The sequence below is a fragment of the Ursus americanus genome, chromosome 4, assembly GCF_024610735.1.
Source record: "Ursus americanus isolate L20-20 chromosome 4, mUrsAme1.1.p, whole genome shotgun sequence".
NCBI classification, from domain to species: domain Eukaryota; kingdom Metazoa; phylum Chordata; class Mammalia; order Carnivora; family Ursidae; genus Ursus; species Ursus americanus.
The window spans coordinates 25653525-25769155 of record NC_142130.1 but is presented as its reverse complement, the minus strand read 5'-3'; the positions used below and the strand labels follow the sequence as shown (position 1 = coordinate 25769155).

The 115631-nt window shown below is 38.7% G+C and overlaps 1 long non-coding RNA gene and 1 pseudogene across 1 annotated transcript; both read right to left on the bottom strand.

Moving 5' to 3' along the window:
- Window positions 1-44290: 44290 nt before the first annotated feature.
- LOC148110223 (uncharacterized) lies at window positions 44291-115322 on the bottom strand. The gene is made up of 3 exons (XR_015724095.1): window positions 115136-115322; window positions 113995-114249; window positions 44291-45063 (listed from the first exon to the last, which is right to left on the bottom strand). It is a non-coding gene; the product is annotated as an uncharacterized LOC148110223 (long non-coding RNA).
- On the bottom strand, window positions 80755-83240 carry LOC123801308 (homeobox protein NANOG-like; annotated as a pseudogene).
- Window positions 115323-115631: the final 309 nt, after the last annotated feature.

The following is a 115631-nucleotide window of genomic DNA, read 5'->3' as shown; positions in this document are numbered from 1 at the left end:
CAACAGGTGGCCTTGCTGGAAGCCTTGATAAGATACATGTGCCCCAGAGCTATAGGAGATAAACTCTACAAAGATTCAGAATCCTTCACTTCAGTAAAGTCTTTAGGGATCCCCTCGTTCGGAGTTTGCCAGAATATACCTTCCAAAATAAAAGAAAAATTGCTGCATCTTGCATCTCCTAACATGAAGAAGGAAGCAGAGAGCCTGATAGCTCTTTTCGGGTTCTGGAGGAAACACATCCCATGCCTAAGAATAGCACTCTGGCCCGTATACTGGGTGCTCTGGCCCATATGCTAGATGACAGAGAAGACTTCAGGGATCTGGTGGGAAAATATGTAGGATGGAGCTTATGGTAAGTTCCAGGAGGAGAATCACAATGAAGACCCTGATATTCTGGAGTATGTTCACACCACATGTAGCAGACAAAAAAAGTCTTTTGGTAAAATGACTCCTTCTATGTTACTGGGTCTTGGTAGCAGCAGAATAGTTGGCCATGGGGTACTAAATGGCCCTGTCTCTATAACTGCATATCATTAGCTGGGTTATTTCAGTTCTTCTGTGTCATAAAGTCAGCCTAGCATTTGTCAAGCAAAAGATGAAAATGGTACATCTAGATTGGGCTCAAGCAGGACCAGAGCTTGGTTAGCTGCATGCACAGATAACTCAGACCCACCCTCCCCAACACCTACAGCAGTTGTACCAGCAGCCTTCCTGTACTTTGCACCAAAGACTAACTGAAGGAGGTGGAAAAGCCTGTCCATGATCTCCAGACACAAACAACCAGCTATGACTTGGAATAAGGAAGAGATGGGAGTATCCAAGAGATAAAGGGAAGACAGTGCATTTAGGTCAGAGTGAGGGCGGGGGAGATGGCACCAGAGGAGAGTGACATTTTCAGGAGCCATGTTATACCAAGCCACAAAAGGAGTTGGGTCTTATTTTAAGAGGAATAGAAAAATTTTGAAAGATTTCACACATGATCCAAATAATGTTTTAAAAAGATTAATCTGTCCTGCCTGCCTGTGGAGAATATTCTGGAAGTGGGGCAAGAGTGGACCGGGAAGATTAGTTAGGAATCAAGTAGATTAATAGCAATCCAAATCAAGACAGGACCTCAGTCTACCCTCTAAGTGGGTTACATTGTCTATCTTTGAGTGGGACGTAGCTATGTAGGTGGATGACACAACCTCTCTTACAGCTCACATTCCAGTGTCTGACATTCTGACCAACTCCGTTTCCAAAATATATGTAGTATGGTATCCATATAGTTTGGCAGGATCAGTACACATGTAATAGTAAGAGCTTGCCCTCTGTGTCATATCCTCCTAATTATCACTCTTAATATCTTGTCTTTTGAAAGGCAGCTCCTATAGTGAATTGCAGTTTAAATGTATTCCACATGAACCACTGCCCCAGTCCCATATTAAAATAAAACAAGAAAACCTAAGTGATGAAGGGAATTAAATCTCTGTGTATATATATCAGTATACGTGGAATTTCCTACAAAGGGTTGAATGCAATAAATAAAGGAAAAGAATAAGCTCCCAGTTAGACTTGCTGAGCCAGTGGGGTCACCTGGGGTGCTAGCCATACAGGGCAAAACTTCCCCAAAGAATAAAGAAACCTCAAGAACATTCCTTTACCCTGCATTTAGTCCATCAGATTACTCTTTTGAAAAAACATCAGTGGGTGATATTAACATATGTGTTCTAACGAAAGCATTTTACTTCAGTTCTTATTTCCTATTAATGATGTCAACACTTTCCATATAACTGTTGCAAGAGGAAAAAGGAGAAGCATTCACTTGAATAAACTAGGCTCAGAATTTGTTCTGTGTTACATGAAACATACCTGTCATCCATGTATAGAAAGAACTCTAAAGGGAGTTTTAAAGACATAATCAAGATTTATATTAAAATAATTTCTTGTTTATAGTTTTAGTATTTTTCATTCATCTGCACTAAATGTTTGGGATGCAATGATAAGAAAATGTAAGAATGCAATGATACATTCAGGCTGGTGGTATCAAAACTAGATAGTAAGAGAAGGGCAAAGAAAAAAAATCATTTTATGAAACCATAGTATCTTTTCCCTGAATCTTAAGATTAAAACAAGTTGTACCCATTCATCAAATCCATACTTGATGTTCCAAATTTTGGGGGAAAGATCATCGTATATTACTGAGAGGCAGGGAGTTTGTGAAGTTTTTAAAATGTACTCTTTTGGTTTTAATATTGAAATGCTATGAACGTGGGTTTCTTTGGAAAGATATTAAAATATTCTTAATTATAATCTTGACAGAATAATCGGTGCTTAGTGTTTGGGTAACAAATTATGCCATTGCTGATTGGAGCTCTAGCTTCAAGTTGAAAAAAAGAAAAATATAGGATAAAATACCTTCAGGGACAATCTATGTAAATAGCTGATAATGTATTTAAACCACATTCTGTCTTAAATTTGTTTGGAAATGAGGTACAAAATGAACCAACTCAAGTTAAATAAACAGCCCAAGAAAGTAAAATATATAAAATGTGTTTACATCACCAGCATTCTGGGATTTTGATCTGTCACGGTCCAATGCCTTCATCATTGCCTTGTCTTCTTGTGTTTCTCACTGTGAAAGACATCCTGGCCTCAGCCACTGTGGTTTATCCCATGTCCCAGAATTTAGCCCTCTGAGCTGCAGGACAAATCACAAGAAAACTCATTTCTAGAATTCTGATGACAGATGAGCTGGGAGGGTGGCAGTTAAGGAAGCGAAGTTCTTATGGAGGGCTCTCCAACTGCTCTAATGCCTTACAGATCCTCTTTCCTCAGTCTCATGTTATACTTAGTAACGGTCTCTCCTTAAGACTTTCCTGGGGTTTTGAGAGTATCCACCTCTTCTACCTCTAACACACACACACACACACACACACACACACACACACACACACACACACGTCCCTCTCTTTCTTCTCTGTCTTATATAGAAATTTGACTACATCTATAATAATTTTATTTTAAAAAGCCCAGTTATAGTCGTTAATTAACTCATAACCTGAGAATTTGCTGTAATCAGAAATCTTTCCATCTTAAACAATATAAAACTTTTTACTTCTTTTTGTAAGGGCTAACTATCCTAAGTTCACTGTTTTTTTCTTCAAGTCCAGTGAAATTTTATGTTTGCTAGCCTTTCATTAAATTTTACCACAAAATAATAGAATATTAGAGAGACCGTATGTGGTATTCAAAAACATTTTATGCTGATTTTAAAAACCATATAAATACATTAAAGTGAAAAACATAATCCTGCTATCAACTATTTTACATTTTGGCATTTCCTTTTAGACTTTGTATAAAGGTACACAAATTGATGTACGTACAAGATTTTTGAAAATACGTGTGTGTGTGTGTATTCATAATGATACATACACTGTTATTATATAGTCTGCTTTTTCATTTAACCTTATATTAGGATAAATTTTTATATACTTATAGTAGTCATAATTATCATTTTTAAACTACTTTATGTCTATTGACATGAAATATTCCCACTTAGCCATTATGCTACAATAAAAATGTTAACTTTTTTTCAATTTTCCACTGTTGGGAAAAAATTGCAATAAATACCTTTCCACAAATAACCGTTCTTGTATTGAGTTAATGTTTTAAAATAAACTTTCTATTTTGAAATAATTTTGGTTTACAGAAAAGTTGTAGATAGCAGAGAAGTTATCATTACCTTTCACACAGCTTCCCCAAATGTTAACATCTTACATAACCATGGTACATTTGTCAAGATTTTAAAAAATCAACATTAATTAAACTAACTAAACTATAGACTCTAGAAAGATACACAAGTTTTTCCACTAATGCCCTCTTGAAACTATTGGTGGATGTCTTTTATCAATACCAGAAAATTGTCTGTGTATTTTTTAAATATTGACTGTACTCCATTCCCCCTTTCTTCTAACTTCTTGTTCACATTTTTAAAAAATCTTTCTCCTTCTATGTTTCATTTTGGTCCATATCTTCATGTTTACCTTTTAATCTTTTAATTCTATTACCTGCTCTGTTAATCTGCTGCAAAGCTCATCCCAAGTTTCTTTTCTTTTCTCTTTTATTTTAATTATTGTATTATTTTTACTTCTAGAAAAAATTATTTGGTATTTTTAAAAAAAATGGGGGCACCTGGGTCGTTCAGTCTGTTAAGTGTCTGCCTTTGGCTCAGGTCATGATCTCAGGGTATGGGATAGAGCCCCACCTTGGGTTCCCCGCTAAGCTGGGAGACTGCTTCTTCCTCCCCCTTGCTCATGCTCTCTCTCTCTCAAATAAATAAAGAAAATCTTTTAAAAAAATAATAAAGTGTTGAGAATCAACTTTAAAAAACAAACAAAAAATGTGGTGGTTGTTTATATTTTTTTACTCCCACATGTATTTTTCATGCTCGCCGTTCATTTCTTTAAATATATAATGTCTTAGTTATCTATTGCATAACAAATTAGCAAAACTAATTAAACTTAGCAGCTTAAAAAAACACATACTAATCAATTTCCAGTTTCTCTGGGTCAGGAATCCAGGCACAACCTAGCTGGGGCCCCTGCTTCAGGGATCCTCGCAAGGTCTCAGTCAAGCTATCAGTCAGGGCTTTAGCCATATCTCAAGGCTTGATTCATGTAGTTATTTGCTGGATTCAGTTCCTTTCAAGCTGTTGGATCAAGGGCCTTGGTTTGTCATTGGTAGTTGACTGTAGGTCACACTCAATTCCTTGCCACATCAGCCCCTTAAACATCAGAACTTCCTTCTTTAATGCAAGCAAGTGAAGGAGCCATGAGAGAGTGCTGGCAGGGCAGAAGTCACACTCACACATAATCATGGAAGTGACATTCATCACTTCTGATGTTTTCTATCATCAGAGCAAGTCCCCACATTGGCATTCCCACTCAAGGAGAGAGAATTATGCAAGTGTATGAATATTAAAAGGTGAGAATTATGAAGGGCCATTTTAGAAAACTGTCTATCACAATTAACTAGCTATTTTATAGACTTTACCTAGTAATTCCAGTATCTGAAGTCTTTTCAGGCCCAGTTCTGCTCTATTGGTTTTACTTTTCACTCATGGTGACTTGTTTCCTTGTATGTTTTGTTACGATTATTATTTTTTTAAAGTAGGCTCCACACCCAATGTGGGACTTGAACTCATGACCCTCAGATCAAAAGTCGGATGCTTTATGGCCTGACCCACCCAGGTGCCCCATGTTTTGTTATTTTTGACTATGAACTCGTCATTTTAATCAATTTTAATATTGGATTTATTTTTTTTTCAAGTGCTCTACTAACCTGTCTATTCAGTAGCTGACTGTATAGTTTAAGATAAGTTCTCAGTAGAGACTTGGCTTGAAAGTTAACTGTTGGAGCTGATCACAGAAAGAAGAAGAGGGATTTCGGTTTGTTTTGTCTCTGACTTCTTTTTGGTTAGAATGAAAAGGAAAACTTATTTTCCAGATGAAGGCTGAAGTCCTAAGTCATTGAGTGATGTATATACTTTTGGTATACTTCTCCTAACAAAAATTTTCTTGAACAACATGGGTTTGAACTGTATGGGTACACCTATATGCAGATGCTGTTGTTGTTGTCGTTAAATACAGTACCATAATGTATTTTCTCTTCCTTATGATCTTCTTAATAACATTTTCTTTTCTCTAGCTTACTTTTTTGTAAGAATACAGTATATAATACATGTAACATACCAAATATATGTTAATCAATTGTTTATGTTATTGGTACATCTTCTGGTCAACAATAGGCTACTGGTAGTTAAGTTTTTTGAGGAGTCAAAAGTTATATATGGATTTTCAACTGTGTGGGGAATTGTTGCCCCTAACCCCCATGTTATTCAAGGGCCAATCGTAGTTTAAAGGAAAAGCTATGTAGGTGAAATGCCTAAGTTGGAAGACGGAGGGAGGGGAAGGAATGCTGGCACTTCAGGACCGTGCTGTTTTGCCCACGAAGGCAGTAACAACTGGGTTAGAACAAAACTCTCAAAAGTGACTACCACTTGTTTACATGGGAGTCCAACAGTTTCCAGTAAAAGAAAAGCAGAAGTCAGTTTGAGCCACTAATCTCTCACCTCCTTTGGCAAACAAAACAAAACAAAATAAACTCTCAAGGGAATAAATTCTTCTGCCTTCCCATGCTTTTCTCAAGAAAAACTAGAATTACTAATTGTATATTTACCAAAGAAGAAGTAGGTCTTAAGTTAAACTTGGATTAAAAGAAGATAACAAAACCTCAAAGACACATTGATCACACAGTCCAACTTCTTCACCTTCTAGGTGAGAAAAGACAAGCCCAGAGAGGGGCAGTGACTGGCCTGGGAGCACACAGGGGGTTAAGAAGCCAAGCTGGGATTAGCACTGCAGCCATCTGCTTCTAGTCCCATGTGGGTTCCACTGCTGCATTATCGCTTATGTAGAAGGAAAGAGAAATACACACTCAGCATTTCAGGAATCAGCACATGGGCTTGTCCCCCTATATAACAGGTTTTCAACCTTCTTATATTCCTAGCAACTGAGCCCTGGGAAAAGAGACTCTATCTTTTTGCATTAGATGTTTCTCCTTTAGAGCTTATATACTCATGCAGCTGAAAAGTGCAGAAATGAATTTGTAACCCAGGAGGGTATCTGTTGCAGCACACTGGCTCTGTGCTATTAAAGAGAAGCATGTGCCTCTATTTTAACAGCATACTGTTCGTTATTAAATAGCAGACTCTAGGAGCTATATAATTGAACATAGGGCGATCCAGAATTTGCGAACGGAACTTTTGGTACAAAAAGAGAGTGTGTGAAATCAGTGTCATGATGCAACAGCCATTCCCTGCAGCTCAAAGAGGCGGCTTAAAAGCACAGTAAAAGAGAATTAATATTTTCTGGCGCGGAGGCCTCACTGGCTGCACAAGGTGATTTTACTGTGCATTATACTTTAATTATAACTGCGCTTTAGCCATCTGCTCTACTTCATTCCCTAATTATAGATGCAAAAAGCATTTCACAACTCCCACCCATAAAAAAAGATCTGAGGGATTTCATGGCAGACTTGCTCTGAGCTCCTCCCTCCTTTCTTGGCCTGTGCACTCTCCCTTCAACGGTACACTTGAATAGACCAAGAAAATGTTTCTGATGCACTGATCATGTCAGAAGGTCTGGAGTGTCTGAGCTTGTTCCATTCCTTAATTATCCTCTTCTACTGTTATTATACACACTGTGGCCAGTTTCCTATGCCATGGTCATATGTGACTTGCTAGTCACATATCTTTCTTTTTATTTTTTATTTTAACCATTTTCTTTATTGGGGCATAATTGCATACAGCATTATATTAATTTCAGGAGTACAGCATAACAATTTGGTATTTGTATATATCACAAAATGATCACCACAATAAGTCTATTAACTTCTGACATATCTCTTCTATATCCACTCTCCTCCCTAAAAAATCACTTAAAAATTAGTCTTTTTATTTTATTTATTTTACTTTATTTTATTTATCTCCAATGCTATCATTTCAAGCATCTCAAACTCTTTCAGAGAACCCTACCAGAAAGCTGTTTTTGTCCTCATTTTTTTTTTCCAGTGGACAGGAGAGATTTCAAGAGTTCAAAGGTTTTGCTGTTGTTGTTTTTAAAGATTTATTTATTTATTTGAGGGGGAGGGGGAGGGGCAGAGGAAGAGGGAGAGACTTTTTTATTAAGATTTTATTTACTTATTTAGTTAGTTTTTTATTTGAGAAAGAGAAATAGCAAGGGGGGGGGCAGAGGAGAGGGAGAAGCAGACTCCATGCTGAGCTCAGAGCCCCATGAGGGGCTCAATCTCACCACCCTGACATCACGACCTGAGCCGAAATCAAGAGTCAGATGCTTCACTGACTGTGCCACCTGAACACTCCCTAAAGATTTTCTTTAAGATGACACAGTTTGTCAGTGGCTTGAAATCGCATCTGTAGGTATCAGGCCCCACTCTCTCTCACTCATCACTATCATGTATCATTTGAAAGTGGTATTTAAATTCCCACTGGGAGCACTGAGGTGTGCTGGAGCCAGCTCATGGAGTGTCACAAGAGCAGACTGTATAGAACTCTTTCCAACCAGTCACTCATGTCCATAGCTTGAAGTTGGCCATGGTGAGAGTACGGAATCGGCACACATTACAAATCAGAGCTCCCCCTGCTTCTCTCAGAGCCAGGTATTATCTATCCACTTACTGGAATCCACTGAATATGGGAAATAAATCTATGCATTCTCAGAAAAATAACATGATTTGGGACACGATGACCTCTTTATCTCTGGATTTGAATAATGTGCATATGAACACTCCTCATGAGTGAGGAAAACTAAGTTCAACTAAATTTTCTCTCATGACTCTTTCAATATTCTAAAACTAGGATAGTCAAAAGAGGACTCTTACTCAAGGTGGTAAATTCAGAATTTTTGAAAAGTTTTCATGGTTTTATAAAAGCAATCATCAGATTAGGAGCTTAGGTGTCCAGATGATATACTCAGGATGATATACCAGAGTCCCAAAGCAGGGACTTCAGGGAAATAACAGGTTGTTCGCATTCAAGTTCACTCCAATTGGACATGTGAAATATGTGAGGGAATGCTTTCCAGGAGCTAGATTCGGGCATTTCTGAAGAAAAGGAAATGAACACATGTGGCTTTTTCAAGGGTGCTAAAAAGAAACAATTTAGAGATTCCCTATTTCCCTCTCACCCAAAATTCGTGCAAATTTGCACAAAAGCAGAAGATTGCAGTTCAAATCCAAAAGCAAAGTCATTAAAACACACACACACACACACACACACACACACACACACACACACACACACACCAAACCTGAACTGAAGTAGAGTTTAAAACATCAACTATGAAACCAAAAATAAGTACCGACTTTCTAGACGGAAAATGAAGTGTAAGCTTTTTATCAAACATCTAGTGCAAATCTCAAATCACAAAGTAATAGAAGCACAACACTAAAATTCAGCACATGTTATACTGATTAGAGATTCAATTAGGTTCTCTATATAGCAAAGACAGCTGCATCAGATGGTATGTATGCTTCCTAATGGACATTTGAATTTATATATGTGCTGATCTCCAAAATTTATTTGTGGTCACCTCAAAAGTACTTAGTCAAAGCCAATGGAAAGATTTTGTATTAATATGCAATTGCCAGATTCTGCAGATGTGTTTTTTCAGGCATTATTGGATCTACCTTGGAGGGTCCCTAAAAGGCAAGTTTATTCAATTAGTAGAGCATAGTGCTGACAGTCAGGAGTTGTAGTAGTCCTAGATCTGAAATTCACTAGAATAAAGGCTTTAGAGAACATCTAAAGCAGCGGGGAGCAGTATAAAGAGGCAGTAGATGCGATTACTAAGAGAGTGGATTTAGGAGCTGGACTGCTTGATTTGACCACTATCTGTGTTTCCTACTCACTATCAGACTTAGGCAAAATGTTAAACTTTATGTCCTTCGGTGTTCTTAATACTATAGGTACTATAACAGAGCTGCCTTCTTCTAGGGATTATGGTAATAGTTCAAGAATTATACATATAAAGTGTTTAGAATAGTATCTAACATGTAGTAAGTGTCTAATCAATGTTGACTTTTAACCCACTTAAGCTCCTCATTTTACAAGATGAAAAACTGAAGCCTGGAGAGGTTAAATGTATTATTTGAAATCACATGGCAAATTAGAGGTAGAATTGGAATTAGAACCCAGGACCTCTTTCGCATTGTTCCACCACCTTCTCCAGTAGTGCCAAATAGGTTATTTACATTTATTCAATTAAGTAAGTATTGTCAAACTCTTCTGGGAGTTAGGATTCTCTGAGAACTTCCTCCAATACAAAAGTAAATAACAGATTTAATTCTCAAACAATGTCTTATGATTCCAGATGAATTGTTTTCACCTCTTCAACATGCTACTACTTCTCAGTTATGTGTTTTTGGAATGGTATCTTATTCATTTGTTTGTGAAATAGGAAAAATTCAACAACAGTAACAGAAAAGATTCCAGAGAGCTGATGTATAGGAATGACGTAAAAGTGGGGAAAAAAGATCATGCTTTGCATTCAAAAGGGAAAGAGGAAAGAGCAAATAAAGTACAAAATTGGGTAAACAATTTTCAGATACAATGCCCACAACGACCAAGCCATCTACCAAAGAGATTGACATGGGGGCTTGCTCCATGTTCCAAGAGAAAGGAAATTCTCCTGAAGGAACTATAAAATATGGATTAGCACCACAGAACCTATAATGGTTTGGCTTTGGTAAACTCCTTAATCTGCAGTCCCAAAAACAGCTCTTAAAGAAGAAGTTGCCAGACCTCATTGAACATTACTATCACTATGCTGCTCCCGCTGCTGTTGCTATCAACGATGTTGGTTTCCTATCATTATTCACTTTGGGTTTTCTTCCACTTCTGAAAGAAAGATTATTAATTCATTACTTTCTCAGAATACTCCAGTTTCAAAAGGATGGTGGTGGAGAAGAACAGAAATCAGGTTGTGGTTATAAATCTAATGCCCTGATAAATTATGGGAATTGATGGGTCCAAAGAGTTCATAGAGTCTGAAATCCAAGATTATTGATTACCTTTCCAGGCCCAGATGGATACAGGTGTGAGATTGAGACAGTGATATGGTTGGTAGCAGCAGGAAACTGGCCAAAACATTGGTCAAAGTCACCTGGGGAGGGAAATATAATGTTGAAGCAAGTTCTGAGTTCAGGGATAAGAGAGCTGAAAGAAGGTCAGAGAGCTGGAGGAACTCAGAGCTATGCTGGGGAATTACCCAAACCTGTTTGAGCTCTTCAGTTTCTGCTTTGCTGTGGTCTAGGTCATGGTACCCCATACAAAACCTTAGCATTTATGGCTCAAAACATAGGGAACTCTCCTCTGGATCTACCTTCTACTTGTTGTCTCACGAGAGTTAAGTCACCTTGGGACTTCCAGGTTCCTTGCCATAGATGCAAGAAGCGCTATGAGTCTGGTTTCTGCCTCTGTCCAGACTATTCAGATGGATGCCTTACCCCTGAATATGGTCTTTCAGGTTGTTGTGTTTTTTTTGTTTTGTTTTGTTTTGTTTTTTTTACTTTATACATCTCAGACCACAGGCCAGGTGGGATTAACACCTACCACAGGCTCTGGAATTCTAGCTTATGTCCAGCCCTCTGGTTCTCACCAGACAAGATTTACCTGGACATGGTTTCTAGTGTACTGCTGTTGCTGTTTATTAACCAGGCTCATATCCCGGTCTCAAGGTGCTATGTAATGCTTCATAGTGTTATAATAAGCTTATGTACTATGAGCCCTGGGTTTCCTTCTATATAAATTAGATAATCTTCTTTGACCTTATCTGTCTTGAGGTTCGTGGAGCTTATTGCGTCTGTAGTTTTATATCTTTTGCCTCTTTAGAAAAATAGCTAGAATTTCTTCCAATATTTCTTATGTTTCTCTCTCTCTTCCTTCTGTATTCTAATTTTATGTTAAATTTTTAAAACTTTTGTTTTATTTGTTTCTTATATGCCTTTATTTATTTTTCATCTTTTTTTTTCTTTTGGTGCTAAGATCTGGATATTTTCTGATGACCTGTCATTCAGCTCACTTATATTGTTGTTTTTCTTCTAATCTGCCACCAATCCCATCTACTCAATTTGTAAGTCCAGTTTAGTATTTTACAGTTCTACAATTTCCATTTAACTTTTAAAAAATTTTAAATTTATGATGAAATGATTTACCTTTTTTCTCTGTTATCATCTATATTATTAATCTTAGTTATTTATAAGCCCCTGTCTGCTAACTACAAGTAAGTCTTATATATAATAATATATCATTATCTACCTGTTCCTTTAAGGTTTTAGTCATTTCATATCGTTTTTACCATGTTTTGTAATTTTTAATGTAATTTTAGATACTTTGGGTGAAACATTTTGGGAATTCTGAATAATGTGATCTTCCTCCAAATAGGATTAACATTCATCAGGCAGGCAGATGGTATCTGCACATAATCTTCATCCTTTCAAGGACTGGTTTTGAGCTTTGTTAGGTCAGGTCTGTTTCAGCTTTGCCCATATTTTAAAGGCATAACTCTAACTCTTAATGCCTAATTATTTCTCCCAGCTCTGGTACTTTCTGATGTCTCAGCGTAAAGCCTGAGTATTTACTCAGGCTCCCCCATCTTGGTGGGGTTTGAGCTCCAATCTCTGTGCTTTCAACACTTCATGGTTATTTAGATCTCTGATCATGTCTTCAATCTCCACACTAGTCTTTCTTCTGAATTTCTAGTCCTGCATTTAATGCCCAGTTTTGGAGTTAGCCAATAACGCCAATGAAATATATAGATTATATGTTGGAGTTTGCTTGTAGGGCTTCCACTTGTCTGTGATTTTTTTTACCTTAAATCCTAGTCATTTGGTAGTAACAAACTCCAACCTGTGGCTCCTCTACCTGGTAAGACTAGTGCTTTCTACTGGAGCTCTCCACCACCCATCCCCAGATGTTCTGCAGTGTAAATGAGAAACTTCTCCCAGGGAAAATGTCAGATCAATAGTTATGCTCTTTTTCTTTCAGGGTTCATAGCCCTGGAATTACACCTGCATCATTTGTTCTTAAATTCCTTCTAATATTTGTTGTATATATAAATGTAAAATACACATATTTTTTGATAGGTATATTTTTCAGTACAATACAAACTTTTCTATCATGGTTGACATCCAAAGTTACTAGGCAACTTTAAATATGTAAATAAATGTTTATATCATAATCCATACATATTTTAATTTATTTTCAGTTTTAATTAGATTTTGAGATGGCTTAGGGGGAAAAAAGGCCATTTGTGAAATTTGTTTACCAAATAGAAATGAAAAATACAGTATTGAGCAAAAATGAAGTAAGCAAACATATAAACCAGAAGGGTTGATATCATCCTATGAGTAAGTATCATATTTGGATCTGAGTTTCTAGGTAGCCTAGGCAAAAAAGGAAACATTATCCAATACATAAATCTCATTACCAAAACGGGATACTACTTTGTTACATGTGCTCCTTACACAGAAAATACAACTTTTCATAGTCTGGAATACTTTAAATAAAATATTTTATTTGAGATTTTCTATAAATGTTTTATCTAAAATGCTGAAATAGTTTCTACATTAAAAGCCAAAATGATGTCATTACATAATAACAGAATAAACATATATCAAATGTTTATGTAACAAATATAAAATATATGTTTATTCTGTTATAAAGAATGACACCAGATGTGAACAGATGACACCAGATGATTTACCAAAACCCAAAGAATAATACAAGCTTCTCCTATCTTATTTTTGTATATTTTCCTTCTTATACCTATAGAAATTCCAATAGAGTATAAATAATGAATGGAAATCCATATTTACTTCATTATGCATTTGATTTTTAACAATAATATCTAAAGGCACTGAGGTATTGAGGCATTGAGGAAATACCACCAGATAGATGATAGATAGATAGATAGATAGATAGATAGATAGATAGATAGATAGATAGATAGATAGATAGAGATATAATCTCAACACTAGTCTGATAAACTCAGAAACAAATATGTAGGCAGACTGGCATCAAGATATCAACATATTGCTAACAGAAAGATTATACAGAAGGGGTCTGGTCAAACTTTTTCCATGCCGCTGTAAAGCTGTCCTATTAGTGGATGCAGCTAAGTTTCTAACTTAAGTATACTCGCGCTTGCTGAATGAGTGGATGCATGAATGAATGAATAAATAGATGAAAAAGTGAATGGATTTTGGCTCCACACTTGAGGACAGTGCTCACCTCACAGATGGCAGTTAAGTGACCCCAGCTGTGGGATTTGGAGAGCTTGGTGGGTGATGAACCAGGCATCTCAGTACTCTGCTTTCCAATTCCATCGGCATCTTTTATAAGCCATCTGTAACATTACAGTGATACCTCAATTAACAAAGCCTTTGGAACAACGCTCCTTTATAATCAAGTTGGCAGCACTGACAATAGCTCATAAACATGCAAAGCATGCTACCATGTGTCATTCAGCTCAGTGACAATGTTCCAATTAAGCTGCATGTATGCACATGGCAAAATATTGTTGTGCAGAGCTACCATGGGCACACACAGCCAACAGAAATGATCCCAGTAGTCCTGCGGTATTGTTCAGCTTGTCCTCCCTACTCGGCTTTTTATTTTCTCTCCGATCTCTGTTCCGCATTTAATGCTCCTATCTCCTTCTGTTCTGTAGTAGCTTATCCCAGACTTATCAAAAGAAAAAAAGGAGGTCCTGTGGGTAGCTATTCGTAACTGTGGCTTGCCTGACTGATCTCAGTTCCAGCTCACATTTGTGCACTAGGTAGTATGCATTCTAGAACCATGCCTGCCAGTAGTGCTGGGATGGACGACAGCTGTTTTACAAAGGGCACTGGAAAGAGCATCGCGTGTTCTTTTTTTTTTTTTTTTTTTTTAAATGATTTTTTATTATATTATGTTAGTCACCATACAGTACATCCCCGGTTTCCGATGTAAGGCTCGATGATTCATTAGTTGTGTATAACACCCAGTGCACCAGAGCATCGCGTGTTCTATGTCACAAAGGCTCCAGTGCTAACTCCTATGCTCTTCCTCTGCCAGTCTTTGTTGCTGAACCTTGATTTCCACACTTGCAAAATAACACTGATGATCTCTAAGAATCTTTCTAGATACAACTTTCTAGTATTCAAAATTCATTACTGAAAACATACAGAAAAAATTAATTGCCTCTTTCCAAGAGTTGCAAGTATTGAAAACGCAAATTCTGGCTGATGCTGTCTATGGTTCTGAGTCACAAAAGAAAACAGATTTTGTTGATGATATTCCTTTTGAAATATAAAAGACATTTTCTCTGGGATGCTTAGTAATCCCTTCAGGAAAAAAGCAGAGAATTACAAAACTCAGTGGGGTGACACCACTGCTATCTTCCCAAAATCTGGATAGTAGTTTCAAGAGTCAGGACATGATTCACCATGTTCTTTTTTCCCTGCCCCTGCAATCATGGAAACGTGTATCAAAATGTAGCCTCCATCAGCCTTTGTCTCTGAGTTTTTGTAATAAGCTTGTCTTGTCCACTCATTTCACATAACATGTGAAAGAAAAATTCTGTAGCACTAAAAGCCAACGTGAACTGTTGTGAACTGTCAAGCCCAGCTTTCTCCCATTCTGGTTCTCCTGCCCTCCTACCAACCCCAGGTGTTTGGGAAGGTGGAAAGAGGAAAATTTTTTTTTAAGATTTTATTTATTTATTTGAGACACAGAACACGGGAGACAGCAGAGAACACGAGTAGGCAAAGTGACAGGCAGAGGGAGGAGAAGCAGACTCTCTGCTAAGCAGGGAGCCTGATGTGGGGCTCCATCCCAGGACCCTGGGATCATGACCTGAGCCGAAGGCAGACACTTAACTGACTGAGCCACCCAGGCGCTCCGGAAAGAGGAAATCTAAGCACATTATTTGCTAGTACTGGAATCGTCCTGTTGGGACTGCAACACTGGGTGTTTTGCCTGCAACCTTTGGGAGAGAACATACCAGAGACTGTTCCTGAGCTTAGAATTTTGCTACTATGAAGGTGGGGGCTTCAAAGTTAGGAAGTCTGTTTTCACTGATGCTAAAATACATAATGGTATTCTTTCTTCTTCTTTCCAGCTATTCTGCCCTTACAGAGTTCTGGAATCTCAGATTGATAAGGACTTGATGAGAAATGTTATAAATGTCCTTTCTGATGCAGAATCTTCCACACCCTTTTTGAAGTAAAACCCAGCTTTTGCATGAGCTTCCTCTTTTATGTGGACCTTACCTCTTCACAATGCAACCAACTCCATTTAGACATAACATCGACTCTAATACAGTTCTTTTCTCTGTGTTAGAGAGCAATATGCATCACTGCAGCTTCTACCCAATAATATCCTTAATCCTACCTCTTCTGGCCATATTTTAATTCTTTCCCTTGCTAGCTCTTAAAATATTTTAAGACAGCAAGAAAATGCCCTAAAATGATGTTCCTTGAAATTTCCTCCCAAAGAAGGAACTTGAGTTACAGAAGCGATTTAGAGAGGAAATGGTAATTATAGGGATTTGAAAGGGGTCACAACATTATTATTATTATTATTATTATTATTATTATTATTATTGCAGGTGGAGTAAAAATTAGCAAGAAAGAAGAGAAACCTTCAAGTCCTCATACCTTAAGTGAGTTGGTAAGTCAGTTTGATTCAGCAAAAACATCAAGAAGCAAGCAGCAGTTGGCAGGTGTTCTATTTTGGCAGGGATCGGATATCTCGATTTCACATTCCCCCTTTTTACTCCAATCTCCACTAACTCCCTTTGTTGCTAATTGTCTAAAAGTCGAAAATAAAAGTTCTGCTGCAAACTCTCCGATGACTCGAAAGAGAAGAAAAAAATAGTAAAGTCACAAAGTGACTAAGGATAAACTCATTGATAAACAAAGGGCGGCATTGAGAATGACACATTCAGGGCGCAAAGAAGCATTTTCTAGGTAGGAAAACAAGCCCCATCTAATACTTCAAAACTTAAAAGGGACAACTGAACTGCTCTCTGCCTTTGGATCATACATAGAAATACAAAAGCACAAAGGGAGAGGAATGTGATTAGCAGAGACGTAGGTGAAAGATTGAGGGCTTTTTTTCCCCCTACCAGAATGATGTGATTATTTGAAAAATAGTACAAATGCTGGCCCTCTCCATGGTAGGATGCTTCCAGATAGATGCAGTAGATTGTGCTGTGGTCAGATCCGACCAACGGTACAGTTCAGCCACCATGGTTTTCAAGGAAAGTAAATCTCCTGGAAAGTTTTAGGAGAAAGTTGATTAGGTTGGTAAGAGAGCAAGTATATGCCTTAAGAGAGAGGAATGAAGGCTTTTGAGGATGTTCAAGTTGGATCAGAAAGAGCACATGAAGAAATGTGAATGGCTCTTCTGGCAAAGAGGAATTAGAACTAGGACAGAGAGGAGAAAGTTCCAGGAAGCCAAAGCAAGGTTCAACATAGAAGGAAGCACTTAATGATCCGTAGAAGCTATCTACCAATATAATAGGACATCTCAGACCGTGGAAAATCTGAAGCTGAGAGTCCGTTGTTGGAGATGCTTTTGGGTCAATTCAGGCATCTGGTGAACATTCCAATTCAGTAGATCCTTAAAATATAAAACATGACCTCAGAACAAAATGGTACCTTAAATTTTGAATGTGCTGTAGTCTTTTTTTTTTTTTAAGCTTTTATTTATTTGACACAGAGAGAGAGAGCACAAGCAAGAAGAGCAGCAGGCAGAGGGAGAGGGAGAAGCAAGCTTCCAACTGAGCAGGGAGCCCATTGTGGGGCTGCATCTCAGGACCCCAGGACCATGACCTGAGCTGCAGGCAAACACTTAACCGACTGAGACACCCAGGTGCCTATGATGTGCTGTAGTCTTAAGACAAGGAATCTAAGTAGGAGAAAGTGTCCTTGACTAGAATTCTAGTTTATGCTTTCAATGCAACAGTTTTGTGACTTGAGACAAATTATTTTCCTTCTCTGGCTTGTTTTTCCTTCTGCGAAAGACATGGGCTTATACTTAGATCAGTGGTTTTCAAACTTAAAATATTACCCAGAAGTATATGTACTTAAAATAAGTTTAAAATTTTTCAAATGCATTTGAATTTCAGTATGGACGGGGCCTCCCTTCTCCCGAAGGCATCTCAAGGCAGCCTCTTCACAAGTCCTTAGGTTGTCTAAGCAGCATGGATTGATCATAAGCCATCTGCCCACTGATCTCTGAGAACCCACAGTCTGCTGTTCTCAGTGTGATCTACCGTCTCCTACGTCACAGAACCAGGGACAGGACTGAGGGCTTTGGAAGCCAGCAGGAAAGTTACTTCAGCAATTGAGATAGTTAGCACACACTCAGACAGAATCGCCTGAACGTACCCTGTATCTTACTGCTTCTGAGACCTTGTTTATTCTTTTCCCCAGGTCTGGAATATATTCCCACTTTTTGGCACTGGCCCAAATCCTACACACTCTTCAAAATCCCCCTCAAACTTCCTGAAGAAAGACTGCACACACCAGTCCCCTTCTCCCGGCTCCTTTGCCCCTTCTTGGAACACTGCGTTACAAACGTTTGCTCCGTCACCCGGAAGGATCCACGAACTGCTGAAGGCAGCACAGTGCGAAGCGCTTGGGGTAAGGACTCAGAGCTTCTCCACTTGCTGATTGTGCAAACATGGGTACGTCACTGAACTTCTCTGAGGTTCAGTTTCTTCATCTGCAAAATGGGACTGGGAGCACCCATTCAAAAGGGCTTTTTTGTGAGGATCAAATGAGATAATGTATGCAAAACATCTGGGAAGGAAAACCTGATGTTATTAATTCTGCTCATCATTTCTTTTGCCCCCGAGGAAAGGAAATTTAAGCATTCCTTGGGGGAAGATGTTTTTGTTTTTCCATGACTTAGATATCTCTTCCTCCTGCATTCTCACTGGAAAAAAGTAAAAAAGATACTGACTAAGGAGGAGTCAGTGATCTCTTTGATTAGCAATGCTTTATAGGTTGCATGTTTATATGTCTGATCTGTTTTGCTCCTTATAACACCCTGTGGTGGACATTATTTTCTTTCACCTACAGCTGGGAAAATGGAGGCTAAGGATTGTTTCTCCCCCACGTCACTAGCTAGGTTAGTTAGAGAGGAAGTGATTTGAAAAATTGGTCCTTCCTTATTCCAAAACTCCCACGGTTTCAACTTTGTTTTGCTGTGCAAGTGGACCTTTCTTGGTTTCTGCCCTTGGGAAAGTCTTAATGCTTCCTTTAGTGTGGGGGCTGGAGAAGAGGAGTGAGATCTCGCTCTAGATCAGAGAGGACAAAGAACAACCAGGGATGCCTCACCCTTACAGGAAACAGACTCCCAGTCTTGTCTCATGTGTAGGAATCCTTCCTGGTAGCACTGCTCTGAGACATCAAGATTTATAGCCCTCTCCCGTGGGAATAGCCGTGTTCCTCTCTTGCTCTCAAAGCCGGTATCTGAGGAGTTAAACTCTTCTCCAGGGGAGTTCTTTTCTTTGTTCTAGTTTTGCCCTTGCTTGTTTCCAGATTGATCCATAACTCACTCTCCGCCCCCCCCCCCAATACCCTGGGTTTTGCAATCACCCTCAGGCCATTTGAGGAAGAGTCATGTTTCCTCATGGAGTTGTCCCTACAGTCCATTAAGGGCTGTTTCCCCCGGCACAGCAGTTGTGATGTCCCCTAAGCCCTTGGCGGAGACCCACGGGTCCAGACAAGGATCCAGACAAGGACTGAGGTAAGCCCAGGCAATTCAGCAACCCCACATTTGGGAGGTCTGGGTATAGGAAAACCCATAAAACTCTTCATGCAACAGCTGCTGACAGATTTCACCTACCTTCCTTCACCACGCACCCAGCCGCCCACACTTGGCCCTGATACAGAGTCCAGAAGAGCAAGCACGTGCTCCTGGAGGGCGAACTTGGCAACAGGCCTGCCTTCCCCGGGGCATGGCTGCGGATTATGCAGAACGGATAACTCACCGCTGAGGGTGGACCGCATGACGGCAACCCTTTCAGGCGCGGACGGGTTTCTTCACTGCAGCTGAATTCATGACAGAAGAACACACTGTCGGCTCCACCCGGGCCTTCCCGGGAGCGCGCTGACCGTCCTTCCTCTGTGCGAGGTAGAAGGAGGCCCACAAGCTTTCAACAGCAGGTCGCCATTAGCGTCTTCCCCGCCTTGGTTTCGTTGGGAAGCATGGCCGTGGGGATTAGGATTGAGATAAACGTGAGGTTTGCAGGAGCCACTCCCTCCTGAAAAACCTCAGAAAACTGCATAATGACGAGGACATTTCACACAAAGAGTGGGACGGAACAGAAGCCCCGAGCGTGGTTCTTTCCACCTGTCCAGCATATTCGGCAAAGTTGCGAAGAATGAAATCCTCACCGGGAGTGCCGGGGTCCTTCTCCTGCAATAATACGTGAGGTTGCGGAGCATTCTGACGCGGCCACACTGGGGCCATGTGAAAAGTAGGATTTATTGTTTGGGTACCTTCTGTTTACGAGGCATTCTGCAAGTGGCTCATCTGTTTGCCTCATTTCATCCTTACAGCAACGTGTGAAGGAGGTATTAAAAAGACCAGTTTCAGATGAGCACACTGAGGCTCAGAATGGCAGAAAGTAAGTGCAAGAGTCTGGGTTCAAATTCTGCTCCTTCTTACTAAAGAGATTCTTCGACTATTCTAGTTGAATGAGCAGCTATCTCTTTTTTTTTTAAGATTTTTAAAAAATTTATTTGACAGAGAGAGAGGCAGCGAGAGAGGGAACACAAGCAGGGGGAGTGGGAGCGGGAGAAGAAGGCGTCCCGCTGAGCAAGGAGCCCCATGCAGGACTCCATCCCAGGACTCTGAGATCATGACCTTAGCCGAAGGCAAACACCTAACAACTGAGCCACCCAGGCGCCCCCGAATAAGTAGCTATCACGTTCTAGATCTCTAGTCCTTGCTAATCTATCGTAATCCATGTCTTTTCGGAGTCATCGTACTAAGCTTTTATACTCAGCGTGTATTGAGTGCTGGGCATACTCAGTGCTTCAGAGGATACCATACGAGTAGAAGACAGCAGAGACCCTCTCCTTGAGAGGTTTGAAAACTAATTACAGAAACCTGCACGCAAAAAAACAAATTTATAAGCAGGTTCAGATTACGTGGTGAGCTGCAAGCTGCACGCACCTAAGTGCCAAGAGGACACTCAAGGAGGGGCGGAGACCATCCCGGCAAGTCTTTTCCTTCACTGGTCCTCAGTTTCCCCAATGATAAAATGGGGTACTAGAAGGATAATCTGTAAGGCTGCTTCTAGTGCTGGCATGCCATAGGTCCCCTCCCAAAGAGCTCATGTTTCTAAGTGTAGTAGGTGAGCAGACATGAGAGTCAGGAGCAATTGATCCCAGGACTGGCCTGGCCTTACCTAGGTGTGCCATCTTGGGTAACTGCTTCTCACTCTCTGGGTTTCAGTTTTATCGTCTATAAATCTTCCAAGCTGGAGAAGTTCTGTAAATTCCCTTTCCTGCATGACACTTAACGAATCTAAATATCCTATCTTAAATTATTCCTGATAAAAATATCTATTTAAATAAGAAAATAAAAGAAACAAAATAGACCTCCTGAAGGCACCAAATTGAGTATTTGATGTTGTTCAATTAAATTGGTTTTGACTGGAATATAGCATCTTTTGCACAAACAATGACTCAGAAAATTAATTAGCCTCTGCTTTAATTAAATAATAATTCTGTTTAATGCCAATTAAAATACCACATCTGAGTCAATTCACTGCAGCAAGGTGTATTTAATTCAGGAGACATGCTCTTTTGCCATGTGGAGCCGGGTTGATGACTGAGGCTCTGGGGCTCTTGATTTCTAGATAGGCACCCAGGGCTCCAACCACAGGATGAAAATTTCCAGAGGCCATGGGTGCAGCCCGCTCTGATGAAATCTTGCATACCTTAGCTTTCTTCATCAGATTTTTTTGCAGGTCCTATTATTAGCATTAAAGACACAGAGAAAATCTAATAACAGTGCTGAACTGTCCAGATGCATTTCCAGAAGCCAAATCATTTTTTCCCAATGCAGCATCATTCCAGAAAATTCCAGTTATGGCTGGGCTAAAGCAATTTTCTGACTTCGCTGAACTTTAGTATGACACTACCTATTAAGTTCCTGCATAGTTGAGATAGTGGAATCACTGAATAATAATAATAAAGTCTTCTCTGCTATTTCAACCAGATATAATCTTTCTCTCCTTTGAAACAACATGACTTTGGTGTATTCTAGTTTAAGGCAGTCACCATATCCCATATTAGGTTTTTTTTGCATAATTATGCTATACCCCACTTTGATTGCATCATATTTTCTTGATTCATTGGTATGTTAATGAAGGTTACTTTTTAAAAAAGTAGTCTATAAGATTTTCCCATGCATTAATAATAACTTTGAAACCTCATAGGAATTTTTGAACTTTGGGCATATATATTGTCCCTTAGTTACGGATAAGAGGATTGAAGCTCAAGGAGTTTAAGTAGTTCACCTAACTTCACAGATCTAGACCATCCCCCAACATCTCCTTCCCCACCTTTCCCCTTGAAACTGGGCTGGCTTTTGTGATGTCTCAGGCCAATAAATTTGGCAGTGATGACATTCCGGGACTTGCAAAGCTAGGGCATAAGAAGTCTTGCAATTTGGCCTCCTGGAACATTTCTCTGGGACCCCTGAGTTGCCATGAACATCAGCCATCCAGAAGTCACCATGCTGGTAAGGCTATATGTTGTGTTTATTAATTGTCCCAACAATTCCTAGCCTGCCAGCCATCACTGCCAAGGTGCAAGGCATATGAATGAAGCTGTCTAAGGAACTTGAGACCAGCCACCTGCCAGTAAAATACTATCCAATGACCTCAGTTAATGCCATGTGGAGCAGAAATATTGTTCAGCTAAGCCCCCAGAATTCCTGGCCCACAAAATATGAGATTTAATAAAGTGCTTAAAGTCACTTAGTTTGGGGATAATTTGTTAGTCAGCAATAGATAACTGGAACACCAAATTATAAAGAAATAGGAAAGAAGGGAATTAGAATACTAGGTAATGTGCTGTTTGTTTCTTCAGAGAAATTAGAAGCTAAAATTTATGTCATGGTACCATAACTATTCCTTTTTCCCAGAAAGTCCAGAAGTCTACTGCCACTGCCCAAATCCACTTTCCCCTCTCTCTTTATAAATTCAGTAACCCTGCTGAGAGTACCATGTGCTAAATGCTATGCTAGCTAGTGACAATGAGCTAAAAGCCTCATACAGGACAAAAATGTATACATTAACAAATACAATAGAGATCATTGTCACAGTGGTTGAATACATAGACTATGGAGCCAGACTACGCAGATGGAAAGTATGGCTATCGCACTTTCCAGCCAATGATCTTGGGCAAATGGTTAGACTCTTACAGCCCTGGTTTCCTCACCTCTGAAATAGGAATACTATCAGGAACTGTCTTAAAGATTTACTTAGTGGATTCAATGAAATAAGGCATATAACACTTATTAACTGTAAATGATTGTTCAGGGAAATAATTTCAAAATAGATTATGTGTAGTTGGTGTATGTGGAAGGAGCAGTGGGACCAACAAGGAGGCCCACTCTTCTGAGGGCACATGGCTACACAACACTGTCAGGGACAGTGGAGCAAGCTGAGGTTTGACATGGAGAAAAAGTAAATTCTGAAATAGACATCTTTCCTTATAGGACAAACTGCTGGTCCTTCTAGAGTGGAAGGGGTCCGATATTGTCAACCTGCCATCGGTGGCCAGTTGGTTTCCTGGAGGAATAGTGCCATATGAAGGGATTGGTGTTGGTCTCTCTTGCTGACATGTTGGATTTTCAGAGGAAGTAGTAGCTAGGTCAGCCTTGGTGAGTCTCAGCAGGGGTTTAATCCATTGAGCCTCTGTGTAGACTTGATTTCTGCCACCAGGGCCACTCTGTCCATGTGCTCTCTGTGCCAGTTCTGGAGAGGTCACTGACAAAGAGTGACTAACTGCATTGGCCAAGTTACTTTGTCTACTTGGTTGTTCAGTGCTTCTTTAGTGCCGTCTAGTGAGCTTCAATGTGTCATCCAAAAATATTTACACTTTGTGTCCACCCCCTTATAGGCATTCCCATACTCCAGATCCATACCCCAGAACTCTGTTTTCCAGTATTCTTGATAGGACAACTAGGTCATTGGCCCAGGGATCATTAGGTCGTACTTCCATCTAAACCGTATAACCAGGTTCATTGCTCAGCAACATGCATTGGGAACATATTTCTTCTCAATTTTCTTTCAGGGGCAGCCTGAACGTGGTTGTAATATAGCACCATCTATAGCATCAAACCAAGATAACTCATCTGTAATCCAAGCTTGGGTTTTTTCATTCCATTCAGGATCCCCCATATATCCACACATGCAAGTGAGAGAAGGGTCACTGGTACAATTCTGCTACCTGACATGGAAGTTTGGACGACATATTTATGCAGTTTATCATGTCCCTGGTCCCACTCAGGTTCAATTCCAGACATACCATATTCAATTTATAATGACTACTCCTGAGAACCCAGCTGATAATGGACAGTCCAGATTCATGGTAACTTGGTAACGTGGTCAAACATCCCTTCTCTACCAGGAACTAGTAACATACAAAGAGCTACTTTTTCAATGGGTATATAATTCTCTGCTGCTGATAGCATAGTCTTGTTTCAGAATCCAAAGGGCCTGTGCTGCAGTTCTCTAACTGGAATTTGCTCTCTAACTGGAATTTGCTCTAAGCTCCACACTGTATCTTTTTCTACCACTAGCACTTCAAACACCAGAGAGCCTACTGAGTCATTTGGCCCAAGTTGCAGGGCTGACTGTACTATGGACCAGATCTGCTGCAGAACCCTTTCCTGTTCCGGGCCCCCCCACTCAAGGCTGGCAAATTTCATGTTACCTAATATAGGGACCAGAGTTGTATTTCCAAATGTATTACGTTTTGTCTCCGGAACCCAAAGAGACCTACCATGTGCTATGCTTCCTCCTTTGTCATATGTCACATAAGATGCAGGGTTTTTTTTTCTTACTTTGAAGGAGATACCCTGCATGATTCTTACCTACCCCAAATGAAAGGGAGGGGGAAGGAAGGAAGAAAGGTTAGGTGGGTCTGGGGATTTAATGTATAACATAGTGACTATAGTTGATAACTCTATATTGTATAACTAAGATTTGCTGAGAGTAGAACTTGAATGTCCTCACCAAATATATACAGTGATGGATGTGTTGATTAACTAAGTGGGAGAAATCCTTTTATAAGGTATATGTTCTATCAAATCATCACAATGTACACTTTAAATATCTTATAATTTTGTCAATTATACTTCAATCAATTTGGCAGAAAAAAACAAAGAAAGGTAGAAGTATGAATTATAAGGAAAGTTCAACAAGGCTGTCAAAAATCTTTGAGCAAAAGTTGCCCATTAAGGAGCCCTCATCATCTGGGACCAGGCCTGCCCCAGTGTCCACGTGGAGTTCAGTCCTAGGCCAGGAGCAGCTGTGGGAAGTGCAGTTTCAGTGAAAATGCGGTGATGATGTCAGAACGCAACAACTGAGGCATAGGTCATCTACGCTCTCTACAGTCAGAAATTAGAGGGGCGCCTGGGTGGCACAGCGGTTAAGCATCTGCCTTCGGCTCAGGGCGTGATCCCGGCATTATGGGATCGAGCCCCACATCAGGCTCCTCCGCTGTGAGCCTGCTTCTTCCTCTCCCACTCCCCCTGGTTGTGTTCCCTCTCTCGCTGGCTGTCTCTGTCTCTGTCAAATAAATAAAATCTTTTAAAAAAAAATTAGAAATAAAACTGCTTTATTGTTACATGATTCAAGTGGAGTTGAAATCAAAAGCAGATGCCAAGTCACATTAGCATACCATGAGGGCAACTAACTCTTCAAATAGAAATAGTTCCTATATGTGTAAAAGGAGTCCCCCAAATTCCCTAGGCTTCTTCCAACCAACCCCTATACCCTTCTCAACTCCAACACCTTTTTTTTTCTTTTTTTTATTACCTTTTCTTTTAATTTTTTCAATTATATTATGTTAGTCACCATACAGTACATTCCTGGTTTCTGATGTAAAGTTCCATGATTCATTAGTTGCCTATAACACCCAGTGCACCATGCAATACGTGCCCTCCTTACTACCCATCACCAGCCTATCCCATTCCCCCACCCACCCCCCTCCCCTCTGAAGCCCTCAGTTTGTTTCTCAGAGTCCATAGTCTCTCATGCTTCATTCCCCCTTCTGATTACCCCCTTTCTTTATCCCTTTCTTCCCCTACCGATCTTCCTAGTTCTTATGTTCCATAGATGAGAGAAATCATATGATAATTGTCTTTCTCTGCTTGACTTATTTCACTTAGCATTATCTCCTCCAGTGCCATCCATGTTTCAGCAAGTGTTGAGAACTCGTTCTTTCTGATGGCTGAGTAATATTCCATTGTATATATGGACCACAACTTCTTAATCCAGTCATCTGTTGAAGCACATCTCGGTTCCTTCCATGATTTAGCTATTGTGGACAATGCTGCTATGAACATTGGGGTGCATATGGCCCTTCTCTTCACTACGTCTGTCTCTTTGGGGTAAATACTCAGTAGTGCAATGGCTGGGTTATAGGGTAGCTCAATTTTTAACTTTTTAAGGGACCTCCACACTGTTTTCCAGAGTGGCTGTACCAACTTGCATTCCCACCAACAATTTAGGAGGGATCCCCTTTCTCCACATCCTCTCCAGCAATTGATGTTTCTTGCCTTGTCAATTTTTGCCATTCTAACTGGCGTAAGGTGGTATCTCAGTGTGGTTTTGATTTGAATTTCCCTGATGGCTAATGATTTTGAACACTTTTTCATGTGTCTGTTAGCCATTTGTATGTCATCATGGAAAAGTGTCTGTTCATATCTTCTTCCATTTTATGATTTATTTGTTTCTTGCATATTGAGTTTGAGAAGTTCTTTGTAGATCTTGGATACCAGTCTTTTATCTGTAGCATCATTTGCAAATATATTCTCCCATTCCGTGGGCTGCCTCTTAGTTTTTTTTTACTGTTTCCTTGGCTGTGCAGAAGCTTTTTATCTTGATGAAGTCCCACAAGTTCATTTTATCTTTTGTTTCTCTTGCCTTTGGAGATGTGTCATGAAAAAGGTTGCTTTGGCCGATGTCGTAGAGGTTCTACGTTCTATGTTCTCCTCTAGGATTTTGATGGATTCCTATCTCACATCGAGGTCTTTCATCCATTTGGAATTTATCTTTGTGTATGGTGTGAGAGAGTGGTCAAGTTTCATTCTTTTGCATATAGCTGTCCAATTTTCCCAGCACCATTTGTTGAAGACACTGTCTTTTTTCCACCAGATGTTTTTTCCTGCTTTATCAAAGATTAGTTGCCCAAAGAGCCGAGGGTCCATTTCTGGGTTCTCTATTCTGTTCCATTGGTCTATGTGTCTGTTTTTGTGCCAGTACCATACTGTCTTTATGATCACAGCTTTGTAGTACAGCTCGAAATCTGGCATTGTGATGCCCCCAGCTTTGTTTTTCCTTTTCAACAGTTCCTTGGTGATTCAGGGCCTTTTCTGGTTCCATACAAATTTAAGGACTATTTGTTCCAGTTCTTTGAAAAATGTCATTGGTATTTTGATCGGGATAGCATTGAAAGTGTAGATTGCTCTGGGTAGCATGGACATTTTAACTATGTTAATTCTTCCGATCCATGAGCATGGAATATTTTTCCATCTTTTTTGTGTCTTCTTCAAAGTCCTTCAAGAGCGATTTATAGTTTCTAGAATATAAATCCTTTACGTCTCTGGTTAAGTTAATTCCAAGGTAACGTATGGTTTTTGGTGCTATTGTAAATGGGATGGATTCCCTAATTTCTCTTTCTTCAGTCTCATTGTTCGTGTATAGAAATGCAACTGATTTCTGAGCATTGATTTTGTATCCCGCCACATTACTGAATTGCTCTATAACTTCTAATAGTTTGGGAGTGGATTCTTTTGGGTTTTCCATATAGAGTATCACGTCATCTGCGAAGAGAGACAGTTTGACTTCTTTGCCGATTTGGATACCTTTTATCCCTTTTTGTTGTCTGATTGCTGTTGCAAGGACTTCTAGTACTATGTTGAATAATAATGGCGAGAGTGGGCATCCTTGTCGTGTTCCTGATCTTAAGGGAAAGGCCTCCAGCTTTTCCCCATTGAGAATGATATTTGCTGTAGATTTTTCATACATGGTTTTTATGAGATTGAGGAATGTACCCTCCATCCCTACACTCTGAAGGGTTTTAATCAGGAAAGGATGCTGTATTTTGTCAAATGCTTTTTCTGCATCTATTGAGAGGATCATATGGTTCTTGACTCTTTTCTTGTTGATATGATGTATCACACTGACCGATTTGCGAATGTTGAACCACCCTTGCATCACAGGGATGAATCCCACTTGGTCATGATGGATAATCCTCTTAATGTACTGTTGGATTCTATTAGCCAGGATCTTGTTGAAGATTTTGGCGTCCATATTCATTAGGGAAATCAGTCTGTAATTCTCCTTTTTGATGGGGTCTTTGCCTGGTTTGGGGATCAAGGTAATATTGGCCTCATAGAATGAGTTTGGTAGCTTTCCTTCTGTTTCTATTTTTTGAAATAGTTTTAGGAGAATGGATATTATTTCTTCTTTGGATGTTTGGTAGAATTCCCCAGGAAAACTGTCCGGGCCTGGAGTTTTGTTGTTTGGAAGGTTGTTTATCACTGTTTCAATCTCTTCATAATTAATTGGCCTGTTTAAAAAATCAATTTCTTCCTGTTTCAGTCTTGGTAGTTTATAGGTTTCCAGGAAGGATTCCATATCTTCCAGATTGCTTAATTTATTGGCATAAAGCTGTTGATAAAAGTTTCTAATAATCCTTCCAATTTCATTGGTGTTGGTTGTGACCTCTCCTTTTTCATTCATAATTTTATTAATTTGGGTCCTTTCTCTATTCTTTTGGATAAGTCTTGCCAGTGGTCTGTCAATTTTATTAATTCTCTCAAAGAACCAGCTTCTAGTTCTGTTGATCTGCTCTACTGTACTCCTGCTTTCTAATTCATTGATTTCTACTCTAATCTTGGTCAATTGCTTCCTCGTGAGTGGATTAGGCCTGTCCCTCTGTTGCTGTTCCAGCTTCTTGAGGTGAGAATATAAAAACTGCATTTTAGATTTTTCTATTCTTTTGAATGAGGCTTGGATGGATATGTATTTTCCCCTTAGGACTGCCTTTACAGTATCCCATAGGTTTTGGACCGTTGTGTTTTCATTTTCGTTGGTCTCCATAAATTATTTAAATTGATTTTTGATTTCCTGGTTTATCGAATCATTCCTGAGCAGGATGGTTCTTAGTCTCCAAGTGTTTGAGTTTCTTCCAAATTCTTCCTTGTGGTTGAGTTCCAATTTCAAAGTGTTGTGGTCTGAGAATATGCAGGGGATAATTTCAGTCTTTTGGTATCGGTTGAGACCTGTTTTGTGACCCAGAACATGGTCTATTCTTGAGAATGTTCCATGGGCATTAGAATAGAATGAGTATTCTTTGGTTCTGGGGTGTAGTGTTCTATATGTATCCACGAGGTCCAACTCGTTGAGTATGGCATTCAACGCTCTTGTTTCTTTGTTGATTTCTTGCTTAGGTGACCTGTCTATTGCTGATAGTGGAGTGTTGAGGTCCCCTACTATTAACGTATTTTTATCTATAAGTCTCTTTATTCTGGTTAAGAGTTGGCTTGTGTATCTTGTGCTCCCCTGTTGGGGGCATATATATTTATAATTGTCATATCCACTTGTTGGATACATCCTTTAAGAATAATATAGTGCCCTTCTGTGTCTCTAACTATAGTCTTTAGTTTAAAATCCAATCTGTCTGATATGAGAATTGCTATCCCAGCTTTCTTTTGAGGTCCATTGGCGTGAAAGATGGCATTCCATCCCTTTACTTTCAGTCTGAATGTATCTTTAGGTTCAAAATGAGTCTCTTGTAGACAGCAAATGGATGGGTCATGTCTTTTTATCCAATCCGCAACCCTGTGGCATTTATGGGAGTATATAGGCCATTTACATTGAGACTGATTATTGAGAGATATGATTTTAATGATGCCATGTTGTCAGTAAAGTCTTTGTTTCTATAGATTGTGACTTTCTGTTCTGTATCACTCTTGGGGCCTTTTTACCTTTATAGAACCCCCCTTAATATCTCCTGTAGGGCTGGTTTCGTAGTTACGAAATTGGTCAATGACTGGCGATTCTGGAAGGTCTTTATTTCTCCATCAATTCTGAATGACAGCCTTGCTGGATAAAGGATCCTTGGCTGCATGTTTTTTTCTGAAAGAGCTTTAAAAATGCCCCCCCCCCCAACCCTTTCTCTCATTCCAGGTCTGTGTAGACAGGTCTGACATAATTCTGATAACTTTGCCTTGGTACGTGAGAAATTTCTTTGCCCTGGTCACTTTCAATACTGTATCCTTGGATCTAATATTTGTGAATTACACTATGATGTGATGTGGCGTAGGTTTGTTGTGGTTGAGCCTGGGAGGGGTCCTCTCTGCCTCTTGGACACAAATGTTTGTTTCCTTTGCTAGATTAGGGAAGTTTTCAGCTACAATTTGTTCAAATATCTCTTCTAGACCTCTGTTTTTCTCCACCCCCTCGGGGATGCCGATGATTCTGACATTGGAACGTTTCATTGAGTCAGTAATCTCCCATAACCCACATTCTTGAGAATGGATTTTTTTGAGTCCAGATTCTATTTTAGCTTTCTCTTCTACTAACCCATCCTCCAATTCGCTGATATGTTCTTCTGCCTCATTCACCCTGGCCGCCAGAGCCTCTAGTTTTGACTGCATTTGGCTCATAGAATTTTTAATTTCTGCCAGATTCGCTCTCATTTCCGCCCTTAGAGATTCTATATTCTCATTAACATTTTCGTTAATACTTTTTTCAAGTCTACACATCATCTTGACCATTGTTACTCTGAATTCCATTTCTGATAATTTGGTTATATCCATATCCATTAGTTCTGTGGCAGAGGCCACAGACTCATTGTCTTTTCTTTGCTGGGGGGGATTTCTCCTTCTCGTCATTCTGATGAGGAGAGATTGCAGGTTTGTCCAGAGCCCAAATTATTGACTGGGACCCAGGCTGTGTGCCCTTGTTTTATAGGGATCTTGGGGACGTGGGCTTCTTGATTTTTCAGCCTGCCTTCTGGGGGAGGAGCCTGCCACGCCGATACTCAGGCAACCCTGTTTGGGTAGAGTGTCCCTGTCCCCTGCGAGGGGGGATGGGGGTGGGCACACTGTGAGCTGGTCTTTCCAGGCTTTTGTTCTCTGGCGGCTTTCCCTGGCGGTTTGCTGTGCCTCTTCTGAGAGTCAGAGCAACAGCGGCCGAATCTCAGCCCCTGTCTCAGAACAGAGGGATCGCGGCCCATTCTCCACTGCTGTTCTGGCCACTTTAACTCTGTTTCTGTTGGTGCTGCTCAACCCTGCAGCATCCCAGGATGTGCGCCCCACACCCGGTGTCCCAGCCCTCATTTCCAGGGCCGGTGCATCTCTGTCCTTTGTGTTTCTAACACCGCCAGCTGCCAGCCCCCCCCCCCCCCCCCCCCCCCCGTGCGCTCCCGGAGCTCCCGGTCTCAGTCTGGTTCCAGTGAGCACACCGGAGCTCCGGTTGTCAGGCTGGTGGCGCGCGTTCCCCGGCTCACGGTCTCAGTCTGCTCTCTCGCGGGTGCCGTCTGCGAGCCCGCCCGCTCCCCCGTGCAGGTGGCTGCCGCTTCCTGGCGCCCTAACACGGCGGCTCCCTCCCCCTTCCGTTTATCTTCCGATATCTGTGTGCGGTTTCATGGCTCCCCGCTTCGTACCTCAATACTCAGCGCTGGAGATGTTCCTTTGTAGAGATCCAGATGCATCTTCCTGCGTCTCAGGCTTATTCCGTGGATGTTCAGGCCGGTCTGGTACCTAACCAGCTCGACTCAGGGGACTGGCTGAAAAAGGGGTTCCCTACTCCTCCGCCATCTTAACTCCTATTCCCCCCCCCTTTTTTTAAATCACTGTTGATAGACAATAAAGAAAATGACTTATGGAAATTTCAGTCTGAAAAGGAAGGGTAATACCACCTGAAAATCATTTTTATTTATTTTTATTTTTTAAATATTTATGTATTTATTTGAGATAGAGAGAGAGAGTGAGAGAACATGTGTATGAGCAGGAGGAGGGACAGAGGGAGAGAAAGAGATAGAATCTCCAACACAGGCCTGATCCCATAACCCTGAGATCATGACCTGAATGGAAATCAAGAGTCAGACACTTAACCAACTGAACCACCCAGGAGTCCCTGAAAATCATTTTTAGAAGCAGTCCATGTACAGTAGTGCTATAGTGGAATCGTTAGTAAGCTTTCTACAGAGGATAAGAGAGTGAATATTTTCAGTTTCTCAGGCCATATGGTCCCTGTTGTGACTCTGCCATTGTAGCATGAATGCAGCTACAGACAATATACACACAAACAGCTGTGTCATGTTCCAATAAAACCCCATTTACAAAAAGAGAAAGCTGGCCAGATTTGGGCAATGGGTCATAGTTCACCCATCCTTGCTATCATGGAAAGGGATTTAAAAATTGAGATCACAGTTTGTGTTCTTAACTCTTCTTATCAACCAAATGTCACCCTAGAAAGGTTATTTTTCTCTCAGTTTCCCCATATGTAGTATAGCCCTGTGCTCACAGCCCCTTCCACAATGTTTGATATATGATAAACAATAGTTTGCTTAGTCAACAATTGCATAGACTTTGGCTGGATCGTGACTACTTTCCTTCCAAATCAAATACCCTCTAAAAATGTCATCTAATCTAGGTAGTTAAATTTATCTTCAGACTCCTACAAATCATGGATTTTGTATGTCCCCATGCTAATAAGATTAAACAAAAATGCAAAGGGTTCTAGTCATGTAAATCATGTATGTGTGGGCCCACACTCAAGGGCATTTTTAAAGAGTTTGAGATATCTCTCTAAGCTTGCCAATCGTTCTGACTCAAAGGCATCCTAAAGGGGAAAAAAAGTCCATTTTGGAAATCAACAAAATTATATTTACTTAGCCCTTGACTTTGCATACAAAATCCTGTGTTCAGAGATACAGATTTTAGCTTGTTTGCCATGAACTACTAAGCAAATCCATGTCCATTTTTGTTCTTTGTAGCAAGATAGCTTTAATACCCATCTTTTACCCATGTCACAGGCAAGGCATAATAAGTGAATTTTAGGAATTCTGCAGCAGATTTGGAACAAAATCAAAGAATGTGAAAGTGGTAAGGACCTGATATATAATCTAATCCTCATTTCACATTGGAGAAACTAAAATTCAGAGTAACCTTCTAAAAAGACTGAATATCAGATCACACCACTTCTTTAAAACCCTTCAATGACTTCCTAATCATTCACTCACTCAAGAGATGTTTATCTAGCATCTGGGCTATACATTGGAGATTTAGTTCTGCACAAAACATACTTTTCCTTCTCTTGTGGAACTTTCATTCTGTTATGAAACAAAGGCATTAAACAAAGCATTACAAAATATACCTATAAATCTACAGAGAAGTGCTACAAATGAAGAGGGCTGTGTAAAGAGGGTGGACCACATTCAGATATTTAAGCTACTAGGATGGCTATCCTGGGCAAAGCCTGGGAGTAAGAGTACATGAAGTGGAAGGGATAATAGCACTTGAGAAGGTCTTGGGAAGAAAAAAGAAAACAAGGAATCGACTGCCTTGTAGTAACCAAGTATAGTACGCCAGAAGGAGAAAAAAAGTGGTTTTTGCATAAGAGTACTATGATCACATTTGCATTAAAAATTATCTCCTACTCTGGCTACCCTGTGGAAGCCTATTAGGAAGAGGTAAGATTAGCAGCAGAGTAATGAGTTAGGAAGCTATTGGAGTAACCCAAGGGAAGATACTGGTAGCTTGGATGGGGTCATGGGAGAGAAGATGGGGAGTCACTGGGAAATCAGATAGATTTTGAATCACCAAGATTTAATGGATCATTGGAAAAAATGACTTATGCCATATATTACCAAACCTATGTAATATGACACAAGGAAGGCACATGGTAAAAATTTGTTGGCTCAATGATTAAGATCCAGAAAGGTGAAGTGAGGTCACATGGTGAAGGGAGACAGAGGAGAATCTGGAGCCTAGGTTTCCAAACTCTCATTCAAGGGCTCTTTTCAAGTCTGCTATTCTACTCCTCTGACTTATTAGCAATAGATCTTTAAAATAGTAGTTCTCCTATATGAATAAAAATTGGTACAATTTTATCTCAACTGGACCTAAATTTGAATTCTGTCTTCTTGACTTGGTTACTCAAATAATTTTCAAAGTTCTTGAATCAATTTCTTCATATAAAAATGATGATAATTTATTAGACAAAAATTTACTGAGTGAGTATTAATTGTCAGACTTGGTTCTAATGCTAAAAAAACAATAGGGAAAAAACTGCCAAAATCACTTCCATCATTGAATTTCTTTCTTTCTTTCTTTCTTTCTTTCTTTCTTTCTTTCTTTCTTTCTTTCTTTCTTTTTGTTGGGGAAGAATAAATATGCAAGTTATTGTCTTTGCTCCATCCCTGTCCTTTCAGTAACACAGTTACCTAGAAGCCAACATTTCCTTTATTGCCTTGTCAGCTGATATCTGGCTAGGTGCTATGAATGGGAGGCATTGATGGAAGATTGGAAAGCAGAGGGCAGAAAAGCCCCTTTACCTTGTCTTTGGAAGTGCCCCATGGGACAGCAACAACAATGGCAACAGGAATGTGTTTCTGGACTCATGTTCAGGCAGCAGTCTTGAATGTCCTGCATCAGCAAGGGCCCATTCAGGAAAATAGGAGGCACCATTCATATTTCTAACAGAGAAAATTTATTAAAAGGATTTGGTTGTAAAAACGTTGAAATAGTTTGATGATTAAAAGAGAAAGAGGGAATTTATCCAGAGATGAGGAACAACCATCCCAAGAATTACAAGAACAAAAAGGAAGTTGTTGTTGCCCAGAGCAAATGTCCTGTGTTAGCTGTGTCACTAAGGCTGGGGAGCACCCCATTGCTCCCACTCCTGTTGGAACCTCTGCCATACTGCTTTGTAGGAAGCTAAAGACCTCTATGCTACTGACACAGTAGGTGCTCAAGCATCAAGTCTATCACCATTGTTGCCCCTAAGACAAACTCCTAGTTATTGGTTATGCCACCAGTGCTGCTCTGGCTACTGTGCCACCTCTGTTGGAATCACACTAGCTGGGCAGGTACCCTGGAGCCACGACAGTTGCTATGGCTGCTGTTACTACTGGAGGTATGGCTAGGCACACAATAAAATGGCTTCTCTTTTCCTTCTGTCCTCCAGTTTCCTAATTAATCCTCTCAATGACAAAATATATCCAGAAGTTGGGTCATAATGCAATCTGGGAAATACAGACTGTAGGTTTCCAGCCTTCATTTAAAGGAACAAGGAAGGACAGGGATAGGGCAGTAAGCCAGAAACAAATACCAGTTCAGTTAACAAGATACATAAGTAAAATTTATTTTATGTTATCAGGTAACAGTACTATGGAAAAATAAAGAAGGGGGAAAGGATGAAAATTAATGTGGTACAGGGCAGGCCAGCAATTTTAAGTTGCTTAAATTGGGCTTAATTGAGAATGTCACATTTAGGCGAAGACTGAAAAGGACATTGGACTAAGCCACGTAGATATTTGGGTGAAGAGTACTTCAGGTACAAAGAATGGTAAGTATAAGCAATTTAAGCCAGGAGTCTGCCTGAACCATGTAAGAACAGCAAGGATGGAACCCAATGAGGTAAGAGGGTGTGTGGAAGGGCCCAAGAGCAGAAATACTCTTGGGAATGAGGAGGAGAAAATGAGATTACATCAGGCTTTATCAGCCATTGTAAAGATTTGTTCTCCCACTCTGAGTTCATATGTGATCCATATGTAGGCTTTGAGCAGAAGAGTGATTCTATCTGAATACTGGGATAGTAATATCCATCTCACAGGACTTCTATAAGGATTAAGTTAAAGAAGTGCAGTCTCGAAACCAGCATAAGGATTATAGTACACAAGTCATTGTTAATTCACTCCTCATAGTCAATACTAGAAATTATAAATACATCTTTTGATGGAATATGTGTTGTTTTGATCCTTTAAATACCCTTTTATGTGCAAATATCTCCTCCTTACCCAATTTAAGGTTTAGTCATTGTGATAATTAATTTTCTGTGTCAATTTGACTGGTTGAAGGGATACCCAGATAAGGCATTTCTGGATGTGTCTGTGAGGATGTTTCCAGAAGGTTAGCATGTGAATTGGTAGATGGAGAGAGATCTCCCTTACTAATGCCCATGGGCATCACCCAATCCGCTGAAGGTAAGAATAAAACAAAAAAGGCAGAGGAAGGGGGATTTTTCTCCCTTTGCTTAAGCCAAGATATTCAATTTCTCCTGCCTTTGAACATTAGGGCTCCTGAAACTTTGGCCTTTAGGCTTAGACTGTGATTTACACAGTGAGAAGGCAACTGTCTATAAGACAGTAAGAGAGCTCTTATCAGAACCCACCCATCGTGGCACCCTGATCTCAGACTTTCAGCCTCTAGAACTATAAGAAAATGAACTTCTGTTTGTTGTTTAAACCACTCAGTCTGTGTCACGTTGTTATGGCAGCCCTAGCAGACTAAGACAGCATCTTAACTTAATACTGAGTATGGAGTAGCAGTAGTGCATTAACACAATCTATTACAATGTGAAATTTCTTTGGAGAGCTTCCTTAGATCTTAACCAAAAAGATTTATTATTGGGATAACTCGTAGTACTTCTGTAATATTTCTTTGTAGCCTTTATCGTGTTCTGTAATCAGCTTCTCCAAACAAACAGATCAACTTCTCTTCAAGCAAACTTTTAGGAACCATCTACTGTGATTATAGGAAGACTCATCTAATGGCAGTGGAAGGATGGACATGGGTACCATTTAAGATAGAGATTATTGCAAAGTCAAGGAGAAAGATGATAAAGGCCTAGGTAGTGGAAGATGCTGCATATGTAGGAAGAAGGAACTGATTATAGATGGCATTGTGCAGTGAGGATTCACAGACTTGGTTATTGAAACAAGGTGGGATAGTGAATGATATGTGGAGATGACTGAATTGAATCTGAATTAGACTTAAGTTGTCTTCTTGGCTTGAGTTTACTTCTTGCCAGAAGACTGAGGAGTTTTTCTTACATTTGCTATTTCCAGTGACTCTGCTCATTTCTGTCTTCTGTCTCACTCAAGCAGCTTTGTGTGTTTCTCCTGTCCTACAATGCTGGGAAGAATAGTTGAAGCTTATACTCTAAGCATGTGACACTCCCCAGAGGATAGAAATACAGTCTGCAACACAGTGCCAAATAGCATTGGTCTTGTATCAGAAAACTCGGCTGTCTTGATGTCACTGTTTACCAAATGTCAACTCAACCAAAGTTCACAAGCTGATGGTAAGTGTGAAATAAGAGAATGAAAAATAAAACTATTTGCAAGATGCCATGTAGTGTACAAACATTACTCATCTTTAGAACGCTTATGGTTTATTTACTTACTTATTTTTATTTAGAAGGCAAGAGACTTTGCTCAGAAAGAAATGAGCAACAAAACCCTAGGTTTGGATTCACTAGGAATGATTGAAATGAAAGTGGGTTTTATTTTTGAATGAGTCTTGACAGGTCACCCTGTCTGCTCAATAGATCCTTTAGAGCCAACGACAGTAAACTACAAGTTTTCTGAGTTCGGTTCCTTCAAGGGGGGGTTACTAAGAATTATAGTATGACAAAATAACACAACTGCTTTGAAGGAAGCCAACAGCGTCGCTGCTGGCTCCAAATGAAAGGCTGCCATGGCCAAGCACTCCTTGTCATTTCTTTTTCTCAGTGTGCTTTTCTTTGCTTCCCAAGAGTCAAAACAATGGTAACTAAGAAGCTGGCATCAGCATGAGTGACAGTAAGTATTCCAAGACAGTTAGTTGATTGATTGATGGACGATGATGAATGTTGTCTAAAAAAGCAGAAAGCTGTGTTTCCTTTTTGAAACCATTCAAATTTGGACAACATAGGCCAACAAGCAGACATTTCTAAATTTAAGGTGCATACCATTTCCAAATACGCAAACAACGATCAAAACCACCGCCTACCAGGAATCACATACATTAATAAGTGTCAAAGTAATTGAAACGTCAGAAAGCTCCTTTTCCACCTGCACAGATGCCACAAGTCCCAGTTGACAAAATGACACTGAAGAGAACACAGGTATGCAAATTTCAGTTAATGATAATCATAGCAAAATTTCCTACCTCTTACTTTATCCTGTTGTAAACTCTACGGTCAGTGCCTAGAAAGGTACCTTCTAAAATCACACAGCCACAAATTTTCATTTTATTATATGTGGAGAAGACCAAAGCCTTAATAGGGAACGTTCCTTGATAAATTATTGGCAGAGACATGGCTAATTTTCATTCTGATCCTCAAAGTCCAGTGCTCTTTTTGTTAAGCGTCTACATCAGTAAAGGTCTGAGGAGTACACAGATGTCCAACTCAAAATAGGATAATTCAAAGTGGATTTGTCCTCAACAAAAATAAATAGAAAGGGGTAGGTGGAGTTTTGAGGAGACACAGGGATAGCACCCAAACTGAGAGTTGTAGCAGGGGTGGTGTTCCATCCCAAGACCCAAGAGGTGGAAAAAATTCACCCGGAAAACAAAAGGCCTGCCTAGCAGCTGCCTTAAAAAGAGCAGGTGACTTTCTATGAAGGGACACATCCAGCCTGAGTAGATCTTACAAGTGGTGGGAACCAGAGAAATACAAGTCCTCACTTCACTCTCCTCCTGCCTCTGCTTCCTGGGGCTATCTACTTGCTGAACCCAATGGAAAGGTAGAAGCATGTTGATGTAGTTCATGGAGTCAGGCTCCTGGACCAAAGTATAGGTGGAGAGGAGATGTGGAAAGGGAAATGAAGGATATCTGGCCCGAAGGCACATGTTACCATCTTGCAATATATACAAGAGCAAGAAAAAGACACACAGGAAGAGAAAAGAGAAATTGATAGAGCAGAACATAACTATCGAAGGCAAGCTAAAAAAAAAGCTGTGGAGGGGACTTATGGGAATTTCCCACTGACCACCTGCTCTTGAATGTGTATGGGGGAAATTCTAAGAGGCTTTAGGATGCAGGGGCTAGAGTCAAAAACAACTTTAAAATTGCAGCTGCAGTTTATTTTTATTTGAGCAACTCGATATACATATTTCAACCCATGGGAGGGCTTGCTGGCTGGCTCAGACAGGGCTGCAGAAGATCTTCTAAAACACACAATATTGTGGTGCTGTCAGCGTACAGTTTGACACCCACTTTAGAGACTTCCCATATCATTGAGAAAATAATAATTATTTAGAATCATACTAAGTTTCATTTAAATAAAATTTTATGATCTCTAAAGAGTCTCTGTATTCATCATCTCTTAACAACCCTGTGAGACAACTGACCCAAGTATTTTTATTCCTATTTTATAGATTGGAAAATCCCAGGCAGAAGAAGTGGTAAGGTGATGGTACCTAGCTGGAGGATGGCCTCAAACTCCAGCTTCTGATTATAGGGCCGGTGTTCTTTACACTCCACCCCACACTTCCTCACTGGCACGTAATCACAGCTTCAAGAGGTGTGATGTGATGTGTGCAAACTCAATCTGACATAGTCAAGTGTTAAACACAGACAACGCTCTGTACATTTTATCAATCCCTCACGTGATCCTGGCAGGGAACTTGGGAGTTTGAGCTGGTAATTTGCTGCTTGGAGGAACCATTTGTAAATGTGAGAGAAGGTATTTTGGTTGTCACAATGACTAGGGCATTTTACCAGCACTTTGTATTCAGAGCCAGGGATTATCAACGGTTACCAATGAGTGGGTCAGTATTGCACAATAAAGATTGTCCTGTCTAAATAAATACCAGTGAGAAATACTTCAATTTAAATTGCTTCTCTACAGTTAGCCAAGACTCCATCTAGACAAGCATTTATTAAACTTTAGTAGATATAAGGTCCACCTGAAGTAGGTATTATACATTTATATCTCACAGTCCTCTAACTTATCCATTCATCCGTCCATCTGTCCATCCAACCAATCCACATTTCCATTCGGTTTTGACCCTGAGAACCTGTTTCTTGGTAACAATTTTTCCTGATTACCTCTCCTATTTTCTGTCTTTTGATGTGCTGACCTCATCAATTAATCAGAATATAGGTATGTCCCAGAGATCAGACATCAATATTTCTTAAAACTCGTCAGTTAACCTCAATGTGCATCTGAGTTAGAGAACCAGCAGTTCAGACCCTGGCTACTCAAAATGTGGTCCTCAGACAAGTAGTGACCAGTAGTATGTACATCATCTGAGGATCTTGTTAAAATGCAGCTTGGATTCACTAGGCCTGGGACAGGGTAGAGAGTCTGCATTTCTCACAGGCTTCCACAAGACACCAGGTGAGTCTCTGAGATTCCTCACTAAGTTTCTATCCCTAGACCCTGTGCTTGGGCTTTGATCCTATTCACCCTCAAGAGTTCACACAGACTTTGACTAGACCAAGTTTCCAGGTCTGATCAAGAATATTGGCTGTGGAATTTCTCCCATCTGGCCCCAGCCCCACAGAAGACAATATTCCAGGCACTGTGTGAGACTCCACAGGCAGAGAGGTTTATGATTAATTTGGTAATATTGGAATCCGCTACAGATTTTCAAACAGGCACATCTCTGATCTACACTGCTCCCTAAATATAAGCTGCCACCCCTGTTAACTGCCCAGCCCACTCCCTAAACATTCGTTGGTTATGTTTCCTACCAGTTTCAATCTGATGATTGTGAAACCTCTGCCTGCCAGCAGAAGGGGCAACAGTGGAAGGAAACTTGCCCCATAATCCCTCCAGGTAGCTGCCAATACCCCAGCCTCCCGACAAAATAAACAATACTCTGCATCTCCACTTCTTGAAAAGTTCTTGTGAGCTCTAGCCTCAAATAGGACCATGGTCCATCCAACTTTCAGTGTTGTTTCCTCTACATGGAATACTGTTCTTCAACTCCTTCACTTTATGAATATCTACTCATCCTCCAAAGCCCTATTTAATGTAACTTTTTTTCTCTTTATTTCCACCAGACAAAATTTTTCATTCCCTGGCATCTAGTATCTAACGCTATACTCTCACCTCAGTGCTTATCGTATTATATTCAACAAGGCATCTACTAAGTCTGAAGACCTAGATGGTATTACATTACTGGTTTTATATATTGGAGAAGTCCTTGGAATTATGCATAGAGTATTATACATATATATCTATGTTTCTAGACTTCACGGACATCCCATATTCATTCACACAAAGTCACTTGTGGATTTTGTTACCAGAGTTGGCCCCTAAGCTTTGTTTAATTCACTTTTCTATTCTCTGTATCTAGCACAGCTCTTGGTCTGTTTTTGAAATTCGGTATAGGTTGTCAAGTTGAATTGTAAATTGATTGCTCTTAATGATGGCTTTATCAATAGACTGAACAGAAGAAATGATGGGGAGACTGTTCCTTGTGTAGAACACAGATCCTATCAAATGTCGCTTCCCCTGTAAGCACAGAAGAAGGCTTCTCAATGTCGGAGGTAGCGAACTCCACAGTCCCTTATTTCCAAAAGTAACATTTCTGCTGAGCCTTTCATAGTAGATGTATAGAGAACTCTCTAGGATAATTTTAAAGGGTAGAAGTATCGAAATGGTTCAAATATGAGACACTGTCCTGTAGTCAGAATTCCAACCCTGAAATCAGAAGCCTGAGGTTTTTTGCCCAGAGATGCCAAAGAAGGGTACAAACCAGGAGGTCAGGCTGCCCCAATCCTTGTAAATGGAGATAAATGAGAGGGTGTGGTCCCTCCCTGGCATTCACAACCTTTCACTTGGGCTGGAAAAGCCTCTGCTAACATGTTAAAATAAAACCTCCTCCAGGGGACCCAGTCAGAGCAGAAATGCCTGTGGGTAACCAAACCCAGAGTCACACCACCAGTAAAATGAGTCACTCTCCACATTTCCACACTAGACACAAAGAGAGCAGCCACCTGCGGGCTGCTCCAGTCAGCACAGTATTTGCTTAGCCAGGAAAAGCGCAAACACAAGGAATTCTTCCTCCTTCCAGGAGTGTCCTCTTAGGTCATACTCACCCTACCAAGCTGCTTCCAAATGCATCTCTAAGCAAAACAGCTGTGATCCCAAAGAATCTGAGCACTAACAAGTCCTTGAATCACCTGATTATGAAATTTATAGAGTGCTGAAATAGTGTGGAGATGTAATTCTATTAAACAAGCAATGTATTCTCAATGAAGAACAATACAAATAAGAAAGAAAAGGAAGAAAGTAATTAACATCTGAAATAAAGTCTCAGTTAACATTTTTGAGTACATCCTTCAATCTTATTAATTGTGTGTATGTGTATATAGACACATACATATTTCCACCAAAAGAAAGATAATACTGCATATAGTTTTAAGATGCTATTTTCACACCAAAATTATATATCATTAAAGTCATTCCATGACAATTACTAATATTTCATTATATAACTTTTATGGTTGTTTAATATTTTGTGTATATATATATATGAAGAGTTTAACAAATTCATTCTTGTTAGACATGTAATTTGTCATTATTAACAAAGTTTATATTTAATTATTAAATATTTTATATATGTATATATACATATATCATTATTCTAAACAAAGTTGTGACAAACATTATTTTAGCTACATCTTTGCGCATGTCCTTAACTACTATCTTGATATAAATCACTAGAAGTGCAACCATGGGGTCAAGAGACGTGGAGAATATGTCCAAGGAGCCCTTCAGAAAGCGTACGCCAATTTACGCCCATCAAGAGTACCTGAGGGCACCTGGGTGGCCCAGTCGGTTAAGCTTCTGCCTTCAGCTCAGGTCATGGTCCCTGAGTCCTGGGATCAAGTCCCACATTGCATGGGGCTCTCTGCTCAGAGGGGAGCCTGTTTCTCTGCCTCCCTCTGCTCCTCTTCCCCACTCATGGTCACTCTCTCTCAGTCTCTCTCTCACTCAAATAAATAAACGATCAGAAGAAAGAGTACTTGAGAGTCCCTTCATTTCCCCATATCACCTTCTCCAAGATTATCATTTAAAAATCTTCAAATTTAAAAGTGAATATGATATCTTATTTTAAATTTATTTTTATTATTATTAGTGAGATTATTATTGTATTTTATCGGCCACTTGGGTTACTTCGTGAAGTTTCTGTTTGTGACTTTTACCTGTTTTTTTCCCACTGAAGTACCATCTTTTTCTTATAGATGTATAAAAATTAGTTATCGATTAAAGCTAATAACTCTTTGAAGTAGTTATTGCATTAATTTTCTTTTTTTAAAAGACTTTATTTATTTATTTGTCAGAGAGAGAGGGCACAAGCAGGGGGAACAGCAAGCTAAGGGAGAGGCAGGCTCCCCGCTGAACAAGGAGCCCAATGCGGAACTCGATTCCAGGACCCTGAGATCATGACCTGAGCCGAAGGCAGACACTTAACCAACTGAGCCACCCAGGTGTCCCCCACATTTATTTTGCTAAGTTATATTTAGCTTTTTATTTTTGTGAATGATATTTCTTATATTACAAAAGCCTTGATAGTTATCATAGCAAATCTATCCATCTTGTTCACGTAGTTTCTGCCTTTGGTGTTTAACTTACCTAACAGGACACCTGTTGAAGCTGAAAAATTAACGTGGAAAAAATACTGCTATTTTGATAATTAAGTATTGCCTTGTTTTGAGAAAATTACTCCAGGGGATTTATTAGTTATGGAAACGTGATTAAAATACCGTTGTCCGTGGTTCATATTTTATAGCTAGACCACTCCCATGAGAGAGAAGTGAATTGGCATCTCCAAGCAAATGCCTGGAAGGCTGAGATACCCGTGAGGAAAACCTTTGAATCGGGTCTGGGTTTGGGGACTGTGAAAGTAGTCCAGTGATACACTGCTGAACGTTTGGCATTTGGCTCTCTAGGGAAAAAATGAAAGCAAATCTACATACTTAAGTTTTTATACATTTTAGTGATATAATGTTTACACACGAACATTACAAATAATGATAGAACATACAACAGAATATTTTCATCGGTTTTTTGCTAAATCTTGTAAAGCCAACTCATGTTTGCAACTGATGAATGAATATAGTTTCAACATGAATATTGGTTGATATTTTTATTTATGTTAATGTGTAAGACAAATGTGAAACAACAAAAACATTTCTCACAACTTTGGTATGTCGGTGAACCAAAGCAATTTACTTGCTGAATCGGGTAATAGTTTCAAATAATGGAACAATATTTCCTGGAGCTTTTGTACTATTCACAATATAACGACTACAAATACGCTACAATTTTACCTTAACCTGCATTAACATTTTTCTTTTTTTTTTTTTAAGATTTTATTTATTTATTTAACAGAGAGACAGCCAGCGAGAGAGGGAACACAGTAGGGGGAGTGGGAGAGGAAGAAGCAGGTTCATAGTGGAGGAGCCCGATGTGGGGCTCGATCCCATAACACCGGGATCACTCCCTGAGCCGAAGGCAGACGCTTAACCGCTGTGCCACCCAGGCGCCCCAAACATTTTCTTTGTCATCTTCTCAACCATCAACGAAACAATAAATCAAGCCCTGGTTTGTAGTCTTTGCAAACACTCCCACCATAGCTGATTCCAAGGGATAAGCATGATGTCACTGAATATGGACGTGGAAGGATGTGTAAACCTCAAGAACACAGATAATAGTGAATGTAGTAAAGTAGGAAGTGATGAGTTTTGAGTATTATCTTTGTTTTAATATAATTTCATCATAAAAGTATATAGTTCAATCTCAATAATAGCTGTGTTTACCCACTAGCTTGTAAAATTGCTGAGTATTTAACAATTGTTTTTCACGGGCACTCCACTGATAGTAATCTCGTATTGGATTTGGAGATTTTTGTTTCGCAGCTTATGTCAATTTTCCCGAAGTCTTCAGAAAAGTCTTGTTGTTACCGAAGGCAACTGAAGGCAGTTTCTCTGACCAAGCTGGAAGTTAAGTGGTACAGTGTGAACAGTAACTGCCTACTTTTGCTGCTTTAGAGACATGGAGAGGTGATCTGAAGAAGAAAAAGGAGTACTCCAGAGCAAGACCCTGTGAAAGGTTTGTAAAGACCAGATTTATCATTCAAGTCATCGGTCCCAGGGAATTCCCTGAATAACCTGTCATTAGCTTGATTTCTCTGCCATCCAACAACATGTGAAGCTTAGGACTCGTCTCCATAATTATCTGCAAGAAAGAAGGATGCATTTTCATGGCCAGAAATAAATCATTTTTAAATAGCTTTATTGTGGTATAATTGACATACAATAAATTATACATGTTTAAATTGTACAGTTTAAGTTTTGACATATATAGGCATCTGTTAAACTATCACCACAATCAATATAATAAACATCTCTATCAGACCCCAAAGTTTCTCATGATCCCTTGTAATCCCTCCCTCGTGCCCCACCTTCCATAGCCCTCAACCCTCATCCCTAAGCAACCACTGGTCTGTTTTCTGATAGTAGAGTTTGCACTTTCTAGATTCTTATACAGACATGATCATATGGTATGTACTCTTTTTCATCTGTTTTCTTTCACTCAGCGTAATTCTTTTGAGATCCATCCATGTTGTTTACAAACGTATCAATAGTTATTTTTCAGCACAGTATTCCATTTTATGGATATACTACAATTAACCTTTTCTTCATTCACATATCGAAGAACATTTGAATTGTTTACAATTTTGAGTATTAGAAATAAAGCTGACTTGAAGTTTTGTGACAAGTGTTTGTATGAACATATGCTTACATGTCTCATAGGTGAATAAATACCTAATACCGGAATTACTGGGTTACTTTATAGGCAGCCATTTAAATCATTAAACCTTGAAGAAACGGCTAAACTATTTTCCAGAGATGTTTTGCCAAAGATATATGATTTGGAATTACTTTATCACAATCTGTTTCTTGACTTTATACTATTACCTGTGTCTTTCCGAGGGTTGAAGTTTTTAATTCTGCTTAAGTCTAACTTACCTCCGTTTTTGCAGTTTTCTGGTGGGTTGTGCTTTAGTGAGATAACCAAGAAGTCTTTGCTTAATCCAAGGTAACAAATATTTTTCCCTATAAGTTTTTCCATAAGGTTTACAGGGTTAGGTTTTACCTAACAAGATTTCCATTCATATGGTCATTGTTAGTATATCAATTATATACAGACACATTTTGATTTGTAGATATTACTTAAATTTTATATTTAGGTCTATGATCCACTTAATTTTTGTATTTTGTGTGAGGTATGGCTCCAAGTTTATTTTTTGCATAGGGATATCTAGTTATTCCAACACTCTCTCTTGAAAAGATACTTTTGCCACTAAATTGCCTTTACACTTTTGTCAAAAATCAATTGCCTGTATGAGCGTGGGTCTGTTTCTGGAATCTCTATTTTATTCCACTGATGTATGAGGAGTACAGCTCCCAGCCAAAATTCTATGTGTGATCATTCAGGCCCAACCATAGGCAATTACAAGGCTTTGTGCAGCACACGTTATGGGGGAGACTGTCCTCCCCGCATCAGGCTTGGTGTACAGCCACTTCAGTATAGTCTCTGGAAGGAACTACAGTTAAGGACACAACCCTCCCACCTTTCTCCTGGCCAGTCATACTCATTCGCATATCTGCGTTACAGCCCTGGCACTTCCATTCCAAGGCTTCCTTATCAGAGCCAGGACTGAGACACTTTTCTCCACTCCACCTCCACTGAGACCTATTTATGGAGGAGTGTGTGGAGGTGTGGGGAGTTTTGGCTGGGGGACTTTTCCTCACTCTGACTCAGTATGTTTCCATTTCCAGCCCTTCCTACCTTCCAACCCTGATTACTCCAGGTCCCTACAAAAGGCAGGAGCCTTTCTTTAGAGCTCCTTAGCAGTGATACAATTCGTCTCCTTTGCGTTGCATATCATCTGACCCATGCCCAGTGCCATCTGCGGGGAAAAACAGACACTGGACAGCCAGCTCTTTTCTCCTTTGCCTCTCAATGCACTGTCACACAGAGTGGATACAAACTCGATGGTTACTTCAAGTTTGTCTCATTGTCCTAATTGGCCACCTTGATAACTGGCAGCCTGACAATCTGTTTGTCTATGGTTATGCCAATACCATATGCTTTTCCATTGCTATAGCATTATAATAAACCTTGAGATCAGGTAGTGTTAGTCCTTCTTTTTCATAGTCACTTATGTCCTTCTTCATGGTCACTTTGGATATTATACGTCCTATGCATTTCCATATGAATTTTAAATTCCATTTTCCAATTTCTAAAAAATCCCACTCTCCAAGGATTTTGATTAGAATCTATAATCATTCGGGAAAGAATTGAGATCTTGACAAAATAGAGATTTATCACCTATGGAACATAGTATACCTTTCCACATATTTAGGTCTTTTTAAATTTCTCTCTGCAACTTTTTGTAGTTTTCAGTGTATAGGTCTTACATATCTTTTGTTAAAATTATCTTTAAGTATTTAACACTTTTGAAGCTATTATAATTTTCTTATTTTCAGTTTGTCCATTATTAGAGAATATATATATATATTCACTAAATTATTTATTTTTATATATTATCATGTATCCTGCAACACTGCTAAGCTCATATAGCAGCTTTTTATATATTCCATAAAATATTCTAAATAAATTACCAAGTATTTTTGTGATTAAAGACAGTTTTACGTCTTCCTTTGTAATCTGGATGACTTACTGTTTTGTCTTGATAGCACTGACAAGAACTTCTAGAACAATGTTGAATAGAAATGGTGAGAACAGAGATCCTTGTTTTATTCCTACTCTTAGACGGAAACCATTCAATTGTTCACCATTAAGTATATTACTTGTACGTTTCCCTAGATGCCCTTTAGCAAGTTCTCTTCTATTCCTTCAATGCTGCAAGTTTTTAATCAGAAGTTGAAACTGACTCTTGACGTTGCTTTCTCTGCATGTATTAAGGTGATCACTTGGTTTTTCTCTTTTTAGTTAGTTAATATGATGAATTATGAATTATGCTATGTGACTGATAAACCAGTCTTGTATTTCTGGAATATAAATCCCTCTTTGTCACCACGCATCTTCCTTTTTACGTTGCATTGGATTTGATTTGCAAAACAACATTGCTTAGAATTTTGCATCGATCTTCATGGGAGAATATTGGTGTACAGTTTTCTTTCTTGTAACATCTCTGTCTTTGGTATCAGAATAATGCCTGTCTTATTGAATAGGTTAGGAAATATTCCCTTTTCTTTCAAATTTCTGAGTTTGTATAGAATTCATCTTATTTATTTCTTACGTGTTTGATAAAATTCACCAGGGAAGGCATTTGGGCCTGGCATGCATTTTTTCTTTTTTCTTGTGGTCATGTTTTCACTAGAAATTGAATTTCTTTCATTAAATATATATCATGAATATATATATAATGATTGAATATATATCAGGTTATATCATGTATTCAGGTTATGCATGTCTCCTTGAGTAAGCTTTGATAGTTTATATTTTCAAGAAATTTGTCAATTTCATCTAAGTTGTTGAATTTATTGGCTTAAGTTGTTTATAATAAATCCTTGTCATCCTTTTAATGGCTGCCAGAGCTGTACTGATGTAATCTCTCTCATTCCTGATATTGGTAATTTGTGTTTTCTTTCCCTTTTTCCTGATCAGTCTGGCTAAAGGTTTATACATTTCACTGATATTCAAGAATCATCTTTCAGTTTCATTAATTTCTCTATTGTATTCTGATTTTTGTTTCATTGATTTCTGTCTAATTTTATTATCTCCTTTCTTCTTACTTCAACCTTAATTTCTCTTCTTTTTCTAGTTTCTTAAGATTAATGCCGAGGTCACTGATTTGAGACCTTTCTTCGTTTAAAATATATATATACATTTGTGCACCAAGTACAGTTTAGTGATATCTCACAAAGTTTGATATGTTGCGATTTCATTTTAGTTAGTTCAAAATACTTCCGATTTTCCTTTTGATTTATTCTTTAACCCGCAGGTTATTTAGAAGTGTATTATTTAGTTTCCACATATTTTGGGATTTTTCCAGAGTTCTTTCTGTTATTGATCAGAGAACATACCCTATAGGATTCGAATCCTTTAAATTTATTGATCCTTATTTTATGGCTCAGAATATGGTCTATCTTGGTAAATGCTCCATAACACTTGAAAAAAAATGTGCTCTGCTGTTCTTTCGGGAGTGTTCTAAAAATGTTATTTACGTCAAGTTGGTTGACAGTGTTATTCAAACATTCCATATCCTTACTGATTATCTTTTTATCAGTTACTGAGAAATGCAGTAAATATTGATAACTATTTTAATATTTTTTGTATGATAATCCTATCATGCGTGCCACTTTTTGGTGAGTTTTGATTCATTTTCTCCTCTCTCTGGATTGTATTTTCTTGCTTCTTTGCTTGTGTGGTCCTTTTTTTATTATAAATTTTACCTTGTTTGGGTACTGGATAGTTTTGTATTTCCCAGCTACTGAGGCAGGACCTTCTTTGTAGTCTTGTATCCTTCTGAATTATGAGGATTTGCATTCTGCCTTTTGGGAACAGACACTACCCCTCTGTGTAAGCTCTGATTACTTTTCCCTGTAATGCTTTCAGAAGTTTTTCCCAATGGCTTCAAAAAGTTTCCTTACATGCATATGCTAATCAGAGCTCTGGTGGATGCTTGAGGGGAACCATCTGCACCTCTCCAAAGTTCTCTTTCCATGCAGCTCTCTCCTGGCTGGTATTCTGCCCTGTGAACTCTAACTTCCTTGTCTTCCCCAGACTCCCAGCTCCATCTGCTCAACTCAGGGACACCTCTAAACTGTGTGGATACTCTGTTCTGCAATCCAGCTTGGAAACTCTCAAGGCAGTAAACTGGGGTAACTGTAAGGCTCACCTCATATATTTCTTCTCTCTCAGGGGTCACTGCCTTTCATTCCCTAATGTCCAGTGCCTTGATTGCCACTGTCTTATATATATTATCTGTTGATGTTACAAATGAGACAGGAAATTCAGACTCTGGCAAAAGGCAAAAGCTGAGAAATATTCACTTTAATGTCATGAAAGATATCAATATTTTTCTCTATAGTTTGTAATTTTTGTCTTATTTAATGTATCTTCCTTTATTTTCTTCTGTAAGTTTTAAAGTGCTGCCACAAATATTTAAATTTTAAATCAACTTAAGAAGAGTTTATATATGATTTGAAGTGGAGAATTAAATTCATTTACTTATTTCTCTCATAGTAAACTTGTTTATTCATTACCATCTATTGAAGGGAGTCTAATTTCCCTACTGATATGCCAAGACAGTTCTGTCATATACCAAGATCTGACATATGCAAATATCTGGCTTTGAAATTTTTATTGCCTCACTGGTTTATTTTTCTATTATTGATGCTCTTTGGTGTTTATTAAATATTTAAGTTTAGAATATTAGAGAAGGATAATATAGGTGGTATGATCACATCTTTTTGGTCATTTGGTCATAGGTTTTATGCTACCAAAAATTTCTAGAATTACTTCACCATATTTCCCTGTGGTCTTCACTATCTTTGTAAATGTATATCTGAAAGTGTTTATTTATTTCCTCTTCTGGAAAAATCCTTAATGGAAAGGATAGGGAAAATATGTTGATCTTTTCTTAAGTTAATTTCTTCAAACTTATCCTATCACATAGGATTCCAATAACAATAAAGTCCAAGAGGCCCATCATTCTTCTGTTAAGAATGTTACCAACTTCCCATACATCTCCAAATGATGGAGTTGTTTACTTTGTTCCCCTCAACATTGCCCACTCTGATTTTCTATTGTAATTTTCAGTTCTATTCTTCCTTCTGTTTTCAGTAAGATGATGTAGTTGGTTTATTTTAATTTCTGTTGTTATTAGTAATTATTTCAAATGCACAGAAAAATAGGGGTATAATATATGAAATATCCATGTACTTTCTATTCAGAATTCTCAAATGTTAAGGTTTTCTCATATTTGTTTCAGATCTCTCTCTCTCTCCTCTTTCTCTCTCATTTTTATTTAAAATTGAAATCGTATGAGTCCACTTAAGATCAGTCCTCTCTCCTTTCCTCTGCAGAGGAAACTACTGTCCTGAAGTTAGTATATATATTTTCAGACTGTATCCTCTTCTATTAAATGTACCCATCCACAGTTACTTGGTGTGGTTTTGTTTAAAATGTGGATAAACTGCCACTAGTCGAAACGAGATCTTGGTAGTTCCGTGTCATGGTAAGATCCTCAAGACACAATAGACAATCATTTTGCCCATTACTGAACACGTGCATTTTTCTCATCTTCTCTCTCTTCTTTCCTTCTCTGTTCCCTCTCTCCCTTTCTTTTTTACTTCCTTCCTCCATCCTTCCATCTGTCCACCCATTTTTTTTCATTTATTCATTAAGACATCCAATTCCCACTCTCAGTTTATGTTCCAGACTTATTTTATCCTACTTCTGTGCATGTGTGCTTTTTACAAAATCCTGGACTAGTCTTGCCTCTCCCCAAATATGTTCTGAACTCATCTCACCAGGTTATTGCTTATGATCTTCCCCTAACTTAAAATTCTCTTTCTCCATGTCACATGCTGTCCTCATTCTTTAAGGGCCAGCTCAAATGTCATTTTTTCTATCAAGTCACTTTGGATCATCTTAGTCATAAAAACTCTTCTCTGTATTCCCTGTAGCTCCGTATCATACCGTGTAAACTGCACACCAATTCTGGATTTGAAGCTCAGCTCTACCTCTTCCTATCTGTGTAATTTCAGAGAGTTAACTTGGATAACTTTGGGTCTTCAATATCTCATGTATAAATGGGGAAAATAATTCCTGTATCACAAAGTTTTTAGGCTGGATCAAAATAGCTAATATGGGGATGAAGAGATTGAGACAAGTAGGAGGCCTAGCAGGGTCCCATAACATGCTCACTGAATTTGAGAAGACCTACAGAAAGAAAGAGAAAGTCTGTGTGATAAACGTGAAGTGAGAGACATGCCTCCGCTATTGCTTTGGTCAGCTTCAGTTCCTGAGTGCCCTGGATTCTATGATCATCTTACCAAGCTTTAAAGTTTGTAGACACTTAGTCCCTAAATGCAAATTAACTACTTCATCTGCTATTTAATTAAAGTAACAGCAATCTTTTCCAGCTCTGGATGAAAAAGTGAGTGCACTGGATCTACTGAAAGACAGAAAGCTAATCTCCAATATTATGGGATTTTCAGTGTAAGTTTTGACTATGGATGATTTCAGATGTTAGAATATATCCTCTGCCTAAAATGCCCAATCTCTGTCCTGAGTAAATGACTGTGTGGGGAGAGAAAGATGAGTAGTGTGATTTCTAGGTTCTAGCTTGGCAGCTGGGTGTGGTTATTAAATATAAGGAAGGCATGAAGAGAAGAAGGCTTTAATGATATATTAATAAGGAACAAAAACAGACTCTGGCAGGAACTTGGATAGCTCTGGATTCCCTGCCTGGCAATAGGGGTTTGTTTTCTTGGAACTGCCTCAAAGTGAGTGAGATCCAACCACTTACATTTTTTAGTTTCTCCATTCAGGTTTCAAGTCTCTGGAAAACAGAATGTGATTGGCCCAACCCAACCTATCGACTTTGTTCATTCAGGTGAAAAGAAATGCCATGGGCCAGGCAGTCACTCCAATTTACATCTGCTTCAAGAGAGAGGGTAATTCAGTTTTCAGGCATATTAAGTTTGAGGTCCCCACAGGGAAAACTTTCAGGAGGCATTTGGTTACATGGGTCGGGAGCTAAGGAAAAATCAGTGCCAAAAGTAAAGATATTGGAGCCAACAGCATATTGAAATCATAAGGAATTTTGAATTTGTGTACAGACTAAGAAAAGTGCTACAGACAGAACCCTTGAGAATATTTTAAGAAGCAAGCAGGGGAAGATGCCCAGGGAGACTGAGAACAGTCTAAAAGCTAAACAACAAGGAACATGTGAGGGCTGCAGTGTTTATAGACATGCAACAATGGCCTAGAAATTCCTCCATTCCAGAAATGCATCCTTCTTTGAAGTCTTACAAGAAATATTACAGGTGAAAAAACTCACTGTCTATTTTCCAGGAAATATTATCCAAAGAGCAATCTTTGAAGTGTCATCCTCCGGGGTACAAAATAAAAGATGATGGGAAACCCAGGTTTTAATTTTGTTCTGTTTCCTCAGATTCTAATCAGCCATGGCCATTCTCTTATCATCCTTTCTGGATTTTCTCTTTTGACAAATATTTATAGTGGAAAATCAGAATAAATAAAAAGGTGCTGATAGGAGAGAGTGGAGTTGAAATGTTTCATCTATAGCATTGGTGAGCAGGTAGTAAGAATCTGGGATAGCAAAATAACCCTCCAGTGAAAACCTTCGAGAATTCAAGTAGATATGGGAAAAAATACCTTATAAATTAAAAATAGCATGGATTTATTTTTCTGTGTAGCTCTACAGGATGAGAGTGATGTTCCCTAGTAAGATTCTGTTGATTCTTTACACATAAGGGATGGCAGTAGCAATTTTGACCTAAGACATTGTTTTCCTATAGAAAGTGATAGGCATTTAAAAACATTTCTTGCTTTTTGTCACAAATCTGGGAAGAGACAGAAGCTAAACTTTAAAGTTCAATCAATGCATCAGTTTTCATAATAAGTAACTAGCCAGTTGCTTGAGTGTAACCACCTTCATGCTTTTCTTCTTTGCACAGGCTTGTACGTGTCAACACAATCATGTCAGTGGGAGAAAATCTGACATGATCAAAATATTCAAATGGATTAAAAAGAGAACCTGTAAAAGTTCAACCAATCCAAACCCTCGAAGCACAGTATTTATAGTAGAAAAAAAAAGAATAAATATTAATATTCACTCCTGAATTCTAGGTGAGTGTGGGATGTGTGAAAAACCTGACTACACCTACAAAATACTCAAACAGCAATTCTTTGAAAAAAAATTTTTTTTTCATTTCAGTTCCTGTGACTTCGTTTTCTCTTTAAGAGTTAAAAATACTTTGAGACGTTTCTTACGTTGTTGGATGGGACCAGACTTGTCCTAAAGGTTAAATTTTGCCTCAGAATCTTCTGTAAGAAGTTATGATGTTTTGAAAAGTCTATTTTTACCCATAAGATAACCAAACAATATCATATAATTTCATAATGGGCACTACCATATTACTTTTGACATACCCTAAATAAGGGATTATTGGTATTTAACCTATTAACACCAAAAGAACTTTTGAAAACACTAAGTTTTCAAAAACCCACTGCTAACCAGTAGCTGATACTTTAGGTAAATATTTATTGATTAGGAATTCTGTCCTCTATCAATTGCGAGTTTGATTTGGGGGGCTAATCCCTGATTAGGTCTTTTAGTATATCTTTGTTCTTGGCTACAAATACAAATATTAACCCTTCTCCATTGTATGGCAAATAGTTGGCCCTGGATGCAGAGCCAGGGATTATGGAAAACTCTCTGGAACTCCATATCATGTTTGGAAAATAATCATTTATATGAGTCAAATGATGAATACATAGTACATTCTTTGCATAAGATAAAGTTCTATAAGTCAAGGAAAAGAATCAAAGAAGAGTTTTGCTTGTCCAGTGTCACATAACCAGTAAGGGAGAGAATGGGGATGCAATTCCCTGAGTAAGGGACATATCACTAAATCACACTGCTTTCCCCAGCAACTGACATTTGATATTGGCTTACCTTCCAATTATCATGATATAATAGCAAAACAGCATAGATTCCAAAGTTAGAAAAACTTGTATGTGAATCCTCACTCTGACATGTATTAGTCGTTTGGCTTAAGAAAATTCTTTCCATTCTCTGTGTCAGCTTCTCAGCTACAAATTCCTTAAACTTAGATAAAAATATTTACCTCATAACACTGCTTAAGGATAACCTGAAATAATGCACATAGTGTTTTGTACAGTGACCAGCACATACTAGGTCCTCAACAAATACTCGTGCACACACAGTCTCTCCTCTCTAGTGAAAGGAAAACGTATGTTATTCATTAGTCAAGAAATTTGATTGTTAGTGACAGAAACCCAACACAACCCAAGCAGAATAAAAAGGAGCATGTATTGCTCACATCATCAAACTGTGGGAGAAGCAGGCAGCCTCAGACATGAGGTCCTGGAACTAAGAACTTGAGCACCACTAGTACCCTTTCCTCTTTCCAGTCGCTGCCCTATTGGCTCAGTTCATGACACCCCTCCATTTTATTAGAAATGTAGCTGTTGGCAAATCCTAGGTCACATTTCCCTGCTCTACCACCACAGAGGCACTGAGCCTACTTCCCTAATCTCATTAAAACATCAGTTTCCAATTGGTCACTCCACTCAGGGACTAATCAAATGGGGAGGGAAAGTAGGACTCCATTAATGCTTCAACTTTTGATATTGTGCTCTGCCTCCCAGACTTTGACAAAGGGACTTAAGTCAATATGGAAGCCCTCACTGTTAAAACATAACCAGTCATAATGCTGAACAAAAGAGCTAGCTACAAACAGACGTAGAAAATGTGACACCAAGTACGTAAACTTTCAATCACACGATATAATACTTTCCTAGTACTCAAGGAATATTATATTACAGATCCTATTACATCGGAAGAAACTAGAACAATGTTTTTTTTTTTTTTAATTTAGCCAAAGCCTCAAACTTACACTTAAAGGGGGAAAAAAAGGAAATGTAATTGTATCTCTTAATAGAAACCATTCCCAGAAGCATTTTCAGAAGTGGTGGGCGGAATGTTGGTCAAACACTAGATGACCATTATATTTTGGTTCTCATTTATTTTCTACAAGCTGACATAGTTTCTTAAATTCAGCACAGGTATGGAACAGGATAAACTTATCTTACCCGGCTTTAAGCTATTATAAACCCTCATTGATACAGTTGTTCTTCTTATTCAATAAAGAAGGCCCATTATCATCATCATCATCATCCAAAGTACACTACTAGGTATTGAAATAAAGGCTGACTTGTTCAAAAGATGTTAAAATAATTAGTAATCCCTTCAGACAACAAAAAAGTGAGACACTTGGTCATCAATTTCTAAGCAATATAGACAACTTTTTTTGTGTGTGTGTGAAAAGATCTAGAGCTGGGTAAATATAAGAAAAGATACAGCCTTCCGATTATTATTATTTTTTTTTATTTACTGCTGTCTGCAAAAAGAGAAGAAACAAACAAGATCCTTGCTTTATCATGAAAGAAAACAGGAGGAAATAAGAAAGAGGTTTTTATGTGAGTGACACTAACACATCTTTTACATGGTTTAACAAAATACAGAAGGGTGATAGGTGGGTGTAAGTATTGTGCTTACAATTTGCATGAAGGAATTGGCACTCCTCATTTTAAGCAAACATGACATAAAATTAAATATTAGCTACTAAAGAAGACACTTATATTTTCCTTTTTTTTTTAATGAAAAGACTCAAAGTCAGATTATTTCTAAAAAGACCTCCTTAAGCAAATTGACCATTACTTAAACAATTTTTTTGTCATGTATTATCTGCCCAGCTCCATGGACACATACATGCTTCATGTTCTTACCTTGAATTGAAGGCACAAAACTAAAATATAGGAAACATAAGATTTGAGTGGAGCATAAAAACTGTCAGAACTCACTCTGTGAGGACTCAGATTGGGACAGATACAGAAGGTCAAATGACTACACATTAGGGATCCAGCAGGAACAAAAGCATCAGAGTGGAATGAGCATGGCAGTTGTTCAAAAGCCTATTAAAATGTGACTCAATTTACAGGAATTTGACACTCTTACAATGCGCTAAATATACTGATTTTGTCTAGTGTATCTTTAAATATAATGAAAGGATTAAAAATGCATACAACGAGCAACTGGTTCCTTTCTATCCATGTTGTTTACTCCATGCCTTCACATGAGAGAGGGGGTCACGATCCTTCAGAAAATAAGATCTTTCTGCCTGTCTCAAGGAAAAAGCTGCTAATCTGTAGTTCCAACTTTGGAGCTATATTCCGAAGCGACTCACGATAGATCTTTCTAGCACTGCATATCATCAGCCTTGGATAAACTCTTCTCACCTTACAGGCTTCCCTATGATGGTCGGGATGAAGAGATTGTCAACTTCTCAGAGCAGTATCACATCTGTTTTGATTTTTGCTGTCTCTTCAGAGCCTCCGACGGTAGGCTCTGGCTCATGGTAGGTGCTGAATCAAGTTTATTAAATTAATTTATTGATTAATGCAAAAGTAAACAAAACAAAACAAAAAAAGAAACAAGAATGGCTTTTCAAATCTCCTATTGAAAGAGATCTTCCCTTGGCATCTATCATGCACCAAGTCAAGAAGGATTTCATTAATGGACATTACCACATGGCAAAGCATTTTGTAATGTGATTAGGGGACTTTTGCTTCTAAGACACCTGTTTGGATCCATCCCAAGCAGATAGGGGCTGGACATTACTGCTGCTAATATGAAGGGAGCTTGTAATGGATTAGAGTCCAGAGCCCAAGGAACAGGTGTCCTTGCCATAAAATTAGCCATAACTATGAACCAGAGAGGTTAGAAACTGAAAGATCCTCTAAACAAAGACTTGTATGTAATCTAGGCAAGTCCTAGAGAGGAAGTTCATGGTCCCAATGTAGTAGCTAAATATGGTACATAGAAGATGTTTAGAGGACTGGAGTTATTAGACCCAATTCTGTCCTTGAGTATTCTATCCCTCATTTTGGAGTTATTAGACCCAAATGCTATCCCTGGTAATTCTAACCCTGATTTTGACATGATCTGACTTTTTTGCTATGACAGAATATTCCAAGCTCATCTTCTGCATTTCTTGCCCCAGACCTGGAATTACTCATTTCTCTAAAAATTCCCGGTTTCTTTTAGAGGGAAATTGTATTTCAGCATCACAATCTGGGTAATAGTAATGTTCAATACTATTTCATTTGGGCATTGTTTCTAGGTCTCTTCAATGGAAAGAACTAGAAAACATACCTGTATTTAAAACAAATGACATCATGAGATCATACTGATATTTGCAACTCAAATTCAGGATTACAAAATTTTTACTTGTATCCTCTTTTATATTACATCTATGCCTCCTTCTTTCCAAAAGGAGAATCTTCTCAATGACATAGGAGCTGACAGAAATAGTTTATCCCACCGTTATTCATCTCTTTTTTCCTTCATTACATGTATAACAGTCTCAGAATAACAATACTAATGCTATGCCACCAATGTAATTACTGAGGACAGGTAAACATGTTTTGCCTATGCTCTTCCCCATTCTCTCCCATTTTTAATGGTTGTTCCATATCTACTTTGTCTGAACACATGACCATTACCTACCAAATGCTCTCTGTTCAACTCATTTATTCTTAGTTCTCCTGGTAACTATTTAATAGTCAACCCCAGAACTTATGACAATGTTTCTAATCATTTTGACTTTCTGAAGTTTGTTCTCTAGCAATTCCTCAGGTGTCCATGGGAAAAATACTTTCGGAGTTCTTAAATAATGGACAACTTTGTGTTTGCCTTTTTGAAGTTACAGTCAGTTGTGCCAGACATAAAATCCTTGGCTTACATTTTCTTGAGTATCATAAATATGCTACCTCATTTTCTTTTGGCATAAGGCATTGCTGTCAAAATGTTTGATGTCGGTCAGATTTTCTATTGTTTTCTTGCAGTGCTTGAAAACTATTATTGGCATGCTCCTGGGACTTCCCCGTTCTGATTCCCTCCCCACATTTATCTGCTTCTTTTTATTCTATGTCTCTCCTGTCCCTATCTTGCTCAGTTTTGATTGTCATTTATTCTCTGTCATTCCCCCTGTCTCTTAGGTAAAGTTCTATCCTGGAAAGGATGCCTGGCTTGTTCACAAATTCATGGGGTGCTTGGCTGCTCCAATCTCTTCTGACCCTCCTTAGCACAGTCTCCTTGCCTACACCCCTTATTGCACTAGGCAAACCCTTCCCAGTTTCAGTGCTGTTTTCAAATCAGCCTGCAGTAATTTACAGTGAATACTCATAGTCTTTGGGGGGAATTTTCTTCTTTTTACATATGTCAGATAGATTCCCTCTGTTTTCACCCACTCAGAGGTTTATATGTTGGTTGGCTGTTGATACATTTTGGCATTTGTAGAGTTTCTCTGTCACCTGGTTTAATTGTATGTTGTTCATGGTTTTTTGGGGTTTTCACTGTTTGCTTTGCTTTTGCTCTCTAGGTGTTCTCTTTTTATGTGGAGGAGTAACAAGATTGGAAAACAATGCTGCTATCACAGTAGTCCATCCCACTAAGGCATTAATTTTAAGTGACTTATGGGACTTAAAGAATTCTAAAATAATATTCTTATCCTTTCCATCAAATTATATTGTGGAAGACAGTTGTTCTAAGCTAGAATCAGGATAGAACTTTAAAATGCCTGTCCACTGAATTACCAAACCAAGCTGGAGTTACTGAATAAGCTTTGTACCATAAGAGTTGGGTATCATATCACTAATATCTTCAGAGGCAACAAGACAGAGGAACATGTTAAGTGAGCCCATGTGAAACAAGGCAAACAAATCCAGAATGAGGGACATTCTGCAGAACTGACCTGGATTTTTTCCAATGAAATGGTACAAAAACAGAATATGGGAGGGGCACCTGGTTGGCTTGGTTGGAAGAGCCTGAGACTCTTGGTCTCTGTGTCGTGAGTTTGAGCCTCACATGGGGTGTAGGGATTACTTTAATAAAACTTAAAAAAAAAAAAACAACAACAACAGAATATGGAAGGAGGGACTACACTAGATTGAAGGAGACATAAGAGCGTAAGAACCAATAGCATTGGTATACTTTATAAAAGAGCTTTTGATCTGTGTAAGGTGTATCTTAATGAGCTGTTACTCCCTTGCGGATGAGAGATGCCAAAGAGAGGAGAAGGGGAAAGGTCTCCATCCGAGATTATTATCTTGTAGAAGGAAACTTTGATTCTCTAACTGCTGTAGATGGAAAGTTGCAAATAGGGGAATTCAAAGGGCCCAGATAGAGTGGGCAACCCCAAGGGGTCTTTTGACACATCTTTCTCTATTGTTCAAAGAGGGGAATTCATCTTTATAAAGCACTTTCTGGGACGCCTAGCTGGCTCAGTTGGTGGAGCATGCCACTCTTGATTTCGGCTCAGGTTATGATCTCAGGGTTGTGAGACTGAGCCCCAGGTTAGGCTCTATGCTCAGTGCGGAGTCTGCTTAAGATCCTTTCTCTCTGCCCCTCCCCACCGTTTGTACATGTGCATGCACTCTCTCTCTCTCAAATAAATCAAATAAATCTTTTTTTTTAAAGAGATTTTATTTATTTATTTGGGAGAGACAGAGAGGGTGAGAGAGAGAGAATGAGCAGTGGGAGGGGCAGAGGGAGAAAGAGAAGCAGACTGCCCACTGAGCAGGGAGTCCGATGCGCGATTTGATCCCAGGACCCTGAGATCATGACCTGAGCCAAAGGCAAATGTTTAACAAACAGATCCACCCAGGCACCCTTAATTAAATACATCTTTTAAAAAATAGAAAGCATTTTCCTTTTTTTTTCCTGTTTGTTATTTTTTAAAAAATAATTTCAAACTTAAAATTTGCAAATGTAATTCAAAAGTTTTTCCCCCTGAATGATTAGAAAGGCTGTTGCTCACATAAGGTCACACTACCCCCTGAATACTTTAGCTTATAACGCAGACAAAAATGTTACATATACATGTATAACCATGGCATAGTCGTTAAAATTTGGAAATGAACATTTATTCATTATGACATGTAATCGTCAAATCCTATTCACCTTACAGCCAATTGCTCCAGCAATTTCTTTATTGCAAAAAGATCCAAACTAGGATTACATGTTACCTTTAGTCTTTTTTTTTTTAAAGTTTCTTTCAATCTAGAACAGTTCCTCTGTCTTTCTTTGACTCCCTAATCTTGATAGTCTTGAAAAATAGAACACATTTATTTCTATCTATGGCTTTTCTGGCTTTGTTGTTGAATAACTATGCTGTTTTAGGAGGGTAATTTCTTCATCTGGAATGGTATTTTATTCATCTGTAAAAGGGTTGAACGTGGTGACCTCTAAAGCCCTTTCCAGCTTTAAAATTTTAAGGATTTGCCATAAGCTTACTCTGTTCCACTAGACTGATTTCATGACTAAATCCAGTCATTAGTCTTACAAAATAAGAGTTTGTGAATATTTAAATGTACATCTATTCATACTGCCAGAAGTTATCATCGATGGCAAATCAGCAGCTTTCCATTTAAAGGATAGCATACACATATCTTTAACAACTTCTCAATTAAAAGAAGGCGATGTCAAAGGCAGAAAGAGACAAAGAGTTGTTTCACAACAAGACTGAGTCAATAAATTTAAGCCCAAGAAACTAAAGGCATTATTGAGAAATCAGAACCTATTGACTGCAGCTGGATTCCAGATACACCTTTTACATAGCCACTCTACTTTTTCCACCAGAACTGCTTCTAACAGGAAATCTTCATGTCCTGGGGCAAACATGAAATCTAAAAGAAGACAACTCCCCCTTCTTCTCACCATTATTTAGAGGACTCTTCAGATTACATTCAACTTGAATGCCAGAAAGGAAGTTACCCCCTCTTCAAATAGAATGCTTCCATGGCCTCTCACCTTGCTTGGGCACCAGTTTCATATCAAGCAGTGGTGGAGTGCAAACAAAACCAATCCTCAGAGCTGCTGGCTTCATTTTACCAGTGTGAACCCAAAGCATGCTATCCTATTACAGCTCTTGAAAAAAAGGGGGGGGGGGAAGGGGGAAGAAAAGAAAAAAGTGGTCTAAATCAAATCAATCCCAACCCACACACACTCCCTCAAACCATAACACAGAGTTACAATCTCAAGGTGGTCGAGTGGTTTAACCACAAATATCCTGGCAGCCTTGTGATCGGACTCTTGGTTTGCACAGCTGAAATGGAATGGCTGGGGCCCCTGGTTAACAAGAGGAAGGAAAGATCTATAACAAATGGGGTCCCACTATGGTCAAAAGTGGTCAAAGCTGCCTTCAGATAGAACGGGGGTGAAGGGTGAAGGCAGTCTGTGCCTGAGGAAAAGAAGAGGAAAACCCAGTCATTCAGCAAATATTGAGTATACACAGGAAATGTCTAAGTTGGATGGGCGTAGTAAATGGAAAGGAAATAGGAAGATGAATAAGACATGAATATTATCCTCTAAGCTAGGCATGACACAAAGTAGAAACTGCTAAGTGCAACAAGAAATAGAGAAAATCTTATAGAAAAAGCATGATACCTGGCATTAGTGGACTATTAGTAAATGCATGACAGATGGAAAGAAGGAAAGAAGACCAAATAAAAGTGCTCAGTTCTGGCTTTGGGAAGGGAAATGACAGAGAATTTATACTGAGTGATAAAAACAATACTAAATTAGACCCTAAACTGATGAAGAGGAAACCAACTTGACTGCAATTCTTTAAATATATGTATATATATGTATGCAGCCACTTGGTTTGAAATAAATTGTCTTGGATCTGTGTCACACTGGGTGAAATGTCTCGCCCACTCACCAGAGGAAGACAGACCTGCATATGTGGGTGCCTCTGTCACTCAGAATGCAGCAGAACCTGATTTGTTTCAAGGAGCAGACTTCCTTATCCAAAATGTGAGGTTGGCTCCTATCCTCCAGGGAATCCAACCCCAAGGCATCAATAGATAGATAGATCACTTCAGCAGGCTGGGTAATGCCACCTACCCATCTGGAGCATGCCCTCCTTGCTTTCGGACTCTTCATCCTACATCATACTGTGGGACTCCATCACTACTATCTCTGTACATCCAAATCCTATTCATACTTTAAGGCTTGTTTCATGGTCAAATCCTCTTGGGAGCTTCTGTAATATTCCAACAGGAAGTAATCATTATGAAAATTTCCTAGCACCTTGTCCCTGCTTTAGGACTCTTAATATATGCTGCCTTGTTTCACAGCTTTTGGTACATGTCCTACTTTCTCTATAAGGCTTGGGGGGCACAAGATCTGTCTTACTCGTTTAAAATTTTTTTTTATTTAAATTCAATTTAGTTAACATTAGTGTATTATTAGTTTCAAGGGTAGAATTTAGTTATTCATCAATTGTATATAACACCCAATGTTCATTATACCAAATGCCCTCCTTAATGCCCATCACCCAATTACCCCATCTTCCCACCCACCTCCCCTCCAGCCACCCTCAGTTTGTTTCCTAGAGTTAAGAGTCTCTTATGGTTTGCCTCCCTCTCTGTTCCCTTTTGTCTTACTCATTGTTAACCACCCAACACAAATCAAGACTAAAAAGGACTGCATAGAAGTTCAACAGATTTGGTAACAGGTGAATAATTTGTCCGATTATGTAACCAAGATAAGCTAGCTTGTGCTTCTGTACAAATAATTCCAAATTTCAGTGACTGAAAACAGCAAAAAGTTATCTTTCATTTGTAATGCAAGTCCACTGTGAATTTACTGAAGGTTCTTCTCTACATCATTCTGACTCAAGTACCCAAGCTGACAGTGCCTTTGCTTCCCAAAACATCAGCAGTTACCATAGCAAACAGAAGGGAACATGATGAGTCAGGTGCCAATTTGTAAAGGCTTTTGCCTGGAGGTGACATATATCATACATCAATATGATCATATTCCATTGGCCAAGGCTAGTCAAAAAGGCATGTCTTATTTCAAGAGAATAAAGAAGAAATACAATTATACTATGTGTCTAGAAATTCAGTAAACAGCTCTAATGATTACAAAAAGGCTCATAAGGAATTAACTTTTAGTCTCCAAGCTTGAGCTTCTCATTCAATAGGTATGGAGAGATGGCAGCTCCTACCAGACTACCAAAATCAAACTTTAAAATAATTTACCTAGACTCCTGAAACAAAAATCACAAGATTCCATCTTACTTTTTTAACATTATAGATAGCTACAGAGTTAGATAGGTAGACAAATAGGTAGATAGAGATACATGCATAGGTACGAAGATTCTTTCAATGAAATGGACCTAAGAATTCATTAACTTTATTGTATGTGTAAGTAGTATGCTACCACTGGAAATAGATACATAGTTCTTAGAGAGTGAAACATGAAACCATGAGAAAGCACTATATTCAATTTTCGAAAGGTTAATTAATTAAACATTATTTAATGAATGATGTTATTATTATTATTAGTTTTTTGGTGTGTGTGCCTTTTATTGAGAGCGTAAACCTCAGGAAAGGCAGAAGTAGAGGAAAAGATTGTTGATATGGTTTATTGTAAGGCTGAATGATTTAACCTTTGATGGGAGGTCTGTCAAAAGGAGGAGCCTATGATAAAAGATATCATTTTGCTAGTGACCTTGAAGGTAAGTGTTTGAACTACTTCCAAACAAGCACCCAGAAGAATTGAGAGATTTCTAAGATTTTTTTTTCTGTCTTCAGTTTAATCCCAAAGAAAAATACACATAGATACATGCATTTCTGGATCCAGGGATGAGGAAACAAAATAGGAGGATGAATAGAGAAGAGAAAGGAGAAAAAGAGCGAGGAGCAAGGCACTGGACTGACCAAGACAGTTGGTTTAGAATTTCAGACAACTCTCCCAGCGTTACCAACTTTTGGAGTAGAAGAAAGTTCTTATATAGAATCTGGGAAACAAGTGGATCCTTGAGGGGAGATAAATAGGACCAGAAAGTCACTTAACGGGCATGGAGGGGAGAAATACAGTCTTAGTGTTCAAAATGCTTTGTATCATATTGATTTATTAAGTATCATATAAGGTCCCCAGGTCAAAGCACCAAGTATCCCTAAAGCTAAAGCCTCCAATTTCCTAAAAATAAAAATTTTTTTAATCCACCCATGGATTCAACTAATTCAAGAAGAAATAAGGATGGAATATCTTCAGGTGTTCCCAGAGTCTCTTTATTTGCTTCTAATATCTTTAGCTACATTCATTAAACCAATGTCTTCATATGTGTATCTCCCTCGAGAAGCCTCAGACGCTCCTGCAGGTCTGCTCCGTAGAACCTGGTTCCATGTTAGAACTCATCATCCCCTTTTGATATTCTGATTTTTCTGCAGATTTATTTTGAAAAAGAAATGGATTCTACTCTTCAAAAAATGTAAGTACCGCAGTTCTAAAATGTTGCTTAGGGCAAATTAATTTCTTGGCTCACAAAGATCATAAGGAAGATGTGGAAAGAAGATGCATCCCAAAGTAGGCTGGAGAATTTAGACCAGGGACCTGGCTCTACTTTCTTCTCTTCTGCTAGACTGAGTTCCATGGATGGGCCTTTTGAGACCAATGCTAGCACTAAGGTGGAGCTGTAGGCATTCTGAATGCCATACTGCTTCAACGCAATGGCTCTCAGACCTTGTGACGTCATGAACCATGGCAATACTGTGGCCACTCTGACTACATACTGCTACTACTATATTGTAGGTGTGGTACACAGCTGTCGCTTGTGGGGCCCAATTATAATCAGCAATACTGCAGGGCTTCAGTCACATAATTTTATGGGTCCCTGCCTATACAAAGAATTTTGATTTCTTAAGATGTATTATAAAATTCTCCATCCCCTGGGAGGTATAGCTATTTATCAATGAAGACAGGATACTGAATACGGAAGAATTCCTTAACGTATTTGTTTATTGTTCAGTCAAGTGTGTTTGGAGATTCTTATACTAATACCTGAATTGCCTCAGAAAAGCTTCCAGCTCCTAAGTGAACGGTTTGATAGTTTTGAATATTGGGGTTGTTGCTAAAAAGCATGTGCTTTCCTATCTTTCTACCCAGAACTTCCTGGGAAGGAAACAAAAAAAAGAGAAATGAAATTCCACATCACTACTATCCTCTTAGCAGAAAACAAAGCCTTTCTTCATCCACAGCTTCATTTTCACCATCTAGACCAACTCAGTTCACCTGCATGTGATGAATTCCGTGTTTTCTATCTAATCACCGCTCTACCTCACTGTTCTGGGTGAGAAGAAGCTTCCAGCTCTAAATGAAATGCTTCCGCTGAAGCTCAAGGCCAGAAGAAATGCTGGCACTGAGCATGTAGCTTTTGCCAGGTGACTTCCGTGGGCTGTGGTCATTTAATTCTTGATAACACTTGCGATGGGCATTATTAACCTCAGACTGTAGATGAGGAATTTGACTCTAAGATAATTTATCAGGCTAAGCGAGGTCTGTTCCTCCCACTTGACCACTGCATTTGTTCAGGTCTGCTGTTGCCTAGAATGTGAAGGGAGGGGTTATAGGCAGCTGTAAATAAACATAAATGCAGACAAGATCATAGCAATTTCTTTTGTTTTGTTTTTTTTTTAAGATTTTATTTTTTATTTGACAGAGAGAGACAGCCAGCGAGATAGGAAACACAAGCAGGGGGAGTGGGAGAGGAAGAAGCAGGCTCCCAGAGGAGGAGCCTGATGTGGGGCTCGATCCCCTAATGCCAGGATCACGCCATGAGCCAAAGGCAGACGCTTCACCGCTGTGCCACCCAGATGCCCCAAGATCATAGCAATTTCTTAACTACCAGAGAGCAGTATTATCAGGTCTTTTGGTTGTCTTAATGTACTTGAGCTTTTGTATAGAGCTGTATATTTCTGTGTGAAAATATGTTTCTGGTGAAATTCTTGGGATTTACTCAGTGGTAAATAAAGCTAGAGTGAAAACTGGGTTATACAAATGACTGAGAGCCCATGTTTGTTCTTGGGAATCAATAACACATATTCGAAGACCCATCACAGAAGATGCCCTATTACTTAAAATGCTAACTTCTTTCAGCCTGTAATCCTGAATTACTCCTAGACAGGAGTAAACTGTCACAGTCAACCTTTCCTAAAGCTTAGACCAACGAAGGGTCTAAGTAGCTCAGTTTTGAGCGCCAGAGAGATGTACTTACTAGGTCTACTTCCACCCTTAACAGACCATCCTTTCCTCTTTTGATTTCCTTAGATAAGATCTCCACACAAGCTTCTCTGGCTAGAGATTACTTTTGAACTACAGCTACACATATACATGTACATATACACACACAAGCACATACACATATATGTGCCCCTCACACACATGTCCAATATATCCATGTTGAAATTCAGTTCACCCCTTAGTTTCAATCATCTTTGCTACAACTACCAAGTTTTTTCTCTATGTAGAAAATTGATGTAGGGTAAAGAACATAGAATTTTGGTACAAATAGCTTACATATGGATCATACTTTATAAAGAGATTTTATTTGCATTATCTCATTGGATCCTTATAACAGGCTTACTAGTAGGTAAGAGAGATGTTACTAGTTCATTTTTAAACATAAATAAATGGAAGCTCGGATCCATGTCCAGTATTACATACAATGTAATACAACTGAACTGAAATCCAAATCATCACAATATAAATTCAGCATATATTTTTATCATAATTCTTTCTAAAAAGTTACTGTGGTCCTGATATCGGTATCTGTATCTTTATCCATCTATCTATCTATCTATCCCGTTCATCTTTGTCTATCAATCAACCAATCACCCTATCTATTTATTTGTCCCTTTATAATCTAGCTGGCCAGCCTTATATTTTACTGTGCTTGAGGTTTTCCCAGGATGCCAGCAATGTTCCTGTTTATCCATTTTGGTAAAGAAATCACCTCATATTTGATTGGATTCACAGACCCCCAGCCCACAGAGTCCTACTGATGGCCCTCAGGACCAGAAGTCTTCCCCACTCTCCTCAGCCACTGAGCTGCCTTCGGCCCACCAGTGTTATGCAGAAAAATTAAATACAAGTCTTTAATTTAGCAGATCCACCCACAAGGTTCCAGAAGCTTAAGTCAGCATGAGTCTTGGGGAAAATATCACTCTGGAAAAAATAGTACATGTGAGAAAAATACTGTGAATTTAGAAGCATTTGTTTTACAAACTACAGATGCAGAGTGAAAGAAAATGACATCTCGCTTTGATATTAAGCCTTCCTCCATAACACATCCATCTGCAACATGTTTTGCAGCCACTTCCCCGCTAAACCTCACGGCACACAGATCTGCACAGGAGGTACAATACGGATGACCCCGTTTTACAGATGGAGAGAACAGAAATACGCAGAGACCAGGGGAATGTCTCAAAGTTTCAGGCAGTTCTCAGACATCTGGCGTTGGACAGGAGTAAACTAAGTCGCCGTCACCCTTTCCTAATGCTGGAAAGGGGACCGGTGTTGGTTCCAGGCTTTCTTATTTAAGAGAGGCTTGTTGGCTGAGAGCTGGTTCAAAGGGGACTTACCCTGAAGCCACTATTGTGTAGCAAAACCTTAGTCTTTCGTAGATTGTATGTTTATTTGGGGTAGGTTTGGGGGAAGGTGGAGCAGCGGTTTTATTATGGAGGGAGCCTTGAAATGAAAAATGCGAGACTCAGCTTTTGGTCAGGATCCTGTCTCCTTTGGCAGGTTTCTTTATCACTCTGTGCTTCAGTGATCTCATCATTAAAATAAAGGGATGGACAAGATCAGTGGTTCTCGAAGTATGATTCTCAGACCAGCAGACTCAGCATCACTTCGGAACTTGCTAAAAATGCAAATTCTCAGGCCTCACGCTTTACCAAGTGAATCAGAAATGCTGGGGGTGGAGCCTGAAATCTAGTTTCTGAAGCCTTCAGGTGATGCTGGTGTGGATGCTAAAATTTGAGGACAACTGGATCAAAACTTCTCTAAAGGCTTCTATCACTAAGATTTCGAGTGCATCATGTTATTGACATGATGAATTGTATCTTTCAGGTAATTTAAAGAATATATTTGCCTCAGGGTGCCTGGGTGGCTCGTGGGTTAAGCATCTGCCTTCAGCTCAGGTCATGATCCCAGGGCCCCAGGATGGAGCCCCACTTCAGGCTCCCTGCTCACCGGGAAACCTGCATCTCCCTCTCTCTCTGCCCCTCCCCACTGCTTCCGCTGTCTCTGTCACTTTCTCAAATAAATAAATAAAATCTTTAAAAAAAAGAGAGAGAGAGAGAGAATATTTTGGGCTTTTCAAAACACATACTAGTCAATTTTTAGGCTATGTGAAGAAAGTAGGTGTTAATATTCTCTCTACTTTAGTGCCAGAGAAATCGAGGTACAAGCTTCCAGAAGCTATAGGGATGAAGATGTGAACAACTACAGTGTAATCTCTCTCTTCTCCCCCCACCCCCAAATAAAATGTACTTAACTTTTCTTTCTGCAACTCAGTTTTCGGAACAACAGTCGACCAAAATAGAGAATGAGCAAGACATGGAACTCAGGGCTATTCTCCCATTTAATGACCTTAGCAAGATGGTACTAGTTGTTACCTTGCAGTCCCTGGGTAAAATCTGGCATAATATTAGTTGCTGGTTTCTACCTCTCTACAGTGATAGAAAGATACCTGAAATAATGTAAACCAAAATTTTTATAGCTCCTCAGAGGCAAGATATAATTTAGAAACATTTCATGTGCACAGGTTTTGCAATGAGGCACCTGATTCGGGCCTTTGAAATTTCCTCTTTCCTTTAAGAACATAGCCTGACAGTAGGTGATGAGCAGATGCGTATTGAATCACATTGGTCTTTGCAGACTTCTGTGGGGTATACAAAGACCAGTGTTCCATTCCACATGTAACTAAAGGAACATGGCAAATTGAACCATCAGCCAGATACTCCAAACCTTGTCAGAGAACTAACAGTGAAAGAAATAGCAAACATTTAATCCAAAGAATCAATGGTATTGGTGGAAAATGAATGGGCATATTCAAACAGAAGAGTAGAAGATCTTCCATCTAGAACATGGAACAATGGATATAAAGAACAGGAGGGAAGATGTCTGACTCTTCTCAGTAACTGTGAGTTTACAGTTACCAACTTTTGTGCAGTGGGAGCAGATTGGAGATCAATACAGTAGAAGTGATTTAAAATGTTGGAAAGGTAATGCTGGCAGTTGAGTTGGAGGAGAGGAGAATCTAAGAGCTTGGGTTATATGCTTGTGACACTTTGCCTTCTGTTATTATGCCCAATTCATTCTCTTCAGCTCTCTGCCCTATTCTGAGCCTTGGGAAATTGATATCTCAGACTTTATCACCTGGGCATAGTTCCCTTTTGACTTCAGATTGGGTTGCAAAGTGGAAAATGCAGGTAAGAATTTAGGGGGTGAGAGAAGAGAGCACATCGTGTATTTTTTCCACCTCTACCACTGACCCACCACATAGGTGAGGATCAGACAAGGGCGGGTCTTGTTGCAAAAACCCTCTGCCATCCACCAAATCTTGTCAGATCCTTAGAACATCATTCGTTCCTTGTGCCCCTTTGGGTCTGGGGAGGTAACTCCTTCAAATGTGAACTGCTTTCTGAGCTAATCCTGAGCTGCTTTATCCTTTGCTGGTCCTTCTAAACTTGTCCACATCTAGACAAACAGTCCATTCAGCAAACTCTCTTCAGTTACCCTGTGGGATGCCATCTGATGAGCTGGTTGGTGGCCTCAGAGCAAGGGTTTTGAATCTTTAATCTGCATTGGAATCATGCGGAGGGCTTGCTAAATAGCAGATTACTGGACCTCACCCCCAGATTTCTGACTCAACGGATCTGGGGTGGGGCCTGAGAACTTTCACCCCCCAAAATTCCCAGGCAATGGTCTGGGGACTATGTTTTGAGAAGAACTGCCTGATAGTCCTTCCCAAATGTGGCCACAAATAAGAATTACTTCCTGAACCACATAAAAATATAGATTCTTGAAATCCCCTCTGGATCTCCTAAAATGGAACCTGGAAATTTGGAGACCCGCAATGTGTATTTCCTAAATTTTCTCAGATGAATACGATGATGTTAGATTCGCTCTCCAAGATGCTTTGAAACTCTGAGATAATGAGAAAATGAGCTGGTGCTTACTCTCTGACCTTTGACTTGAGAGTTATGAGAAGGCTCTGACCCTGCCTGAGAAAGGAACAGGAAACGTGTTCCTCCCCTTCCTCCAAGATCCAAGTCATCAACTTCAACTTTGGAGAGGGGTGGCTTCTCTGAATACCTTAAGGAGGCGTGATCACCTCATTCTCCTTTGTTTCACATCAGAACATGGCACACACCTTTTGAGTGAGTGCACCCATCACACTGCATTGGCGCCGTTGGCTCTTAGAGCTGTCTCCCAGGGAAGACTGTGAGCGCCTGGAGCATAAGGGTTGAATCTTACCAGTTTTGAATGGCCAGCACTTAACCTCTAGCACATCTTTGTACCATTAAGACAGCTGGCCTGGCACAGAGTAAGTTCTAGGAGTGGGGATGGGAGGGAAGATTGTTGAATAAATGAATGAAATGGTGGAATAAATGAGTAGATGTTCTTCCTCGTCTTTTCTATGACGTCAACACAAATAATGATAAACCTTTATTTTGCCCTCCGAGGCTGAATTTGGCAAGTAACTTTGCTAATGCAGAGGGATATGGAGTGAGTTGGATGGCCTCATAGATCTTTTCTGTCTCTTAACTTCTTGGTTCAACAAATAATTGAAAGGAATCAATCTCCCCCTGACTGACAGTTTTGACAGCTGCTGTTATCGGGATGTCAGTGGGTAATCTGTTACTCTCCTCGCCAACTAAAAACTGAACAGAGACATATGCACTGTCAGTCTCGCTCCTCTGATCTCACTCCTGGTGCCCAGTTCCCCCACTCCTGCCCTTTGGGATTCGTCCCTCCCCTCATGTCAGGGAAGTGCCTTTACATTCGGAGCAACTCTGAAACTCCTCCGCCTCCAGCTAGAAGCTGGATTAGAGCTCGTCTTCTCTGAGTATTATTACAGTGGAGTCTCTGGCTTCGCAAACGAATAGGGCTTCATAAATGTAAAGCTGTTCAAATAATAAATGCATCTTTTCTCTATGCTTAGCCAAGGGAAGTGGATATTAAAATGAATAAGAGTAATGATAAAAAGGGAGCTAGCAGCATGGGTATAATTAAACCGAATAGCTCACATACACACACAAAAAGCTCTGAACATTGACTTCCTCTGGGGCACACCCCAGTACACCCAGACCTCGCCTCAGAAAGGTATGCACCACCTGTCATCCTAACGTAAAGCAAACACCTACACTTACCCTCCCGTCTGCAATCAGGAAACAAATTTGACTTCCTGAGTCAAAAACTCTTTCAGCCCCTGGGAGAAATTTAAAAAAAACAAAAACAAAAACAAAAAAAAACCTCTTTTTCCTACCCTCAGTATTCAAGACACCCAAATGCAACTCCTTCCATTGATGGGATGACAGGTACTAAAAGATGAGGGCCTGATGCAGGAGTATTTGATTTGTATTCAGTGTTATAAGCGCATTTCATCTGTGCCAGTAAAAGTAGCCAGCAGCATCATAGGGGCATTTTGACCCTCAGAGCTGCTCTACAGATCCCCTGGGGGGTCCTCTTCTAGAGAATTCACTGGGAAGTATAAGCCTTGTGCAGGCTCAGGCACTCTGGGTGGGGCTGCTACCATCTCCACTTTCTCCCCGGAGCCATTTAAAACCCTACAAAGAACCAGTCACTCAGACTAGGTTACACCTACCTCCCTGTCTCAAGAGCTCTGGGTCCAAATCACCCCTAGGATGAAAACTGGGAAGCATTTCCTCATTACCCTTCGTAAACCGATCCTGTGAGAACACAGTCTCCAGGTTATTTTTTCATTTGGAAACTTCGTGCATTCGTGTAACCCTTTTCCTTCAAAGAAGTTATTTACACAAAGGTCTTTCCTAAGATTCTTATTTTAGGGAAACAACATATTCACTAGAAAATTACCATGTGTATAATGTGTATGACTTTGTTATACACTAAGGAAGTCCTTTTGCTCTTTATTTTGTTTTTCGGTACTTTCAAGACCCATGTATCTTCCATCTAGAACAGCACAGGAGGAAGCCAACACATTTCCAGGGACCTCGGGGAGTCAATCTCTGTTTCCAGCTGGCTTCTTTCATGGCCCTTCTCAACCTGGGACAAAATACTGCTGAGGTCGAGCCTGGCTTGGTAAGGATTTTCCCTTCTGTTCATTCAGTATTCATGGTCAATTGCTTGGTCTTCAAGCTGCTAGTTTTATAGAAGAGAAGGTCCTTCGGAAAAAGACAGTGCTTTAAAGGCCCTCATTATAATGCCGCATTTGACAGCAGAGTCGACAAGCAGAGATAAGAGATTTGTCTGATATCATTAAAAAAGCTCAAGTCTCATTATTTCACCTTTTGTTAGTTATCTCCTTTTCTCTTGTCATTGTTACATCTTTTGTGTCATGCTTGGTATTCACAATAGTAACTATATGTATCGTGGACTTGTGGAAATACTAAGCCTAAAATGAAGCAGAATTAATTGCTCAGAGTATAATGTGATCTTCCTTACCATGTGAGTGATCTTGAGAATGCACTTGCCTTCTCTAGGTCTATTTGTCTCAGTTAATAGGACAAGTGGAGCAGGGGTATTGAATGTGCCTTCAAGCATGAATTCTCTCTGGGTTATGCTCTCAAAGACTGATAATTATCAAGGTGGTCGTTGTCTCTAGTAGCATGGATAAACAAGAGTTAAACGAGTGTATTTAGCACTAAGGATTAGTATACATGTGTTATGCACACAAAATGATCTCTGAAAGCATATTGCCTGAACATTTAATTAATTTTATATTATGATTTATTTCATTCTATAAGGGTGAAATAAATAGAAATCTTAGACTTGGAAATTTGAGTCCTGTGTTCCACTCCAGCATTCCTATTTAATTTTACTGTAGGCAAGTCACTTAACTTCAGTGAGCTTCAATGTCTTCATCTGTGAAATGACAGCAGATGTACCAATCTAGGGATACATCTATCAGGGAAAGAGGAGAAATTTTATACTACCTTTCTCCAAGTGTTCTTCTAATTCCACCATTCAGTGAAATCTGATCTAACTCTCTAAGTACACATACCTTTACATATGAAATATCTAGATTATTTGAGCATAAAGGTAAAGGGTAGGGGTACAAAAGAAGACAGAGAACATGATAACAACAGGAGAAGTTCCAGGGAGTTCCCTCCTTGGTTGATGAAGAGGAGCATTTGTTGAGAACACAGGGAGAGCATGATGGAGGCAGAAAGAAGCCAGTGTTAATGTGAATCTTCTCTTCTTAGGACTTCTGCTTCCTAGAGTCTGAATCTGGTTCGCTTTAGAGGCAAAGAGCCCCTGGACAGCTACAGTTGGGTTCCTCATCAAAACACTGTTACAATCAGAGAAAGCCATATTCTTATAAGGTCGAGCAATAACTTTATAAACCCTGAATTTAAACATTGCAAACTCTTCATTTAAACCAAATTAATTCATTTACATTAATAGTGATTTTATCTAAATGACTTATTGACTTTTTCAATAAAGGAAAAACATAGAAGGGAAAGCCTAGTAAAGACTTAAATCTACACACCGAATTATAGTTTTGTGGTACTGAAAGATATTTTTTAATATAAAACCATTAAACGACATTGAAAAGGTAGAAGAAGTTATTACCAAAAAATGATTATTTCTTAATGAACACCACATAAAAGTAACAAAATTTGTCTTGGTTTCTGGCTTCAGATACAACCACACACCAATAAGCTGAGGGCTCTTGGGCACGAGGTCGGCACTGACATAAATTAGTTTGCTTAGAAAGTTGTCACAGTCTCACACTGGGTGACACATACACACCTACCCAAACCATCAAGAAGTGGGGGCAGAAGTACCGGGCATACTAAGATAATTTTTTTCACAAGGCCAGTAAGGATAAATACACTAAATTACCCAGGAGTGCTCTTCACCACTGGAATAAGTCACTTTCCAGTATAGAAGATACATGTTGTTGGGAAGTGTCTTTTATGCAGAAGGGTGTGGCAGCATAGTCTACTTCTCCACTATTTTTTTTCTCCTCCCCTAGCCATAATCCCACTCCTTATGGCAAACAGGCACATTCTGATTTGGCGCAGAGGGCAATGGAAGTCAGCATCCTGTATTTCAGGACCCAACTGCCATAGATTACCTATTTACTATGTGAACAGCCTGAAAATTATTTAGATAATAACAGAGCACAATTAACTACACAGAGGTATTTTAATCAACCACGAGTCAGCATGTGTGGTCGAAAGACAATCTATTTGCTTAATGACCTTGAGCAGGTTACTTCCTTCTTCAGAGTCTCAAAGGGATTGAACCAGCTCAGGGGTGCTGAACATTAAAATCCCCTGGGAACCTCTGAAAATTGCTGATGCCCAAGCCCTGCCACCACACCCCCAGTAAATCAGAATCTGGTGGTGGGGTCTGGGTGCTGGTGTGTTTTGAAAGCTCCTCAGGGATTCTGATGTGCTGCCCTGGCTGAGAGGCACAGGTTTCTTCTCAACGCAAGCAGTGGAAGGCATCAATGACAGGAGAGAATCGACCTTGCAGTTCAACTTTGAACTCTAGGATATAAACGAGAAGGATATTTGGAAATGGACATGTATCTGTTGGGCCTACTCATGGGGCGCATACCGCACAATCTTGCGACTGGGCAGATGGCAAGTTGAAAACCCAAAACCTGGGGTGCCCGGGTGGCTCAGTTGCGTAAGCATCTGACTTGACTTCAGCTCAGGTCATGATCTCAGGGTTGTGAGATCAAGTCCCCCATCGGGATCCACGCTCAGCATGGAGTCTGCTGCCAATTCTTGACCTCTGCCTCTCCCTCTGCGCTCAATCTCTCTCTCTAAGATAATAAATCAATAAATCTTTGAAAACCTAAAAACTAAAGTCTCAAAAGATCACTTGATATGTTTGAGGAAAACCAAGATTGCTGCTTCCGATGGTAATACTCAGATCTTAAAAGTCCTTTTTTTTTTTTTTTTTAGCTTTTCATAAGTGAAATTGCTTGAGAAATAATACACCACCCAGCAAAATAGCACCCCAAAAGTGCTATTGCCTCATTCTGGCAAGGAAAACTGTGTTTTCCCTTAGGCCTTGCTTCGTAGGCTGGAGTTGCCATGGGAAGCAAGGCTTTATTGGGATGCCAGAACAAACAGGCTCTGAAACCACCCCAGCACAACGTAGAGAGCTGCCTATAAATCAAAGAAAGCCCTAGGGTCAAAGCCACTTAGACACACACACACACACTCACACATACACATACTCCCAGAAAAATATTACAAAGGAGAAGGTGTGTCAGGGAAATCCAACTAAAATTACTGCACGTAAGTAATAATAACCGAAATTTATGTGTCCCTTTCATCCACAGTTCTCAAAAGACGCAGAATGTGCTAATATCACTTGTCTTTTGAAAGTTTTCCAACGTTCGGAGGGATAAAAGAGGAGGGATTCTGCATCTGAAGTCAGGCAAGTAAAAGTGGCTGCGAGGGGTCATCTACTCCTTTCTTCTGGTGTCAGGCACAGTTACAATGAAACCAAGTCATTTCTCTCCTTCCCATTGGCAGCGTCAGTTCTCCACCATTCCAGAGTATCATCTTCCACCTACTCTATTTTTCTCCAGGGGACTTCCTACAAGTAATCATCCTGCTAGGATGAAATTTTAATGCAATCTCTCCTAACACAACACTCATGTGCCAGTGTGAGCTTTAGGCAGGTTAACAGCAAGCCGGCCACCTCTTTTCTCCATTCTTCCCATTTGCTCAGTTTCCTTTTTAACCATGAATGCCCATGATTCCACTAAAGAGTGAACTCCTTTGACTCTAGGGAAGAGTACTTTATTATCCTTAGAAACCTGGCAATACCCAGATAGCCTTGATATTTAAAAAAAAAAAAAATTCTATACCTACCCCGTATTTCTGACATTTGTGTTTAAGATCACATGATTCTCCTTTACCACCTATAAAAATGTGGATAGCTCGTCCCTATCCCCAGCTAGAAGGAGCTCAGTAGATATCAGTTCCCCCCACTTCTTTCCCTGGGGCAGCTCATTTTTTTATTTTAATAATGCTAAATTGAAATGTAAGATTAAGTTTGGAATCTGTACAAGAAAAGTTTTAGACAAGAATCCCACTTTTCCATTTAATGAGGGATTATTTTGTTGCTTAAAAGACGAAGACATTTGCAAGAAGGAGATCTCCCCACATTGTAAAGCTGCCTGGATGGTTTTGCACTCACACGTTTGCCCTGTCTGTCCCCAGCTTCTGCAGCTGCCGCCCCCACCTAAAAAGTACGGATCCAGTCCTGCTCAGAGCTCTGGGATTGGGGCTGACTCTAGCCATGTGGTTGATTTAATCTAATTCAATACCCTGGAGTATTACCTCAAAAGACATTCATTGCCAGCCTAACCCTGACATCAAGCCCTTGTGTTAATAACTTGCTTTCTGTCTCATGCCTGACACCCAGTCAGCACCAGAACCCAAGTCTCTGTCACCGAACTCGTGCCTGATCTCCATTCTTTGTAAATCTCAGCATACCAGCCTCCCTAGGATTGCATTCTTTTGCCAAATTCAATACCTCTCCCAAATTCAATACCTTCTAGCTGATGTGAAGACCATAGAGAGCTAGTGATCATGGAGGAATTGGACGGATGGGAAGCAAACTTGGAATAATTCCTGAGTCCTAGTGCAGACTCTTGCAAATGCCTTCATTCTATTCTCATTGTGCCTGCCTTTTGATTGAATATTAGTCAACATGGAACTTAACCAGAATATAAACTCTCAGGACTAGTGTGTGTTTTTTTCTTCTTTAAACTCTTTATTCCTCTTTATATCATCCATGATCAGAATTGTGTCTCCTGTCCCTCCTTATTCTATCTCAATTTCTCCCACTCAAGAATAGAGGCAGCTATGCTGTCAAGAAAGATATCCCGCACTACTTGTCTGAATGAGTTCTAATTTCTCTATTCATTGGCAGAGAGAATTCGGGCCAGTTCCTTTACCTCTATGAGCTTCCCATAAATATGTCGGCTGTTTTCTCCTTCTTCTCTAATGTTATGAGAACAGAGTGGTAACACATGCAAAATCTTCTTAAATATTTCCTCAGAAAAACTTCAGAGCAACTTGGTGGGGGGAGGGGTTCTTTCCTGCCCAGTACTGCTTGGCTTTGTTTTCGTCACCGTCTTTAAACCACAGTTTGATGATCACTCATATAATGCAAAAATTTGGTACCTGTATTTCTTCCTCTGCTGTGCATTTTTCGCAGGTCTTTGACCTCAGCACTTTAGCTTAAACTTCAAAGAGGTCCTAAGCTAGTGGGAGAACTTCAAAGTCTTCCTACAGGGTCAATTAGCACCTATAAAATTTATCTCTGTTCTCCCTGATGACTATTAAACCCAAGTAGGGGCTAATGAGGACTGATAACCACCATCTCCTAAGATTGCTGTTTTTCAGTGGAGAATAACCCTTAACTCTCTACATGGACTCTCCAGTGTGTGATTGGTTTAGGATTCATTGACTATTTTAGATTTGAGGTTCTCTTCACGATTCTTTCAAAGAAGGAGCTTTCCTGGTTACCTGTGTCTCTGCTAACAAGCATAGCTTAGGTGACTGCCTGGCCCTTAAAATAAGTGATTAAGACTTCCTGATGAAATGAGAACTCACCTCCCAGATGTAGGTGAAGTCCAAAAATCAAGTGGGCACATCAACAACAGGCACTGTCTAGGTCGTAAGGCAAGACTGAGATCAAATCTTACCTCTGCCATTTTGTAGTCTCTTGATCTTGAGCAAGTTCATTGGCCCATCTGTGCCTTTGTAAGATGGAGCTAATGAAAATACCAGAAGCTGTAGTGAGTGAAAAGGATGAATACAAAATACTCAGGAATCACTAGCATTTGGTGACCCTGTGAATGGATTTTTTTTATTAACAATGGCAAATGATATTTAAAGCCAATGGTAAAAATGTTCTTAAAGTTTGAATTGTTATTATAGTTAAGGGATCTTTCCTTATATGAATATCTCTCTCAAATTATCATGTAATTATAGGTATATATTTCTATATAACATAGATAAAATGATTCAATGCAGAAATTTGCTTTGGATCTTATTTATACCTTCTAATTATAAAATTAGCACATTCTAAATCTGTTTGGGGAAAACCAAAAAATATAAAGGAACAGGAAAAAAAAAAGAAAAAAGAAAAAAACAACTCCACCTATATACAATTACCCAGACATCTGTTATTTTGTCACTTTCTCTTTTAAACAATTTTTACCATCAGGAATACTACTGAAATAAAAATAAAAACAAGTGTTTTGGATATATATGGAATTTCTGATAAATGTAAGAAAATTACTGGTTATTTTGTTCATAAATATTTGGCTCTTTTTATCATCATTTCAACTTTCTTTCGATTCTTCAACCTCTTCAGAGCAGGTTTCTCACCCCTGACCATACATTAGAATCATCTGGGGAGCTTCAGCAAGGGACTGAATTGAAGGTCAGCCTTCACCCTGACCTAATTATGAGAGGAGTTGACAGAGGGGTGGGCATTTGCATTTTTTAAATTTCTCCAGGTGAGTCTAATTTACATCTAAGTTCAGGAAGTCCTGCTTCAGAGGGACTGACCGAATCCTTCACAAAGGGAACCCATCTTTCCCATCTGAAAACAGTGATGCTAAACCTTCCTTTCAGAGCTGCTGTGCGGCCAAACCAATCTCTCCTTAGGGTCAAAACTCCTGGAAAAGCCATCAGAACTATAATCCTTGGCTCCTTTGCTTGGCTTCTCTGTACCCTTCCTTCTTTATCACTGTTCTTTGGAAGGTTACAGATTATCACCTATCAGTATATTTCACAACTTAAAAAAACAAAGCAGTTTGCAAATTCTTTTTTTCCTTCACAGCATTTTCCTTTCAAGTTCTCCACCCCCAAACTCTTAATCTTCATTTAGTTCCTTTAACACTGCTCTCTCCTGATTTACGAGGCAGACTGATATTAGGAAGAAAAAAAAAAAGAAGTGTTCTGGAAGAAGCCGTGGTGAGTTTGGGTCTTGGCCCTACCAGCCACCACATGATGGAAGGACTGAATGAGTAACACACTGTAAGCCCGCGGACCCTGTGTAGTGCATCCTGGGAGGAACTGTTGTTCACTCCCTCTTTTCCCTCTCCTACCTCTCTTTCTGATTCTTTCCTAGAGAAGATGGATACTTTTATTCACCAGAGTGCTGTGAGAATGTTTCCTAGAGAGAAGATTCTACTCCACAGGGGGAAGCTGACTGCAGTCCCTGCTCACTCTTCTGTGAGGATAAGCCACATCATAGAGAGAAGGAGGACATGGAAAAACAGAGAGTGAGAGAGTGATGGACTATGGTAATTTCTCAAAGTCCTCTTCAAGAGAATGTAGTCTAAAACTGCATTCGTTTTAAAGATTTCTTCACATTTGGATTTTGGTTTGGTTGGTTAGTTGCTTTGGGGTTTGGGAAAATGTGTGGATGGGCAGAAGCTGTCCTCAGGGCAGCCAAAGTTTATTCCTCTTCTTTCTGAAAACAGACTTATTCCAAGGGTAGCAATCAAAAGAGTTTCCTGAGGGCTTACTATATGCCGTCCTAGGTTGGTAAACCTCAAAATGGCACTCTAAGGGAGGATGTATTCTCTAACAAAAGAAAACTACTTGTATTTCCCATGTATGGGGCATCATTTTCTACCTCAAATCCTTGTTTATGCTTCTTTTATAGACTTTCTCGTCATCATCTCCTCAACACTGAATTCCAAAAAAACTTCAAGTCTCGATGGGAATACATTTCTCTTCTAAATGCTCATAACACTGACCTATAGTTCTCTTCTTATCTAATCTCTTTTTTTACTTTCATTTGAGCTCCAATGTCTAAGAATGTTTTATAAGTTCTGTTAGACTAGACTATAATCTTCATGATGTGATTTTATAGCTATGCTTAGCTTAGTGCCTGGCACATAGCACGTACTCGATAAATATTTTTGAAGTGGGTATTTTATTTATTTGTACTTAAACCTATAAACCAACCAGCCAAACTGGTACTATTATACATTAAAATACAAAACATCTTTCTACAAATACTAGAATAATGAACAAAGGAGCAGTTGTAGTAAAACAGCACGGGGCAGAGGAAATCAATGAAGCACGTTGTAGTTGAACACTTTACCGTAACAATTGAGGTTATTAACAAGTAAAGCCTCACAATCTCAGAAAATATAAATAATCCTTCCTCACACATCTTTGTATTTTTACTTCCTAGTCTTAAGGTTAGATTTTAAAACCTAAAGATATCTAAATTAATATTATATCTAATTACCTCTAGCCAGAAACATCTTTTATCATGTTGTCCGTAGCAGCCAATATTACCGAAACCTCTTTGATTAGACTCCAAACTTACCCCTCAATGGACACAGTAAGCATAACAAGAAACAGAATATCAAGGCAGAGATATGAGACCCTAAAAGACAAATCCTAGAAGTAATACAGCCACTGCCCAAATTGAGATTGAATAATATACTCATCGTCACACATCTTCAGGCTATAGGTTCACAGAGTAATTTGGGAATAAATCCATTATTTGCGGGATACTGAAATACTTAGTGGATTACTTTATTATACTAAGGCTGTCCCCAGCAGTTTCTAAGAGGGACTCCGACTCGCTGACAGAATTTTGCCGAACAGGGTCTGGCGCTGCAGGGATTCCTGTCCACGGTTGTGGAGCGGATTGTTCCAGGTCTGATTGTTCTAGGCTTGGGGGCGGCAGGTCTGACTGTTCCAGGAATGGTTGCTCCAAGACTGGCTGTTCCAGGTCTGGTTGCTCCATACTGGAAGGTTTCCAGAAGTGCTCATCAGGCATCCTGGTGAGAAGAATAGAAGCCTGGGTATTCTGTAGTTGCTGAGCTGTTCTGAGTCACAGTCTTGCTATTCTTTGGCCAGTTGTTTTTCTGCCACCTCTTAACATTTTATTCTCTGGTTCTAGAACCAGGTCTTAACCTGCATATAGTTAAGGTTCAGAATGTTGGAAAGTTCTTGCATCTTCTGGAGACTGAGGTATTTCTGTCTCTGAAATCTGTCATTGAGGACACATGGCTGGGTTTGAGAGAACACTTTTAAAAAAAAAAAAAAATTTTATTAATTTATTTGAGAGAGAGGGAGGGAGAGAAAACACAAGCAGGGGTGGGAGGTGGGACAGAGGGAGAGGGAGAAGCAGACTTACCACTGAGCAGGGAACCTGATGAGGGGACTCAATCCCAGGACCCTGGAATCATGACCTGAGCCAAAGGCAGATGCTTAACTGACTGAGCCATCCAGATGCCCCATGAGAACAGAGTTCTGATCTTCTCTTTCTTGCCCTGGGCCATATCTTCCTTTTTCACCATGCTCTCCCCTATAGAAGTGGGTAGTAGTTTTACTCTGGGACTGGTGGAAGAATCAGGGCTGCCCTGAATAAGCAGATCCATGGAGAAGGAAGAAGAGAGATAGTCCCTGAGTGGGGTGTCTCAGCAAATGAGATTTGCAAGGATGCATAATTTTCTTCAGGCCCATAAATCTCAGGCATTGGAGAAGAGTCCCTAGAATTTGGTGCTTCGGGCAGTCAGGCATTGGTGCTGAGCTGGACGCACACTCATGTTTCCTTGTGAATTCTCAGTTAATCCTGTCTCTCGATAAATATATTTTGAATTTAATGATACTTCCAATACCCCATAGTTGTCATCTTTTTCTCTATCCCTTTAATGAGATTTATAAGGGTATGAGTGAAGTGTAGCTTAGACATTAGCATTTCTCCTGGTAATAATGCTTATTATTACTATTATTCTAATTCTTATTATATGATATTGAACAATTTTTACATAGCATTTCTTGAAAGTTATGAAAACAAAACATTCCTCTTAACTTTGGCTAAGCCATGTTGAAAAAATAAATAAATAACTTGATTAGAGGATCATAAGAGGAAAGCTCTTTTTTTAATTTTAAGATTTTATTTATTTACTTGAGAGAGAGAATGAGAGAGAAAACACAAGTAGGCGGGAGGAGCAGAGAGAGAAGCAGGCTCCCTTCTGAGCAGGGAGCCAGATTTAGGACTCGATCCTGGGGATCCTGGGATCATGACCTGAGCTGAAGACAGACGCTTAACCGACTGAGCCACCCAGGTGCCCCAGGAAAGCTCTTGATAATTCCTAAAATAGTTGTTTAACACACTGTTGTATAGATGAAGAATAAATATGCAAAAGCACAGCAACTTGGGTGGAAAATGAAGTTCCGACTTCCGTCTCCTTTGGTATTTAATATTGCTCAGACATATGACTAGAAACTAAAAATTTCATTGTTGATTATTATATTTAATAATGGTTCTTAATACTGACAGAGTTCTTTACACTGATTAATCACCTCTCACTCATGGATTAATATCCTGGATAAGAATGGAGGACACAAGAACATAGACAGGTCCAGTTGTCTGAGTTTATCCAGAAGTGTCATGCTAATATTGCAATAAGAAACCAGTATGAGTATGCTTGATGGCATAACCATTCATGAGCTTTTTTTTTTCCATAATAGAAATGTTGAGCAGAACAAAAAGCAAAAAGAAAAAGACACTGCTATACTGTTACTCAGTGACTAATACCTCTAAAATGTGTGTAAATGTCCTTCTATTTTTTTCTATATTCATACGGTCTATTAATACAATGTCCAGTCATATTTGTTTAAAACATCAGGATTATTGTAAACATCCAATTTTATATTCTGCTTTTGCACTTTGATAGCATGTATTTTTCCTTATCAGTATGTATTATTGGAAAACGTAAGGTTTTTTTTTTTAAGATTTTATTTATTTATTTGACAGAGAGAGATAGCCAGTGAGAGAGGGAACACAAGCAGGGGGAGTGGGAGAGGAAGAAGCAGGCTCCTAGCAGAGGAGCCTGATGTGGGGCTCGATCCCAGAACGCTGGGATCACGCCCTGAGCCGAAGGCAGACGCTTAACGACTGCGCCACCCAGGTGCCCCAGAAAATGTAAGTTTTGATGTCTGTACTGTATTAGAATGTTTGGATAGATTATAAAATTATTTATTCAGTTTCTCCACTGGTCATTTCAGTTGTTCCAGTATATTTTTAGTTTCTGTCACAAATGATGTCTCAATGACTATCTATGTGCCCAGATTTGTGCGTACTTGACTGATTACTTTCTTAAGTTTTACTTCTAGATGTGAAATTACCAACCACTATTTCCTTTTCTGTTTGGTAAACCTACAAAACTAAAGGAAAGATAATGTGAGCAATGATCTTTAGCATTGTGATTCTTTACTGGGATTGATGTTCAGAGCATGATATGATGTAAAGAGTTGTGACCTAGAAGCCAAGAGAACTGGCTTCTAAACCTACAATGACCTCCAGCCCACAGGTGGAGCAGGAGTTCTTGCTCTGTGCCACTCAGGTGAAGTGTGGGACTCTTCTGAGTTCCTCATTTTAGACCCATTTGAGAATCATCCGGTGGGACTTGTTAAACAGAAATTTCTGGGCCCTACCCCAGGAGTGCCACATTCAGAAGGCCTGGCTGGTGTATTTGCATTTCTAACAATTCCCAGATGTTGCTGATGCTCCTGGCCTGAGGACCGCATGTTTGAAAGCAACTGAACTAGATCACCTGTTTAGAAAAGGGACCAGGATGGTGAGGATGCAAGGGAAACGCTTTCACTTATTTAAAATAAAACATAAAATGTAAGAATCAAAGCAAAACCTTTATCTGGAAAAGTACAGATAAAAGGACCACCAGATTCTCTCCCCTTTAGTCCTACATGCCCTTGGGACTCCTGATGATTTCTTTGCCCATAATGCTGCACCTCAGAGATGAGGAATGTGTGCTCCATAATAGAAGAAGCCTTGCCTATTTCATTCACAACAGCATCCCTAGCGCCTCAAGTACTGTCTGGATGGAAAATAGGGGGAAAAAATAGAAGGAAGGGAGGAAGGGAGGAAGGGAAGAAGATACAAAAAGGCGTTAAAAGATTTCTTTCAGCATTTCAGTAGCCAGGACATGTTTTACCAGCTACTGTACGTTTTAGTTTTTAAAGGTTTCGTGTGGATTTCAAAGGCCAATAAACTTATACGTAATGCAATTCAGATCCCTTCTCCTCCAACCAAACTGTTTTCTTCAATCACTCTGTTACAGAGATGGAGAAAATTGAAAGTCGGTGAGGTTGACTTGCCCAAGGTCATGTGGCAGAGCTGAGACAAGTTCTTTCCACTGCATCACGCTGGAATTTCTTAAACACTCCAACCAGACTTACACCTTTTCTCTAAAGAAAGCAAGAGAGAGTTCAGAGTCCTTATTTTTAAACCTGCATTAAATGGAAACCTTTGGAAGAGCAGGTGGTGGTAATGTTATGAATCTGGCTCAGCAAGGGAACACTGAGGTCATGATATTTTTCACATTTAGTAACTTCAAAAATATAGGGATGATGTAAACTTCCAAAGACTTGTTGCCAACCTAGTGATACTGGTAACTTTGGGCAGGAGGTTGTATCATTGGTCAGGGCAAAAACATGTGTGGCCAATGGGCTTTCTCCCGTCAAGAGAGATGCTCCGGTAATGCTTTCAGATGGCTGTCTTGGATTCACATCCTGCCTACAGTAACACTAGCAAGGCTGCTTAAGTTTCCTATTAGATACAAGACAAAAATATCCTATGATGTGAAGAAGTTGCTAAGACCAAATAGTACCTACTTCATGGAGTTGAAAGATTTAATGAGTGAACACATTTAATAATGTGCTTCGCACATACTCTGGCACTTAGTAAGTACTCGTTAAATGTCACTTTTAAAAAATGAAAAAAAAAAAACAGATTGAAACAAGAGTGAATTTTAATGTTTGATTTTCTGAGTGACATTGGGTCACTCATAATTCGGCCTATTTTAAATTCTGCTTCAAGTAATTCATCCTCAATGGAAGAACCACACGATCATAGGTCAGAACTTCAAGGGACGTTCATGGTGATCACCTGGTTACAAATGAGCTAAGTGAAGCAAAAAACCACCACCTCCAACAGGGACAGAGAGACTCACCCGAGGCCAGTGAAGGACTGCAATTCAAACCCAGATCATTTTTTCCCCAATCCATTGCTTTCTTCTCTGGCCCAGACAGCGATGTTTATTGCACTTTGCATCTGGCCCATTTTTATTTTTTATTTTTTTTAAGATTTATTAATTTATTTCAGAGAGAGAGAGAGCGAGAGCATGCAAGCGCATGTACACGTGTTAAAGGGGGAAGGGGCAGAGGGAGAGGGAGAGAAGCAAACTCCCTGCTGAGCTGGTAGTCCAAGGATGTGGGTCTCTCCATCCCAGCGCCCTGAGATCATGACCTGAGCCAAAATCCAGAGTCCAGTGTTGAACTAACTGAGCCACCCAGGTGCCCCTTGCCCATTTTTAAAACTTCCTTCTACATTAAATACTCTTAGGTCCCTGAGGATAAAATATCTAGCTCCACCTTTAAACCAGAGGTCCCCAGTAGGTTTGCATTCAGTCTACCTATCCCACTGGAAGATCTCATGACCACACTCTAGATATTTCATCACATGGGGGATCAAAAACAGCAGATCCTATCCAAAGATACTTCCAGACGTAAAATTCTGTGGTTCTTATTCCTTATGATGATTCCAACGCAGTTATTCTTGAATTGTTCCCAAATATACTGTTTAAGATGGAAGGGAAATAGGTAAAATGGTTATATCTAAATTGATTTTTTAACGGCCCTTAAAAAGATAAGTATCAATGATTTAGAACATACAAGATTGTATTCCCAAGAAAAAAAGGGTTAATGATGAATGTCTATAAAGGAGAGAGAATTTTAACCTTAAACGTGTTTTAATAATAATTCTGTTGCTAAAATACTCCAAATTTGGTGGAATTAACATTTTCCATTAGGAATGATTCTTGGGTTAATTCTAATTGGTAGCCTGTCGTTCATTGTTTTGTAAACAAATCCCCATAGATTTGTAATCAAAGCTAAGAAAACTAAAAATTATTTTGCCTGACTTTACTCCAGCAATGTGGCCTTGTAGTTTTTTAAAAATATTTTATGATATAAATCAACTAATTTTTACTATTAATTTGCATAGAAACTACAAGGTATTTTAGCTCCATTTGATTGACCTTCAGCTAGCATTTAAGTTTTAAAAGGAAAGTTAAACAATTCACTTCATTTCTGTGCAGATGGAGGTAGACAAAGTAAATGCTCACCCGTAGCGATTAGTGATGTCTGCCTGCATTTCCAGCAATTTCTCACAAGGATGTAAAAAAGAGTGCAACAGGCGATGAATGAAAATCCTGGGTTTGAATTCTGGCTCTAGTGTTTTGCACATCCTCTGATTCTGAGATAAGTCACTTCCTGCTTCTGAGTTCAGTGTCTTTATCTGTAAAATGAGGGTGGAATCTACTAGATGATTCAACCCCCCTCACAATAAGTCAAGGATCTGTCGATAAACACCAAAAGGTTTAGGAGATGGTACAATTAAATTCCTTCCACACTCCCACGTGCTGAGGAATGACTTAGCAGCAGAAAATAGTCATGTTCCTCTCAGTGTGGGTTTAGCTTCTTCCAACTCCAAGCAGCTGGACGAGTAAGCAGATGTATTTGTGCTACTGCAGAAGAAATACCAAGCCTCCTGTACTCCTTAGTGTTTCGCTGAGAGATAATTTAGGATTTTTCACTTTCACACATAGTAGTCCCCAAACCCCGCCAATTTGGTGTATGCTTGTGCATTACATTTCTTCTGGGGGTCCACTCCTTCCCTCTACCACACAGCCAATGAGAGTTCAAATCCTCAGCCTCTCTGACCTGAGTCACTGCAATAGCTTTCCAGTCTATGCTTAGCTTCCCTCTTTCTCTGTCTATTCTCATCCCTGTCCCAGGTTGACCTTTCTAGAACAAAAATCTGACCATAGCCAACACCTGCTTAAAAAGACCTGCTCCTGATTGCCCTCAGAATAAAATCTAAATTACTTAGCTTTACTTTCACATGATTTGGTCCCAACCTATCTTTTCAATCTCAGTACCCTCTCCATTCTTACCCAGACACTCTATGTTCCACCTCAAGGAAAGATGTATTCCTCTTGAATAACATCAGACTCTATTTACTGAGCATGTTCAAGGTGCCAGGTGTTTTACATACGTTATCTCATTTAATCGAAGAATATACTTCAAGACAGGTATTAGTCTCTCAGTTTTCAAGAGAGATTGACTAACTTGCCCAAGGTTCCTCAGTTTTCAGAGCAGTGAGCAGGGCTCAGACACAGTCTGTCTCTCTGTGCTTTTTCTACTTGCCCATGCTCTCTTCCCAAGACACTTTGCACTTTCACTCCTTTGCACATGCTCTTTCCTCATTCTAGAATGTTCTTTCCATCTTCCCACTTATTCCTTAGACCCATCTAAAACATCATATTCTCTGTGAATATTTTTTGTTTTCTTCTAATGGAATAAACATTCTCTGTGCTCCAGTATTTTGCTTATAGACACACATAGTATTGTAAATTATAATAGAGATATTTTTGTGCATAGCTTAGACTCCTATGAAAATGTAAGCTCCTGGAGGGCAAGGGCCATGTTAACTCCACACCTGGCATTTAGTACAATGCCTAGAACATAGGAGGTAGGCATTAAATGTCTTTTGGAATGAATGAATGAATGAATGAATGAATGAATAGATATTTCTATTTTATCTTTATTTTTCTCATGTATAAATTTAGATCTAAGAGAGATGTAGCAAAATCAATTGCCAAATACTACCCAGTACTAGGGGTTGGCACAGAAAGAAAGCTCACAAAAAAGCATAGCTTACACTTCAAAAATAACTGATTTGTACTAAGAAACATTGTACTACCCATGATAAAACTGATTACTCCTAAAATAAACTGCAACCATTTTCTTGTAAAAGACTAAAAAAAAAAAAGAAACCTCTGTACTGATACCATGGTTAAAAATAGCCATTTTGTCTAAATTGCTCAAGCATTAGTTGTCTTCCAATCTTGGAGCAAAATAGAGCTGCAGTCTTTCTGTAAGGATAGGTAGTGATGTTTTCTTGCATGAACTCACATCCAGGCAGAGGGTTGGGTGTGTTCCATAGTGAGCACCACATTTTTAGTGTATTACAACAACAATAACAATTACAAAGACACAAGGACATGGCTCAGTCTAAGGCTTTTGTGGAAAGAATTCTTGCAGTCACACAGCAAGACTTTCCAGATTTATTCAGGCATGCCTATTTACCCACCGAGGGAAGAAAAAGTCTCAGCAATTTAACATGCCAAGTAGTTATCATTTGTAGGGGAACTGCCAGCTATTTTAGAGAAGGTAAATAAAGGCAAATTAATGCCAACAAACTGTGTTTCACATCTTTGAGATGGCATTAATGAAAGAGAAAGCTTTCTTTTGGTAGCATTTGTTACACACAGAGAGGCTCACAGGCCTCTCAGTTCCCCTATACATCACTGCTGTCTAGGCCCTCCCACCTCTGCCCAAGCAAAGAGGGCACAAGAGCAACCATGATGTTTCTGCCTCTTATCTCTCACTTTGGGGCCAAAATAATATTCCAAAACATGGGTTGTATCATGTGTCACAAGTTTTCATATGAATCTAAAATAATTTACCCTCACTGCCTAGAATAATGAAATGAGGGTTTTAAGACCTACCTCACTTCAAGCTGGAACACCCTCCCCATCCCAAAAAACTCCTACCATACTACATTCTTCAAGGCACAGCTCAATTATCACTTTCCCAAAGTGGCATCCTAGCTTTGATTCAGATGAAGTCTTTTTCTGAATAGGCCTATTTTTTTTTCGTGCTTTGTATTGCATTCCCTGGTTATAAATTGTAAAAGCCCCAAGGTCAGAAACCACATCCTAATGACTGAACAAATGAGTTTTTTGCAGTTAAGCATAAGAAAGACTTAGGCACAGCTGGATTTTCCTCATAGAAAAATTCCAGATTTCAAAGTATAATCTCAAAAAAGAAGATTCGAGTCAGGTTGTAGAGAAATATCATGAAACCACAAACATTAAGAGACAAGAATTCACATCATAACAATGTACCACTTTCATGGTTCCAAATGTACTTTTAGAATTCTGCTGGTTCTTGGTGTCCCATCCAAAACTAATTTTATAAATTCAGTAAGCTAGGCTTGTAAAGATTTTTTTTAAGGATATGAAAAAAAGATAAACTTCTTGGCTTGTAAAATCATTAAAAGTGGTTGCTGGGAAGTGTTTTTCAAATGGTACTTTCTCTTCCTGTCTCTCAGAGTCTTTTGGAAGCACAGCATCCTCAGTGTTTCATGTTACAGTTGAAGAAACAGGTGCAGAGAGATTAGCTCACCCAAGTCCATGGGGCAGTAAGTGGTGGAGAAACAATATGAAAGCAGGAGTTTGACATTAGAGTTTGACACTGGACCTGTGTTACGATGCCTTGTCTAAGCTACTGTTTCCACTGCCTCCCTTTTGAAACAAGACTATTCATCTGTTTTCTTTGCTCCTCATGGAAGTAATCTAAGAAGGAAATTAAGACCTTTCCCCAAACTTAAAGCCTGTTCAAGAGCCTGTAACTCCGGAATATATTCTTGGGATTTTAAGATGTATCATTCATATATGTGAGATCTGACTTATCTAAGATATATTTTAGTCTAAAATATTTTTAAGTTGAAATAGCAACATTCTAATTTTGCAAAAGCTCACTATATTTATTTAATCTCCAAGGTGACTTGCATATTTGTGGATTATTAAAAAATCAAATCACTGATATAGAGTCAAGTAAGGGAAGACAGAAATTAAGGCCAACTGAGAATGTTCCCCCACGATAGTTGTCAATGGAGCTGGAAGAAGGATTCACACAGTCTAAGACTGAAGCCCAAAAGTTGTTCATTTTAAAGAGCAGTGTTACCAACTCTATTTATTTATTGTGAATTGCTTTTGTTTCCCAATCCATTGGTCATTGATTTTACCTTCATTTAATCCTTTCTGCTACTTTTTCCAAATTCATTTTATTAGTGTCTTTCTAATTTCTTATCTTTTATGCTTGATGACTTTCTTTCTTGATTGGTAATGCGAGCATTAAGAAATAGTCTGCTTTGAGTATAGTTTTGCCTCCGAACCATAAATAAGTTATTATAGTTACTGTCAGGTATGAATAAGTGATGGTATATCTATATGATATTATGTAACAGTTAAAACACTTCTAAATGATTTTATCACAAGCAAAAAAAGTTATAAAGCATGTTATACAGTACTGTACCAATTTTTAATGCCCTTTTATGCTTAAAATATACTTCAAGGATATTCACTGGTGCTTATCTCTAAATGATGGTATTATAACTGCATTTTATTTTTTCCTTATGCCTTTATATTTTCATTTTTAACATGATTGACAGTTATAATCACTTAAAATGTTTTCTATTCAATTTTCTATCATGTTTCTAAAAGATGATTAAGATAATAATGAATATAGGGGCACCTGGGTGGCTCAGTTGGTTAAGTGTCACTCTTGGTTTTGGCTCAGGTTATGATCTCGGGGTCATGGGATTGAGCCCTGCGTCAGGCTCCATGCTCAGCACAGTGTCTGCTTGAGATTCGGTCTCTTCCTTTCCCTCTGCCTCCCCCAACCCCCATGCTCTAAATAAATAAATAAATAAATAAATAAATAAATAAATAAATAAAATCTTTAAATAACATAAAGATAATAATGAACATATGTGGAAAATGTTTATGGCAATAAATTTTTTTAAAAAAACACTTAAATGTGTGTTATAATCTTAACCCTAAAAAATTTAATTACACAGATAAAAAATTAGAAGTAAATAGATACAAATAGAAACTACTATGTTCTTAATTGGGAAGTCATCAATTCATTTTATTTTCTTCAGTATTTTTCTAACTTTCTGCAATGAAATAAAATGAATTTTATAAGAAGAAAACAAGAAATAGATGTTACTCATTATAAAAGTTTACCCCCAGAAAGTTGTTGGGTTTTGTTTGTTTGCTTGTTTGTTTTATTGGTACATGCCCACATGAATTCCAGGCTGTTCAAAGAGAATTCCAGCTGCCCTCCCCACTTCTTTCCTTGTCTGCCTCATTCTATTCTCCACACTGCTGATAGGTTCTTGAGAATCTCTATCATTTTCTAATCACAGGGCTCCCCTGATGGGAACACTTCAAAGATTTTTCACCACCTCTGAAATGGAATTTGAAATTTTTGACATCAGCAACCAAGCTCTCCATTTCTAGACTCTGAGTGTATATCTATGCTTATACTCACTTTTTCTCTAAACAAATTCCATATTCAGGTCAAAATGAGCACTGAATTCAACTCTCTGCTTGCAAGGACTTGAGTCCTTGGAAAAATAACCCATTTTTTAATAACACCATTCCCCAATCATATCAAAATGTAACAAAAATCTCCTAGACCCTTCCTGATTGCCTCTGCTGGAAAGCAAACTTCTTATATCTTTTTATGGCCCTTACATCATACTGCCTTCGATTATAGTCATTCATGTTAATGTACATGTTATGTATCCAAATAAATTATCTTGGATAGAATTCAGTACATGTGTATTTCCTTATTAGTACTCTTTGAAGTTCTGCATCTTATCCAGCTGTATGGAGTCACTATTACCATTATATGGTGAAAACTTGCATGTAGTAAGTGCTTAGCAAGAGAAGACTGGAAGGAATTATTAAAGGAATATTTTCTTTTCTAAGTCATGCTGTTCTGATATACCAAAAATCTGGGTTGTTAATTTTGTTTTCTGGCTTTGTTTTTGAATCAGTTGCAAATTAGAACTTTCAAACACCAGAATTGTATAATACTCCTTCCCCTGCTAGAGGGCTATGAGGAATTGAGTCCATTCCATGAAGCTGAAACTGATAGAAGACACCTCTAAGTCAGAAGTATGGGTGACCACAAGGGAGAGAGCTGATTGTGTGTTTGGGGGAAGGATGCACCAGGAGGATGTCCAGTGAGACACCCTGAGCAAGTCAACATTATAAGGACAGAAGACACAGCCGAGTGATAGAGGCTAGAGAGCAACGAATTGTAGAAGACTCGTAAGTCAAAAGTCCAATCCTCAGCAAATATATGAGAGAAGTGTTTTTGCCTATGGCTGCCTTTCATTCATATGCTCCCACGGCATGATGTATAGGGGACTTGGTAGCACTTGTAGGACCAGTAACAATGTGTTTCCTTTGCATTTATTTTCCCCTTCTTGCATATTAATAATCAGACACATGTACCTCTCTCTAAAGTGAAACTGTTTTCAATACTTAATGAGCCTTTCCAGTTGAATTAAAGCTGGTCTGTTCTTGGGATTCAGAAATGTCTTGTAAAATCTTGAAATCTTGGGGTTGGGCATAAGAAATAAATTACAAGGGCATTTGGTGCAAAATATCAGACACCAAAACAGAAGGGGGTGGCTGAGTAGCACACTTCCTCAGGCATGGTCCCCCTCACCTGTCCCACAGGCTGTGTCTGGCCCTGCAAACAGAAACTGGAGGAACAGATTTTTCTACATTGCTTAAAGACACCATGGAACTTCCTTAGAGCTCATCTCCGAGAAATAGTAAGAGAGAGATTCTCTGTACCTCGGCATAGAAGCCAGCATGAATTTAGTACAAGAAGATTCCAGACCTCTGGAGCCCCTTGAGACCTCAGCTTCCCCCTTACATCACACTCCACTCTCTGACCTCATTGGATCCCTCCGAGGGAGCAGGAGTTATTAATCTAATTGGCTAGAACCCAAGAGGGTCATTGTGAGAAACAACAGTGTCTTAAAGTTAGATTCCATGACCCTTTTTTTTTACTCTGGGTATCCCTTTAGGAAGCTGACCATGTTCTGTGGTTTGTCCTAGCCTCTATGCAAGCTGAGGGCTGGATGAGTGGATGCGGGGACTGCTTCTCCTAAGCCTCAGGCCTAAGTTGTGCTCTCCTTTGTGGGCTTTCCCAGACATTAATAATATCAGCACTTTCTTTCCCATTTGGCTACTGATCCTTTGGTGAATATGCTCTTTGGCTAGGAACTCTGGAGAAGAGGAGGGATGAATGGTAGGATTTGGGCAACGAACCAACCGCACCCTAAACCACACCCAGAATGCATCATTGTGGCTTTTTATAGGATTTTGGAAGGATTAAATAAGAGAAAGCATGTAAAATGCTAAACACAGTCCCTGGCATATAGTACCCACTCAATAAATGTTAATTATTGTTAATAATACATACAGATCCTAAATATTTGCCATCGGCTATTCGTACCTGATCAGATAGCTCCCAAGTTTTGGGAAAAGTGCTCTAGGGCTGAACACCTGAACATTTGACTGATAGAAACTGGAACAAAATAGGTTGTTTTAGCTTCCTATGGTTTAATAAAGAAGTAAGAATTTCCTTTGAGGCACATCGCTTTCTCTTCTGGGAGAGTTCACTCTGTGGAATGTTCTGGTTATGCACTTAAGTACCTATACTTTGGTCTTTGGGTAGCCAGTACCTGTGAAGGGAAAATGCAAATTCCTCAGACCTGCCTTGACAGATTCTGCTTAATGAATCATCAAAGTAGGGAGTGAGCTATATCTTCTCAAAGATTTTTCCTCTCTATATTGAAAGATACTTTTAGATTTTTTCTTGCAGGACTAAAGACCAGAGTTGGGAGTAAGAAACTGAGACCTAGGAAAGGCTCTGGTAGAAGCAGCTCTGAAGAAGAGTAGACCCATGTAGCGTGTTGGGAGGCCAGAGGCGGAAGAGGTACACAGGCCACCCCAGCACCTTTGTGATGTGATTTAGTGGGGAGGCTCCAGGAAGCACTGCTGTCTAATAGCCAATATTTAGTTTTCCCCTTCTGGCTTGGCAATTCCCTTTTGCTATCTTCATGTTTTTGATTGAAGTTTTCAGGCCTCATGCTCAACGTTTAGGGAGTGGCAGAAGAGGCGCGCCCATGCTTAGGGAAATCAGTAAGAAGCAAGGACAAGTAGCTCACCAAAGAAGCTGTGAGACTGCAGAGAGTGAACCAAAGAGCTGGTGACGGCTGCAGTCTGAATAATACAAAATAGAAGAATGTTCAGAGGTACTTCTGGAGGGGAAGACTCATCCAGCAATGTAGATTGGGGCATCCTTTATTAACTTTAGCTATAACTGAACAGGGTGATTTGAAAAGATAGAGAACTTGCATAATACAATAGAAACCCAGAACTGAGTAGCACAGACCAGCCTTTGGAGAAGGATCCTGTTCCTGAATGTTACCCTTTCTGACCTTGAATGTGCCCTCTTTAGTGTCCTCCTAGGTCAAATGAGGGCCAAGGTATATCACCTCTAGACACCTTTTGACTCTCAATACCGTTGACTTCATTATTTTATATTCGATCAACCATGCAATCAAGCATTTGTGTTTGCCATGTTCAGGCACCAGAAAATACAAAGATGAGTAAGACATGGTCCCTCAACTCAAGGGTCTACGGGGAGAGACAAATGTAGAAATAGGTGATTTACATGCATTGTAAATATGTGAGCAGGGTGCTGTCAGAGCATAAAGAGGAGAGTGGGGCAATCCCAGACTGTTGGTTATATCTTCCTGAAGATGACCTGATGTACAAACTGATTCTTGAAGTACCTCAGATTATCCATTTGAATCGTGTACTTCCTTTCTTCAATTTCATGAAATATAGTGAGTACAGGAGAGAGCTCTTCTTGATCGTAGCCCTTCTGGAACAAATACAAATTAGGGAAGAACAGATTGCTAAGCAGTAGGAGCCACAGAAATACATCTGTGGAATTGAAAGCCAGCATAGTGATAGTCAATAGGCTGGTTTTCATTTGACTTGAGTTCTAATTCTGGTTGCCATTTACTTGGGATAATTCAGGAGACCACTCGGAACCTCATTGCCTTCACCAGTGAAAAGGAGATAATACCTTTACTTGGCTTCCCCAGAGGGCTGTTGAGAAACAGATGAAGTACTGGTTATGAACCTGCCTCACAAGTTATATGGGAGCTTCCTCCACAGTGGGGAATAGATTCTGAAGAGTCTGGCCCTCCTTTAAACGAACCAGGAGAATGGCTGGTGTGGGGAGGGACCCTTGCAGAGCAGCAGGCAGTGTTTTACTGGAATGAGAGCTCCCATCAATCGCCTAAACCACTGGGAGATTGCTGTGCCAGTACCAGGGTAACAGAGAATGGGATTTTCCTCCAAGCAGCTCCACGGACCTCTATGCCATCAGCCAGCGTGATGTGGAAAACAGGGACAGCCGTGGGTGAAAGACAAGAAGGAAGGACGGTGTCAGCAAAGGTCAGGGTGTCGCACATCAGTCACCGTGACAGCTGCCGGGGCTCAGAGGGCTACAGAGCATGATGAGGACAGCCCCTGGGTTGGACTCGGACGCATTCCCGAGGCCTTGCATCACACGCCCAGGACGGTGGTCTTTGCTCATCCCAGCTCATCCTCCTGTTCAGCCTCCCCGAACGTGTGCTTTCCAGGCTGCCGTATCTGCTTTCCTCCAGAACGGATTACTCATCTGCACTCTCGCAGCCCTGCCATCAACACCACGGAGAGCTTCTGCTTCCCCCCTGGGGCCGAAGGCCCTCCGGACCACGGGTTATGAAACACAGAAGCTCCATACGCAGATTCCCTGGAAAGTGGACAGGGCTTGTCCAGCCTGTGCCTCCCATCCCAGTGTACCTAACACTCCGCATCTCATTTGTATGTATGTGGAGAAGCAGAAAAGCATGCTAGCAAGGCGGCTGGACTGTGAGCCACTTACTTCAAATCACCTGAAGGCAACGGATAGTAACTTAGAACACTAGTTGCTGGGGGTGTGCTAGGATTGTTCCCAGGTTCTTACAATGGACCTCAGAGCTATTTTTAAGATGGATATTTTTAATACTACATTTCAGATCAACGAACTGAGGCAGAGAGAGGGTAGGTAACTTGCCCAGGGTCACCTGGTGATTAAGTGTTGAAACTAGAAATCCAACCCAAATCAGGACCATGACAAAGTCCATGCCCTTGGCCTTGCCCTCATCTAAAAGAGGAGAGCACTGATGGTATCTGGGGTCTCTTCTATGTCCAAAATGCCATGACCTTTTTAGCTATGTGCTCTGGGAGTAAATTATTTCATTTTTTTTGAACTGTAAGAACTCTTTGTATCTTACTATCCAGTATATTTTCTCTTCCTGGAATACATTAGGTACTTAAAAAATATTAGTTGAATTGAATTGACCTGAATTTTCAAAGCCTCATTTCCTTCTTGTCTAAAATGATGATAATGGTCCTTATATCACCAGTCCCAACAGGTTGTTACAAGGCTCAGATGAAATCCTGGATTTAGAAGCATGTTTTAAAAATATATAATTGTGATACAATATGGAATATATTATTGTACTATTATATACAATGTGCATGCATACAGATAAGTTTATGTGTCATAACTGCACTCAAGGACTATAATAAAACAAACACTCAGCAACCCGAAGGAGAAAGAAAATGTTGCCAGAATTCTGGAAGTCTCATGGACCTTTCTTCTAGTCACTAGCCCCTTACCATAAGGACAACTACTTCCTTGACAGCAGAAGCAAATATTCTCTACTTTGCACGATACTTAATGGCATAATCCATAAGCCTTCTTATGTCTGGCTTCTTTCACTCAACAACTTGTTTGTGAGATTCATTCCTATTTATTGATATAATTTTATACCATGTAGGTGAAATTTCCGGTACAGTCACTGGAAGTACGTTGAAACTCTCATTCCTGACATTAAAGAAACAATTGAAACATTTAGTACAAAGAAAACAAAATCACAAATTCCCAGAATAATACACATAGTGACTTCCTTTGAAAATAGTCTTCTTCCTTGATGCCTTTGTTATCATCCACATTTTCAGAAAAACCTTGGAGGGCAGGTATACCAGGATTGATTTTTGAAATGGTATGAATCCCTTCATCAAACAAAAAGCAAAAACTTAAATAAAATATGGCAAAAAATGTCTTTTAAAAAATTGATCACATGTAAGTTTGATGGTTTGTTTCAACTGTTGTTCATTTCAATTGCCTTTAGCCACCCCTTAAACCTGAGAAGGAATTTATATTCGGCTACTTTGTTGAGCGTTGTTTCTACTGTTTTGATAGGGACACTGATGTGAAATTGCAGAAAATCAGATCTAGAAAGAACCCTAGATGTCATCAAGTGCCATCCTCCACTGTGCAGATGAGGAAATTGTGACCTACACGATGAAGTGGCTTGTCAATTCCAGTCGAAGGGCTGTGAGCAGAAGTTGGACTACTCATTGTACCTGGAATTCTTGATACTTTCCTATTAAATTGTCTAGAGGAATTTAATAAACGGGTATTAGTGGTGTATCAGCATTAGGTAGAGGACAAAGTTTATTGTTTAAATGAAAATAAAACTGATTGTAATGGGGAAAATAGTTTTCCAATATACTAATGTGCTTTTTTCTTCAGTATTATTAATTTGTTTGTTTGTTTGTTTGTTTAGTGCACTGATCCTTTTACCTACTTTGCTAGGGACATTCATTTGCCTCAGGAAGTTATGGAGCTACCAGAAGAGTAAAACAAAGATTTTTTTTTTCTCATCCTCACCTCTGAAATAAAATCACTTTAACCAGCTTTATTGAGGTATAGCCTGATGACAATAATTTTGCATGCGTTTTTACTGCACCGTTCAATGAGTTTTGACAAATGTATATTCTCCTGTTAACACCATCATCTTCAAGATGCAGAATATTTCCAACATAATGAAAACTTCCCTAGGGCTGAGTCATTCACCCCCACCCCAAGCAGGGCTCAAGCAACTACTAACTTGCTTTACGTGACTAAAAATTTGCCTTTTATAGAATATCATAAGAATGGAATCATAAAGTATATAGAGTTATATTTTACTTCTTTCAATTAGCATGATGCTTTGAGATTCATTCTTGTTATGTGTATTAATATTTTGTTTTATTTATTGTTGCGTAGTACCCCATATATAGGTATACCATAATTTGTTTTTTCATTCATCAGTTGATGGAAATTTAAGTTGTTTCCAGTTTGAGGCAATTATATATAATGCTGCTAAGAATATCTGCATATGTGTTTGTTATTTGTGTGAAGATACACTTTTATTTCTCTTTGATAAATATCCAAGAGTGGAATTCTTGAGTCATGATAAATATATATAAACACGCATATAAAATATATAATTATAATGCAATTACAATTATTAATTATATATAATTATATTATTTGTATATATATTTTACTTTATAAGGTAATATCATAGTGTTTTTCAGTGAAGCTGTACTATTTTATATTCTCACAAGCAATATAAGAAAATTCCAGTTATTCCACATTCTCACTGACACTTCATATTTATCAGTCTTTTTAACTAGAATTTGTCCATTTCATCTAAGTCATTAAACTTATTGCCCTAAATTAGTATTAGTAGTTAGCATTATATGATATTTGCAAGCTGTAACTTTTCTTTCTTTTTATAAGTGGTGCTAGAAATTGCTCAATTTTATTGATATTTTTAAAGGCAAGTATGTCGTCATTGATTTTTTTTTTTATTGTTTGTTTCCTAAGTCACTACTTTACACTGTTTATTGTTTTCTTCTATCTACTTAGTTTTGGCTTCATTATTATTATTTTCCAGTTTCTTTTAGAAACTTACTCATTGCCTTTAGACCTTTCTTTCTTCTTTTATAATTAAAGCATTTTGTGCCAGAAATTTCACTGTAAGAACTGCTTTAGTTAAATCTCACACATTTTACGTTGTATTTTCATTTTCATTCAATTTAAAATATTTTCTAATTTTCCTTGTGATTTCTTTGTAATTAATGGTTTATATAGAAGTACATCATTTAATTTCTAGACAGTTGGGAAAATTTAATATGTCCTTTTGTTGTTATTATTAATTTTATTCTACTCTAGCCAAAGAAAATGATTTTATGCTTTCAGTTCCTTTTATATTTATTGACACTTGGTTTATGACCCAATATATCAAGATGAATGATCCTTGCATACTTGTCGGCATGGGGGTGGGTGGGTAAGTATTCTGCTGTTGTTGGGGAAAGTATTTAAACATTAATTAGGTCAAATCGACATATCATATTTTTGTTCAGTTTTTCTATATCCTTATCTGTTTGTGTTTTTATTACTCATTGGAACAGGAATGCTAATCATCAACTGTAATTGTAGACATGCAAGAATATGAACTTACATACTAATTACTACTAGTAGTTTTGTTTTCTGGCATTAGTTCTATTTTTTTTTTTTTTTTTTGCTTGTATTTTAAGGTCTGTTATCAGGCAAATATACATTTAGGCTGTTCTGTCTTCTAGATGCATTTACCTATTTTTCTTTATGAAATATTCCACTTTGTCCCAGGTAATATTCTTTTTCCTAAAGTCTGTCTGAAATTAATACAGCCCCCTCAAAATTTTTAAGATGTGTATTTATGTGATATATCTCTTTTTCACCCTTTTATTTTTGTAGATTTTTTAAATAAATTTGGAATGTATTTTAGAGACATAGAAAAGTTGTAAAAATAGTACAATATATTCCTATACGTGCTTCACCTAGTTCCACCTAATATTAACATCTCACATAACCATTGTACATTTATAAAAATTAAAAACTAGCATTGGCACATTACTATTAACTAAATTCCAGGATCTTATCCATTATATGGCATTTATTAATCATTACTCTTTTGTTTCTTCTGGTGTCTAAAAATTTCTCACTCTTCTTTGTTTTTCATGATGATGGCAGTTTTGAAAAGTACCTGTTGGGTATTTTATAGACTATCTCTCAATATGTGTTTGTTATCTGGCTTTTTTATGATTATGGTATGTTTTTTTCATGATTATAAGGGTTATTGTTTTTTGAGAGGAATACCACAGGGGTCTAGTGTGTTCTCATCACATTATATCAGGAGGTTAATAATAGCAATGACTTATCACTGGTGTTGTTAACTTTGAACACTTGAATAAGTTAGAGCCTTTCAGGTACTCCCCCATTAAGTTACTATATTTTGACTTTCATACTCTATTATTTGAAGCAAATTCTTAAGTCCAGTCCACAGTCAAGAAGAGGGGAATTAACCTCCAATTTCTATAAGGAGGTCCATCTACATATATTACTTGGAATTCTTCTGTAAAGAAGATTCGTCCCATCTTTCCCAATTATTTATTGGTTTAATCATTTATACATAACAGTTTGCACTCAGCATATTTATTTTATACTTTCAGTTATAATCCAATATTACAGTACTTGATTTTTTTTTTCAGTTATAATCCAATATTACAGTACTTGATTTTTTTTTATTCTAGTTTTGACCATTGGGAGGTCTTTCATACTGGCCCCATGTCACTTTGACATGTTCTCCACACCCCTTTTTTAAGCATTTCTTTACTTCCTGGCACTGCAAGGTGCTATGGGTTTACTTCGTGTTCCCTGAATTAGATCTCGAATTAGCAATCTGCTTAGGAAATTTGGTTCCTTTTTTTACGTAGATCTAAATTTCTTACCTATGTCTTTCCCAATGCCTAAAGAATTTCTCTTATTTTTTTCTCCCCCCAGGGAAGATCTGCTGATAGTGAATCACCTCAGTGATTGTTTGTCTGGGAAAATCTTTATTTCTCCCTCACATTTGAAGCTTTATTTCTCTAGATATAGAATTCCAAGTTGGTGATTTTCTTTTGTTTTGTTTCTCCTTTCAACACAAAAATATCACCCCCCTCTCTTCTAGCTTGTATGGTTTCTGATGACAAGTCTGCTGTAATTCTTATCCTTTTCCCCTCTATAGATGAAGTATTGTTTTCCTCTGTCTACTTTCAAGATTTTCTCTTTTTCTTTGGTTTTCTGAGTTTGACTATAACATGCTTAGAGGTGTATGTAGATGTATGTGCGTATGTTTGCTTGTTTATTACGTATCCTGTTTGTCATCCTCTGACGTTCCTGTGTCTGTGGTTTGACATGTGCGACATTAATTTTGCTCAGTTCTCAGTCATTAGTACCTCACTTTTTTTTTTCTTTTCTATTCTCTCTCTCTCTTTTTTTTTTTTTCTGGTATTCCAGATAGTATCCCATAGCTCTTGGTTGTTCTATGTTTTTCTATCTTTAGTATTCTTTTCTTTCAGATTTCAGTTTGAAAAGTGTATATTTGCCTATCTTGAAGCTCACTGATTCTTGAGCAATGTTGTATTTACTGATGACCCATCAAAGGCATTCTTCATTTCTGGTACAGTGATTTTTTTTTGTAATTTCTAGAAATTCCTTTTGATTCTTCATATTTTCGTCTCTCTGCTTACATTTCTCCAACTGTCCTTGCAAGTTTTCTACTTTTTCCTTAAAGCCCTTAATGTATTAATAATAATTATTTTAAATTCCCTATGTGATGATTTCAGTATCTGTGTCATATTTGAGGATGGCTTTAAGGATGATTTTTCTCTTCAGGCTATGTTTTTTCTTGCCTTTTGGCATGCTCTGAAGGCTGGATATGTTTTATTGGGCAATAGAGACTGAGATAAATAGGTCTTTAGTGTGAGGATTTGTGTTAATCTGGCTAGAAGTTGGGCTCTGTTTAATGTTTGCTATATCTATAACTGCCAGAAGATTCAAATGCCTTTAGTGTCCTTCAGGCTTCCTTATTTTTTTAAAAAGATTTTATTTATTTATTTGACAGACAGAGAGACAGTGAGAGAGGGGGAACACAAGCAGGGGGAGTGGGAAAGGGAGAAGCAGTCTTCCCACTGAGCAGGGAGCCTAATGCAGGACTCGATCCCGGGACACCAGGATCCTGACCTGAGCCGAAAGTCAGACGCTTAACTATGGAGCCACCCAGAAGCCCCAGGCTTCCTTAAATAGTCCTCTGTAGAGAGAGTCTGTGTCTTGCAGACATTTCAGCTGTAATCTACTGTTATTATGCTGGAACCCTATTGGTGTGATGGTAAGGTGTGTGGTAAAAGAATTGTTTTATAATCCTCTGGCTAAAATTTCAGTCTTTCAGTGGACCTATGTCTCAGGACTGTGACCATCACAAATGTTTCCAGTGGCAGAGTTTTTTGTTTTTATCCCCCCAACCCCCATTAAGTATGTTTTATTACTTTTTCTCTTAGCTGAGACAGAAGGCTGGACGGAAAAAGATTGGAAGGGATTCCCTTGCCTGAGTTAGGATATGGCTCTGGAAAAGTCCTTCCTCCTGAATAGTAGGGTTTGTCATGAAGGTTCTAAGTATATTCCACAATGATTACTGGTATGAATTGAATTTTGCTCCCTCCCAAATATATGTTGAATTCATAGCTTTCAATACCTGAAAACATAGATCTTACTTGGAAAAAGAGATCTTTGCAGATTCAGTCAAATTAAGATAGGATCATTAGCATAAGTCTTAATTCTCTGTGATTGGTATCCTCATAAGAAGAAGGAAATTTGGACACAGATAGGCAGAGAAAATACCATGTGATGACAGAGCAGAGATTGGAGTGATGCAGCCACAAGCCAAGAAATACCAAGGACCACTGGCCACTATCAGAAGCTAAAAAGAAGCAAGGAAGGAGTCTTCCCTACATATTTCAGAGGAAGCATGGCGCTGCCGACACCTTAGTTTCAGACTTCTGGCCCTCAGAAGTGTGAAAGAATAAATTCCTGTTGTTTTAAGTCATACCTATCTGTGGTAGTTTGTAATGGCAGCCCTGGAAAACTAACAATTACTCTCCTCCCCGATATACTCATGAAAGAACCTTTCTTGAAACTTCACCATGGTGATCCGGCTGGATTTCTGGATGTAAGGCTCATAAGGGGGCGGGGTCTTCTTAAGACTGTACAGCCCAGCAGTTTCTTAGTCTCATGCTAGTCCACAGTTAATCTAGCAGTTCCTCAAAATTACCATTTAAGTGTTCCTATAGGTTTATGGCTCCAGGGACCTCCCTTTAGGTAAATGGATCTTAACTGCATCCCTCGAACGCACATGTCTCTCCAAATATCAGAGTGGTAGATTGTCCTGTTCCCTCAGTTCTCTGATAGGTCCAAGAAAATTCACTGATGTCCAGTTTGCACATCTTTTTCTTGTGATAGTGATAGAATGAGAACTTCCAAGCTCTTTACATATCAGAATTGAAACAGAAAGTTGAGAAAGTTATTTAGAAACCAAGATCTGAATGCTAGGTGTGCTCATTGCTACTGGTGTGTCATTGGCTCTAGGTCATGTCATTGGGTAGAGCTATGAAATATATATATATTTTGCCCTAAGTATACACATATGCCTGTAATTATTCATTTGTAATATTTTTATTTTTAACTTACATATGTCTTTACATTGAACATATATTTCTTATAGACAGCATATACTTGGTTCTTATTTTTGTATCTGGTTAATTAGACAATCACTGCCTTTTAATTGAAGTGTTACATCATTTGCTTTAATGTAATTATTAATATGATAATTTTAAGTCTACCTTGTTATTTGTGTCTTCCCTTTTGATTAATTGAATTCCTTTTTATCTGTATTATTAGTTTGCTAGGTATACCTCTATTTCTGCTTCTTTGTTTTAATAGTTGTCCTGGAGGTTTCAATGTACGTTTTTAATTTAATAGTTTATCTTTATATTAGACTCTCCTGTTGCCTAAGATCTAATGACTAAGTAGAGTTGCTTCATGTGTTTTGTCTTGTTTTATAGTTGTTTATGAAAGAAGGGTAAATACACTAATTACTTTGTTGGAGCTGGAAAAAGAAGTCTCCAAAATAGAATTTTGAGGCAACATAATAGTGATAAATTCATACTTATTTAAAGAAAACATTTAAGTTTTCAAGATTCATTCAATAATTCTGACAAACATCACGACTAGGCTTAGACAATTTTTTTCTAGAGTACTGAGAAAGTAACTTTTCATCTATTTCATGAGATATAACGTCCTACTTAGAAGAAAGATAGTATAGAAAGGAGAAAGTTTTCAACCAGAAGAATTTTGAGAAGGGAAAGAGCAGAATATGTATGAGTTCAGGTACCAATATTCTTGTTTGTTGTTGTTGCTGTTGTTTGTTGTTGTTGTTTGTTGGGGTGTTTTGTTTTGTTCTGTTTTACTTTACTATCAGAACCTGCAACTTAGTGGTAATTATTAGAGGTTTTAGAAACATTTCATTAGGATGGAGGAGGCTAAGAACATGGGAACTCCTGGGATATGCCTTTAAAGAGCATGGAGGGATAAAGGTCTCTAGAAGAACCTTAGCCTTCAGGTAAGCACCACTTTCAGAATTGCAATATAAGCGTAGGAGCAATAGCAATGGAAACGGTGTATGGTAGTATGAAGGAAAAAGGTCCTAAGCAATGACCTTGCTTCTTTAGTCTCGGTGGGAAAAATCTGCCTATTGGGAATGGGACCCAAAGGTATCGAAAAATTAAACAGAAAGAGTCCTGATCCTCAGACCCTAGCTTGTTTCACAATTGCAAGAAAAAAAGATAAAACAAGTTATACTTCAATTATTACTTGTCCAAGGAGCAGCGGAAGCCACCTGACTTCGCTGACCATATCAGTGGAAAATATAGAAGATTCCACATCAAGTTGCATCACCCTTACAGCCATGAGGTTACTTACACAACTTTTTTCCCCACCATCCATCCATATCACTTTGGGGAGAAGCCAGAGTGGGAGTGGCAGACTAGAAATCTGAGGAACTACGCATATCCCTTAGTCCTTCAAGCAAAGATTGAATTATCTAGAAAGAATGCTTAAATTATTAAGTCTGTCTAAAATTATATAATTGGAATTGAACATGTTTATGATATGTCTCATGCACAGGTATTATAAATCAGGTAAGACATACTATAGCTTTGTATTTTAACTTAGGCACTCTTGACAATTTCATTAATTTGATGCCAAGTTCAGTTACTTCTATGCCAGTGAAGATGTGTATGTGTCGTCTAGCTGTTCTACAGTACGATACACTCGGATAAAGTCTAGGTATTTTGTTCTACTTATAACTCTGATCATGATACCTCCACCAATTAGATATTATTATCTTTATTTTAACACTGAGGAATTTGAAATACAAAGAAAAGAAGTTTTTTTATTCTCAAGGTTATTCAATTAGTAAAGGATAGAGTTGGAAGCCAAATCCAAGCCTGTCTATTCTCAAACATTACATTTCTAAATATTATCTTTTTTTAATGAGAGAGAACCATGCAACTTGACCTTTAGGATAATTAGTCCTGGAAAGATGTTAAACAGGCACTGGCTATATGAAGATATAGGCTATAAGCTCCACAAGGACAGAAACCATGAAGGTTTTGCTCATCACTGAGTCCTAGGTGCAATGTGTGGTATATAACAATTTTCAACAAATATATATTAAAGGAAGTTAGGAAAGAAGGGAAACAATAGAAAAAAGAAGAAAAAGTAGTACTTATATGTAGCAGTATGAGTTGTTTAGTAGGACATGTTGATATAGCTCATTTTGACCAATCCTAGGAGGCAGAGTTCACCAAAATCTAAAATCCTAGTTTGAATTACTAAATAATATGCACAATTTCTTACTTTACTCCAGTCTAGGTCCCCACTTTTGCCCTGAACCTCATCTATCTCTGATATGCTTTAAATATAATAATCAGAAAGGGAGTAAGTCTGCAATAGGGGGGCGGGAGTGATGGAGACAGCTAGCTGCATATCGAACTTACATCGTTTTTTCTTCCCTACCAATAGAACTCCTATATCATACGCATTGATGATATGCCCAACCAAAAGATAAAATTTTCCAATTTCCATAACAGCTGGAGTGGCTATGTGAATAAGTTTTAGTCAATGAGGTATAAATCGAAGTTGTTGAGAGAGATTTCTTGGAAGTTTCCATAAAGGGAGCAGGACAGAAACCTGTGAAAAGCCCCTATTTCCCCATTTCTTTTTCCAGCCTACAATATGGTTGGAAGGTGGAAATGCTCATGGCCCCATTGGCTATGAGATTGCCTTGCTGAATGAAGGTCATGGGTAGAAGTCATGCCAATAGAGTCTGGATTCCTAATGATGGTGGAGACAACATGCTAGCTCTGAACTTAATTCCAAGCTATATTCCGAATTTTTTTTACATAAAAAGAGAGAGAGTGTGAAATAAATTTCTACCCTGTTTAAGACAGTATTACTTTGTGGTGGTTGTTATTTATAGTTCAATCTCATTCTAGCTGATTTAAGATAAAACTCAGAGATGGACTGAGAATCGTGTATAGGCTAGGGGTATCTATTACAAAATATACTTGCCAATTTCTAAAATGTTCAATATTTTTAGGCCAAATATTTCTGCATCGAAGTATATAAATCAAAGTGGCCATAGCCCATGTAGGTATTTAAACATCTCTTTCCTAGTCACATAGCTAAACCATATTCTCAGCCTCCCTTGCAGTTAGTGTGCCCATATGACTGAGGTCTAGTCAATGAAAAGAGACGTGTACCACTTCCAGGCTGGCCTATAAAAATTTGTCAGACAATTCCATGCTCCCTCTTTTCCTTATTTCACTGATAGGAGAGGACTTTGTGGACAGAGACTGGTGGAAGTGCAAAATGGAAGAAGCTTAGGTTCCTGAATGACTACACAGAAGATCGTTAGATTTGAATTTTTACATAAGAAGAAATAACCTTCTATTCTTTTGATCTTTTGAGATTTAGGATTGTTATTACAGTAGTTTGCCTACAATGACTAATTCAGCTGAATTCAAACACCAGTGTCAGAGTCAAACTACCCTTTAACCATAAGCTTATCAAGTGCTGTAATGGGAAGTCTGAGCTCTGAAACCGATTAACAATATAATCTAGGGGAAATAACTTAATCTCTCTTATCTTTGGTTTTATCAGTGGTAAAATGGGGGAAATATCACCTACACTAGAGGGTTATTGAAAAGACGAAATCATATGATTTTTATGCAAACCTTGAGGAAGATTAGCTACTAACGATATAAGTAAGAGGAAACGAGCGTCTGAGAAAAGTCCAGCTTCACAGGTAGTGGTAAAGAGCTGGTGCACAGAAAACTCCCCAGAGGCATTTTGGCCTATGGAAACTATCTTGAGGTGACTTACTCACAGGTTCATTCTGTTTAAATTCGTATTGGGAAAAAAAATAATGTTCTGCCAGAAAGCCTTCATTTCTCTGGCTTTCTCCTGAAAAACAGAGAATAATTCAAAATGATCTTACATGACGCGGCTCCTCAGGAAAGGATGCAGGTTGCAAGCACCAAGGCATCCTTTGGCACAGGCACTCTGATGGTTAGACACTGCAACCTAAAATGGGTACGCACAGGTACTGATTTCCTGGTAACTATGGCAAAGTCACTTCTGTTTGCTAAATACTGGCAATGGCCAGGGAAATTAATAACAGTCACCAAATCTAGGGTACTGTCTCCTGTCTTTGGTGACAAACTGCAATGTGTCAAGGCATGGTGTTCAGAAGGGGGATGGTCGCTGTAATGTTGTAATTTATAATAAGAGATACACATTTGGTCTTCATCCAGTTTCTGGTGCAGAGTTTCTAAAACCCTTGGTATTTTCTAAGTGTTGAGAGCAACAAAGATGTCTTTTGTTATGTTAATGAGGTGAATATGGAACACGCCAGAGGACAGAGGCTTGTTGCCAGGCAGCTGAACAGGTGATTAGAGTGTTAGAACTTCCAGTCTCACGCTCTGACCTTCAGGGATGGGTGAGTGGGTAGCGGAGGGGCTGTGGGGTGGGGTCAAACACCGAAGGCCAGTGATTTCATCATCATACTTAAGTAATGAAACCTCCATAGAAACCCAGAAAGATGGTTCAGAGAGCTTCTGGGTTGGTTAGCACATGGAGATGGGGGTAGAGTGGCAAGCTTGGAGAGAGCATGGAAGCTCCATTCTCCTTCCCACATACCTTGCCCTATGCATCTCTTTCATTTGGCTGTTCCTGGTTTATATCCTGTTATAATAACCAGTAATCTAGTAAGTGAAACATTTCTCTGAGTTCTGTTAGCTGCTCTAGCAAATTAATCAAGCCCAAGGTGAGGGTCATGGAAACCTCTGACTTCTAGCCAGGTGGTCAGAAGTTCAGGTAATAGCCTGGACTTGAGACTGGTATCTGAAGTGCAAGGAGGGAGTGGTGGAGTGGGGAGAAGGTAGCCTGCAACCCTTACCCTGTGGGATCCCTGGTAGATAGGTATCAGAATCGAGTTGAATTCTTGGATACCCTTCCGGTGTCCAAGAATTATTCAGTGTGTTGTGGAAAGACCATCCCCCCAACATATGTTGGAACTGAGTCCAGGAACTAAAAGAATCACCAAGAGAGACATTTTAAGTATGATTTTGCTTGGAACAAAAGATTTTGGGTAATGAAAGTAGATAGAATAGCACATAAGTTCCCACTCTATAAAACAGCATAAGGAAGGTTTATCAGTCAAGGTTCTCCAGAGAGCCAGAACCAAGAGGATATACATATACATATGTATATGTATATATATATGTATATATATATCTTATTTATGCACATTTGTATATGTATTTGTATATACAAAATATAAATTAATATGTATGTGCTGTAAAAACTACAATATATTATAATTTTTGCCTTAAACAGTTAATAGTCCTCTAATAAATTTAAAGATAAATGTTTATATAGTAAAAATATATAAAGACTTTGTGAAATATTTTCCTAGATATTTACCTTTCTGATGTTTTTCATTCCCTCCTGAAGATCTAAGTTTCCATCTAACATAAGAGTCTTTACTCCTGAAGAATTTATTCTTTTATCATTTCTTATACAGCCAAAATAATGATAATGCATTGTAGGTTTTATAGCAATTCTTTTATTCTCCTCAAAGAAGGCATGAAAATATTGAGAAAATCAAGAACAGATGACCAAGATAATAGACTTACGCACAACTATATCAATAATTATGTTAGCTTTAAAGGAATAAACTCTTCAATTAAAAGGCAGAGATTGTCAAATTGAATTTAAAATGTAAGATACCTTGTTTTCTGTTTACAACATTATAAATTTTAACTTTATCCCAAATGTCAATATATGTAAATATATATAAAGATCCTTGGAAAGCCAAGACAGTTTGAAATAAGAAATGTGAGAGATATACCCTATCTTTTTTTCTAGCTTATTGAAAGCTACAAAGAACAATGTGTTAGTGTTGGTTAATTAAGCCAATTCTGAGCAAAAACTACATAAGAAGAAGTCTTATGTTAGAATGGGGATTAGGCACCTTTTCTTTGCTGATGAAAGGGACAAGATTCATGAGGAAAGTCATATGAGCCATCCCTCCCCTTGCCCCCTTTTCTATTGATCATTTAAGTGATATAGTGGCAATCATCTTGCAACCATAAGATGATAAGCATGAGGAGGAAAAGCCAACATACTTAGGATAATGCAGCAGAAAGATGTCTGAGCTTAATTTTCTTGATTACATTAATGATCTGCAAAACCAATGCTAGCAACTGCTTAACTCCACATTTCTTATGTGAAAAAAAAAATAATAAACCTCAATTATGTAATCACTGTTATCAAGAATTCTTTTGATTGCCATCATACCTATTTCTAACCATCCTAATATCTAAAAACAGACGTGCAAATTAAACAACAGTAACTTTCAATTTCCCTGGCACCATATTGACAACATTCACAAGTTGGATCATTCCAAAGAGTAAGGCAGAGAAGGCAAAGGGATTCTCATGCTGAGCAAGTGGTTTGCAAACTGGCACAACCATTTTGGAGAACAATTTAACACCAATTTAATAAAGAAGTTTGGAGTCATGTATATCCAGCAACACACAAATTAATCTTTAATTCACTAGAGAAACACTCTCATATTAATGTGAGGAGATATGCAGAAGGATGTTTATTGTAAATGATTGGAAACTTATAAATCCACCGATCAAAGAAATATTTAAATAAATTGTGCTATAATCTTGCAGTATGATAGTATTCAACAGTTAAAATGAATCAACTAGATTTGTATGTATCAGAATATATAAATCTTGGAAACATAATTTGAGCTACAGAAATGTAACATGCAGAAGGATTCATGCGGAAAGATACCATTCATGCAAATTCTTAAATTACACAATCATTTTATATTGCTTATGAACACACAGATTGCACTGAATTGCTAGTTGTTCCTCCAAATTCTTTCTCCCTTCTTCATAGCAAAAAGAATTTTAGCTGAATATAGCTACCAACCAGACACTACATTTTTCTACTTTTCCTATTTAGGATTCCAAAGAGCTTTTATTTATGTTGGAATATCCATTGATATTTATCAAATTCAAATTTAAAATTGAGGCATTAAAATATAATTTCATTATAAAAAGATAGTATATGTTTATATTAATATATTCCTTTACGAAAAAGAACTTTAAAAATGAATTTGGGGGCGCCTGGGTGGCTCAGTCGTTAAGCATTGGCCTTCGGCTCAGGGCGTGATCCCGGCGTTCTGGGATCCAGCCCCGCATCAGGCTTCTCCTCTGGGAGCCTGCTTCTTCCTCTCCCACTCCCCCTGCTTGTGTTCCCTCTCGCTGGCTGTCTCTCTCTGTCAAATAAATAAATAAATAAAATCTTAAAAAAAAAAAAAGATTTTCAAAAATGTAGGAGTGCCTCTTTTTCACCAAATTCATTTTTATTTTATTTTTTTTTAAAAGATTTTATTTATTTATTTGACAGAGAGAGACAGCCAGCGAGAGGGAACACAAGCAGGGGGAGTGGGAGAGGAAGAAGCAGGCTCCCAGAGGAGAAGCCTGATGCGGGGCTGGATCCCAGAACGCCGGGATCACGCCCTGAGCCGAAGGCCGATGCTTAACGACTGAGCCACCCAGGCGCCCCTGAAAATCTTTTTAATGTATGACTTGATTCAAGAAGAATCTCATCTGCTTCTGCATTGTCTATACTAATACTGTTTTTGTTGCTGTACATGAAGAAAATTTGGCCTCACACAGATATGTAATTGGAAAGAGGAGGAGATTACAGACACCTTGAAAAAATCCCAGTGACCCCAGGAGCCCTCAGATTGCACTTTCAAAACTGCGGCCTTAGAGACGACGGAACAACTAAATCTCATGGTTCAAAGCAGACTGCCTACCTATCCCTTCCACCACCCTATAAACTGCTTTGAGAGAGAGATATGCTCCAACCTCCTCTGAACCACTGTGTTTGGGGACTCCTGATTAGAGTGGCTTAGTCAATGCCTTATGTAATAAACAGATACATAAGCAAAGTAGAAATGTGATCTGGGAATATACACCCACCACAAACCGTAATTAAGAAAGGGTATACAAGGATCTTAAGTGTATACACGTAATATTTTCTTCATTCTAAAAATATATTTGAGAAAAATATGGCAAAGAATCGAACTTTGTTAAATATGCATAGTGGGCACTTGGTAATTATTATGTTATTTTCTGTATATTCAAACATTTTTATGAAAGGAATTGAATGTTTTTTGGGGATCCCAGCACAAGACACCTGACTGTATTTACTGCACTTGCCATTATGCTCTCAAAGGAGGGAGGTGAAGGTGAAGGGAGGTGACGGTCTTCATAAGGTCTCAAAGAAGGGAGGTGAATTTTTCTTTATAAACATAAGTTCATTGAGCCTTATTAAATAATTCTAATTACACATAGATTTTGAGAGAAATAAAGACAATGAAAATGAAATATGTATGCATAAATGAATGCACTGGAAGTCTTTTACACACTATTATATTTACTTGAATTTTCTTGAAGTAAAGCATATTTTCCCAGGGTCGACGTATTAGCATACACTGTCATGTATTACTGATATATTTATGTATCAGTTTTAATCTTAAGAGTTCAAGGTAATTTACAATTAGTAGTAATCATTTATGTCTTACAGACGTTTAAAATTTGGAAATTGTGTTAAAATCCATGGTTTTCTATAACATTAACAATAATCTTGTTAATTAGATAGGGCAAGGGTTATTAACATGATATAGTGGGGAAGCGGCGCCCTGGGGGGTAAAGTGATAAATGCCCAAGGCCACAGAGCAAGGTATTTTCTCCATGTAGAGATCAACCACATTTTTTGTATTGACCTTAATTCTCAAACGTCTTCATGTGTAATTTCCCAACATATTTTCCCTCACTTTCCATTAGCCAGAACAGGGTTGCTTGCCACTCCAAACCAATTACTGGCAAAGGGAGAGACCCTAGCAAAAATGTTAGCTCTAAACTAATCAAGGTCCATTTTCTGGGATTATTAAAGGTTGAGAGCCACCTTTCCCGAGCACACTGTTACCTCAAACCAAAACGAAACAAATTCTCTAAACAATAAAGAAATAGAAATGGCCTTTAGGGGAACACCTCGCAGTGTCTTCCAAAACAATCCAATGTATTTTTACATTATTTAAACTCATCTTTTGTGCTAAGTGACCCGTAAAGTATAAAAAAGATCCATAATGGAAGTGCTGCCCTATTTATATGTTAATGAGGAGAGGATATCCACCCTTCCCTGAAACTCCTTGAATTTTGTTCAACATTCTTTAGCTCCTTTGAACACAGACCAGTTTGTGTTATATACGTACTAGAGTGGCTAGACTTCTGCATAAAAATGGGAGACTCACATTCACTTAGCTCAGTTAAATTTCATCCACTGATTGTGAATTCTTTGAGAGCAGGGCTGTAAGCTCTTTTCTTTATCATTTTATTCCTGGAGTCTCAGCCAATGCTTTGCACATAATATGTGTTCAACATACCTTCTAAACTGTTAAATCTTGTTATTTCCTACCATTTCTCATCACCTCCTTTTTGTCTCCCCTGAAACTCTCCCTTCTACCTAGAAAGTTTTATTCCTCCATAGAGTGTCACAGTAATAACCAATACTGATCTAGTACTGATTTTGTACCAAACACCCTCCTAAGGATTTTATTTATACTGTATGCATATCCCCCCAATTACATTAATCAGAGTAATCACCCAGAAAAGCCCCAGTCAGTCACTGTGTTCTGTGCATCCTTAAAGTTGAAACGTGCAGTCACAGAGAGGGGAAAAATAAAACAAATACCCTGCCAAAAAATCCTACATATATGTTACTGTCATAGTAAACAGAAGAGAGCCAAATGACATTGAGAAAGCTACCCTTCTCGCCTTAATCCATAAGCCCCGCAACGCCGCCCTTCACCCAGTGACTTGTGTCCAGAGAACTCAGTGGGTCAGGCAGTTAGCTCACACTAGACACAGGACACCCATGGCTGTGGGAAGTCCCCTGAAGTCACTGGAACATACACAAGAGTGTGTGTCTATGGATATAAATATAAAATGCTTCACTCACCTCGGCCCCCAAATCTGACCTCATTTGTCAGTGCTACCTTGGCTGGGTCTGGAGGGCAAGGAAAGAACATCTTGACCAGCTGATGCTCCAAGAGATGCGGGAGAGGCACGTGTGCTGGAGATGTGGAGAAAACTGGCCTGCTGAGCCAGCCTGCATCTTCACCTTTGCTGCCCTCTGAGTCTGGCCGGCAGGTGCCTCTTGCCCCAGGAAGCTCCCAACACTTCCTGTTGTTTTTTCCACTAGTGTAGTTTGCTCCTTGTAAAAAGAACAGGATCTCAATTGTTAAAATGCAAATTGGAGAAGAGAAAGAAATTCATCTTCTTTCCCACCTAGCATGGTCATTTTAGCACTTCAAAAAAAAAAAAAAAAAAAATCCCTTACAGTCTTTTCCCTATGTTTTTAAAAATTGAACTGTATTTTGCCTCTAGCTTTTGTTCTGGAAATAAAATAGCAATATGGAAAAATGTCTGTGTGCTATCTATAGGAATCATATAATATGTTTGAGTCAGGGCAATTTTGAGAGTAAAAGGGAGCTAAAATTAATTATATAAATTTTTGAAATTTCTATGTGTTGACTGATAAATTAGTTCCAAGACATTGAGGTACCTTAAATAGTACCATTCAAAACCTATTTTCAAAAATAAATTCACCCTAAAAAATTTAAGTAACATGTACTATGTACATTGAAGTATTTAAAGTTACATTGAAATATTTTTTTAAAACTTCTTTATATTAATTACCTGAACTCAACAACCTAACTGAATAATTATTGTTTAAGTTCATAAGCTACTAATGTTTTTAGTTGTACCTGTTTGAATACCATGAAATTGGTGTTTCTTAAAGAACATATTTTTTTCAATATGATATTATTTTAATTTTTTCAGATGATTGACTAAAATATTTCTTCAAAGATGCATTTAACTATTAATACATTTGAAATTGTTGACATTTTTAGTTGAATCTTCTCTATAAACAATTTTTTTTTAGACAAACCACTCTTCATAGCACTTGAAATATTCCTTGAGCTCAGTGCAAAACTTGAAAAATGAGGGACATATTCTATTCCATTTCATATAAAAATGTGTTAATATTTCAGCCATGTATCTTCAAAAATATTATCTTTTCTCTCTATTTAGAATACCTTTTGTCAAGGGGCGCCTGGGTGGCGCAGTCCTTAAGCGTCTGCCTTCGGCTCAGGGTGCGATCCCGGTGTTCTGGCATCGAGCCCCACATCAGGCTCCTCCGCTATGAGCTTGCTTCTTCCTCTCCCACTCCCCCTGCTTGTGTTCCCTCTCTCGCTGGCTTTCTCTATCTCTGTCACATAAATAAATAAAATCTTTAAAAAAAAAAAAAGAATACCTTTTGTCAACAAATATTTTTACAAACCAAAACTCACTAAATCAGTCATCTCTTTTTTTTTATTTAGTTGAAAGTTTCACCAAACTTAGATACAATAAAATAAAGGTTCTTCTCAATTTCATTTTATTCTAAAACAATATAAATGTATTCAATGTAAATAAGAGCTTCATGAAAAACAAGAAATCTCTTTCACAAGTTTACAGTTTAGAATCTGTTTTAGAACACAAAATTAAATAATTACAGAGTTAAATTTTTTTACACAGTTTTCACTTTCTTGG